Raw genomic sequence first — 138,419 nt, 5'->3', positions numbered from 1 at the left:
ATGCATAATGCAATACCGTTTATGTCGTGTACGCATATTCATATTGGGGACTGTTTGTCCTAATTGCTAACAAAACGATCACTGTGTTCACAAACTATGTTTTTTCAGGTTTCATTGTATGCTCCCTCTGACGGTCCAGCGTTGCGAGTGCGCGGCTTCATTGAATGGCGCAAACGCTGACGCATACACAGGCGACGGCCCGAAGATGAAAGAGAATGCTGCCAGGGTAAAGGGAATCACTCGCCCGAAGCGAAAAGCAGCACACCTTCCCGACATCTCCCTCTCCAGGGCACATTAAAAGAGATTTTTGGGGGGTGAACAAAACACATTCAAGATTGGCCTCGGCTGCCTACGCGCAAATCACGGGCCAGGTCGCCCCTTGGGTGACATCTTCGGAATTGGGAGCATCCAGCAGTCCACAAACGACCATTGTGACCTCCAGAGCACAACCAAACGCGATCAGGGAAGGCCTCCGTCTCACCAGATTCCTATCCCACTTGGTGGGCGCTTCGACAGTTTTGTAAACCCAGGCTATGCCAGAAACGCCAAGGCACCTTCCCGACACCGAGGCCAATCAAGCCGACTTACGAAACCCGACCCACCGCGTCGCTTGGCGAAAGCACCTCCAAGTCACGTAGCTGGAGAAAAAAAAAAGATGGGCAAGGCGGGCACGAAGTTTGTGTTGGGCTTCAGCAGCGCGTACCCTTCGCTAAGCAGTAAAGCGGATCTCCCCGCTCTTCATCCCGCATTGTTAGGTGGATGCGTGACAGTGGGAGGCATTGTCCACACCCCGAGAAAGTGTTCTGTGGCGTGGTCATGACGCGAGTAGCACACCACTTTATTTTTCGGTCTTGGGCGAAAGAGAGAGGCTATGGGCAAAGGAAAGATGGGAAGCACAGACACTTTTTTCCCACAGGTGACGCGAATGCAAATGAGCGACGTCATGCACTGCACACACACGCACACGGTTACAACGAGATGCCGAGGAGCGAATGAGGTCTCCTCTTCAAAGCACCTGAAGTATGTTGTCCGTGCGCCTCTTTCGTTGTTTAAAGTAGCGGGCAAACAAAGCAGCCATCTCTTTTTTTTTCGATGCAAGAGTACCATGGAGAGGCTGTCTAGTATCTATGAAGCTTCTAAGCGATGCCATTGGGGTGTGTGTGTAGGGGAGGGTGGGGGGAGCGTGCTGTAGTTGGAGTGGAAAAGAGGAGCAGAGCAAAGCGGAGCGCACGCGCGCATTCAAGCTCCCCCTTCCCTCCTCCCCAGCCCTGAAAAAAATAGTGATCAATAAGCTGGATCGAGACCCTCGACGGTGATCACAGCGATACGCTACAAAGCTTCCCCTACCCGCGAGGGAGCGGGAGATTTTTGTTTCAACCAGCCACTACAGGCGTTGACCTCGACGGGCGCGTGTGCCCGGAGAGGCGAGTCGCACATCAACGGAGTTTGTGACGCCGTTGACGGTGACCGGAAGCCGTAGGATTGGTGCCTCCACCAAATGTGCGAGGTTGGCTGAAGAGTTGCCTCGCAGGCTGCCCTCGAAACCTGTGTGCGCATAGCGCGAGGCAATGTAGCTCCGAAGCCGTGCCACCCCTTCGACGTAGCCTACTGGAACGGTAGATGATGGCCCTGGTGCTGGATGATACGTCACACGCGGTGTTTCCGGGGCATCACTGAAAGCGTCTTGCCGACGTTCCCGTGCCGTCAATTTCGCAAAAAAAGACTCCGTCGGTTTGTTGTACTGAAAGCTCTTTGCATCCAAGGTTTTTCTGGGGTATGGTGTAACATGAGGACGGAAGGTGCACTCCGCTATGGCGTTGTCCGTGGGCGTTGTGCACGTCCGCATTCGGTGCTGCTCCATTCCCTTTTGGTACAACCGTAGGAAAACAGTATTGCCTGAATCGTTGGAGGGCCGCGGCGTTGAAGAGGCCGACGGCGCTCGCCGTGGCGAATTTGATACCGCTCGGCCGCGTTGTGCACTATTAGACTGGAGACACAGTGAGCTGCACGTTTTTTTGTGCTCACTCGACACCGTCCCCACTGCATATCGCCGATACGCGCTCGAAACACCACGCGTGCGCTGCGGCGAAGCTTGGTATGATGACGAAGGCCCAGTCCTAGTGTGCTGTCTCTTGACTTCTTCTGGCATGAAGTCTTCTATGCTTCTGACCACATGGGATGGCGGCGTAGGAGGAGAAAGCGGGCTTGTTAGGTTTTGGTCCGTGAATGGGGGTTCAGGGTTTCGCGGTGATGCGGGGTGGGCCGCAACGGATTGGAGGACGGTTTTGCGCTCCAAAATGGGAAGAGGAGACGCAAGACAGTAGCTGCACACACACTCAACCACGCGTGCCATATCAACTGTCTCGGCGCACGGCTCACCCATCACGATATCGTACCAGCAGTCGTCCATGTCCTCCTGGTTCCAACCAAGGGACACGGCTAAAGCAACGAACCCAGCGTAGTTGAGACGCCCGTCGTAGCCACCGAGCGCACGTGGGCGAGTAAGCAGGTCTATGAGGCGCTCGTTGGTTTGCCCCACATGGTGGGAGCTACACTCCGAAGATGAAGGGCTACATATGGAATCAAAGTCACCCTGGCATGGAGTCATCATCGCAGTGGCGAAACAAAACACAACAGAAAGATGCCACAACGGGGGAAAAAGGCGGGGTAGAGAGGAAAGGTGTTGGTGGTGGGGGAAGCGCTGAAGAAACAAAACAATGTCCTGTTACTGTGAAGATGTGCGACCGGTAGCGTTTCTGCGTGCTGGCGAAGCGGGTGGATGCTTGTTTGTTTCCGGTACGCACTACCGGCTGTGTGTTCTTCTCGTGAAACCGCGTCAGGACCACAATAGGAAGGGCGGAGAGATGTGATCAAAAGAGAGAGGGTGCGCTTGGAAAAGGGGGAGGAGAGAGCATCACAAGTCGTAGCTAGTTTGGAGGCGAGTGAGATGAAAACAGGGAGAAGAGCAATACCCGAGGGAAACAACAAGCATGTGGAAGAAACACCAGTAGTGGATTCAGTGAGCAGCAGATGAACACCTCCACTCTTTTGACTCATGGATGTTTTGCCCTCACCTCATGCACAATGTCAGTCACGCCCAAGGGCGTGTGCGCTGTGGCGATCACTGTTCCCCGCCCTTTTGGGACCCTTTCCCTCTTGACAGCGTTGCTGCCTGAGGTGGGGTCAAAGGGACCGAGAACCGCACCCATACTCTGTATTGTGGTGTATGAGCTCAGAGGAGACCATCATCGTGTTTGTTCTCCTCCGCGCGAGCAAACTGCCGAAGTTCTGGGAGATGAAGTGCCTCGCTGACCTGTGAGGGTGAAGTCCACGTCTTGAAGAATGCTGAGCCCTGCCTCAAAAAAAAAAAGCCCGTCAATGGGGCAGGGGTCATCCAACGCCGCCTCAACACGCCCCTTCCGCCTGCCCCGATTCAGCTTCACGCAGCGCAGGCCCATTTCAAGACTGCGCTCAACACCACCACAGCGCAACAAAGGCGAAAGAACAGTTCGATGGATGCGTATTCGTGGCGAGCCGTCCACGCAGTGCTTCATGTGGAAATATGAAAAAAAAAGGGCATCATAGCTGTCCAGCCTTTTCGATACAACGTTACCCCAGACTTGTTTGTCAACACCACGAATCCCCCACTAACGTGCCCTCAAGGCCTAGGTGTGGGGAGGGGGAGAGGGAGGGGGAGGGAAGGAGTGGGATTGCCGGCATCATCAGTACATAAATATATATATATATATATATTTACTTATATATATTACAAGAGCAATGTTGAAAAAGCAAAAAGACAAAATCGTGGCCACAACGTGAAGAATGCCCCTCTCCCCCCTCAACCCCTCCCTGGAGGTACACCAACCAAATGTTTGGAGAAGTCTCTCTCAAGCCTTGGATGCCGCCGACTCGGCGCGAGAGTGAAAGAGTGGGCGCATGTATTGTCTTGACAGGTCTTGGAAAAGAGTGTAAATCTGTGAAATCACTTCGCCCTCCTCCATGGCTTGGCAACACTCCTCCCAGCTCATGTTTTTATCCAGTACGTGCCTAAGGGCTATAAACCGACCGCGGAGCAGGTAGTCGTCCCACGGCACCTCGTGCGCCAATGCGTGCATGTCGGTCCCGCGTTGGCAAGTCCACGGCTGAAGCCATTCCATCAGCTCTTCAAACGACTCTGATGCGATTTGAAGAGACTTGGACGGGGAACGCTGCAGTCGCTCATACGCTTTGTCGGTGAGACTTTCTCTAAAGCCGGCCTTGACATCCTTCAGCAAGGCACACAGGCGCTGCTTGTCATCGTCGCACAGAAAGGCCACCGTACGCTCACACTCGAGCTGCACCGCGTGGACAATATCTGGCTGCAAAAAACACGGTAAGTCTTTTTCTTCGAGTAATTCAGGGGCGGTACTGAGGCACCGCTTCATGCAGGCTAGCAGTCCCGGCGTTATGGATATTTCTAGGACGCTAAGCAGAGGATCTGTGTACGTGGTTGCGTACCGAGCTGGTGCATCGAGAATCGCGTCACGACAAGCAGCGAAGCCAAAGCAGCGGACCTCTTTCGTCGAGTTCATGTGCTTCACAGAGATGTGAATGCCAAGGGGATTCCCCCAGCAGGCCAAGCACCGACGAATAAAAGTATCCTTGGTGCATCGCTCCTGGACCGCGTCGCCGCACGAGTTCTGCTTAATAAGCGCGCAGTAGACCTGCCATGCCCGTGCACACTCCATCGTGAAGGCGCACACACTCCCGGACAAGAGAACATACAGCTTGTCGAGCGGCGCTGCACAAAAATGAAGGAACAGCTTCTCCGACCACCAAGTCACAGCGTCGCTCAGCGTGAGAAACGGCGACCCGCTTTCGTCGCAGAAAAGCTTCTCGTAGACAGGGGAATTCGCTAAAAACTGTTTCGAGTGGCTCAGCGACAACGGAGGCAGCTGTGCCGTAACGACGCACTCTCTAATAATGCGTACCAGGGTGGTGGAACTGAGATTGTTGTGGCCCTTCCCGTCTTCCTGGTAAAGGTGAGTCACGCATGGCTTGGACGCTGCTTCGCGGGCCCGCAGAAGGGCGTATGAGTGATCGATGCGTACAATGGCATCGTGGGTGCCGTGGTGGAGCGCAACAGGGCAGCTCACATCGGTAATGATGTCGATCGTTCGAAACCAGTTGTACCCCAGCAAGTTCGCAATGGATACGGCATTCTGTGAAAACTCGTTGATGCACTCACTGAGAGCGGTGAAGGGGCACTGGAGTATAAGCAGGCATGGGCGCAGAACCGGTGGAAGGAAGGCGGCTAGGAAGGCGGCGGGAGAGGCCCCGAGAGAGCGACCACATAGAATTATACGATCAGCGGGTACGCCCATGTAGCGGCGCAAGAAGAAGTAAGCGGAGATGGTGTCTTGATGTATGCTGGCCTCCGTTATCGGTGTGTGGGTGAGACCATAACCGGAGTACTCAAAGAGCAGCACGCTGACGCAAGCCTCTTTGCCCACGTTGCGGAGCTCTGCGTAGGCGATGCCGATGTCCACCGCATTGGGGTGTGCGTACAGGAGCACATGCGTTGCCTTGGGGTTCACAAGGAAGTAGCCGTAGGTGAAAAGGCCGTTTTCGGTGTGTCGCTGTGGGTCAACGAGAGGAACGTGGACGAGTTTGTTGGGATGAGTGGAAGTGTCGTAGGTGGCGATTTTCGGTCGAGGAAAGATAATGGACTTGACGAACGCGTCTAAACGGCTCGCCATGACTACACCATTCTAGTGAACAAAAGAAAGGGAGGAGGAGGGGAAGAAGGCCCAGCAAACGGGTGCAGTTCTATTCCAGGGAGAGAAGGGGGGGGGGCGAAGGCATCGATGAGGCCGTGAAGGGGCAACATGCCAGCAGCAGCGTGAAAAAGAAAGAAAGAGGGGACACGGGAGGGAGCGGGAGTGTTGCAGGAGAAAGGGTAACACCAATAAGACAGTACCGATATATCAAATAGAGAGGGGCGAAGTGAAGCGGGAAGGGGGGGGGGAGGAGAGAGAGAGAGAGACGAAGCGGCAAGCAGCAACGACAAAAAGAGAAAGAGCGGAGAAAAATATTCGTGGAAGGTGTGCGGGAATGAGGCGATACAAAAAATCCCTTCTTTCTTTTCTGTTTTTTTTTTTTTTGGGGGGCAGGGCGGGGCGGGGCGGGGGCGGATATCGATATTCTTGGTAGAGCTTCCTCACACATCAGGCGACCCTGACGAGAAGCCTCAGCGAACACAGACATGAAAATGTCGTCTCGAACAAACCTGCTCGAGTTAGTGCGATTGAGACTTAGAGAGAAATGGGTGAAAAAAGGTAGACTCTGTGGATGGCGATACATCCGCACCGACACGGCGATGACGTGTCAAACATGGCGCAGCACGCCGTCCAGATAACCACACACACACATACACCCTCTTCTGGAAAAGCTGCAGGGAGAGTTGCATCAGGAAAACCATGCAACACAGAAGCACTCTCCCCGACACCCCCCACCAAAAAAAAACGCAATACACAGACAGTTTTGCTCATCAAAATAACAGATAACAGGGGGGGTCAGCGAAGGAGGACACCTTTGCATCCGGCTCCACCCTGTGTATTCTTGCAGCTTGTCAACACATGTTTCCTTCAGATATTTAGAGACCTCCAGCAAGCAAGGACGGGAGGCAGGAGGGGGGGGGAATATATATATATATATATGTATATGTATATATGCCCACAAATGCGTCCCCTGCTGTGCTTCTCACTCGCCTCTCTCTTTTCCATCTCGCTACCAACAAGAACGTGTGTGTCATGAACATCCGCCCCAGCTGCTTACAAGTCCTCCAGAGTCGCAAGCGCGTCGTGGCGATAGTCACGGTGAGTTACTGGACATATGTATTCATCGGATATACAGCCTTGATGCACCATGACATCGTTCGGATAGACTGCGAGAACCGTGTCCGGTCGAAGCCGGCGATGACACACCGGGCACACCGCTCTCTCCTCGAGCACGACAGCACGGGAGGAAAGCCGAATGCAGTTCTCCTCGCTTTGGAGCTTTTTGGCTTCCAGAATACTGGCGTACACGGCTGAACCTCGATACGCTGAGGCAGTGGCGCGTAGCGCGTTCAGTAGAAAGCCGCTCACCTGCGCAAACGGCATTTCGTCTGGGAGCATCGGCAGCACAGCAGCGGCGTCGATGCCGTCGCACGTGTTCATGATCTCGAGGGCCTCTGCCACGCGCGGCGCACCCGCGGCAGGCCTCAGCAGCGCATCAAGAAGCGCTGTGAAGGCGTCACTACTACCCTCGGCATACACACTTTTCGCGTAGGCCGTTGCGTCAGCCAGACATTCCGATTCACTCAGGAACATCGCAATCGCCGACCGGTGACTACCTCGGCGCCTGTGCACGGCAGCCCGCTCGGGCAGACATCCCGAACGGATGTCTGCTGCGTCGAAATACACCCCAGCCAACTCTAGATCCACGTGCTGTGATGTGAGCAAGAACTCATTGAGGTGGTGGCGAAGGCGCTGGCGCTGTTCTGCATCCAAGGCAGTTCGAAGTGAAGGGGCAAAGAGCAGCTCGCCAAGTCCCCTCCAATACCGCTCGTACACACTCGGCTCAGTCACCCGAACGCGTGTATCTGCAAAAAGTCGAGAGAGATACTCAACCAAGAGTAGCAGTCGCGGGGTGGTGGTGTGGGGTCGCTCGGGGTAAGCTTGAAGTACCTCAAGTGCCGTGTGGTAATGGCGCACGTTCTCCGCAGAAAGGAATACGCAGACCGCACTCCCAGCCGGGACGGTGCCAAGCACCCAAGACGAGTGCTGTTCGAAGAGTCGGTGGAATTGGGCCAGCGGCCGCCGTCGGAAAAAGCTCAGCGCAGTCATGACCGCCACTACAGTCGTAGACATCGCTGTAGTCGTCGCAGCCAAGAGGGGTGGCGCAGATGTGCAAGACGCCATCCATTCGCGTATAGTCGATTGAGGAACGTAGGTGTCCTCATTTGTCGCAGCGAGTGGGTGTCTCTGAAAGAGCTCTCGAAGCATCTCCAGCGGAGGCGGTGGCAGCTCACTTGCATCATCGCTAGTGCTTGCCAGGTGGCGTAGCTGCGCTGCGGCCTCGTCGTAGCGGCCGCACTTCTCTAGCAGAATCGTAAGGGCCACCCATTGCCGGTGATCGCGAAGGATCGCCGCTGCGTCTGCCGGGTCGCACGCATTCTCATCATGCAATAGTGCCAAGAGCGCTTCCTCCATCCCCATAAGACAAAAAGACATGATCAGCGCCCTGTCGACAGCCCTCAGCTTTGGTTCCGCCTGCTCAGTGGACGTACTATCGGCCAACAACACCAGGGTAGCACGCTGTGATCGCAGATAATCAACAAAGGCTGGGAGAGCGGCCAGCACGACGGTGGCGGGGGCCGCCACAGGGAGCGTTGGACAACTCGACGTAGCCTTGTCGAGCTGTAAGAATCCCGGAAAGAGCTGGATGGCGATGCGGGGATCGGTTTGGACGGCACTGAGGTCGTGGAAAGAGCCGACGTAGTCTTGCTTGTCCATAAACTTGTCCAGCGCACCGGCCATTACGATTCTCTGCAATGTGGGCGGTGGGACTTCATTGGGGCAAAGACGACAGAGAAGATCTGCGGCGGCAAACAACTTTGAGGCTGCAAGAAACTCCGCCTGGGCAGCCACGGAGGTGCGCGCGAGCAGATGAAGGCGATGGTCAGCGTCCGCCACGACAACCGGAAAGTGAGAGAGAGCATCCGGCGGAGTGGCCTTGGAGGGCATCACGCAGTCGTAGTCGACCCAATGACACTGCGCCACCTTCATCACCTTTGGGAGGTCGATTGTTTGGCAGAGGCAGCTTCGCGGGTACGTGGTAGCGTCCCCCAGCGTGGTGAGCAAAGGAAGGCGGACCTCCAAGGTGTGGTGCGGCGCTGTAGGGTGGTGTGAGATGACGTACGGGTGTTCGTAACGCATCTCCACCGGCGGTGTCGCCCACAAGATGCGCGAGTCGCCAGGCACCTCGCTGCCATCATACAGGAATGCGCGTAAACCTGCCCCGTCGCTGGAGACGAGAACCTCTGGAACCGGTGTCATAGGCAGCACAAGCGGCATCGCGCCAGACCGCGGCGTTGGATAAAGGGTGGATGTGGAAGCAGCAGAACTGTGATAGAAAAAGTATTCCTTGCGCCCAGCGAGCATCATACTGCGTCCCATCCAGCTCAGAGTCCTGAGCCCGTCCGGCAATGCCACTGTTTCCTTCAACAAAAAGTCAAGAGATGATCCCGACGCCTCGTAGAGTGTGACGCGCTTCCGTTGCAACACCGCCATGGAGACAAGACCCTTATGCTGCTTCACGTGAAAGCCCACCGTATCTTTGAGCCCCGTGATGGCCGTGACCTGGCGCAGCTCAAACGGGTTCGCAGAAGAGGCGGCGCTGTCAGGAATGTGGTACACAAGAATGACATCGCTGACAAGGGCAAGTAGACGACGCTCACCGGCAATTGTCAGCTGTCGCACAGGCTGCCGCCGGCCCCCCCGCTACTTCGCACAACAGCGTCAGTGCTGCGGTGCTCCCATTGCAGGCTCCCATGCGGTAAACAACCACCTTGCCGTCGCCAGTGCCCACAAACACAAGCGTTCGGTACGCTGTGATGGATTCGATTCTATGCGGGATGGGGTCTCCAAGAGAGACCACCCGATACGCCTCCATCCGCAGCACATCGTTGCTGGCCTCCTCTGATTGCATTTTGCCTCGCCTACAGTGAGGTCAAGAGACCGTGTATGTATGTGTGTGTGTGTGTGTTTGGGGGGGGAGGGGGAAGGTGGAAAGGACAAGAGGCTGTCGAATGCGCACGTATATTTTGCAATGGAACAGCCCCACGTGCCTAGATTGGGATTGTCAGTGAAAAGAGGAGAAGGGAAGGGAAAAAATGAAAGTACTGACGGCAGCGCATCCAGGACAGCCGTGGTTTCGGAGCCATAGTGCCACGAGGCCGGGAGAGCGTGAGTGTGGGGGGAGACGCTGCGGGAGAAGAGGATGAGCGAGAAAGCCCAGCAGCTAAAAACATGCAATTCATCGCATGAAGCATGGAGTGAGGTGCCTGCCCCTAAAGAGGGCCATACGCAGCCTCTCGTGCTCAACAACAACAGGAAAAAAAATAGACACATCCCCACCAAAGCACAACACTACGGCAGCAGTACCCCCGACACGAAACACCCACCAGCTCATCCTTCGCGTTTCACTCCGAAGAGACCACCGCACCAGCCACCATTTGTGTGTGTGTGTGTGTGTATGTGTGTGATATTATAATAGAGGAGTAAAAGGAAGAGGGGAGATATGGGGGAAGAGAGAGATGTGGATGCACGCCAAGCGTCTCTTACGCTGTGTGACCACACACACGCCACAAGACCCCCCTCCACTCTCTTCCCCTCCGCCTACGTCTCATCACATGAAGCCAGCGCAATGTGTGTACGTCTTGCTCACCACTGCTCAGATAGCGCATCCATGTCGTCCGTAACACTCAGGTGAGTGCCTTGAAAGGAAAGAAGGGTCGAAGGATAAGGCGCACCGCCAACGCCGCTAGTCTTGCGCAGGTGAAGTTGGGTCACGGGACCGGTGGCGCTACTCGATTGTAACGCCATTTTTCCGTGTGCGGCACGGGTGAGGGTGGAGTAGCGCTCGAGGAAGGCACCAAACTCGGCCACACTCTCCCGTATCGCGTTGCTGTGGCGCTCACTACACTCTTCGCTGAGTAGGCGAGGGATGTCGTCGACAAGCAGCTCGCAGGCCTCGACATGGACTAGCGAAACACCCAGACCGATATCGACAACATACACAACGCGAAGCTGACAACAGATGGTTGTGACGGAGGCACTACTAGACGTGGTCACCACCTCATATGTGAAGGCGAGGGTGAGGTGGCCCAGAGAATCCTCCAGGCGCAGGGCAGCCACGCTATCCCTCAAGAGACCCCACATCGCATGCGCTTCGTCGACAAACGTCACGCACGTCACGGACGGATGGTGGGCGGCCACCACGGATTTCACAAGTCCATACAGTTGCGCCTCAGAGACCGAAAAAGGAACGGTGACTTCGAGATGATGGTACGCGCTATGAGCCGCGACGCTGCCATCATTCTGCAAGACAAGCGGGATGCGCACCACCTGCTGCACAAACACAGGTACTGTAGAAGTCACCTCGTTCAGCAGCAGCAGCGAGCTGCTGAGGTCGGTGTAGCTCACCTCCGAATCAAGAGTCATAGCCTGCTGGCGGAGTTGGACATTGTAACCTACAACCACGGGCGACGACGCCTCCGCACTCGGCTCACTGTCAGGGGCATCTTCGAGCTCATCCAGGAAGGGTGGCCAGCGATGCAACAAAGTCCCAAATGGGAGCAGCAGCGACGGAGGCCCACGCTGGAGTTTTGTGTAGAGAAACAACAGCATCCACGGCGACGTCATGAAGCTGACAGTACTGCCGTAGACGCAGCTCAGTTCAATGTCGATTAGTGGTGCTGCCGAGATGGGTGACGTGATTACGTAGGACCAATAGTTTCGCCCCAGCACCGAGTATCGCGTTGTCGCCTCTAGCTCGTTCAGCGACTCGATCTTGAGCAGGTCTACCCCAACAGCTCCCTGAGGCCCTACCACCTCGCAGAGTGCTCGGAGCAAGCGTCGCATGCAAATCACGCTGTTAATGTACTTCCTTGCCTCCCCGCCAAAGCGATCCATCTCCTTCCAGTCAATGCGATCCAGCACCGCTAAAAACGCGGGCACCATCTCAAACGGCATCTTTCCCACCTCAAACAGCATCACCGCCTGCTGTTTGAACGTCTGGTCGTGACTGAGATTCGTCATCATGAGGAATCCCGTCAGTGTTGCGTCGTAGAGGAGAGCGATGCGCTTCGACGGGTGCGGATGGTGAACAGTGGGGGAGGCGTCACAGCGACCAGCAGTGTCGCCGTTCTCGGTGAACCCACCCATGGAGTTCTGCAGCTGGTGGCGAGTGAAGGCAATCACGCGGGCAGCAACTTCTTCTTGCCAGCTGGGGTGAACCCCCTCGAGCGTCGCGGCGTCCAGCCTCGGTGGGAGGGCAGGGGATTTCCACTGCACGAGTCCCAGCCGCAGGAGAAGTTCGACCGCGCCGCACACGTCCTCCTCTTGCAGCATCAGCAGTTGCGCCAGTAGGCTGAGTGATGTGCGATCATCTATGGTGGAGAGAACACGATAGAGAAGGAGCTCCTGTGGATCATCAGACGTGCGGTTCATGACAAAATTGCCGCACAGTGCAGGCACAACAACATACGCCTCCGGCGAGACGTCAAAACTCGTGAACACCAAGCCGTGCCGATACAGCTGCCGCAGCGCCACTTTTGGCAGCTCATACGTGTAGACCATATCCTTCGCGAAGACAGACTGGGGCACCTGAAGTGCCGCTAGCGTCTCCGGCCGCACGGTGGCGGTCCCTTTGCTGGCCAGCATACGGTACAGCGCCACCTCCTCCGACGAGAGTCCATGAAAGCGCTTCTTGAGCACATCTGCGGCGTAGTCAATCGTGCTAATGGTCCAAAAAGGATCGAGGGTGAGAGATGCTAATAATGTACTGGGTAGGTGCTCGTTGACGTAGGTGCGACTGACGTGCCAGCGCAGCTTGCTGCGAACCTCCTTCGTGAGCTGCAAATACTGGTTCCGCCCGATGCCGAGAAGGTTGAGCGCATCGATGGCAGTGAAATTGGGAAGACAGTCGTAGCTTTGTTCCTGCTTAAGCATCTCAGCGAGGATACTGGTGTAGTACGACAGCGGCGTCTCCTTCGTGTAAAGGACGACACTTTTTTGATGGACGTATGGGTAGAGCTGCAGCTGCTCCGCCGCATATCGCACCATTTCTCGATAGTACACCTCCTCCTTTACAGCTGCCCGCACAAAGTCTGGCAGTCGATAGTACGCATGCCCGTGTAGAATAGCGTGATGGACGATTTTTCTGTGATATTCGTAGGGGGTCATGCGCTGCTGCAGCGATGGGGTGAGCAGACTATATGGAACGCGGCTCAGCAACGCCTGCTGCAGCTCAGACCCATCCATGGAAGCCGCCATAGAGGCCTGCAAGTTTTTTTTCGAGATCCCACTTGACAGGATCTTTAGTGGGCGCTTCGAAGAGGAAGGTTGGGGGAAGGAGTGGAAGAAGTGCACAAACCCGTGAAAGCAAGCGGGGAACAAATATGCACTCAAGAGGTATGGTGACACTCCCACATGAGTGTGTTGCGTACGATGGGTTGTCCTTGTGATGCTGGAGCCAGCTGACCAGCCCTCTCCACCTGCCTTGGACCTCTGATCTCTTGATGGTCCCTCTGCCTCCGCCCCTTGCAAAGGAGACAACGCGTGTACGGACTGAAAAAAAAATGCGGTCCACACCCCCCCCCCAAAAAAAAAAGACCGAGGGGGAGAGTGACACACACACACACACACACAAGCACTTACAGCTAAGAGACAAAGGTGAAAAAAATAAAAAATCAGAAGGATGTGAAGTGTGTGTGTGTGAGTCTGCGCTCACACGCAAGTCTGACCTGCCACCTTTTGGTTTTGCATCCGTCTCATTATGTTTTGTTCTCTCTTTTTTCTCCTCCTCCTGTTGTGATGGGGAGGGTTGGCCAAAACCTGCCGTGTCTACACACAGAGAATTCACCTCCTCATCAGAAAGCCGCGGTGAATGGAAAGACCTTCCACCCACCCACCCACCCCCCTCCTCTCCCGTTTCCCTTGTCTCCGCTCGCTCTTCACCTCCATTCTTCTACGGTTATACCGAGGAGGTGTGAATCAGCTGCGCTAGTGTGATCCACTGAGAGATGGAGGCAGCACGCGCCGGTGCCTTGTCGTGCTCCCATACCACGTATCGCGGCGCACATGTTTGAAGCAGAACCTGATCTGATACTTCTAGTTCGTCCACTTGGGTGTCTGGTGGAGCCGACGTGGAGGGGTGCGCAGATGTGGAAGGTATCGAACAAGGCACGTTCGCTGTGGCGGTTATCGAAGTCATGGCAACCAAGTAGCCCTCTGGCAACTGCACTTCCTCCCCCAGGAGTGCCCGACCCCTCAACGTGGCACGCCAAAGGCCATCGTCGGGGTCTCGTTTCATTGCAGACGTGAAGTTTTCGTGAACATCGGTGGTGCCATCAAACGTCGTTTGAACAGGCAACGAGTGGAAGACAAGCTCCTCTGGGACTTCACCAGCGACTTTGTAGAGCTGAGCCATAGAGACGCAGGCGTGCCAGCCAGCCTTGGCTTGCAGCTGGCGCGCAGAGGAAACTCCAACAAGGCGAGGCGGGGACGGGGGGCGGTCAGCAAGCTACGAGAAGGTCGTGAGCCAGGGAACAGATGTTTTGTTTTTCTTTGGTGGTGGTGCTGTCTTTGTATTCCTTCGATGGCTGTGGATGAAGCAGAGGCGGTTGACCGTACCGCACAGGTAACAGCACGTCTGCAACAAGGGCAGGTGCTCAAACTAAAGCAGAAGCCGAGTGATGCTTGTGGGGAGGAGGTCATGGAAGAAAGACAAGACACAGGGGGGGGGGGCGACAATGAAGCCAAGAAGCTGAGAAGAAGGGTGTGAGACTGGGGGCAACGCCGCACCGCAGGAGCGTAGCGCCTTATATCGGAAGCAGAGGTACCTCCGTGAAAAAGACGTCACAAGTAAGGAGATGAGATCCATCCATTGCTGGCATGACCCCGTAAGAGGACGGCGGCAGGAGGGGGGGTGGGGCGCAGTTGTTGTCAGGACACATTTACCAATGCGCATACGTTCATTGTTTTCTTTTTTTTTTCACTCCGTGGGCCTGTGAGAGGCCCCCACCCCCCTCCCCTTTGGTGGGTTTTTGGTAGACTTATAGAATGGTTAAGAATCTTCGTGAAAAAAAAATGGTTCAGTTGGACACGCCGCACACACCAGAGAGAGTGAGAGAGAGCGAGACACGGTTGATCTTCTGGGACACACCATGGAAAGAAGAGGAGGAGATGGAGGGGGGGGAGAGAGCAGTAAACAGTGACCAGAGGCACACACACACACACACCACAAAAATAAGGGGAGGGGGATGAAAGAGCCCATTGCACCCCAAAGCACAGATGTTAAAAGGCGAACCGTGATTAACCAGGACTAATAGCAGCAATAAGGACGACTAGACGTGCCTTTTGAAGCATGTTCGTTATGTTCAAGTGTTCCCCTCCCCCCCCCCTTCCCTCCTTGCCACCCCCCGCCTCGCCTCTCTTTTTGCGTCCGAATTCCACACGGTTCGCATCGCTACTTGCCAGTAGCTTGACTGGCCTCCCGTCTCCCTCCTCAGATGGGGCCGTCGGCATCGTACACCAGCGCAAAACGCGAGAGATGCGGGAACAGCGGTGAGGCGCAATCCTTCGCCTCGGTGCCCAACCCCTGCGCACATACAAGCGCATTTTGAATCTTCATCCTCTTGACAGGAAGGGCTCCGGGAAGGAGGCCCTCCCACATCAAAAGCTCATCCAGGCAGCTGCAGAGACACTCGCGGGTCTGGCCGAGCACGGCGTGCACGAAGCTCAGACAGTTGCGTACCTCATGACAAAGGTAGTGAAAGGGAAACAGGTGCGTCAGCAGCTCCTTCAGCAGCCGGGTGAGATCATCGGCATCCTTCTGTGACACGTCCTCCAGCATACGTGAGCGGACCGTCGCACAGGTCATTTGCACAATTGGGTGGAAGTGCTTTGTGGCGTCTTTCCGGGCCGTGGATAGCTCCATAGAAAGCGCAAGCTCAAACGGCTCCTTCCTACTGTTTTCGCATCGTGGGCAGTGGCACACAAAGTAGTAACCCTCGCTGAGACGCTCGCGACGCAGAGAGGTTGGCCAGTATAGTTGCGGGATGTAAGCGATGTTCAGCTCCTCACCAATTTGAATGGTGCGGGTGGTGACGATGGCATGCCGCACCGTGTCGATCGCACAGTTTGGCGTGCAAGAGTGGTTCAAGTACGAGGCGATGTTTTTGCCAACATGCAGCGCCTGCGCTACACCGAGTCCGCTCGGATCCGTCACCTCCAGCGCGTTGCAGCGCAGTACCCCAATGATTGTATAAAGAGTAGTGATGTCCTCCTCTCCATTGAACAGATCACAGATGAGAGGACCAATCGGGTGCAACGACTGAATCACCTCATCTACGTGGGAGGAAAGTCCAAGGACCTTGTCGTGGCCCTCACGTTTTGCCTTCATCCCCGCTAGAGTTGTGATACAGTGGTACGCCACCTCGAAAAAGGTTTCTGGCACATCCAACTTGCGGGCATCGACGCCCGCCATCATCTCTGAGAGCTTTGTCATCCGCGCGCATTCAAACTTCACGTGTTGCTCCTGGTGCAAGGCGGCGCACCCAGTAGAGCAGTAGACAACCATTTTACATGTCTCGCACGTCAGAGACCCCCCGACTTTCGTTTCGCGCTCCTTGTCGTGATCGTTGCCGCCATCCTCGCTTGGCGCCTCAGCTTCACCGAGTTCAATTGGCCTGCTGCACTCCACACAGCAGCCCTTCCCGGCAAACCCCTCGAAGGCGCCAACTGAGAAGGGGCTGAGGAGGTTCACTACTTCAACCAGGGGAGGCAGAGTGCGGATGGCCTCAATACCGAGCCCATACGGCCCGCGTACCACACGCACACTGTGCTCCTGCGACTGTGCAAAGGCATCCGTGACGCTGACGCGCTCTGCGATGAGGCGAGTGAGCGCCTCGTCAATGTTGTCCCGGATGCCTGGCTCCAGGGCTGGAAGCTCGTAGATGGCGCGACAAAGATGAACAAGCGCCACTGCACTGGCGGTGCCACAGCCAGCGCTCCTGATGTCCAGGGATGGATCCACCAAAGCACAGCGGCCGTAAAAGGCGTTGGCCTTCGCCAAAATCGGGTTGAACGCGAGCACCTTCATCGCCAAGGCCGCACACGCCTCGGTTTCTCCAAGATTGAATAAGCATGTAAGGGCGTTGCCCGCATTCTTTGTAAGCTCGTCCAGGGTGCACGCAGGATCTGTATTGCGCCGCTCCTCGTAGAGCTGGACGGCTCGCACGTAGTACTCAGCCGCCTCGGCAGGGTTCACCCCGAAGCACGCATTACCTTTCAGGCGAAGCTGCTCCATTGTCTCCTTTTGAGAGGAGACAGCAGACGGTGCAGCAGCAGACATGGCGGGCGGGGTGGGGTGGGGTGGGGGGGGGTGATGAAAAACTACGCCTCGCTTTGTGAAAGTCGCACAGGTGTGTATATATACGCGCGTGTTTGTGTGTATATGAAAGGGGGTGGGGGTGGGGGTGGGGGTCGGAAGGGAGGGAGGGAGATGTCCCCTGCGACAAGGTGCGAGGATATTATCGGTAGAGCAAAAGCCAGGAGGATAAAGAAAACATACGCTACACTTGATGGGGTGAGCCCAATTAGGCGTTCGCAAACATTATAAGACCTCTGCCGAGGAGGGAGAAAGCCGAAAGAGCACTGATGAATCGTGCATAAGCCTCATCGCAGTGACTTCAAGAGCACGCGAGCCTTTCTTTTTTTTTTTTGGGGGGGGGGGCGCAGACGGAGGCCTGTCCCGCTTGTACAGCCATCTGGCAGTCATTGATGAACACATGCACAGCAGTTAGACATGATGAACCACCAAACGAATCCACACACACACACACACACACACACGCAGAGGTTTTCAATACTCTGCCGCCATGTCGTCTTCGTAGGTCAACCCTTGCCACCCGCCGCTGACGCTCGCTTTGAACGCCGTCGTTCACTCACATTGGTGTTTCGGTTGAAGCGCAGATGCTCAAGAATGTCTGCCCCGATGGCGGCGTTTAGGGCTTCCCTGGTGGGATGCGAAAGGAGCTCATGCACCGTATTCACGTCCCGCTCTATGGGCTCCCGAGAGCGCACCGCCGGGTGCATCGACGGCACTGTAAAAAAGGGCACCTCGCCCTTCAACGGATGCTCCACGAAGTCAGTGGCAGGGACATCCCACGAGTAGTAGTCGTGGCGTGACCGGCTCATCATCTCCCGCGCCTCAATGGCACGAAGAACCCCAATGTGCAGCGCGTCAAAGGCGATGCGGGGGTCTGTGTTGAGAAGCGCATCCATGTACGGCGCCGAAAGGCAGGGCGGCATCTCCTCTCCGCTTGTCAAGACGCTTGCCGTGCCTACAAGCATGTCATGGCCGCCCGGTTCCATGGGAAAGGATTCATTCAGATCGATATCGGAGATCTCAATGGCATCTCGATCCCTTTCGTCATCCGCAATCAGTGCAACCGTATCGGAATGAGGGGCGGAGTCGTACTTCATGGAGGATGCCGGATCCTCAGACACTTCTGTCTTTATTGGCATCGCCTCTGTCGGCACGTCGCCTGACATCACGGCATGGGACGAAGAGTGAACAGTAATCGGGCACGCGTCAAATGCGCGTATAAAGAGTGAAAACAAAGTGTCGAGCTACGTAAAAAAAAACGCGTGTGTGTGTGTGTGTGTGTGTGTGATAAAGGGGATGGGGGGGGCAATATGTTGAATGGCGGACTAGCCAGTGGAATGAAACCCTCTAGAGAGAGTCCAGCAACAAGACTTGCCTCCGCATGACTTCCTTGAGCGAGCAGAAACTTTTTTTTTCCAAGTCGTGAGAACGTGTTGCCCAATCCCCCGCCCAGTCTTGGTACAGCGTAGACAGCAACGTAGAGTGGCAGAGGCTTAAATGGATGAAGGGGCCTATCGGAGGTGGGATGCCCAAAACACACAGGGCTCAACACCCGCTGCGCTGCTATCCTGGCTTGTGCAAGGGATAGCGTGGCGGTTGGACCAACAAAGCACCAAAGCCATGAGGGGGGGGGGGGGGGAGGGGAGGGGAGGGGGAGTTAGTCTGAGACGGTCACAAGACACCAGAAATGCCCGTGTCCGTCGCTGAGATGATGTCAGTATCTTCGGATAAAAGGCCCCACGTTTTCTTTTTCTCCTCCGCGTTTGGTCGGTTGGTCGATCTGCAGCAGATTTTCAATCTAGTATAGACGTTTTCTATTGCAGTTCTGAAAGGAGAACGGTGGGTCGGGACCGGGGGAGGGGGGGTCTCTCGAGACGTGGCTGCATAGGGGGAGTGCGAAAAAAAAAGATATAACGGAGAAACCGAATAAATGCAGCAAAAGCCCAGCCTTCGTAGCAGATGAAGCACAAAATGCCCCCGTATAGCTGTGCTACACAGCGTCCTGAATGTCAGATTCGTTCTGCAAGCGAAGCTGCTCATTCCACGCGTAGAGCTCCCGTCGGCGACGATCCTTCGTTGCTTGTCTGGCCAGCTCAGCGGATAGCGTCCAAGCCGGTGATTTGGTGCCAGGCGTAACGGCAGAGTTGACCAACCTGGGGGAAGCCATGGCCGGTGTTGCAGATCTATGACAGTCTAGGGATTTGCCCAGGCGGCGTGGAGTGCTGCTGGAGTTGGTGCGCGGCGACCGGGTCGGGTGAGGGGAGTGAGAAGCTGGTGTGCGGACACCGCGGCTCGATGAGACTGTTCTCCCGCCCCCGCTACCCATCGGATAATCCATCACGTGCGGTTGACGCGAAGACGCACCGTAAACCCCGCTGAAAGTTGGTGAGCCCCGCTGTGAGCGGATGGCGGCCTTCAATGCAGACGCCGACGATGACAAGGCACCGCGTGGTCGGCACTGCTCTGACGCGTGAGCAGCGGTGGCGACCTCTGGGACAGCATATACCGGCGCCGCGGCCACGATGCTAGACCTATTAGAGGTGAAAGGACTGTGGGACAGCGACGGTGCACCGTTTTGTGTGCTCGGTAGTGCAGGCGCTCCTTTATCGCCTTCTAGTGGCTCGGACACTGATGCGGCGCTCGTCTGGCAGGGATGAGCAAGGTCATCTGACGGGAGTAGCAGCGAGTGCACAGGCACCAGAGCGTCATCTAATGACGTAGAGTGCGCTCGGGGGGAGCCCACACAAAAGTCTCTACTGCTACCGGTAGACGAGAAGACCAGGCGGCTTTCTGTTGGCGGTGCCGCCGCGGTGCTTACCAATGTAGAGCCAATCAGGTTGCCCGGAATACTTGTCTCGGGTAGGCTAGATGGCATGCGCACAGAGACTGAAGATACAGAGAAGCACCACGCAGAAGCTTCAGTGTCTGGCGTGGGCTGAGGAGCCGTGGAGTGATTGCGTTGGTGTGACACGGATGAGTGTTCTACTGATCCCCCCGCGTCGCCTGGACCCGGAGAGGTGGTGTGGTGTGACTCAGTGAGCGACACCGCTGGCTGCGCCGGCTGGGGAAATACAACATCGTTTGCGGTGCCTTTAGGCGAAACCGAGTGGAGGGGTGTGCGATCGGCGGTTGGCATCCGTAGAGAGGGCCCCGAGGCGCTGGCGCTGGTCCAGTAGTTCAATAGTGTGTCATCGGCAGCTCGAGCCGGATACGTCAACGATGCCACCTCCTCCGGTGCAGAGAAAGGTCTTGAGGAGGCGACCGAGCAGGGGGATGCCTCTGAAGGGAGGCAGGACACTTGTGCCTGCATGGCTACGTCTCCGTACTTTTCGAGTTGGCGCTGCACTGCTTGGGGAACTGTCAAACCGGCAGCTGCGCTCCTGACATTGACGGACGACGGCTGCATCGAAAACTTCAGTGCGACGGGTGGAGCAGGGATGATGGCCGGGGGCCGCGTGGAGGTCGCCCTGCAAGTGCCAATGCGCTCCGGTAGCTGCCACAGCACCGTCACGTCTTCGGCTTGGATATCAGATTGTTCCTCCCAGATGGGTTCTCTGCGATGACGCGCTGCGCGTGTGCTTGGTAGACGACTGGTTTGCGGGGCCACCGTCGCGGCAGCTCTGGTGCGGCTCACCGACACCCCTGTGCACCGCTGTGTGGCTGTCTTGCTGCGTGAGTGAGGCAAACGAGAGGCCACGTCGACGCCAATGGCAAAGGAGGGCAACGACGATATAAGCGCGGGCTCGATTTGGCCGCTGCGACTGCGCAAACGCCGTGACGGTGGCGGCGGCGTTCCGTAGTCGCTTGAAAAGGGCGCCTGGGACACCACCGCAGTACCCCCGCGGGAGGCCGCAGATGATCGCAATGGCCCACCGCTGCGCTGCTGTGACGAGGACTGTGGCATGCAAGGGGGGAGGGTAAGGGGGGGGGGGTAGGGGAGGGGGTCCGCTGATGGCTTTAGTATGTGCGGGTGATGTCTGCACGTCCTTCCGTGGGACCTTACTCCCCCTTTTGAAGTAAAGTTGGACTCCTCCTCCTTCACCTCACACACCCGCCCGACTGTCTGACCGTCCACCCGATTGACTTATTGAGTGACACTTTAGGGGAAAAAGAGTTTGAAAAGGAGTGGAGAAGCGGCAGCGACGGTAATGAGAGAGAGAAGTCAGTTCGATTGCCAACCAACTGAACACCGAGTGCAGAAACAGAGAAAGAGTGCGCAGAGCATATTGGCGTGGCGTTTGAGAAACCACCGAAAGTAGCCTCACGTACGCGCATCACACAGACACACACACACACACACAGACAAAGAGAGGGAAAAGAAAGACACAAACCTGCGGTTTATGAACGTGCATAAAGAGGCCACATCCTGTATATCCTCACTCAGATGCCTGGGGGCATGCATGAGCCCATGACGCATGTCAATCCCTATTCACACACGCGCGCGCGTATACGTGAAAGGTGCGCGTATGCCGGCATGTGCCCAGACGTCACACGGTGATAAACTCAGGTTTGCAGGTGAAAACGGAGTTCACAATCCCAGTGGTAATAGGTCCAATGAGTGTTCCGTCAAAGAATATTCGCTTTCGCGACGCGCTTGACAAGTGCGGAAGTGTGTGTGTGAGGTCTGGGTGGGGAGCGCAGCAGACATCCCCAGAAACGCAGCGATATACCTACAGAAAAATACGCAGGGTGTAGGAAACACACAATAAACTCAGAGACCGTGCACTCATCTTTGAACACCATCGCCGACAGATCTGCGACGCCCCCGTTTTTTTTTAAATCGAATTAAATATATATATATATATATATATATGTTTTTTTTAACAGAGAGAAGTGCTGTAAAACGTGTGTCATCCTGCCATAAGGTGCCAGCTGTAATCTCCAACAGCCTGGAGAGCCAAGACTGCCTCGCCCCCGCCTCCCCCCCCCCCAAAAAAAAAGCTACCCGGAGGCCGTCTCACAAAAACGCTTTTTTTTCGTGTGTGTGTGTGTGTGTGTGTGTGTGTTCGTACTCTCATTATTTACTGTCACTCTCTCATACACCCACAACAGTCCCCGTTTTTCGAGGGCGTCACACAGGCACAGGCACGCCCATATCAGAGGCCCCATATATATATATATGTATATCAACAAACAATTAACTTTACCTCTGACGATGCTGTTTCAACGTCACGTTATGCGAGCAAAACTACAAAAAAGGAAGGCAATATTTGGGATGGAGAAGCGAGTGGCGAGGCCCCTCCCCAAGCAGCAAATTGGCACTGTCGTTGACCCAACAGCTCCCCCCGCCCTTCCCCTTATTCACATAACAGGGTTAACGCATCTCCACCACGTGATAGGCGAAGCGCTCAGCGGATCCGCGTCCCTCATCATCCGATTTTCCTCTATCCTCATGACATTTTCTCAAATGCGGTCACGCACACACACACACACACATACGGGGGAAGGGGGAAGGGGGATCCCTCTCACCGGAGACGAAAGTCTTGGTCGTAGTGACACGCCTGCAGCTCACCGTCGAAGTCGATATGCAGCGATATGTCCAGATCTCGCGTGTTTCCCGGGTTTGGTGCACATTTCATAGTGAAGTGAGCCCGTTCGCCCTGCTTCATGATCAAAGGGTGGTACAGGTAGAGAACCGTCTGCCTCCAGTGCGTGGGCGGGACCATCGGCGAGGTGTTCAGCACTACAGGGTCATGGCCGGCGTAGAATGGGGTATCGAAGTGAACGGAGATGGCATGCACAAAGTCGCTTTGCGTCGCCTCCAGGGTGAATGTGCTCGTGAAGGACAACTCTGCCTCGGTTACCGTGTTAATGTCGAATGAAAAGAAAGGAACAACATCTGTGACCATCTGCTCTGGGTTGACGGTGTCAATGAGGGGTTCAATGTAGCTGAGGCGTTTGAAGTAGGAAAAGTCGAGCCCACTCACGTTCTTCCAGACTTCGAACTTATGTTCCACGTACTGCGGGTCAGCAATGCCGCATGCGTACATGTTGGCGCAGCTGGGCAGAACCTTGACATCCGGCGTACCCCAACGGTCCCGCGCGTAGAGGACTGTGTTCAACATGGATTCGTACAAGAGAAAGTAGCCCATCCACTCGCTAATGATAATATCCACTTTCTCGTCGAGCTCCAGCTCCTCCACCTTACCTTGGATGATGGTGATGACGTCACGGAACCCGTTGTCCTCCACAATCTGACGTGCTTGCACGGCCACATTACTGCAGTCAATGCCGATTACCTTGCGCGCGCCGGCACGTGCTGCAAACATGGAGAGGATGCCGGTACCGCAACCAACATCAAGGACAACCTTGCCCTTGAACATGTATGCGTTCCTCCACATCGCATCGCGATAGCTCGTCGTGCGGTGGTAGTCCTTCAGCATCTCCATGTGAATGCCGTAGTGGCTGTAGGAGTCGAAGTAGTAGTCCTTGTTCGCCGTTGTCTTATTCACAACAGCCCCTTCAGTGGCGGCCTCATCAGGATGGTTTGTAGACGACATAGTGATTGCAGGCGACACCCGAGGCTTCTTGGCTAGATAAGAACAGAGGCAACGAAAGAGATGTGATGAACGCATACAGCTTTGTTGCACGAATGTCAAGTAAGCTCGATAAGACAAGCAAACAAACCAACCAAAAATCATCAAAAACCAAATTAGTAAAAGCGTTGCATGGGAATGCGGGATGGGGCAGGTGTGTGTGTGTGTGGGGGGGTATCGCAAAGGTGTGTGTGTGTGTGTGTAAAAAACGAGAGGGGTGCGCATGTCGGACAGTCCGAAAAGACAAAGAAAATTATGCGGCCATTGAGGGAAGCAAGCAGCAGACAGACACACAGACACAGGCGGACAGGCAAGGCAAGTCAAAAAAAAAGGAGCGGGCGGAGGGGAGTAGAAGGAGAGACAGAAGTGGGGTGATGTTTGCAGTACTTCCGACAGAGGAGAAGGGGAAAAAAGGAAAATGGACACAACGAAAATCGTGGCCGCTTTCAAGAGGTGGCGCTGGGCCACAGAGTGGCATGGGGGTGTGCGGTGGAGTTGTGAGGTGCAAAAGGCGGAGGGGTGGGGATAGGGGGGCAGCTTCTATGCGAGAGACCCCATAGTCCGTGTTCGGCGCTCCAAGTGAATCAGTCTCTGTGGAATGTATGGGAATTATTGCTCACTAGCGTGCGGTGGAGCACTCACGGTCACACACAACTAAATGTGGTCGCAAATCGCTCGCCCGCCGGCCCCCCCCCTCCTCGTCCATTCGTATTCGGTTCAGCTTCTGATCTGCGTATGTGTCGGTATAAAAATATGTTTGTGTGTGCGCATACGTTTTCCCATTTATTTTGTTGGCCCTACTTCCGAGAAAAAAGAATGAAGAGACATACATACACACGCGCCCCTCCCCCTCCTCCCCCTCCTTTCCTCTCCCTCCCCTCTGAGGGGCATGAGAGCGCCAAGGGGAACCGAGATGCACATCGATCTACTTATTATAGCATAAGCTGAGAACCACACGGGGGGGGGGGGCGACACACACACACACAATGTATATAAACATATATACACACACATATATATATATACTGGAACCCAAAGAAATAAAAAGAAAAGGGGGAGAGGAGGGGAGAAGAGAAGGATGCGTGTGTTCTAGACAACGCACCGCAACTGCGCCTATTTTCTTGTCAAATTCGTTTTAGCCTATCAGGCCGAGCTCCCTCCCTCCTCTCCCGCACACAGACACGGGCACAGAGAGACCCCGTCAACACCACGCCACTGCTTTTCTGTGTTGGTGGTTGGTTTCGCATATGCATTCCCCTGCCAATGTGAAACAGACGTTAGGCGTGATACAGCGGAGCAGATGGGAGCCAAAAAAAAACGGTAAAGAGACATTTTATTTTGCGTACAAAAAAAAAGAAGAGTGAAACAACAACATGGCGATAATACACCACACGCAGAGAATACAAATGGGCTACATCGGGAAGAGGCACGAGAACACCACCACCACCACCCCCCGGCCCAAGACACACACACACACACACAGACAGACGCACAGGTCCATTCACAAATACATCACGCGCTGTGAAACAGCGGTTGACACGCTCTACGGTGAGAGAGTCTCGGTCGTCTAACCACGGTCTATGCAGCAAACTCTGCCCACACACCCGTCTTGCCCATCGCCAGCACCTACAGCCTTTACCGCGACTACCAGTCGCCATGCAGCACTTCTTTCGGCATCATTCAGGCCCCGCAAGCGGTGGGGCAGATGAGGAAAAAGGGAGGAGGTACGCTCGCATAACGTGGACACTTCGCCCAGGGGATATACATCATATACAAATATGGTTGCTGTTGCGTCTGCGTGTCTGCACCGCCTTCTCAGGCACAACCATTGATATTTGTAGCCATATATAGATATATAGTTTAAGTTTGCCTACGGTGAAGGGAGTTGCACCCCCTCCCCACTCCAGCACCAGAGGCGGTTTGGCACAGGGAGGGACCGATAGGGGAGGGGGGGGGAGTAGAAAGGTAATCGGGAGGCTCGGTTTCACTGCCCGTGTGTGGGTATGAGCCTCTCACACGACATGGGATCCCCATACACACACACACACACACACACACACCAGAAGTCCCTCTCTGTTATCCGAGGCGCGCAGGGCAGGGGAACAACAGGATACGTAGGCCGAGGAGGAAGGAAAGAGAAGTACGTCGCACACGTGGCAAACAGTGATCGACTAGGTGACATCCCTCAGAATTACGTGCTGCTTCGTAGGTTGTGCACATTGCCCCTGCATTGACCCACACTAAACCGAGAAGAGTGCGGATGTACACATCACGTCACCAGAGCCTCCCTCTTCATTCTACTCTCTCTCTCTCTCTGGGCAGTGCATCTCTTCGTGTGTTCGACGTTGTCTACCCACACTCCTGCGCTTAGGCACCCCATTCCATCACCACCCCTCGAACGTTACGGTGTTTTTGTGTAGTGACCGTTGCTCAGGGCGCTGTGGTGGTGCTAGGATCACCTGCCCGTTTATGGCGCCTCCCATGACCGGTGTGCCGCCTCGCCGGTGGCGAAGGAGATGCACTGTCCTCTACAACCAACGGCGCCAGCGGCAAAAAGAGAAGGCGCTGTTCAACGGCGGCATTGCGCTGCTGTGCAAGGCTCCGCAGCCATGCCTGCTGCTCCGCGTACACGTAGTAGACGAAAATCTCCCCCGTCACGCTGTCCACGTCGAAGAAAGCGTTGTGATGTAGCTTCTCCTGGAGCACTGCTGCATCGTCCCGTCGAACATAAACGGAAGCGCATCCCTTTCCACGTACCGAAACGCCCACGTCAGGGTCGTGGTGGCACTCCGCGCGGTGAATCATGATGTCAGGGTGAGTGGCGTAGAAGAAGCGCACGAGGCTCGCGGTGCAGTCGACCTCCTTGACTGCCTGACCGATAAAGAGTTTTGCGTATGGCCCCGAAGTGCGGCAGCGCAGGCAGCTCTCGCGGACGACATCGTGCCTCTTACCACAGCCTTCGCATTTCCACCAGCTGGAGGATGCAAGACCAACTGTAGGAGCAGCTAGCAGATCCGCCTCGTACGGACAGTCCACCTTATTCAGGTCGCAACGGTAGATGGTAGGAAACATCTTCTGTTGCTCCAGAAGATGCTTCGTCATGTCGACAAAGCTGCTATCACCTGTACTGAGAGCCATCTGCATGACGTCGAGTTGCGTCCACATGAGGTAGCGGTCGACCGGAGGGGAGGCGCTTGGCTTCACCGTAAGCTCACCGCAGGACGACTCATCCGATACGGTATCGCTCACTGCGCCCATTCGGCGATGGTGACGGCGGTGAGGGCGGCGGCGGCGGAAAGAGGAGGAGGACGACCCGGCAGACGAGTCGCCTGCCGTCTCATCCGTGGGGGTGTCCCCGAGCGCGTTGGATAGACCACTGCTCAACACACTACTCATATCGGTTCCATGGTGTCTATCGGGAGAGCCTCTGCTCAGGCTCGTGGAACCAGGCGACCTTGCGTTGCGCGGCTTCGTCAGGGACGTTGACCACTCTTGGACAAGTCGGCTAGTAGAGCCCCAATCAAGGTGTTCCTCTTCTGCAACATCTTCCATGGCGGCAAAGGTGGCCAGCTGCTGCAACGCGCTTGGGTCGCAGTTCGCTGTAATGGTCGTGCTGAGCGCAGTGAACTGATTGTCGAGGGCCCCATCAGAGATAATAGTGAAAAGCAGGGCCAGGCCGAAGAGAAGTCGATTGCACTCTAGCGCCGCCGACCCCTTCTGTTTCTGCGACTCTGAGGTCAACCGAAACATTTCGAGTAGAGGGTGCACAGAAGAAACAATAGTCTCGTCGGGCGTTGCCCAAAGGGGGGGGGGGGGGGGGGGGGGGAGAAAAGAGAGAGAGAGGGAGGCGCGTGTGAAATACTTCGAGGCGATATCACAGACTGTTCGATGAGAGACGATCCCGTACGGCGCAGAGAGAGAGAGAAGGGGGAGAGAAGAGGTGAGAAGGGAGGAATGAGTGATAAGTACTGAGGATGCAGCGAAGAATTGACGTGCAAATTGAAGTAAGGGACATGGGAGGGGAGGGGGGCATACATAAAGATATACAAATATACGTACACAGAAAGAATCGTGCATCTCGATAAGGTGTCACCCTGGACAATAGTCTGTACTGGGCTCATGGTCGCAGATGGGGGGGGGGGGGTGACAGCTCTGGCCTAGGGGCGTCGGGGAGAAGCGCCGCGGCACCTCCGCGATCCCACCACGGGCGAGCGCACACTCCCTCGCACCACCTTACTCCTCGCTATCCTTTTTAACCCCCCCCCCCCACTTTCCATTGAAAATCGATGAGAGAGAGAGGAGCTATTTAGTGGGAAAAGGAGAGACGGTGACGTCTTTTACAAAGAAGGGCTGCGCGTCCGTGTGTGTATGAGCTCGCGCACGTACATGCGCACTCGCCTGCTTGTGGCCATCCCGCCTCTGAGAGAGGGGGGGGGTAAGAGGTTGTATTGTCCTCCTTTCCATTTTGAAAAATCAACGTGCTCGGCATCGACGTTTGCCCGGTTCGTTGCTTGACAGTGTCCGGTATCCTCTACGCGGGATGCACACCAAAATCGCGTTTTGAATACATTGACAGTGTACAGTCAGCATGCGTGTGGAGGCTCTCACGTACACGCACATCCTCGCAGAGGTAGGGAGGGAGAGAGCGATTCACGCGCATGAGTGCGCAGGTACGCATGCTTTGGCAAAGATACCGACACAAACACGGAAGCACACTTTTGTGAGCAGGTGCCCCAGCCAAGAAAGAAACATACAGATAAAGATATACCCTGGCAACTACAGGCCACGCGATAAAAAGAAAAAAAAAGCTTTGGCACACTCGTGCCCTCCGAGCTCCAGTCACACGTTTTTAAAGCATTCGCAACTCTCTGTTCCCCCCCACCACCACCACCAAAAAAAAAAAGACGTGGCTTCATTTTTGATCGTCTCAGATGCTGACGCCGCCTACGGTCTCTGAGTGAGCTCGGTCACCATCCCCCAAGGGAGTAGACACCGACACGGTGAAGCTTGTACTGTTGCACCCTGACCGCCACGCTTTACGGTGAAGCTGCTCGCGTAGGAACTGGTCGTAGTAACTACAGCAATAATCCATCCAGACACAATTAAGCTCCATACACTCCAGTGCCTCCGCCGTTGGAGAGGACAGCACAGGTAGTGTGCTTCCATCCGGCAGAGCCGTATTCCTCGGGGTGGTGGGCGGCGAGGAGGGCTGCGCGGAGACGTTCAGAGACGAGGTAGAGCTTTTCAAGTGTGCGCTCAGCTCAAACCTGATGCCCTGATACTGCTCCGCTCTCGGAGTGGGAAGAGATGTGGGTATGGCTGAGTCAGCCTCTGCCAAGAGCCTCAGCCGCGAAACAACGTAACCGTTCCCGCATACCGTGGCGCCCTGCTGAATCAGACGAGATAAAGTGCGTCGGTCAATCATGAGTCCCTGGCTCGACAACAAATGTACGAAGAAAGACGGGTTGCGGTAAAGCTCCAAGACACCGGACGACTCCAAAATGGGCGCAGCATCGAACACCTTTGCCATGAAGGGAAAAACAACTTCTTTGTCCAGTGCGAAGATGGGGGGAAGGACAAGCCGAAGAATGTTGTGCCGCTGCTCTTGAGTTCTAATCGCTAGCCGTGGAAGAGGCACCGGCATTCCACCCACGCGCTGCAGCTCATCGCGGTCCAGTCGAAGCACCTCCACCGCCAGAGCGGCTGCTGCCACCCAATACTCAAAGTGACCCTGTGTAACAAGGTGCGACAACGCGATTGCGCCGGCTTGAACATGACTGATGTCATCGATGTTGAAGTCACCGATGCGGTGGCATGGGCATCTTTGGGGGCTCGTGGCCTTCACGCCGCTCGCCAGGTTTTTACAGGGGGTAGCGAACAGGCTGTTGTTGTTGCTGATACTGCTGCGAGTGCTGCCACCACCTCCTCCTCCTCCGTGCTCGATCGCTGATGGGGATGAGACACACTGTCCAGAACGGGGGGCCGAGAAAGCAAGACGTCCCGAAAGCGAGGCACAGGACACATTTAGTGCCTTCACCGGCGACGAGGTAGCCCCGATGGAGACATGTGGGCATGCGCTCGCCACGCTGCACATCGGCGCCGACTGATGACGAGGTGACGTCTTCACAGCGACGGGCAGCAAGACCGGTGAGAGCATCGTGCCGCTACCTCGAGGGGTCGGGTTGTCCGGAGAGAGTGGGGACGCGCCGCCTACACATCGGTGAGAGGAATGCACTAGGCCGGGTGACACCCACGCGGTGCTAGGGTTCACGAAATCACCGCCGCTCACCGAGCTCCCAAAACCAACAACACCGGCGGTGGTGTTGGATACACCTTTAGATGTGTAGGAGCAGACATCACCAGGTAGCAGCAGTGCCGCCAGTGACCATTGCGCCGCCTCCTTTGCCTCCTCCACCACCTCAAGGTTGTTGCAGAGAGAGAGCAGTTGCAGGATGCGGAGCACGAGTTCTCGGGAGAGGTGCGTGGAGCTCTGAAAGGAAACGGTTCTCTCCTGAGCGAAGAACGACAACATACAGCGCCTCTGTAAAGGCATGTAGAGGCTGTTAACGAAGTCCTTTACGATGGAGTGGCAGTAGTACTGTTGCACCAGCTGGACCAGCGTCGTGAGCGCGTAGGTGACGAGTTCCCAGAGGAACGAGTTCATGGCGCCGGGCGTGTTAGTCAGCCGCAAAATCCACTCAAAGAAGAGTGTGCAGCGATCGCCTGTGTCGCCTGGCTGATGGCCGAGTTGCGCCCTCGCAAAGTGGATAAAATGCATCGTAATCCTCATATGATCCCCCTCCGAAAAAAAGGCGGCATACTCAAAGAGGCGGCGCCATGTTGCTGCGTCGTAGTCGCAGTGAAGGAAACCGCCGCCGCCTTCATTGAAGTAGAGGACGGGACTCATCGACTTCAAGAGTGGCGATGACGACCGGCACTGCTGAGAAAAGACAAAGCCCTCAGTCTCTGGCGTCGCACTAGTCGCAGCACCGGGGTGGCCAAGCATCGCCGCTGGCTGCGTGAGGGGAGTGCCGTTTGTAGACGTTAGCGTTGGCGCAGATGCTGAACAGGCAAAGTAGTGTTCGACTTCTTCGAGAAAGAGGAGATGCACAGCCCCGTGGCCGCTGGGCGTCAACTCCACTGCGCGCAGCGGCAGCGAAAAGGGCGTGGTGACGCGACTGAGCGTTGTCTCCGGTGTCCACTCAAACGACGCACATGTCGGCGCGGAGAACAAGTTGATGCTCGGTTCGTCAGCTCTGCGGTGCTGCTGTTGGAGGTACTTGCCGAGGAAGCCGTGCTGCCTGCTTGGGGGGTTGTATTGCGTGATCGTACAGGACTGGCCTGGCTTCTGGTGGATATAGAGGTAAGGGTGGCTCACCGTCTCCACCATGCGGAGACACGAGCAAATAGCCTTGACGTACTGCTCACTGACCTCGCCGCTGCAGTCCTCATCGACTGTATCGATGATGCAGTCCTCAAGGTCCTTGATGTTGAACGAGGAGCCGGCGAATCGAGTGAGTAGCAGGTGCGTGGCACGCCTCAGCCACTCGACACCGATGGTGGTGAACAGCATCCTTAGCACACATGCCCCTTTGTTGTAATTTATGCTGTCAAAGGAGTCGAGAATACACCGCGGGGATGAGTTGCAGTAGTTCACCGAGTGCATCCCGCTCGGTTTGGCGTCGGCGAGGAGTGCAGTGCCGAGAATGTGGTAGAGGAACCGGTTCCATACACCCCAACCAGGGAACACAGCGTTGACGAACACGTACTCGAGGTACCGGCACATGCCCTCCTTCAACCACAAAGAGTCCCACCACTCGATGGTGATCCAGTTGCCGAACCACTGATGGCAAATCGCATGGCCAATGAGCCGCGCCACATCCTGCCGGCGCTCCAGCGGAGTCTTCTCGGTCACCACCAGGTGGTCCTTCCTCAAGCGAATCATGCCCCAGTGCCCCATCCCGAGCGTGCAAAAAGTCTCCACAGCGATCACGTCCAGTTTTTTGAGCGGCAGCTGAACATTGAAGAAATCTTCGAAGAAATCGAGGGCTTTGGTGACCAAATCTAATGCAAACCATCCACTACTGCCCGGCTCTGTGTCCGGGAGCACCACCCGACACAGCACGCGTGAACGCTTAGAGAGCTGCTCGAGAAAGATGAAGCGACCCACGTGGAAACCAACTACACAGGTGTGGAGGAGCGATGTTTTCTGAAAGCGCAGGCGATGCCATGGGTGCGCAGAAGGCGCCGAGCCGAAACACGATGCGTCACGCATGAAAGACGCCACGACGTCAGCGTGCGGATTGCCAGGCTCCTGACCCCAGCCAGGTCGCACCTGCACGGCGTATGGAAGTGTCGTCACGGCGATATCTGCCTCCACCTCCGTGTTCGACATGACCGTTTGCTCAGCAGCGGCGATGACAGAAAGCTGAAAAGTCGTTTGTAACGCGGGTTCGTCGAAGCAGGGGTAGAGCCGGCGCGCCCCGGTCGGCTCCAGATGTGTGCTCAGAACAGTTGCATCCCTGCAGCTGCCATGAAAAAGTCCCTCAAACACCGGCGGTGCCGCGATGACACCGTCGAAGCGGTCAATAATAAGCACGAAGATGTCGCCCACCGTCCTTGACAAGGGTGTGGCGAAGTAAAGCAGCACTGTCTCACTCACATCAAACTGTTGAACCCTCTGGCATGCAACGTACCTGCCTTCTTCTGTGCTGAAGGGTCGCCGGCGCGAGGCCTCGTCAAGGTGGTGGCTCGGGTGCGCCAGCAGGGCGGCGGCGTCAAATACACTAGAGGGGTTGTGGGGCATGAACACACGTATCGCTGATGCCGTAATGCGCAGGTCGAGCGCGTGGAGGACGACATGACTGAGAGGGGCTGCAGAAGTCCTCCGCACGCGCATTGTGATATACGCTGAGCCAACAAAAGTGTCGTGTTGCGCGTCAGGCTGGAACTCGAGCGCGTAGTGTTGCGGCAATACTTCGGTTGGCATTCGGAAGGCTGGAGAGTGGAGTGCCTTGAGGAGCGCCTCTGGCACCAGGGGCGGTGGCGTGGCGGACAAAACGTTCATCATCTGCAACGGCGCCAACCGGCAGGAGGAGCGGATATGACACAGATGCAATGTGGACGTATAATTTTATATGCATATGCCAGCGCTGCGCTGTCAACACCAGAGAAGATGTCCGCGTTCGGGCGATCTAGTTGAGCCCCTCTGCCCTACTTGAGCCTAGCATGCGCCCTCAAGCACTTGCGAAGGGCAAGGCAGTGACCGGCCGTTAGGAGACAGGGAGAACACGGGAAAGAGCACTTCAAGATAGTAGTGAATGGCTGCAACAATAGCGGGAACGTGGGACCGAAAGCCTCGGATACAACCACAAAAATTGAGACCTTGACAGTAATACGTACTGGAGATAACGTGAGTCGACGTGAGCGCCTCTCTCTCGCCTCCCCCCTCTCGCCACCCCTCTGCCCCCTCCCTCCCCCCAAGCTACCCTTTTCGTGTGATGAGAAACAGTGAAAACAAAGGTCACGCCGTTTTCTTTTGTTTTCAATGGCTCAACCCACAGCCGCACCCCTCTTTGGCAAATCGCGTCTCGGCAGCAAGGCAAACAACGAGAAGCAGGTCAAGCAAGGCAATGGAAAGGGGAGAGACGCTGCGTGTGCGTGTGGGTGGGTGGGTGAGGAAGGAGGGGGGGAGTGCCTGTGAGTAATTGGCTCTGGCGCACCCCTCGCCCCTTCCCCCTCCCCCCCGCCCCACCCTTTCGCCTCCACGTCGGCACACAAGGGTGTGAAAAAAAGAAATCTTCAGAAAATCTCGAGATACCCCTCCTCTTGGAACGAGAGAAAAAAAGGGGGAAAGTAATCAGAAAGGGGTGTTGAGGTTCAACAGCAGCGAAGAGAAAGCGACGCACCGGTATAGACAGCACACACACACACACACACACACACGCGTGCGCACGAAGCGTAAGGAACGAAGCAAGCAGATTAGGGTTCAGATAAAAAGCTTGGAGACTATTAGCATAGGCAATAGCAGAAATACAAACGGGAGTGAAGGGGGGGGGGGGGAAGAGCCGCCTGATAATAAAGACACGAGCACCCCACGCACCCTAGCACGCACACGACGAAAAAAAGAGGAGGAGAGCGAGTAGTTGCCTTGTGCGACACAAGTGTGGCGACAAGTAGGAAGAAACGCAGAAAAATACACAGGGAAGTGAGGAAGGAAGAAAAAAAAGGAGGGGGATACACCCCAGTCGTCTTCACATCAGAACTGATCAATGTGTCGGACCTATGGAGGAGAGCGCGTAGGGGAGGGGGTTGTTGTTGTTTGAACGTCGCCAGTAGAGCAAAGGGAAACGTGAAATCCATATAAAAAAATGAAAAAGATGAGAGAGAGAGGGGGGAAGCGAGAGCAGTATGACGCGCGGAGAGGGAGGGGGTTGTAAGCAGGATTTTTCGACGAAAACAGGGAATGCGCTGCCCATGGAACAGGCGTGGTGGTGGGAGATGCACTTCAAGGCCCTTTGCGCGTTTCGCGTGCCAGTTCTTGGCAACGCCCCCCCCCCCTCTCTTTTCAACAGAAAATAAAAATAAGCAGAGTGAAAGGAAGCCTCTCGAAAAAAAAAATTGCGCTATGCGTCGAGGGTGTTCGAGGATGGTGGGAGAATGTGGGCGTTCGCAGACGAGGTTTCTGTGTGTACGCTTTACCGTCTCTTGTGTGAGTATCGGTGTGTGCGGAAGGGGCGAGGGGGAATGGAGGGGAGGGGAGAGGATGAGAGAGAGGATGAGAGAGAGGATGAGAGGGAGGAGGAGGAGGGGGGGGAGAAAAGAGCAGTAACCGGGAAAGGCTATAAATAAAACCAATATAGAGCCCAACACTTCGATGCCTGCAAAAAGATGAAGATGAGAAGCAAGCAGCTCCGGAGCGAGGTGTCAGAGAGCTTATGATGGAGGAGGTGGGGGGCAACGCCACGAGCCTGACGGAACTACAGGCATAAAACCGAGAGTGTCAACGCGTATGCGAAATGGGGGAGGAAGTGAAGTGGAGATAGACGACGGCAGACATGTGTTGAGCCACACAAGGTGTCCTTACAGCCACTGCAGCAAAGGCCTCAGACGGCACACTCATGGATGACGCACCTAAAGGTTTTCATTCTTCTCCCTCGCCAATAGCAAAGGATCTGCGGCTTCAGTAGCACCAGTGGAAGGCGAGGGAGAAGGAGGGGCTCACACAGATGCACACCGACATCATCAGAGCTCCACACCATGCTGCAACTGTGCTGCCCCCCCCTCCCCACCTTCTTGATATCGTCCCTTTCTTCTCATACGCGCGCCATCCGTCTTCTCTCTTTTTTCTTTTACACAACCACCACCACCATCACCACCCGGTGAATATCTAACCAGACGTTGAGCAGTCAAAGATAATGTGGAACACACGCGAAGACACGAGCACACACATACACACACACACAAACCACTAGCGCGGCGTGCCGTGTAGCAAAATGAAAATGTAAAGAACTCGCATAGGCAACATCCCAATTAGCCCATTCGAGAAATATTCCCCTATATGTACATGTGCGAATCACATCCCTGCCTTCATCGCTTTCTTGGTCAATGCGGGGTGGGGGGGGGTGGGGGGGAAGGGGGCCACCCCCACCCCCCTGCTGTCCAACACGCAGATGGTCACCGCAGCTCCGTCAAGAGCATCGAGAGGTTTCGTCTCTTGTAGTCGTACTTGGCTGTGAGCTCACCAAAGGCCTGCAGCTCGACCACAGTTGACACGTTCGCCGATGTGCACTCGGGGCAGAAAAGGCGGGAATGCGAGGTGAACCTTCCGTGGAGCCACTGCGCCACCTCCAACTCTGACCTCGTGCCTGCCCCGTCCTCCTCCTGAGTTGAGGCACCCACTCGGGAGGCAGACGACGAAGTGAGACTTGAGAGCGATCGATTGCGCGCATGTCGTAGGAGGCAATTCGCGCAGTATATGTGCCCGCATGGGACGCAGGCAAGGGGTTGGGAGTACAGCTTGAGGCACAGAGGACAACAACATGCGCTCTCGGTGGCATTCTCAGCCACCTCGATGCGCTGCGCCGTAGCGGTGACACCAGACCTGTATGCAGCAAAATCCTTCTGCGTCCTCTGAAGTGTGGCTTGTGCCTCACGCGCTGCCGCGACGGCATCAGAGGCTCGATTCACAGCAGCCACGCGCTCGGCGTTTGCCTGCTGAACATCTGCCTCGAGTGCAGCAATTTTTTGTCGCCATTTCCCTTCGTGCTCAGCGGCCTCGGCACGCACACCCCCTAGTCTGGCGGCGGCAGTGGACATGGCTAAGGCATGATGAGCCTGTGCCCTATGCACTACTTCGCTGTTAAGAAGAGCGGCCCAGTCCGTGGCCGCTGCTGCGTACAGCACAGCACGACTCGCAGCCTCACCCTGCTCATGATGCTGGATACGTTCAAAACACACTGCACTTGTCACGCAGTACTGCATCGTAGCGGCATGCTCGTTCCGGAGTCCCTGCACCTGATTCTTCCAGTGATTGCGATACAAATCTGCACGCGCATCCTCCTCCTCACATACGCAGCGGAGACGAGTGAGCAACAGATCATCCAAGAGTTGCACCACCGCCCCGGTGCGGGCGTTCTGTCGCTCCTGATACTCTTCCAATGCCCTGGTCCAACGCTCCTCACAACGACGTACTGCATCCGAGATGGAAGACTGCCAATGCGCCTCGAGTGCGCGCACCTCTGCCGCATAGTCGCTCTTCGCTCGGATGAGAGCGGCCTCGTTGGTACGGCTTTGAAGCTCTGCAGCGACACGGCGGTTCTCAGACGCCTCCAACTGAGCTGTGAGATCGCTTCGCACCTGCATCAGCTGCACTGCGTGGGCGCGCTGCACGGCATCGTGCTTTTTTGACCAATCGGCCTCCATGGCAAGCGTCTCCGTCTTACGCAAGTCCTGCGACCGTTCACGCTCTGCACACAGCAGCTCCTGCACATTATCTTGCCACTTCCCCGCAAACACTCTTGCATTCTCGTTCATGGAAAACTCGATGGTGTGGCAAAAGTTGTCAAGTTGGGTGCCGGCGGCGTCGCACCAGTCCGAGACACGACGCGTCAGCAAAGCCGACATCGTTTCGAACGACGAAGAGACCAAAGAGGCTGCTGCTTCGGTTTTGGCGCACATAAGACATCCATCCAGAAAGGTGCGGTGCGTTACGGTGAGCAGCTGCAGCGCACCGAAGATGAGCGCACTGCGGCTGCCCGACTCCGCCTCCTCTATCGCACGCAGTCGGAGACTCGGTATTTCTCCGAGAGTTCTTCCCAACTCCTCCCGAACGCGTTGGTGTTCGGCCTCGTTGCGTGCTCGTTCTTGTTCAGCCGCCGCGTTTGTGGCGGCGATGTACTCGCGCACCTCCTCTGCCGCATCCAAAAGCCGCTGGCGCACCAACTCTTGTGCTGCGGGAATCGAAGCTGGTACCGCCGCCTCCAGCACCCGCTGCCCGTCGATAAGAGGCCCTCGAGCCAAGTGCTGCGCAATCTGCGTGTAGTGCCCCACCGCCAATTGCGTCAATTCCTTGCACAGCATCTGCTGATGCCTCGCGTCGTGCTCAACACCTATAGCGGTGCGCTCAGCCATAGCAGACGCGTAAAGCTGTGCGTAGGCCGCCGCCTCCGCCTGTACAATGCCTCGAAAGCCATCGGCGTGTGATGCAGTCAGTTGCTGTGTATTTTTCTGAAGGGAACATAGCACACTCATTACCTGCAGCTTCTCCTCCAATAGGGTATATGACGTCTGCTGCACACATGCCTTGTGACGCATCTCTTCCAAGACACTCTCCCATTGTTGGTGTTCGGCGTCTCTGCTGCCCCTGGTCTCGTCTGCAGACCTCGTCTTTTCTAACAAACGAAGGCGCTGGAGCTCAAACTGTTCGGCGTGGTGCATCGCGCTCAGACGCTCGAAGTTCCTCTGAATGGCATTCACGCTGTCTGTGCGCCGGGCGAGGTCCGCTTGCAGCTGCGTGATGATGGCGAGCAGCTCGCCGCGCGAAGTCTTTGCCGTGATGACGTACGGTGCAGAAGACGACGCGCTATTTGACGAGGGAAAGCCTGCCACGTCCGAAGATCTCATCAGCGGATTCGCATGGGGGGCAGATGAGACACCGTTCGCAGACATGGCCTTGTCCTGTGACTGTCGAATGACAGGTAACGCAAGACAAGAGCGAGGCTGAGTTAGTGTGTAGGTGTCTCCTACTGCACTGCGATCCGCGCCGCTGGTGCGCTTCGCGGCCATTGCGCGACCAAACTCACTGCGTTGCGAGATCGGCAGGCCGTTGCTACCCGGCTGCATTTATCGCCTTTTTCGTTAACCAGAGTTTCTCTTCAAGTCAAACAGCGGCGCATAGACCAAAGAAAGGCGGTGGCAGCGGCGGCGGTGACACGCACCCCCTCCACCCCCTCCACTCGCCGTTGGTTATCGGCATGAAAATAACGCGATCGAAGGAAAGAAAAGAGAAGAGGGACGACCATGACAGTACAAAGTTGAGTTGCCCCTCCACTGGTGATGAGAGCCCCAGTAAGTGTTCATCAGCATTAGCAGCAGAGAGAGAGAGAGAAAGTGATCTGTCACCCGACTTGAGGCGGTCTTAGCGTCATTGCTGCTGCACATGCGGTTCTTCGCCAGGTGAGCGGGTCAGGGGAGGGTGGGAAAGGGGCGCGAGGGAGAATTCTCGTGTGTGTGTGTGTGTGTCCCTCCCTCCCCCCTCCTCCCTTTAAACGCTTACGTATAACATGTCGTTTCTGTTTGTTGTTTATCCTCAAAAGTGTGCGCGTGTGTGTGTGGTTCCACTTCCAGAATAGCACTTCCCTCTTGAATCCTACAATAGTCAAGACTTTTCGAGGCCCTTCACTTGCACGGGCAAACTGAGGGAGTGAGGAGGGGGAGGGGGGGGGGGCAATAAAAGAGTAAGGAAGGGAGTCACATCAACTTAGAGCGCCGAGGGGGGAGGTAAAGTAGAAAACAAAGACTCGGGAACCTCCCACCCCCCCCTCCCCTCGTGTGCTTCGTAGCTCATTGTTGATGTGCACTGCAACTGTCACACTACACTAGCAGCGTCGCCTGTGGTGACGATCAAAGGAGTGCTCCCTACGCACACACGACGCCGATACCCCCGTCTTTTCGGTCTTGCGCAAATTTCTTTTTGAGGCGGAAGGCGACGAGGATGCCAACACCGATGATGGCGATCAGCAGTGTGTCCCATGGCGTGACGATGCGCCTGCTCTCGCCAGGATTTCCCAAGCGTGCCAGCGAGCCGAACCGCACTGTTAAATAAGTCTGCGGAATGATGCCCAGCATTGTGGCCCCTGCAAAGGTGTGCAGGGGCACTCCGAGCACGGGAGAGGCGAGGTTGACTAGCCAATTCGGTAGAATGGGGGTCAAACGAAGAAATATCACATAGACAAACAAATCTGCGCGGTATCGCGAGACCTGGCTACAGATTTTCTTCAGCCCCTTTCCCTTCATCAGCCGAACGTCCACCGCCTCCACGAGCGATTTGCCAACGATGCGGGAAAGAAAAAAACAACTCATGGACCCCATGGTGCCCAACAGAGTGCAGTACGGCACACCCAGTAAGGTGCCCATCACGGCTCCTACCGCGGCGTTCAGCACCACCGTTCCGGGAATGCAAAGCGTCTGTAGTGTGAGGTAAAGCAAGGTGATAAACACGAGCACCTGCCAGTAGTTGCGCTGCGCCAGTTTCTGTAGCTCCTTGCAAAACTCGGCGATCCCAGACGTGGAGCGCAGCGACGTCCCCTCGGCCCGCAGAATTTCCCGTACGCTGCTCAAAACGCCGAAGGTGCCAGTTATATACAGCAGTAAAACAGCGCCAGCGATGAGCGGCGCCAGCACCCGCAGCACACGACGCGCAGGTCGCTGCGTCTGACTACCTGCATGCACCTCGGTCGCCATGTCCAGCAGTACACACTTGCGCACGGGAGGGGGTGCAGGCATCCTCTGTATTCCTCTTTCACGAGCGCCGGTGCGCAATCGCTGGTGAACGCACTTCTGCTCTCACACGGCTAACGAAAAGAGGACGAGGACAATATGTCTCCGATGTGATGCAAGACGCCGGAGAGTTGTGCAGTTCTCGAGGAGAGATGAGAGAAAAAAAAAACGTATTGGCGGGGCGCGATAAGTATCGACGTTCACAGCGGGAGCGATAAAAACGTTGATCGAGGATACTTGGCCAAGAGCTGGAGGGCGAACGGGGGGGGAGGGGGGGAAGACGAGGACGAGGACGAGGGAAGCGGTGTGGAGTTACATCATCATTCGCCCGTTGTGCTGACGTGTCATGACAACAGACAGAGCCTAGCCCCGCACACGACAAATCAACCTCCCTTTTTTTTAATATTGAAAAAAAAGGCGGTGGGGAAATGAAGGAGAGAGAGCGAGCGAGCGAGCAAGACAAGAGCGACTTTGGTTAACCCCTTCTTTTGGGGGGGAGGGGGAGCCAGCTGTCTTCCCTTCCCATGCGGGCATGGGGATAGCAAGCGGCCACGAAAATGGGTGCTACAGGACGGACATGGCCGGTAGCCAAGCTGATCGATGTTTTGTATTTCATTGGGTCGTGTCCATCGATGCCAAAGAAGAAAGGGGGAGTCAAGAAAACGCTGCAAGACACAACCAAAAACGAGGCACCGAGCAACACTAGGACAACCATCAGAGTGATCTCTTTTATGAAAACCGATCCAAAGTATAACGACGACCGCCGCCCCCCCTCCCCCCCTCTCCCGCCTCTCGCGCCGCAACATAGAACACTCAGCTGGACGAGCCATCACTGCGAATAAGTTTTGGAAGCACCGCAATGGGAACCCCCTCGTCGTCGTCGTCATCTTCGCGGTAGCGCTTGCGAAGTGCCTCACCAAAGCTGTCGCTACGCACCACTGGGGTCGTTTCGCCGTGTCCGACGTCAAGCAGCGACTGTACGGATACCTGTGTCCCCACGCCTGCTGCTGTGGCGCCGCCACTGCGACCCATCGCAAAATCGTAAGTGCCAGGAGGGGTTTTGGGTGACTCCTCTAAGAAAGGATCGACAGGACCGCTGTTGACAGGGAGTGAGCCGTTGCCCACCACCGCGTGACTGGTGGTCGGTAGCTCGCGTGCGACAAACGTCACAGAAGACGTCGGCGCAGCTGCGCGGTGCAGCTCACGTTTGGGGGTGGCGGCGGCGGCGAGGGAAGGGATCATGCCAGTGCAGTCAGCGCTGACACGGGATGAAGCGCTGGCTTCACGGCTTTGAGAAACGTCCACATGGCCGACGCTCGCACATAAGCCCCGGGGGGCTTTGGCAGCCGATGATATTCCCATAGCGGCATCGTTGTCGTGGACATCAGAGACCGTCATCGGCCTTGCCACTCTGACGTTTGTGCGCGGTGGTGTGTGCGGCTGCGACGAGCCCAAGAGTGTGGAGGACTCAGTGGTGGACGAAGTGGATGCGTAAGCGGCAGTGCAACGTGCCGCCACCTGCAGACGGGGTTGAGGCTGATGGGAGGCCTCTTGGGGACCTGAGAATAACGTGCGCGGCACTTCCTCCGCGGCGTGGGCAGGCTTCACCGAGGTCTTTGCAAATGGATTGGTCACTTTATGCGAAGGCGCCGGTGCGCTGCTGGTCGCCGTCGTCGAGTTTAGCAAGCTCTGAGAGACAGGCGGTGCGACCGCAACATCCTTCGCAAACGAGATGTGCCGCCGTGCCTCTGCAGGCGAAGCGTTGGTGTACGTCGTCGTTGCTGTCGTGGCCGTAGACGCCGCTGACGGGGACGTTGCTGTGAGGTCTGATGCCGCTGACGAGGTCGATCCTCGAACGGGGCTCGCTCGGCCTTCAGCATTCGCGATTCTCGACTCTTCCCCCTCAACGTCGACGGAGATGGATGCCGGTGGCGTAGCCGCAGCACCACTGGCCGCCAACCCCTTTTTGCCTTGAGGCGGCATTTGGCCGAGCAGCCTATGCAGCAGCTCATCTTTTTTTTTATCAGACACGAGAGTATCCTTCGTGGGCAGCGTACACCTTCGTTTCTGCTTCGTCGCCGTTCGCATCTCGTAGAGTGCCAGCAGCTTTGGCACGAGCTTCGCGTACCCATTTGTGTTGGCCAGCTGCGCACACTTCATGACACGATCGTGAATCTCCATGAGCATCGCCAACTCCATCGCCCGCGTTGTTTGCTGGCTCTTGAGGGCGCTGTCAAAAAACTGGAGCAGGTGATGATCGTGTACCTCGTCATACTTGGCGATATTCGCGCTGTAAAAAGTGCTGTGCCGTTTGAGCTCATCGCACCGCAGTTGCTGGCGTAGCAGCTTGTCCCACCGCCGCAGGCCATCCTCACTCATCGTGCGAGTCAGTGGGAGGAGCAGCGGCACAAGCTCCGTGGTCAATCCGCTTGCCGCCGCCGCCGGGTACGATGGGTCATCGCGAGAATAGCGATACGCCAGGAGAGAGTTCTCGCTGATGCCGTACACCCAGAGCGCATACGACTGGTCTATCAGAGTGCGTGGGTCGTAGACTGGGACCCATGAACCACCCCAGTTCTCTGTGAACATGCGCACAACGCCAGCCGTGTCCACAACGTGCAGCAAGCCGTCCTCGGACCAGCCGAGCCACTGAAGCTGGTGCGTTGAGCCATCCGGCAGCTCTGTGAGCGACACTGCGCAAGGCGGCAGCGCAGAGGTACGTGACCCGACGTCGATCACCTCCATCTGCAGTTCGCCGGTACTGGTGAGGGTGATGATGGCCAACGGGTCAAAGTCGGCCTTGAAGCTGCCCATGAGCTTACGAGACGAGGTGCCTACCATCGTGACGATGCGCTGGCACTTGCTGAGTACTGCCAACTCTAGCCCAGAGAGAGAGAAGATACGGAGGTAGTTGCTCGTCGCGACTGCCACATAGCGGATGCCAGCAGCGATGCAGCGCACCGTCTCACCCGGCGGCAGTGCCACGCGCCACTCTGATTGCGCACCGAGTGGTGTAAATACGTGGTAAAGGACAGAGAGCCGCGGTGCTTCGTCCACGCTGCCCTGCGCCTCGGTTGGGTCTACCGGGACAACAATGAAAGCGGCACCGACAGGACTCAGTGCCCCCATCAGGACGGTGTCCCGCAGCTGCATGCGCACAGCAGGATGCGAAATGTCATGAAAGTGGACAGTAGTAGCTTCTCGGCTGCAGTGAATGTATCCAACTGAATTGTAGGCCAGATAGCAGCTGCCCCCCTCCCCCATCGGGGTCGCCCCAACTTGGAAGGAATAATCCTGCACCGGTGGTGCGTGGCTGAGAGACAACGTAGAGCCACCAACGCGGCCGGCAGCGGCTCTCGCAACGTCCCTGTTGCCCTCCGGGTGCCCCTCCATAGACGCATCGTCGCCGTCGCTGTAGTGGTCCTCCTCGTCATATGCAGCAGCACAGGCCTTTACAGATGCCGCCCTGGCGTTGTGATCAACGCCCCTATTGTCGTCGTCGTCTTCGTCGTCATCCGACGTCCCCTCCTCGGCCTCGTCGTCCAGAAAGCGGCTGCGGCCTCGCTGCCGCTCTGCCTCGCGCTCTGCGTGCGCCAGAGCCTCCTTGTCATCATCGCGCCAGCGAGAGGATCTCTCGCAGTCGTTGTCGTGAAGTGAGGCACCGTTGCTCTGCAGGTCGACCACGACCTTCCCAAAGTCTTCTGGCGCGAGGCCGCTCTCTGAGGACGCGGACGACGAGTATTCGGAAGAACCGGAATCTTCGGTGTCCTCAGAGGCCGTGTCGTCGTCGTCGTCGATGAAGTCCTTGTCGCTGTGGCCGGCTCGTGCAGTGCGATATCGGCTCTTATCTGCACGGCGCGCGCGGCGATCTCGGCGCGAATTTTGATTGGTGGACTCTGAGCCTCCATCTTCCCCTGCTGCAATCCTGTTGGCACCCTCATCGGAGTCTCCCTTGCGTGACACCGCCGCTGGTTCGGCCGCCGTCTGTGATTTCCACTCTTTTATCGACGCTCTACGCAGAAGCGAGACTCGCCCGTCAGCGAGGCCAACCACCACGTCTCCGGTCGCTGGGCTCACTTGCACATCGGCAACAGCGGCAACGTAGCCCGGATCCCCGCCTTCTACAGGCGTAGGTAGGATTGCTTCGCCATTCACGGTGTGGGAAGAAGATGTGTTGTAGCGCTCTGACGTATGACGCGACATCGCCAATGTCTTGCCGTGCACTTTGCCAACGAAGAGGCCGTCGCGAGTTACCAGCAAGCACACAAAGCCGGTCTTCGTGATTGGATAGGCGAGTGCGCAGTGCAGATCAGCATAGTGACTATCATGCAGACCGCCAGCAGCGCGCATGCAAGGCGCAGAGGGACTACCATCGCCCCGAGCGTCCTCAAGCACGTACACCTGCACCTCTGTGGATGTTGGTACCAACAGCATGAGCCCGCTGGTGGCGGTTCGACACCATGACATACGGTACATCGCAGAGTCTTCCTTCTTCGCTGTGGAAGAGAGAACACCACGAAATACAAATTGGGCTTTTGGCGCCGTATTTGCTTCTGATGAGGCGGTCGAGTGTGTCGACACCACCCCCAACTCTCCAGATGCGCTGGCCATGGCGATGTATTCCCCAGACGGCGACACCGCCAATGCCACGAGCGGGAAGGGCACCACCAGCGGAATGGTGCGAATCTCAAACTTTTCCTGCGACATGTCCAGGCACCGTAGTGAGTCCCCCGCGATGTACAGCCGGCGGCGCGCCGTGTCCATTTGCAGGCAGCGCACCTCACCTGTTACCTTACAGATGACGCGAGAGATCAGCTGTGCGCTGTCGAAGATGTTCTCGTGGAGAAGTATGCGACCATCACGACCGCAGCTGAGGGCCAACCCGAGAGAATCGACAAGCACGACATCTGTAACGCCCCCATCATGACACTTGAAAGACCAGAGCGCATCTGCCTTGGGCCACTGCTTCGTCGAGTAAAGTGAGAGAGTGCCGTCTGCACCGCCTGTGAGTAGGTGCTGCCCACCAATGCTGACACGGGTGGCGCCGGGTGCATGAGCGTCGCGAAGGGCTAACATCATCAACGCTCCAGAGACTCACTCAGGTGAGGAGAATATTTCTGTAGAATTAAGCGAGCGGGTGGCAGGGCCGGGGAGCCGGGATGAGAGAAAACAGAGTGAAGAGAGCACTCAACACAGCAGCAGCAGCTGTTGCTGATGCGCGGGATATTCAAGCACCAGAAGATCTCTATAATCTGTGAAAACGCGTAGGTATCACCAAAAGCAAAAAAAAAGGGGCGGGGAGGGGGGGGGGGAGAAGACGGTGACCAAGCCTGATCCTGATACAGCTCCTCCTCTTGCAGCCACTGTTTAGATATCTATGGAATAAGTAGGGTGTCTCTCTTCCTGGAGACAACCGGTACGTGTAGAATCAAATGTGATGGTGGTGTGTGTGTGTGTGTGTGTGTGTGTAAGGGGGGGGGTAAGAGGTAGGCACCACGAATCCCTGATCGAGGCTGTATGACGGACTGATGAAGATATCAGAATGTAAACATTTTGCACTCCCTCTGTTGTGATACGGGCTTCGGTGTTTTCGTTTATTTGGCGTTGACGTATCGAAAATACAGGAAAAAGAGTTCAAGCGCGCCCCGTTTGTTGTTGTTGTTGTTGTTGTTGATCGAGGAGAATCGCCTGGGCCTTCCCGACCCGTTTTTTTTTATCCCCTTCGATTCATGCAAGAGCGCTTTGTTTATTTGTTTGTTTGTTTTTCTCTCTCCCCTCCCCTCCCCCCGTTAGTTAATGGAGGGGAAAAAAAGTGAAAGGGAGACGATCTCTGATATACTGGTAACCCTGTGCTCCACAGACACACACAGCGACTTTGAACAAACGGCTACGGCAAAAAAAAAACTCTTTAAAATGATCGAGTGAAGAATGTGACGGGTGAGATGTGCGCCGCACGTCACTATCCAACTCGTTTTTCTCCTTTTTTGTCCTTACTTGTCGGCGGATGACCAGTAAATGGCAGGTAGCGGTAGTGAGGAAGGGGGTGGGGGGGGTGTCCACACATTATCCGTGCGCACAGAGTGAGAATAGAGGAGGAAGAAAAAATACATTCACGGGAAGAGAGACGACAAAGGTGTGCGGGACCGGGACCGGGGAAGGGGGAGAGACTGTTGCGCGCGTGGGCGCTGGCACGTGAAACTGTGTGTGCAAGCGCGCTCAGTCGTAAGAACCCTCTCTGTACATCTCGCTGAGGGGGAGGGGAGGGGAGGGGAGGGGAGGGGGAAGGCGTGCAGTTCTCTTTGTCAAATGCACTTCGAACACGCATGGACATACGAGGCGAATGCTGCAGCTCGGGGTGTGAGAGGAACCCCGCGCTACCTGGGATGGTTGTGACGTGAGCGGCAATAATGCAGAGCTTTTCGGTACACAGGGCTGGCGGTGGTCGCCAAAGCGCCATAAGCCAAGACGACGAAAGGAGACGATAGGCGCGTAGAGGCCCGCCACACAAAGGAGGAAGACACGCAAAACTCAAAAAAAAAACGGAGGGAGAGGGGAGATACGGCCCCCCAACGCAGCACATCACACGGTGAAGAAAAACAAAAAACACACACGAAGAGCACCGGAGAATTCTTTGGGACGGGAGAAGGAAGAATGGGCGCGAAGCACCAAAGTGTTCAACAAATCCGAGGAGACATCGTTGAAGCGCGAGCGAGTCAACAGGCGCAGTACGAAGTATTGAGAGCCAGGTGAAGTGGCGATCAAAGCAATCGCAAACGGGTAACGCGTAATATACAAACGTGTATGATTTATTACGTGTCACAAGAAAGCATGCAAAAGACGAGAGTACCGCCCACAACAGAGGAAGAAAGAAAGGGGGAGGTGAAAAAAAAAAGAGAGACAACTACAGTCGGTGGGAAGTTCACAGCAGAAAAGATGGGAAGGCATGACCTCTTTGGTTTGGGTGCGCATGCTTTCAGTACAGCAAAACAAAAAAAAAAACACTTTTTTCCTGTGTGGATGTGAGGGCGCGGGGCGGGGCGGGGCGCGGAAGAAACGTAATACTTCTTTGGCGAGCCTCATTCCAGCACACTAGTACGCCACACGTTGTCTGGTTCGCTGCAGAGCTTCGCGCACATGATCCAGAGTCGTCACGGCATCTGCCACACTGCCGTTGCTGTTCCGTGAAGCAGATGATGGTGATTCTAAAAGGCTTTCAAGCGGAGCAATATAGCCCTGTCCGGAGACAGAACGCAATGGCGAAGCAGGCGATGCGGCCGGTAGCGCTGGCGGGGTCACGCTGGGAACCTCTTCCGTTTTAGCTTGCTGTACGACACCCGGCGCCCGCACTGAAGCGGAAGAGTTGGTCAAGTCAGGAGTGACACCCGCCGCAGCAAACTTCTCTTGCATCTGACGTAATTGCTGGACAACCTCTGCGTAATGGAGTCGCATTGTAGAGAGCTCAGCACGAAGCTGTCGAACTTCTTCATTGAGTGAGTGTGTCTGAGATGGAGGAGCCGAGGTCTCATCAGTTGCCCCACTTGGCGAAGCCGCTGAACAGCTCACCGACAGCGTCACCTCCAGGGCATCTCGACGCTCCTCATCCTCGGGGGCCAATGATAAATTTTGCCCAGCACCAGCATCCCCTGTCATGGTGAGGGGGGGTGAGCGCACTGCTGGCAGCGAGTCGGCCTGCTTTGGCGCAAGCAGCGCGCCCAAGGAGGGCGTCGAGGAGGACGTGAGAGCTTTCTCTTGAGGAGCCGCGACCGCCACATTTGGCTTAGAGACGCCGCCCTCGATAACAGCTGCTGTTTGAGCGCCTCCTCGCAGGGACAGCATATCCATGCTCGCGGGGTGGCACACGCAGACCGCCCCCTGAGGTGCGGCGAACACATGGGAGGGGCGGCCACCTTTCCTCAGATTGTCTACCTTCGAAGCCACCTCAGGGGACAGAGGTGTTGGAGTATCCGTTGTCGTTGTGGCCGCGACGCGATCAGCAGCAACGCGACCTGACCCACGCCGTCCCAATTGTCCGTCAAGCACCACGTCACCGGGGCTGTCGTCGAGGCATATGTCGGCTATGCTCATCAAAAGGGAGCGCTGTGACACCTCCGCCGAGGTTGACGAGACCGACGCCGACGCCGCCGTCGCCAGAGCAGACACCTCACTCCTCAGAGGGTCACCCATGCTGAGGAAGTGAGCCGCATCGCCGCAGCCGCCGTCAGTGACGTAGGAGCACCCCGATAACGAATTAGCATGCGGGCAGTGGGGAAGGGGGGTCGGCGTTCCGCCACCATCCTTAATAAGTGTGTCGTCGTCCGTCTGCGTGCTGGCAGTCACCAGCAAGCGATGCGCATTGATACGCACGCCGCCGGCAGTTGAGAGCATGTGCCCGCAACCTTCGAGAGAAGAAGCGATGGAGGCGGCCAGCGTGCTGGCCACCGAGCTCGGGGAGCAGGAGCTGCGGCGTGGTGTCGTGCGCCGCCTGCGCGGCGGCGGATACGTGTCACTGTTTCTCTTCAAGGGCGTGGCGCACCGACTGGCCGGCTGTGATAGCGGCAAATCAACCCACACTGCTGCCATCATGTTCGAGGTAGTGCCTATGGGCGATGGCGGCAAAGGCACGGAAGGGCGAGCCAAGGACGAGACGGAGTGCACTGAGGAACAAGTGGAGACCGTTCGCTCGTGCTGGCGCTCGCCAGCCAGGAAGGTGCGTGGCGCACTCGGCGTGGCGTGAGCGCCAGCGGTAACAGACAGTGGACAGTGAATACGGTATGGGGACGCTTCGCAGTCGGGGGCTTGCGAGGGCCACACGCCGGAGGTGAAAGAAAAGGAGCGCCGCAGCGTCTGATGTGGTGTAGGCGTTGTCAAGCTGACGCTTCTGCCCGAATGATTTCTTTGTAGGCACACCTCTCCTTCGCCCTGGTGAAGAGGGCTGGCGCTGCACATGCCTTTACTCGCCAAACGAGACTGCGGTGAGAGAGCCGCACCACCACCACCAGTGATGTGGGGGGAGAACGACTTCGCAACAGCACTCTGCGTCGACGACGATCGGCGGGGGTGAGTGGGTGGAAGTGGGGTCGGAGATCCAAGAGAGACACCTGAGGCCGTAGTCAAGAGAGGTGAGGTGCTCAGTCGTTGCTTTGTTGCTGCGGCTGGCGGTGCCGCTGCCACGTCACGGGAAAGCACATCAACGTCAGCAGCGCCGTGTCGGCTCGGTGGTGGCGATAGCGGACTGTGTGGGGAAGAGCAGTACGGATGCATCTCACATGCTTCAGTGGGCGCGGTCCCCATGGTGGACTTCGCAGAGGACCTCCACCAAACAAAATTCTGTGAACGAGACGGCTCACAGCCGGTGCCACCGTCGCGGTGGCAGCAAAAAGGTGGAGAAGTGGGACCGGCAGTGTCGACACAACGCCCACCGGCGGCCAGGACGGAGGTGAAGCGCGTGTGCTCTGATATCTGCACGCGCCGCGACGCTGTAGTGCTAACACGATTGTTAACATCGCAGGGTGTGACGCGATGATCATCACCCCGCAAGGCACTCAGATGATTGCAACGATGATGATGGCCCTGGAACGATTGCGGAGTGCCGGATGAGGAAGCAGCTACCAAGGTAGAAGAGGACGAACGTGAAGACAACGACGTGACAACCAGAGACGACAAGGAGGATGATGACACATCGGATGAGTGCGAGACCGCTGTGCCCGCGTCGTCGTGGTCCCTGCGGCGAATCACGTCGTCGTCGTCGTCGTCGTCGTGGTACGCTTGCCTCTCGGGTGTGCACGTATTCGGTGTGCGACGTGAGCTATCGTCCTCACCTGCGTGCTTTTCAGGGGAAGACATCGTTTCGGTGATCTGAGGTTCGATGTAGGAAGACAGCGACACAATACCTGACCCAATGCGCTCGGGGGCGTCGCCAGCGCTGCACGGTAGCGCATTCGTGGCGTATGGATGACTCATTGGGAGCTGACCTCCTGGCTGCGTGAATGAAAGGAGGGGGAGAGGAGGAAGGAGGAGGAGAGAGAGAAAGGGGAAAATCACTATGCCAAGGAATCGACCTCGGAAGTACGTTCTATCAGTGAAAGTGAGACGATGGTCCTTTACCTGTGCGGTGCGGCACGCATTCAAAGGAGGAGGGAGGGGAGGGGAGGAAGGAGGGAGGGGGGGGGGGCAGATGGCCCTGTCCACCATAAGATATATGCCACAACAAACGAAGTCGACAGAGTCTCGGCAACGAAAGCGCGACTTTGTGAATCGCGGAAGGCGATGAAGGAATGAATAGCGGGCCAATCTCAGACTGTCTGTCCGTCCTATGAGGCAGGGGAAAGAACGTTCGTTGGAGGGGAGGGGGGAGAGTGGGAGAGTGGGAGGAGCCAAAAGATTTTTGCAGCCACCAGGCTGAAGCGAAGAGGGAATTCGGGGAGAAGCCCCTCTACGAGAGCGTCGACCAGATTTTTCTCCTCTCTCTCTCTCTGTTTAGTTGCGAGTGTATATGTGAGCAGCAGAAGCCGTGAGAGGTTCAGGGTGGTGGTGGTGGTGGTGTAAGCGAGAGAGGGGTGGGGGGTTGAGAGCCAGTGAAAGGTGAGGATGAAGACCTGACAATAGAGAAACCTCAATGAACAAAGGGAAGAGGAGCGGAGCGGAGGGGAGTGGAGGGGGGAGGGGAGGGGAGGGGAGGTAAAAATAAAATACTGTAAAAACACCGAATATGGCACAGAAAAAAGCGACAGCAAGGCGCGCTTATTCTTTTCTGTTGATTCATGACATGAATGGTTGCTCAGCGAAAAGGGAATCCCGCGGTGAGCAGGGGGGGTGTGTCGGTGGGTGGGCGAGCGCAGGCGCCCAGAAAATGTGGCAGATGTGGCGGAAAGGGGAAAGGGGAGAGAGAGGAGGGGGGGGGAGTTGCCGGAGACGATGTTGACGAGAGAAAAACACGGCATGCGTTTGGGCGTTGTGAAAACCCTGCAAACATGGTAGGTTGTAACCTCGCAATCTCCGCCTCAGTGCACCGCCCACGAGTGCTCTACTTCGGAGGAGGCAAAGGAAAAAATGGGAGTTATAAGGCGGCTGTGTCGCAAACGCGAGTCTCCTGATGTTTTGCGGGGATTACCAAAAAAAAAACAAAAAAGGAGGGGAGGAGATGCGAAGGGGGGGGGGGGGGAGGTCACAAAAGTGTCGAGTCGACACAACTTACCCATGATAGACTGTGGCCGGTCCACCAAATCCATTTTTGCTATCAAGCGTTTTCTTTTTTTTACTTTCTGCTCTCATCATCATCTCTCTCTCTCCCCTTTAGACACACACACACACACACACAAAGAATCCTTCGCCTCATATGCGCAGCATATTTCTTTTTGGCGGGAAAAGGGGGAGGGTTGATACAACCCCACTCAAGCATTACAGATGTGATATAGACAACATATGTATATATATATAGAGATAGATACAGAAACAGATATACATACATGTCAGTGTATGAAGCGATGGAGCGCACTGTGTACATACGGGTGGGCGGGTGGGTGAGAGGAGAAACATAAGTGCGCTCTGCAGCACCGATGTGCCCCACACCCCTCCATACTTCTTGCCATGCGCAACACCGCAAGTCTAGAATCGAGAAATCAGCGCATACACGAAAGAGGTGGCCAACAGCGCGCCCGTGATGTGAAGGATATCCCCCCATCCCACCCCACTCCCTCTCAATGGCAGCACCCTCCAGCGAGTGACGGCTTCATCTCTCATCCAATCACAACAACTACAAAAATAAATCAAATAAAAAACACCACAGCCTAAAAACGGATTTTCCCCTCTTTGGGTTGGCAGATGTAAATATAAATTTATATCTGTGTGTGTGTGTGTCCACTCAAGAGAAAGGGAATATGAGGGAGGCCGTGCCCCGTTAATCCATGAACTCTTGTGTGTGAGATCCCGCAAATATGGCGATGTAAAGGCCCGAACCAAAAAAAAGGGGGGGAAGGGCGTCGCATTTGAAGAGAAATCGACAAAGAGAGAGAAGGAAGGAAGACTCACCACTTATGACGCTGAGGAGGTGTGGAGTGCCTGTTCCGCCCAATGAGGGGTACATCATACCAACAACACCGAGAAGCAAGATGATAGGGGCACACATATGAGTGGAGGGGCGCGGCACAAAGTGAGGATCAACTACCCCCGACCCCCTTCTCCCCCTCGAAAAAAAAAAGATAAAAGTGAGCTTGCCCGTAGATAAGTTCTCTCATGAGAGTATTTATTACAAGAATCGTGAAACGCATTAGTTGGAAGGGGGGTTGTGGGGAGGGGTGGAGGTGTGGAGGGTGGAGGAGGAGGGTGGAGGAGGAGGGGTGGAGGGTGGAGGGGAGGTGTGGAGGTGTGGAGGGGGGTTCCTTCTCTCCCCCTTCCACCCCAGACAAAAGAACGAGAGGCGTAATAAAAAGAAGCACAAAAAAAAAGCAAAAAAAAAAAAGAAGCAGTATGTGTCTGTGTGTGTGACTGTGTCTGTGTGTGTCTGTCTGTTATATAAACGCACCTCCCCACTTCACTTTATACGCCAGGAGACGAGCGACAAAACCACAGACACACAAATAAGCGTGTAAATTTACACACAAAAAAAAGATACAGGTGGCAGCGGTGGTGGGACCGCACAGGTCTTGCATGCCGCACAACACTGCTGAAGCTCCTCAACTTGAACTCGCACCAACATCATCATCAACATCAACAACAAAAAGGGGGGCGCAATGACATGTTGAAATGAAACGAGGAAATCAAAATGAAGTGGGGGAAAATACGACAAAAACAGGAGAGCAAACCCAACAGGGGGGGCGAGTCGCTGTGAGTGTGTGTGGAGGAGGGGGGGTGCACGTGAGTGACATGACTGGATAATGACAACAGCATCAGGTGCACCTCGAGCGTGTGCGTGTGTGAGTGTGTGTCACCCGCTAAAGAAGAACCAGTTAAAATCGCAAAAAGTGCGAATATAAAAAAAAGCCCTGCAGATAACGACAGACGTACACACACACACACACACACGTACACAGAGAGAGAGAGAGAGAGAGAGAGAGACTCGCCTAATCGATCGAGAGGGAAATCTTCTTTGAAGAGAGAGACGCAAGTCATAAGACCGTGAGTCGAAAATCCCGTGGAGAGGCAGCTGCACATTTTCTAGCGTGTTGTGGCAATAGGCATCGGCCACCCACCCACCCACCCCTTTATATATATATATATATTTATGCTTGGCTCACACCCGCTTCAGCTTCCCGCCGACTTCGCAGGCGTCGACAGAGGCGTCCTCCTCCTCCTCCTCCCAATCTCGCATAGTCCTAGCATGCTCCCCCCCCCTTCCTTCCTTTGGCGTGAAATATAATGGGCATCAACCTATTCCCGCTCACGTTGGCGGCCGACTGAGAAGTTAGGGAGATCGATTCTGTCTGCGTAGCGAACATGGAGTGCAGACGATACCGCTTGCGATTTGCCAGCCGCTACTCCCCCAAGGCTCTCCTCCCTGCTCAGCTCAGCAGCCGGTCGCACCTCCTCTGGTAGCTCCTCGGTGATGAAGCACTTGTGCCACCGGCGGCGCGGCTTCTCAGTCGCGCTCTCCGGCATCACAGACGATGGACAGCTCATGAAGGTGTTCGAAGTAACGCAGCTGTCGTGTCCCGGCGTTGACACGAGAGGAGCCGCCGCAGTGTGGAGTCCGATGTGCTGCTCCACATCCGCATACAACCCCTCACCCTCTTTGTCGCGTAGCTCATAGTCGCTGAGCTCGTCCTCGGCACCCTCCCTCACCACAATCGGCTTGCCATCCTCGAACTCTAGCTGGTGCTCGTAGTACTGCACCAACTTCGTGATGCGGGCGAGGTAGTTGAGGGAGAAGTCCTTCGTGCGCACGAAATAGATGGCCAGCAGCAAGTGGCAGAACTGCGCGTAGGCGCTCGTCTTCGACTTCCAATAGGCCTTCCGTGGGGTAAAAAGGGGCATTGCTGCTATGGGCGGAGCTCCCGCGGCGAGTGTGACATGGCCCTTGCGGCCTGCCTCCTTTGCCTCCTCGTGATCTGAGTCGACGGCTGCGTCTGCGACCGCAGACGCCTTCGCTGCCTGTTGCTGCTCATTCAGGAGCCTCTCCACGTATTGCACATAGCCCTCCTCGAAGAAACGCAGCCAGCGCATCCACCTGCACTCCAGAAGCACCGGAATGCCCTCCTCGAGAACCAAAAAGTCGAGACACTCATCTTTGAGCGTTGGCTCTCGCTCCCCGCTCTGCTGCCGGGTTACTTCACATGTCTCCATCGTTCGTAGGCTTGCCAAATCGCATACAGGTGGCGCCAGCGGTGTGCAAAGAAGGATGCGGTTCACCACCTCCACAACGGTGGCGCGAAAGATTTTCTCGTCGCCACTGTTTTGCGCGGATTTGAGTTTTTCCACGATGCTGCAAAGGATGTCTCTGTCGATGTCCTCCGCCTCCTCTGCAAAGACCAACGAACTAGCCAATATCACGTTGAGACCGCTGTTGAAGTCCACCGTCGCCTCCACCCTCCGAGAAATATGCTTCCCTCCTTGCGAGAGCAGCTCTTTCCCCCTCATCTTGTTGCCGAACTCGACGCAGTGGTCGCGAAGCACCAGCAGTTGACGTCGCAGGTCCCTCTTGGTTGCGGCAGTGCCCGCTTTGCTGCAAAGAAAGAGAAAATGGTTCACACTCAGGGGCAGGTCGTTCAGCGCGCCATAGCGGAGGGAAGATGTAGACTGAACGCCGCTCGTAGGCGAGTTGTCCAGTACGGTACACGAAGGATAGCGCGAGTAGCTCGCACGCTGTGATGAAGCGCTGTGGCGCTGCGAGTGGTCCTCGGCATGCGGAATCGGCGACAGCAGGGCCGCCTCCGTGAGTTCCGAACGCGCCAATCGATTCGCAGACAACATTTGTTTGAGGGAAGGGAAAGGGGGGGAGGGGGTTACTAAACACACAAGAGCGCGCCCCGTCGGAACTTCTTTACTGAAGATGAGCCACAGCGTGTAGTTTGCGTGACCAGTGCCTGAGAATGAGAAGCCTCGATGCTTTAGAGAGCACAAATCCTTCCTTATTAGATGCAAGCACACACACACACACACACACACACACACACACACGTCAAATCCAAGACAGGGAAAGAAGAGAGGGGGTGAGAGAGGAGAGGCCGGGCGCGGGAGAGCGAGAAATTGGACTAGAGCATCAAGTGAAAATGTAGGATCATCATCTGTTTTTCTCTCGTACCACCGGCACATCTGGAAAAAAAAACGTGCACACAGTGACAAGAACAGGGGAAGGGGGGAAGTGGGAAGGGGCCGCGACAGGGGAGGAGTCACACGAGAAGGATGTCCGATCGACATACAAATTTACATGTCTGTCTGTCTTATTCAGTGGTGGTGTAACAAAAAATAAATAAATCTTTTTTTTTGATGGAAATGCCCCACCACCCGGGCCCAAAACTGTTTGCAGCAGAGAAAACACATCAATGAGGACGCACACAAGTGCCGGTGCTGGCAGGTCTCTTCGACGAGGATCCACCGCCCCCCCCCCCTGCCCCCTGACTTTTCCGCAAGGTTGTGCTCACCCTCTCACCAGAGATGGAGCACACCCGCCTTGTACTCAGACGCTGCGTCATACCGGGGGCGATGCCGCCGTTGCTGCCGCACTAGACAATATAGTTTCTGAGCTCGCTATCATTTTTTTTTCTTTAGAGACGCAGTGTGGGGAGGGGAGGGGGGGGGGTAGAGAGAGACATGCCACTTGAGTCTGTCACTGAGGTTCCTCTCCTCCTCCCCCCCCCCCCAGGCTCTCCCCCTCGACACCATCGGTCTCCCACTCGGGAAGTCTCCTATACTCAAGGGAGACAAATGACGTGGTCGGCCAGGCGCAGCAAGTTCTCATCGAGGGTGGCGCACACTACACCGCCGAGATAACCGCTGTCAAGCAGCCCACGCCAGCCCTCGTAGAGCTTTGCCGAGGTGGACTCCTCCTCAATCTCCTTCGTCGGCTCATCCAGCAACAGCACCTCGCCCCCATGGAAGTAAGCCCTCGCCAGCATGAGCCGCTTTGCCTGGTCGGCGCTCAGTCGCGTGACGCTCGTGTTGCCGCCACCCGCGCTATATTGCCCAAAAGCGCTCCATGTGTTGCCTGTGTTGTCTGACACGCGAGTGAGAAAGCCGAGGGGCAGTTGATGAATGAAATCGCACTGAGCCAACGATGCGCACCGCAGAACTCGCCGCATGACGGTGTCGGTTGCAACGGAGACGTATCCAACGAGGGATATGTTTTGTGCTACGGTTGCGCCATGGAAAAGCGTAGGGACCTCGGGCACGTAGCTAAAAATGTAGCGCCGAAGCACATCGGCAGGGATGGCGCGTAGATCGACGCGTGTGTCGGCGTAGGCGTCGTCATCCCTCACGGCACTCGGGTATTGGCGAGCAGAGTCACGGCTGACCACCGACTCCGCCTCGTTCTCGCCCATGCTCGCATTCACGGCGGAACAGCTTTGACTAGTGTAAAACCTTGGACGCGCTGTACACGGGGCGGACTGGCACTGTGACACCTCAGCCTCGTCATCACCAATGCCGGCAGTGGTGGTCATGATACGCTGCAGCTTGCGCGGGGCGCTCCCAGGGTGCGCACTAGCAGAGCCTCCCATACAATGTCCAGTGCGTGTGCCGCTGGCGCCCATGCCTTTCAGCTGCGTACCCCGCCGAAGCTTTCGTGATTGCGTTCGGGGTGTGAAGCACAAGGTGATGCTGCCGGCACCGAGTTGGCCCCGGTGCGGTGGTGTTGCTTGAGATGACGACGCACCCCCACGCGCATTCACGTACAGGGCCAGCAACAGGTTGACCAACGCCGTCTTGCCGCTACCGTTGGGACCCGTGATGCACACGAACTGCCCGCGTTGCTGTGCAGGGGACCAAAGAATGATGTCACCCGAAAAGGTAGGAAGGCTGTCATCGACAGTCTCCGCGCCGTAGTCTTCGTGCTCGGAGCCCAACGGTTGCGTTACGGGGGAGCTGTCGAGGCGACTGTCGCTCCTTGAGGTGGTGGGTACGGAACTACCAGAGTGCACCGGGTTGTGGCGCTGAGGGGCTGCGCATACAGGAATATCCTTCGCGGCTACACCCGCCTGCTGATGATCGGGCGTCAGGTAGCGCAAACGTACGTGGCGAACCTCAACACTACGCAGATAGTGCCGACGGTAAAAAGCGGACGAGCGAGCCTCGGCGATCGTGGCGGTGACGCCTCGTGACAGACCCGCGACAGGACGACCACTGCCGCCTTGGTTTGGCACCGCTGTGAGCGATGCCGATCCAAGACACGCATGCTGAGCATCCGCCAACTCGCGAACCGCCGCCGCTGACATGGTGAAGTTTGCGACGTACATCTCCTCCTCTCGCGAGATGACTTCCCACTCCGCTGGCTGCAGTAGCCGCTCCAGCATGCTAGCCTTGTATGCATTATAGCCCACCATCTCCGCAGTGTCAAAGGCCTGGACAACGATGTCCACGACAGATTCGATGGCCTGCATGCCCTCCAGCAACTGAAAGCCGTCCAGCCCACGCTGCCCGCACCACACCTTACCGTAGACGGAGGCCACCATTGGGAGTAGCCACTCACTCAAGCTCAGCAGTGCCTTGCCAGTTCCAGGGAGGAGCTTACCGTGAGGCAGCTGCAGCAGGGCAACGAGTGCGCTGCGCGCCAGGTTGACATCCTCGTCCGTGACCCAAGGCCCCACAAAGTCACGGATCCGGTCCGACCACGTTAGCGGCTCCTCTTCGACTGAGTCCTTCTTGTGGCGATGGGGTCCTGTGAGTAGTGCGGGTCGTGGAGAGCACGCCGGCGATTGTGTTGCCGTGTCATTCTCAATGTGTGGGCTATCGGCACGAAAGTAGCCTCCCCTGCCTCCCTTACCAGCCTTGCTCCGTGTGTAGTGCGTAACGAGGATGCGCTGTCGGCGCTGCTGGTAGCGGTTCCACCACCGCACAAGCCGCACATCAGCGCCATACGGCCGCAGCTGTGGAATAGCGGCGATGATCTCATCTCCACGAAGCATAGCGCCCTCACGCAAGACGTTGCCGTCCTCATCACCGCCTTGCTGCATGTCATCTTCGAATGCGTAGGTGGCGGAGGGAAGGTAGCCCTCGCGCTGCAGTAACACATAGCGGCTCTCCACTGCCTTCGCCGTGCGACGCAGGGCGTAGGGCGTGAGCGCAACCGCGGCGGCCACAGAAATGCTCCGGTAGCTGAAGGGCTGCAGGGCATTACGTAGGGTCACAAACACGTTGATGGCGTCGAAGAGAAACTGATGGAGTTGTACATCGATCCCCTCCATGTCGCTCACGTAGCAGATTATCTCCTCCACCTCCTCGTAGGTGTGTTGCTCGTAGAAGGATAACTGCGTGTGGCACAGCGCCTCGTAGAGTTGCATCTTGACGATCTCGCATCGCTGGCTAGCCGTGAGACCAATGAACTCGCTTGTCACATTCGAAATGACGTACTGGACAGCCATGCGCGTCAGCTCAAACGCGCACAAGCCAGCTACGTACCGCGGTGTGAGCCCTCCCCTCGCCGGGTCGCCACCGGCATCTTCACCCTTCTCTATATAATTTGAAATGCGCTCCCGAACAACACGACCAGCCGCCGACACCCGAGAGCTGAGCGTCATCGTAACAGCGATGAGGGCCGCCGAGATGATCTTCGCTTTTGAGTTCGAGTACATGTACCGCGCCAAGCTCCACAGGTTGCGCACGTAGAGCTGGCGGCGTAGGCACAACAGCTTGCGCAGCACCGTATTCAGAGACACCCACGCCGCTTGAGCACCACAGACAAAGCCCACCAGTCCTTCTTGCAGCGCTGGCTCAGACGTCACGGACATCACAGCCGGCGCCGGCCAGCGGGCAATGCACTTGATGTAAAGCGGTTGTGCATAAGCGGCGAGCTCTTCGATGTCGTCTTCGCACTTCTCTACGTCTCGGTTGATGACGAGGGTCTCGAACACGCGCTGCACCAATGACCAAAACCAGAGAAGGCTGAGGTTCGTGCTAGCCACGTCGAGATCGGTGGGCCCACTGTCGCGCGTCATGGCGGGGACGAGAAAAGCCGGCGGAGATGCCTTGAGAAGCAGCGCGCGTATCTCGCGGGAGGAGATGGATACCTCGACGATGTTAAACCATATGAGGAACAGCGCCTCCCACTTGAGCTTACAGCGGCGATTCTTGGATGACCTCAAGACGGGTTTGAGAGAGGAGGAGGTGTTGGTGGGAATGCCTCGGCTTCCCTTGTCGGTTGCAGTAGCAGCAGCAGCAGCAGCAGCACCAGCGGGGCCCACTGGCACGGTGGTGCTGCCCTCCCCGTGAACCGGCGGACGAGGCTGCGGCGGCGCTTGGGTGGTATCGCGCAAGTGGCCCAAAAGTGACGAGCCATCCTCGTCGACAGCGGAGGACGAGATCGCCGCCGCCGCCGCCTCGCGCACACCAGCAGCGTCGCTCACCTCCTCGCCCACCGCATTCTCCTCCTCCTCCTCCTCCTTTTCACTATCCTTTTCGAGGTCCTCGTCTAGAACGAAGTCATCGATGCTCGGTTTGGCGTGGTAAGCGAAGCAGCCACCCGGGGGCACAGCAAAGACGGGCCTCTGGAGCCTGGCGCAGTGTCCTGCCACTCCCCCACCAGAGGCGGGCGGTGATGCAGAATCAACCTGCTCCAAGGAAGTCAGCCACGACCACCACGACGGCGCCAGCCGGGCCCCGTGATGCAGGGCGCCGTGAATCACATCATCGCACCACGCCTGCACCGCCGCGTTGTCCGGCTCAAATGTGGTCATTTCCTGCGGAAGGGAGCGCCACACGCGCGCCGGTGACCGCCGCGGCGCAGTTAAGATCGACCTCTCAAGCTGCTTCCAGTAATGCTTGAGCATCTCCGGTGTCGCCTCCCACGTCTGCTCCTCCTCGTCCTCCTCACCCTCGATGTCATCGCCAGCATGCAAGCCCGGCGCGCTGCCACTAGCTGCGCTATGAACAACTGGGCTCACGTGCCACTGCAACGGCACATCAGATGTCTCAAAGCCGTCCGTGTCAGTCAGTTGCACCGACACCTCCTCATTCCCGCGCAGAGAAACCGCGATGTCCTCCGCACCGGCGCAGTCCCGCAATCGGGTGTTACTCCACGATGAGTCGTGGCGGGAGGAGTGCGGGTTACGTTGAGCGCCGCAGTCGCTACCGCCGCTATGGGACCCGAAGGAGGAGTTGCTGCGAGGCATTCTGGTTACGGAGCGCCAGAAGGCGTTGCAGTACCACGCCAGTTTTGACGCCGGAGCCCCATCAACTCTGGCGCCGCCCGTCGGCGAGCTCGGCCCACTTTCAAAGGTGTAGCCTTTAATGTCGTCTTCCTCTCTGACACACGTGCCACTGTCGTCGTCGAGGCGCGCGGCAGCAGTGCCTCTGCCCCGTGAATGGCGTGGTGGGGCAGCGCTGGATGCATCTGGGGCGGCAGCAGAAGCAGTGATCGATGAAGAGCCTTTTCCCGGCACTGCTGCTGTGACTGCTCCTTCCCCACGGTGTACCTCACCCCCGACTTGCAGCGCGACTCTACTCCGCATCGACGCATCGACACCAAAGCGCTTCAGCTGACGTAACATGTACCGGATGGCTTGGTAGCTCTCCATGACACACAATATGCCCAGTGTATAGAAGACATAATCAGCTGACTCGACGTCTGCGAAAGGGATTGGTGGCACCCAGGCACGGGACAGGTACAGGGCGGTTACACGGCAAGCCTGGATGCCCTTGCAGTAGACCCCGGAGTGTCCCCAGAGGGAGGACGCTGTGAGCACCGCAGCTGGTGAGCCTGCGGGGTCTTTGATGGTGGACATGGTATCGACGAACGGAGTTATGTGAAATACATAGAAAGAAAGAGAGAGAGAAGGGGGGGGGGGGACACCAACGAGACTCCTCGCAATCGACCTCTTTGCCCTACACAGTATTGCCTGCCGCCCTGCTGTTGTTGTTAACACTCGCGTTTGCTTGTGTCTGTCTGTCAGTCCGTCTGTGTCCGGGAGGAGAGGGGGGGAAGGAGGGAGAACAAACAAAGCTTGCGGGCCCTTTGTCTGCGTGGGCGCGCAACAAACAACAGCAATGAAATAAAAAAAAAAGAGAGAACAGCTCACAAGGAAAACGTGAATGTAAGGCGGGAACAAATGTCGATGCGCTGAGGCATGAAGGTACGGCGTTCCTCGTGAGCGATTCGAGCCTGGGAAGTACTCCCGAGGCAAGTGAAACAAATATAAAGAGCGTAAGATATAATATAGATAAATTAAAGCGGGTCGAATCTAGTCGAATAGATGAGTAAGGTATACAAGATCTTCAGGTGGGGGAGGGGGAAAGAGGGGGGGAGGGTGAGCAGGAGCTCCAGCAGCGGCTAGTAATGAACAAAAGCTCTGCTACGTGCGCTTGTCGTTTGTCAGGATGTGTTCGTCTCCAGCCACAAATGCTCTGGTGATGTATACAGAGCTCTCAAGGTGAGAGAGAGAGAACCAAAAGTAAGCGCGGAGAGACCGAGTCCGCTCGTCTGGAGCTCTGGATAGAGATGGGTAGGTGGAAGAAAGAAAAGGAGTGAGAGAAGCAGGTCCCTCCCCTTTTTTTTTGGTATGTGTGAGGGAAAGCAGGACGACGAGGGGAGGGGAGGGGGAAGGGGGGAGGGAAAGCAAAGTGGGCTGCGTGTCGATGAGGACGTGCGCTCAGAGGGAGAGAGAGCAGGGAGAGAGAAAGGCACGAACAAACGTCAAATGATGAGTTGTCGGTGATTTCTACTCATCACTGTTGCCAGTGCAGCAATGGCGGCGGCAAACACAGGAGGAAAGAGCGAAAGAGGGGAAGAGGGGGAGAGGAAGAGTGTATATGACGAGAGAGAGCATGCCACATACGCTGTAAAGAGAGATCAAGTCATGCTTGGGTACAACACATGCAAAGAAGCCGAAGAAAGGCCCAGTGCCCTACCACCCACACGCACACTCGTCCCTCACTCACAAGATGAGTGGGGGGGTGGAGGGGGGAGGGGGGGAGAAGAGGCGACGTAGACCCCACAGACGAACAAAACCGGACGCATACGAATGAAGCCTGTACGCAATAGCCCAAGGGCGAACTTTGGCGTCGAGCCCGGTCCCCCGTCAACTACCCCTCCTCCTCCTCCTCCAGACACACACATACACACAAAAAAAAAATTTTTCTTTCTCCTTGTCGCTGTTCGAGAATATAAACATGGAACTGCAGTCTCGCCCGCGGCTACGGCAGATGCACCACCTCATCTGCCACAGCGATGAGGTCGTCGTCGTGGGTTGCACATATCATGCCGCGAACAATACCCCGGTCAAGCAACTCGTGCAACTCCTCCAAAATTTGCAACTTCACGTCCTTGTCGAGACTGGCGGTGGGCTCATCCATCACAAGCACAGTGCCACCGCGCCGCCCATGGAAGAGCGCGCGGGCCATCATGAGTCGTTGTGCCTGGCCGCCACTGAGCCGCACTGCGCGACCCCCACCCCCGCCCCCGGTCGTCGAGGACGCTAGTGGAGACGCCCATGCCCCTGTTCCACTCTCGACCAAGTACGTCATCAAGCCTTGCGGGAAGCGCTGGATGTACTCGCAATGTGCCCACGCAGCGCACTGCGCGATCTCGGCCAGCAGATCCTCCTGTTCGAGGGATATGTAATTCTCAAGGCTGATGTTGTGTGCGATGGTGGCGCCTGAGAATATGATGGGGCTCTGCGGCACAAAACTGAAGAGGTTGCCGCGAAGGATGTCACGGGGAATCAAGGCGGCAGAAATCTGGACATAGGCCTTCTCCGAGAGCATAGAGACCGCTGCTGGGCTTGATGTGACATCATGCGAGCCGGCCATCTCCAGGTCTTCAGAGGATGGTGGGGGTGTATGCGGGAGCGACAACGTGAGTATGATGTCCGGCATAACAACGGGAGAAAAACGAGTGAAGGGCAGCTCCTCCTGCTCAGGGGCTTCTGAATCGCCCTCCTGTCGCTGTTCGGTGTCAGCCACACTACTTTTGGAATCGTTCTCGACGTCGAGGGTGTCGCTGGACGTCCCGTAGTTCGTGTACATCCCGAGTAACAAGCTCAGCAATGTAGACTTGCCGTGTCCGCTTGGCCCAACAAGACAGACAAGCCGACCTCTGTTGCGACAACAACCTCCTGTTATATGCGACCGCGAGGCTCTCGACGGCGACGAAGACGAGTCGGTGTTGCCTTGGAGCGCGAAAGAGCATGTGATGGGGCGTGGGAAGACTGGCACTGTAGGGGCCGTAGGATAGTAGAACTGCAGATTTTGCACCGTTACCGCGTACACAGTAGCACTGGCCAATACCTCTGCTGCCGCCTCGCCGTCAACATCGCAGCCGTCACTGAAGGAAGACACCGAGGAAGAAGCGCAAGCGCCAGGTCTACAATCGTCCTCAGACGCTTGGCTACTTGAGCACGCCTCCATTGCTTCGCCTGCGCTACCGCTCGACCGTGGTCGATGACTCTTAGACTGCGGTGGGTCCTCCTGTTGTGCTGGTGGATGACTCCCGCTCAGAAAGGTGACGTGTCGTGAAAGGTGGCGGCGGCGGCGGCGATGGCGGTGTGGGCTTCGTGATGGACCACGGCTGCTGCCTCGGCGGCATGTCATCATTCGTCCCACCTTTACAAGTCCACGCCATGCGAGCCGCAGACACCCACCAACCGCCTGAATATGCGGCACGGGCACGGCATACCAAAAAGAGTTGCGCCTCAACCCGCGCACGCCCCACGTCGTGAGAAACGCTGGCCAGGCTGCGGTGGTGGTGGTGGTGGTGTGGGAGTCAGCACGGCAGAAAGAGCGCAAAAGACGGCGTCGATGGTCGTATCGCGCTGACCCGGCCTCTGCGGAACGTGTCCCAGAACGAGCACCGGCATTGTGATCGTTGTCGTCGTCGATGTCAGGCTCGTCACTCACGCCGTTGTAAAGGAAACTCTTTGCGTAATCGGCTGCAATCGGCTCCCAGCGTCGCGAATCCAGCATCTTCTCTAAAACACTCGCCTTGTACGCGTTCAACAACACCACCTCCACGACGCGGCGCCCGTCGGCCAGGGCATCAACCGTGTCCCCCACACATCTCATTGCCTCGATAAGCCTGTTTGATAGACTCAAGGTGTCGGCGTTGCAGAAAGCGATTGAGGCGCTGTAGCTGGCCACAAGGGTTGGGAGTCCCCAGTCTGCGAACGTCATCAAAGCCCCACCGAGCGCTGGCAGCAGTTTTCCATAAGCCTGAGACATCAACACGAGTGCGCTTTGCACAAAAGTCGCTGCCTCTGTCGACCCGACCGTGGCGCCGCAGGCGTTGATGTGATTCATCCACCACCGCATCAAGCTGAGGTCCGCCGCGTAGGGGCGTAGCTGCGGCAAAACAGCCACGATGTCTAATCCACGCAGCATCACGCCGCCTTGTCGCGCATTGCTCTCTGTGTTCTCCTCCACCTGCGCGTCGAGCTCCGCCATCACAGACGCGGTGCCGTTCCGATTTAAGCCGCGCAGCCATGGCGGGAGCACTCCCCCCGTGCGCTGTGCTGCCTGTACCCATTTCTTAATGCCTTGTCCGATGTATTTTACAGCGAGCGACACCGCGACAGTCGCGCCCACAAGGAAGCGGGCCCGCTGCGGCAGCAGATACATCGCGTGCTGCATCGCGAACACGGACTTGACGAGGACGCAGACGTACTGGTGCACGTGAACCTCCACACCTTCGATGTCGTTTACATAGTAGACCATCAACTCCACCTCATCGAACGAGTGCAAATCGAAGAATGCGAGAGGCAAACGGGTGAGAGCCTCGTAAAGCTTCGCCTTTACGGCGTTGCGCCTTTGCGATGCCGCAACCGTGATGCACTCGTGCGTGGTGTGGGTGAGAACGGTGTTCACAGCGAGACGCATGCACTCGAAAAGGCACAGCGAAAAGATGCGCTGTTGCGCGCTAATTGCACCACCGTCACACGATCCGCTTTCGCTGCCACCATCGCTGCTTGACAGCGAGAGCTCTTGCCGGGAACGGTAGTACGTATCCAGGTTGGCACTGATGGCCTCACGCGCCGCAAGCCCGACCGCCGCCACACGAGAAGAAAGGCACGTCAGCAGCGTCAGCAGCGCGAATGAGCCCAGTTTTGCGGCGCTCTCCGTATACATGTAGGAAAAAAGACTTCGCACGTGTGACAGCACCATCAGCCGCCGGCGGCGCAGGAGTGCGGCCAGTGCAGCAGTCAACTCCGCCCAACATGCCTGCGGTGAGGCCCCACGGAGACGGATGTGTGTTGTAGTCACTGACGCACCACCCTCCCGGGCGCGCGGCGATAGCAACGAAGCCGGTCGGTCGTCGACGGTATCACTGCAAAGTGGGTCGTTTCCCTGCTTCTCGTATTCGTCTCTGGGGTGGACATGCCCTGCCATGGACTCAGCCAACGCCATCAACGCATCATCCAACTCGCCGTTAACTCTACTGACAACCTCGGGGAGCACCATCAAATGTTCACGATGGTGAGGCTCTTCAGAAACATGTCCTGCTTTCGTATCCGCTACTCGGCCAGTGATGCTGCTGCTGCTGCTGCTGCCGCTCGCGTCTCCAACGCTATGGTTTGGGACGCTGTGCAGTGCCTTTTCAAAAAAGGCTGCTCCGGTACCGATGCCGTGCTGATACACAGCCCTGCTATACTCTTCGAGTTCCTCAAGCGCGTCTGCACAGCGTTGGACGTCCTCGTGCACAATAACGGCCTCGTACACCTCGCGCACCAGCGAAAGATACCACGTCAGTGCCAGACATGCCACAGCGACACGCGGGTCTGCATGGTGACGGGGCGAGGTACCGCGTGAGTTGGGACTTGCAACGCAGTACGTGGAAAAGGAGGCAGCGGCAGACGGGTGAAGGGGAGAGTTGACGTTCGTGCAGCTTGTACTCGCCAGCGCGTCGCCTGAGACGTTGCGGCGGCTCACGCTTTGTATTACGCTCTGGAGCACACGTGTGCTGCGAGTGGTGCACGAGCTTAGCCAACCATTCTCCGCGGTTACACCGTCCTCGAAGAGTTTCGCGATCTCAGCGACGGTACAGCCGAGCAGCAGTTGCCGAAGCTCGCCGTACGTGACGGAGTACCGCACCACGTCTGTCCACAAAAGGTGGAGGACCTTCCACGGTTCCGCCACCTCAACCGGCTCCGCTGTTACGGTGGACGCTGCCACCGACGCTACGAATGGTGTCTCTCTTGATTGCCCCTTCCCTGGCCCCGTCAAGATGGGAAACGCGATCTCGTCTGGCAGCACGAGCACCGCCTCCGCACCGTGCGGAACACCATCCGACGTGAACTGGCCAAACGTGCGGTCATCGCCGCCGCCTCCACTCGAGCTGTGGCCAGGGAAGGCAGAGCGAAAAAACCAGCCAAGCTCGGCCGCAGCCGTTGGCACACCTGCGCGCTTGCGCGGTGCAGCCTGGACTGCCCTTTCGATGAGTGCCCAGTAGCTGCACAATCGGCGCATCGCACGCGAGGAGCCTTGTGGTTGGCATGATCGTCCAGTCCTCGCAGACTCCATCTCTGGCAATGGCAACGCCGGAGGCGTCGCTGGAGGCAGCGAGGCCAAAGTAACGTCGCTCCGTCCCTCCGCATCAGCCAAACAGTCGCCACACGCCTGCACGCCATCGGCCACCTCCTTGGCGCTGGCCCGCATCGCATGTCGATGGCGGAAGTAAAATGTGGTGGCCTGCGTGACCTCCAGCGTAACCAGTAACAGTGCAATGTGGAGGATGAGGGGGCCGTCGCCCTCCTGTGGGAGAATCTTGGCGCACAGTCGAGTGGTCGGCAGAGCCTCGTACCACGAACGCAGCCCGCGTGAGGCAAGACCAGCGTGCAGAAAAGGATAAGACTGCCGGCCGCAACCGCTAGTGCGCTCGGCATCGCCGTCATCAGACCAGCCCACCACCCTTAGAAAACAATTCTGCGTGGTGCGCAAGGAACGAAGAGCTGCAGAGCCAAACCGCCTCGAGTAAAGCGAAAAGGCGCTCGACAACGGCGAGAGATGCCGCTTTCCATCTGTATCGTGGGACACGGTGGCGGCGGCAGCCGACGGATCGTCCGTGCAGGTTGTCTGCGGTGAAGAGCACCAAAGCGGTTCGCCAGCACCGTCCGCGCTGCACGCGCCACCAGCGCTAGCGCCTCTAAGCTCACCGCAATGCATTTTTCACACACGCACACCACCTCGGCCACTGACTACTGGAGATCTCACAAAGACGGACCGATGAGGGGGGGGATCTCTCTAACGCGTATCAGCCGGCACTGCAGTCCTCCCACCAGAAGCTGGACAACTGGCTGTAGAGAAGAAGTGTAGAAGCCCTCAACCCTCTATCGCTCGCAGATGACTCGGGGACCGTTTTATTGCGGACAAGTCTCTGAAGCGGGGAAAAAAAGATCTGACAATGCGGGATATGGCTGTGTAGAAGCGCTCTCAGCACACACACACACATACACACAGACAGACAGACAGACAGGTCAACCACCCCTCCTTCCCTCCCAAAACAAAAACAAAATGAAAATTAGAGCGAGATCAAAACGCACGGCGATGGGGTGATTGGGGGAAAGGGGGAGGAGAGGAGGGTGCCACCGCCGGTCATTTGTTTCCCCACCCCTGCCTCCGCTTTCTTGACACTTCCTCACTCGACCCGAGAGAGAGAGAGAGAGAGAGAGACTTGCGTGTGCGTGAGCTTGTGTGTGTGTGTGTGTGTGCGTGCGTGCGTGCGCAGTTGTGCGGAGGTGCCAATGGGCAACACAAAAAGATACGCGCTCAGGGGAGGGCCAACCACACACACACACACACACACACACACGCACACGCACACCTCACTCAGGTCAAAAACGCTTGAATCGAAATATACCACAGCGTGTCAAATGGCGGAGAAAAGACAGACAGAGACAGACAGCCGAGATGAGAAGCGGCAGGTTGTACGGATTGTCACAACTCCGACTCGTCTGCAAGTCGCATCAGCCAGCCAGCCAGCCACCACCACCTGGAAACGGCTCACTTTGCGTCAAAGAGAAAGAGACTTGCACGCCCTCCCGCAAACCTTGTTTTTTTTTGGTTTATTCCGGTGCAATACTTCGATGACAGCAGCAGCCTCCGTCGCCCCTCGGAGCTGCCAGCAAAATACACATTCAATGCCCAAAATAACACAGCGAACCACGTAAAAAGAGGCAAGGACACGGGGCGCGGGCGAAAATCACGCTGGTGAGTGAGTGAGTGGGTGAGTGAGTGAGTGACCCTTCTATACCTGTTTGGACGGTGTCGCGCCTCGAGCGCACATGGATAGGGGTTTCTAAACGGCGTGACACAGCCGTTCGAATAGAAGAATTCAAAAGAAAATATACGTGTGTGTGTGTGTGCGTGTGTGTGAACACCAGCAAACAAAAGAGAGAGAATGGCTGTGGGAGAGCTTAAGAAAATGCGATTTGAGTGGAGGAGAGGAGAGGAGAGAAGAAGGGGGGGGGAAGCAATGATGGCATACCGTAAGTACAACGGGCAATGGGGTTGTGGTGGTAGGCACAAAAAAAAAGGGAGGAAGAAAAGGAGAACGCAGAGACGATGTCAAGAAAAAAAAAAAGCGCGATCGGCTAAGCACTGGGGCACCATATGCAGGGCACACACACACACACAAACGCAGGGAATAAATGAAAAAAAAATCAACGAGGGTTCGTGCAGGGGCGGCTCTTATCGCGTAGAGGAAAGGGGGGAGGCTGCGCGGCAGCGGAAGCGCGAAGCAACACGGGCCCAGCCACGAACAAGAGAGAGAACAGCAGGGGGGGGGGGAAGGGGGAAGGGGAAGCGTAGAGCAGCTGCTCACCTCAGGCTTTTCAGGAAGCGGGATTAGTGACCAGGGGTAGTCCCCAAGCACACACACACACACAGTGCGTCCCTCTCACTACTCGATATCGCCGGTGCACTTCTACAGTGCGTGTATGTACAGGTATGCGAACCTCAAAAAACAGATCGCGCTCACCTGTTTGCGGAATAAGTAGGCGGGCAGGGACGGAGAGGAGAGGAGTCGGGAACAAACAAAACGATAAGAGTTTGATGCACAGCGGACTTGCCCTCCCTCATTCACATGAATATACACATTCAGATAGATGTATGTGGGGAAGGGAAGGTAGTGAACGGGTACACATTTTCACACGCGCGTGTTTGGGAATAGTGCGCGTTGACAATGTCATGCGAATATGTTTTCAAAAATGAATATATTTTATATAATAATGTATATTTATATTTATAAATATATATGCGTGTGTGTGTATGTGAGTATGTATATAGATGGCCGAAAGTCCAGAAAAAAAAAAGGAGCAGGTGTAAGGAATGCAAAGAAGTAAGCGAGGCCGTGTAACGAGTCGCCACTCAAGAGAGAGAGAGAGCGAGTGTGTTGGCAGACGTACACCCAACCAATGCTTTGTTGCTCTTGTTCAGTTCGGGCGGATACGCGGTAGCAAGGTGCCCCCCTACGGGACACTTAAGGTCGCTCTTTGGCCACGCCAGTAGCTCTTGCGTTCTCGCCAGGCAGGTCGCTCGCGTTACCATCCCCGCAAGGATTCACACGCAAGACAAAGCAGGCGCACTCCTGAGACCCCCCGGTGCCCACCATCGCTTTCCTTGGCAATAACAACGCATGACTTTGCCAAACCGTTTTCCTCCTGCATGCACACACACACACACACATACACACATACACACACACACATACACACATACACACATACACACACGCACACACACACAGCTACATGAACGGGTAGTCGTCCTCCGCGTAGAGCAGCAGCATGTCGTCCTCCGCTGCCTTCACACGCTTTCGGTCACCGCCAGCGCCCTCAGCGCCTGGGCCGGTTCCAGTGTCCATGCCCATGACTGCGTGACTGCTGCCCACACCGCCGCCCTCCTCACCACGTCCACGCCGGCGACCCACCCCACTCGCCTCTGGCATGAAAAACGGCAACACGTTCTCAGCGAAGGTCATGTTTTCCTCACAAAACGGCTCGCCATCAGGAGTAGTAATCAGGGTGGCGATGTACTTGCCGTTGCGCTCCGTCCCGCACACACTGTAGGCCAGCCGCATGCCCTCCTTCACCTTCCGCTTTGGTGGTGGGCACCGCGCCAAGTCCCAGAGCACCGAGTGCGTGTGAAAAATGACATCTGGTGCGCTGTTACCGCCGGCGTTGCCTCCCGATTCATCGCAGCAGATGTAGCCACGCTGCTCCTCCGCGTCGTATGTGCGCACGCAGCCAGTGTAGCGAGCAAGCGTCGGGGAGGCTGAGGGAAGAGAAGCAAGAGAGTTGGCAGTCGGTGGCACCGGTGCGCCACCGCCCTCACCAGAGAGCGAGGATGGAGAAGAAAAAGGAGGAGGTGCAGGCATGGAAGGGGCGCCATACGGTGTGTGTGTCTTCCGCCCGATAGCACCTGGGAACAACGGATAAAACCAGCTCTGCTCCAAGGGCATCGCCAGCTCCACCGCTGGCACACCGCGGATGAACTCGGCCCGCAGCAGGCGGCCGCTACCGCCACGGCCGGCGTGATTGCGGGTGACAACAAAACTCAAGCGATCCCCGACTCGAATACCACCACCAATGCCCTGCTCACATTGATATTGAAGAAGTTGCGCGGTAGCAGTTGTCAGCAGCGAGGCGGCCTTTTCTGCCCACGCGAGCTCCTCTGCCGTCGTTGGTGGAATCGAGACGCGGTCGCTCATCCCCTCCAGTGGGGGGGCCAACCCAGGGGTGACCCCGAGAGCACCGTGCTGAGCAGGGACGGCACCACCCACTTCTGCCTGTCCCTCTCCAGCGACCGACACCTCCGCAGTCACTCCCGTGATAGCGGAGGTCGGGGACGATACTTGAGCCAGCGTCGTGCTGTTCGCATTCGAAGATGTCGCAGCGTCCACCACACCTCTGGACGTGCCATCAATGGGTGTCCTGTCTTCGACAGGCGCCGCGGTGCTTTCCTTTGCGGCGCCCAAGCGATACGCTGCGGCGATGGACTGCGGTACAGGCATGCCATTACGCAAGTAAAAGGCCCGAAGGGCCAATTTTGTAAAGGAGAGGGCGATGCTGTCACTCACAAAGTACACGTCAGGCCCGCCAATGTCGGGTGAAACAAAGCCAAAACTCTTCTGGTGCCGATACATGACGCAGGCGCCCGTGTACACGTGATCGAGACCAGGAGGCATGCGGGCAAGCTGCTCAGCTGCTGTGAGCGTACCACCTCGCTGTGGAGCACCAGTCGATAATGCAAAGGGCTGCTGCGGAAGCGGGACTCCTGTTGCTGACCTGTCAGCACTAAGGCCTGAGTGCACTACGCCGCCCGCCTGCGATCGAGCCCCGGAGACTGCGGCCGACGACGCCCCGCCGGCCATCAGCCCACCAGATGCGGTCGCCATTGTCAACTCGTCAGCAACACTTATCGCTTTCGGGGCTGTAGCCATTTTGGCCGCAGCGGCGTCACCTCCCACATGTGAATTGCAGCTGCCCCCACTGCCATCACCTACGCTGGTGCCGAGCTCAATCCCGGCACCCGTAACCCTCACCCCGGAATGCGCGCCACGTGGGTCCAATGGACCCCCACCGCCGACAGGCTGCTGAGAAAATCGCCCCTGTTGACCAGTGTGGGCCTCCTCGACCGCCTGCATCTCCGCCACATAGCTGGCATACTTCGTGGCCTCCCTCACCGCATCGTCCTCAGTGTCCATCTGCATGTCGAAGGCCCGTTCTACCTCCGTAGCATCACCGTCACCGTCGCGTCGCGCTTGTGCACGGCGGCTGCGCTGATGTTCCCACGTCAAGTGACTCACACCGGGTGCGTCCACCTCATCGTCTACCCTGCGAAAGAGGCTACCAGAAAGAACCCCCACTGAGGCGCTCGGTACCGCAGCGTAAGCCGGTGGAGGAGGTGCCGCCGCCTCTGCTGAATAGGGTGAAGACGGCATATCTTCCAGATTTTCACCGTCCAGGATGTCCGCCTCTGGTGGTGGGGCGTGCCGCCGCTCTCCTGGTGTCACAGCACCAGGGAGATCCTCTGGCACAGCAGCGGACGCTGAAGAGCCGATTGACCGTACCATGGCCGCTGTCGCGGCAACAAACGCTGAGGAGAGAAGGTGCCGCCGGTAGCTCGTGGCTCCAGCGCCACCATTGGTACGGTTGACAGCGCTGCTGCCCGCCTGCTGGGCACCACGTTGACCTGCGGTACCACTGCCGTTACTGCCGAGCATCCCTGCCGCCTCCAGCATGAGCTCCTCCTTAAGAGTAGCCGGCCCGGTCTCGATGAAGGAGTCTGCAGGGAGCAGCTCGAACACGACATCGAAGATATTTTTTGACGTCAGTGTTGGTGGCATCGTTCTCTCTTTTTTATGTTGTTTTTGTCTGTGCTGCTGCCTCGCTGCTGATTCCACTTCACTGTCAGTTTGCCCACGGCTCTGTACCGGAGGGGGGGAGCGGAAAAGGGGGCAGAGGAGGAGGAGGAGGAAGAGAGAGAGAGGGGGGGGAGGCGGTGGAGCGATGTTGGAATCAAGACAAACCAAAGACCATATATGAGCAGTTGCGCGAATATATATATATATATATATATCGGGAATGCCGTCAGGCGCTAGAGATCATCTTTCACAGGGGTCCGATATTACAGCGGCGCGCGGGGCAGGGGGAGGGGGCGAAGGAGGTCGACGGCAATGCTGACAGAAAAAAAAAACAATCGCCTTCACGCACGCTAGAGACCGCGACACAGACGCACACACGCACACACACACACACGTATATATACATAAAAATATATATATGAAAGACCACTCGTATGTATGAGGATCTCCCCCTCCCTCTCCCCGCCCTCACCCCCCTCCCTCCTTCGCACCTAGAGTGCATTACCACAGGTCGCAGTTGGGAATGGCGAGGCGAGAGCTTCGGGGGCACCCTTGAGTGAGTGTGCAAGCACACTTGAAAAAAAAAAATGGGGGTCCAGAGCGCGAGTCTGGCACACAACTTTTCCTTCCGCACCCTCTCCTTTTTTTTTTCGATGGGTTATTGCTATTCGTTGTTTCCTTCTGTAAACTATTGTATGTACCCCACACCACACTCTGGAGGTTGATGAACGCATGGCAACAGCCCACGGGGGAAACCACTTGTGGTGCTGAAAAGCAAGACGAGGTGGGCCAGAGAAAATCCGGGAGCATTGGGCAAGGGAGGGGAGGTGAGGGGAGGGGAGGTGAGGGGAGGGGAGGGGAGGGGAGGGGAGGTGAGGGGAGGTGAGGTGAGGAGAGCATTCACAGAGGACAGCACCACCACCAGCCTACAGTCTGACTGCACAGAGGACGACATTCTCTCTTTCCCCCTCCCCCCCCCTCCCAACGTCGACGTCGCGGACGCCATCCACCACTAGCCACAAGTGAACGATAGAATTGGAGGTGGGGGACATCGAAGCAGGAGTCACGACCTGCTGACGCCACCCCTCCCCCAATATAGCTCGATGTGCCAGACCGGTTTCCGTACCCATCATCGCCAATGTCTCGAGGGGTTTACAAGCGGGGCTAGAGCTACGCGGGTCCGCGCGACGATCCTGACATCCGTGACGTCGAGAGGTCAGGAGAGCCCCGATGTATACAGTCAGTCGATGTCAGTTGAGGTAGTTGCAGTGGTGGCCCAGAAGGCAGACTGCTGCTCAGCAAGGAGAACCGGCGCTTGGCCGAGGAGAGAAACCGTGGCGATTCGGAGGACTGCTCCGCACTCCCAGGGTCACTGTAAGAGAGAGAGCGACTGTCAGAAGGGCATTGGGGCGTCTCGACGCCACCAGTTGGCGTGGAGTGCGCTACCGGGCGGGGTAGGGGCAGCGGGGAGAGTATCGTGGATGATTGGTCGCTGTTGTGCTCATTGCGATCTGCCGCTGATGATTCGTCAAAACTTATAACCGACCGCACCGTAATCACCTGCGCCGGCATTGCACCACTACGCCCAGACTCGTTCATGCTCGAGGCGGCCCAAGAGGGGGTGTTGCTGCTACGCCTCTGCCAATCATCTCCGCCGGCATTTCTTTGCTGGGAACTGGTTCCCAGCGATGCTTCAGTGATGTCCTGCAGACTTTGAGGCCTTCCCACATCGCTGGGCGTGGTGGGAAGGTCGGCGCCGTCGCCGTTGTCATCAAACACGGGCCAAGGGAAGTCATCCATGTTAGGAAACACCATATCCTCGAACAGCATCACCTTCACAATATTGGAGGCCAATTGACTCATATCTGGCAACAGCTTCAGTACCGTGTTCAAAATGCCCTCATGTGAGGCAACCTCCTGCGTGAACTCCAACCGCAGCTGGGGAGGCTGCGGCCCACCCAACCAGAATTTACGCGTCGGTGGCGGCCCCACCACAAACCGCATCCGCCCTGCCAGCTCGAGAACCTTAAAACTAAATATAATGTCGGGCAAACGGATATCGCGATAAACAACTGCGAATCGTATTTTTAGCGCAAGGCCACCGCGGTAAAGCACGTCAAAGTCAAACTCGGTGTCACCACACTTCGATGGCGCGGGATCGCTCACGTTCTGAATAAGCGGGATCTCGCCCCCAACGTCAAGCGCATCAAGGCAGATGCTGCCCCGCAGCTTCGGTGGCAGCGACTTCGACACCCGCTCCAGTTTCTTTTTGAGCTTCTCCTCTAGCAAATCGTGAAGGGCGTTGGCGCGTGAGTTCTCGAAGAAGAGACGGGCAACAAGCAGGTTGAAGACGTCAAACTGTGGCAAATGCGCAATAAAGTCACGCCACTGGGCCGATTGTGACGTTGACTGAAGTAGATTGAACCACCGCTCCTGCACACGCCGCGTGGGAAACTTAAGCGCCACACACTTCCATTGAGAGAGGGGCAGTCCTTCTCCGGATCCCCCCGCCGACGGGACCATGCGGGACCGCCGTGCCGCACCGCCAGAGCTGCGAACCCGAAAATCCGACGCCGACGCCCGGGTGGCCTTTCCAGCCATGCACTCGTATGGATCGTCTGGGTCTCTGGGCTTTGTGGTGCGGTGCTTACTCCCATCACGATGTGCTTCGGACGGTGTGTGTTGCATATCCACCGAAAGCTCTTCCTCCGACAGGGCACTACTACTCACACCACCACGCCCATCTAGGTGGCGGCGGTGCACCCCCAGGGCGTCATGCCGCTGGGTTTCCTTGGCGCTCCGCAGTCGCCTCTTCAAAAGTATATTCGGATCTTCAATGAAGAGTGGCATGCCAGCCTTCGGGGATAAAACGATGCACTTTCCCTTGATGGCGGCGTAGCGCGTGTTCTGGTTGTGATGGCGGTGATATTTCGAAATACGCGCTTCGGTGGCAATGACGCAGGTGCGGTTGATGCGGCCCAGTATGTGCTCCGACAACACCTCCCGATGGTGGTCTGGCAGCGTGTGAAGCTTATCCACCTGATATATATCGATGGTGCTGCCGTAGAAAATCATGCGGCACTCCACCGCATCCCCAAGGATCCCGTCGTTGAAGCACACCATTTTGCACAACGTCTCCGCCTTGGCGGGTGGGACCGCCGCAGCCCGTTTGGCGACAGCATCGAACATGGCGTGCTTGTAAGTCTTTCTTCGCACCATGCTTGCAAAAAATTGTTCGGTTTTTTTAAATACGTAAGACGAAAAAAAGATGCAGCACATCACCGCCCCGAGTGCACCGTAGACAAACGCCAAAAACGAAAAGCCGCTCATTTCTTTTTTTTTTTGAGGGGGGGGGGGGGAGGGGTTCCAGGATAGCCGCTACACGGGGCAACAAGGCACGCACGAAGCGTGAAAAAAAAAAAAACGGGGGGAGAAGGCGGACTCCAGACCAGCGGTTGAGCAGGTGGTAATGGACGGACACGTACACCTACACCTTCACAAATATCCTTTGCATATATACACAACACACACACACACACACACACAACACAGTCAGAGATGTGCGCGCACGTGCGACTTTTAAGAATGGCACAGGAAAAATGAGACGCAAAAATAAATGAGGTGGAAACGCCAAAAGAGGAGCAGGGGTATGGTAAGAGGCGGGGGGAGGGGGAGAGGGAGGGCTTGCCCACACACACACACACACACACGCCGTCGACAAGGCAAGCAAAAGGAAGAGCAAAGGATTTGAGGGAGGGGGGGCAGACAATGCCGCTTGTGTCTCGGCTATCTGTTCCCTGGGTAGGATATACGGATTGAGGAGTTAAGAAATGCGCTATCAGTGCTGGTGTGTGTGTGTGTGTGTGTGTGTGTATGTGCTCTAATGGGTGCCACAGCTGATCCCGGATTTAAGAGTTTCGGTACGCGTCTGCTCGGAGAAAACAGCAGCCGATCACGGAGAATGCTGCACTAAAGAAAGTAATGTGCAGAGAGCGAAGCAGATCATCACCTACAGCGAAGCGACACCTCACCACCCCGCCCTCCCTCCTTGTTGGCACCTTCAAAGAGCCTTGGCGCAGGTGGAGTCACCGCGTAGGGGGCTTGAGTAGAGTAAGTGATGCACGCAAATCCAACAGGGCGGCGTAGCCTGACATGGCATGACATGACGTGGATGGATGAGAAAAGTGTGCCGGAGCGAGAAAGAAAGAGGGAGAGCGTGAGCCGGTTCACCGAGTGCAGCAGGCGGGCAGGCGGCGATAAGCCCCCCCCCCCCCCCCCCCACACACACAGAAACGAGACAGAGGGAATATTACAAGAGAAGACAAGTGAAGAGAGCAAGAAATGAAAAAAAAAGAGAGAGAGAGAGGCAGCGAAAACTGACTCGCCTGCTTACGGCGCGACCAGTCCCCTACGGTCAACGGAGCCCCCCCCCTCCTCCTCCTCCCTTCCCCCAACTTGACTCCACGCACCATGAACACCAACTGAGCAAGTGCGTGCGTGACACACAGACGCGCACAAGTGAAACGCGAATGGAGGCAGAGTTTTTTAGGACAAGTCGCTAATACGAAATATATACACGCGCGCGCTGATGTGGCGAGGCTGCGCCCCAGCTAATGCCCACTTGTGCGCGGGTGTATATATTTCTCTACCCCCCCCCCTCCCTCCCCGCTTCTCTGGTGCCACGTCCCTTTCCTTGATGTCCCCTGTGTGACCCGGGCACACACATATACATATATATATATATATGTATATGTACATATGTATAAATAATTTTTTTTGTCAAACGCCAGTCTGACAAACGCCGGTCACTGTCAATGAAACACGGCGCAAGACGGCGCGGCACACCCAAGTATAAACGGAAAAAAAAAAACTGAAGACGGGGAAGCATTAATGACGAGGAGCAGCAAAGTGAGTCTCGGTGGAATAACATAGCAAACAAGAAAAAAAGAAAAGAGAAGAGGAGGAGGAGAGAGTATCACTGCAGAGGAGCCCAACTATACTGAGTGAACAGCGCCCCCCCCCATTCCCATTCTCAATCATCTTGACAGTCACGCGGTGCATCTCACGGAGTACTTTAGCCTCCTTTCTCCTCCTCATTCCCGCCCCCCCCCAACGCACACACACACACACATACACGTGCCTTATTTCTTCTTCTTGGACCGCGAGACAGACTCACGAAACATATCACTGCCCTTCAATTTGAGCAAGTCCTTCAGGTTGCGCATGGCACTGGATTTCCCAAACCCACCTCGGCGTCCGCTGCTCAGGACCCCATTTGAGTCGCTCCGGGCACTGTCGTCGCAGGACAGCATCTCATCTAGCGCCGAGGTGGGCATATAAATGCTTTGCAACGACGTGTTACAGGAGCTGCTCATGGCCTGCGAACCCATACTGAAAGACCTGGCCGGATCACCTCTGTCTTTCGCTGCTGTCTGACCGGGCTGCCCAGCCGCAGCACCGCGGGCGGCCTGAGCCGTTGACCTCCCAGGGGAGGAGGTGAGCCCCATTGGCGAGCCCGTCTTGATGGATGCTCTTTGACAGAGACTGCCGCCAATGCAACCATCATTGCTGCTCTCATCGCGTGAGGTCAACCCCTGCTGTTTCACAGCGAGGCCCATTTTCGGGTCTCTGCTCTGCGAGCTGTCACCGGGGCCCGCCTGATGCAAGGCGACTGTACTGTCAGTGGTCGCGTCGCCCATCGACGCGCGACTTGGAACGCCAGGCACCGAAACCCTTGCTGTGTCGTCACGGCCACCTGCCGATACGGCCAATAATTCTCTGGGACTGATGTCCTCCTCCTGCCGGGCGTCTCGCTGCGTTGTTTTTTCCCGCGTGCCGCTACCGTGGTTTCTTACACGAACAGTGGAGGGCCCACGCTCTGGCGCGCCGCTGATCTTGGCGGCCCGCTGCCAGTCAAACGTACGGACGCGCAGGTCGGCGAAGGAGCCCTTGGGAGACCGAACGACACTTGGGAGAGGAAAATCCTCCATGTACGGCAGCACCATGTCGGAGAAGAGGTAGAGCTTCAAAAAGTTTGTGACCATACTGCTGAGGTCCGGAAGCGACCGCAGGATGCGGTGGAGTACACCCTTCCCTGAAGCACATCCCTGGTGTACCTCCAGCTGAAGCACTGGGGGTTTGTGCGCGCCAACCCAAAATTTCTTCGACGGGGGTGGCCCGATGCTCACATACAGAGTCGCCTCGAGCTCCAACAGCTTCACCGAAAATATAATATGCGGGACACGGATGCCGCGATAGGTGAGCGCGAGTCTGAAAAACAGCGTGAGACCGCCCTCGCCGCCCTTGTAGAGAAGATTCAAGTCGAAGCAAACCTCTCCGTTTGTTGAGACCGTTGGCTCCGACACGTCGCTGATCCATGGAATCTGCGTCCCGACGAGAAAATCGTCGAGGATGATGTCGCCACCGAGATCACGCGGGAACTTTCGCGATGGCAGTTCTCGTAACTTCTTCCGGATCAGGGTAATCAGAGCATCCGAGAGCCCGTTGAGCGGCATGTTTTGAAAAAAAAAGCGACTAAGCAACGTGTTGATCGTGTTGGGGTTGGGCAGCGTCTTGGCATACCTGTGCCACGCCTGCGCCTCCTCGCACCCGGACAAGAGTGTGTGCCACCTCTCGCTCTCACGGGAACGCTCGAATTTCATGATGACGCAGGACCATCTCGATGTGTCGCCCATCATCGACTGAGACTGGTGATCACAGCGGTGATGGGATTGAGGTCGCTCGACAGCGGCGTCCATTGAGGTACACTCTTCGCGGTCGTCGGCGTCACTACAAGAACAGGCACTACGGCTGGGCAAGCTCTCGGTGGGTGTGGGTGTGGGTGTGTACGGCGTGCGGGCTGCATCGCCGCAACGTGAATGCGGCGTTGCAAACGGAACCGATGAGATGCGACTGTCTGAGAAGCTGCCGCTGCATCCTCTGTTTCCCGGCGGCTGATCCTGTGGTGTGAAGGAGTCAAAGAGCGGACGACCGTCGATCGTGCGCCAAATCAGCACACGCCCTGTAAAATACGAGTCGGGGGCGACACCGCCAGGCAATGAACTATGTGCGGGCACCTCCGAGGATTCGGTCATTGCCGCGTCACTTGCCGTGTCGCTTCGTTGGCCTTGTGAACGCCTCTGTGATGACATCCAGTCATCCAGTCTGTCCTCCCGCTTGTCGGTCTTCTCAACGTTGCCACGGCCGAGCCGGGCTTTGCGGAGAAGACGGCCCAAACGGAAAGATGAAGTGCCCTTTGAGGAGGCCTTTTCGGAGCACGCGTCGGTGCCGCTGATGCCACTAACACCCGCACCAGCCACCGTTCCAACAGAGCTGCGATCACAAGCGCTGTGTGGCGGTTGCTCAGACGCGGGTGCGGACGTCCTTTTTTTGGAGTTGAACTGCTTCACCTCCATGACCGTGGTGTTCCGTAGACACACATCACCCCGGCGGCGCTCCAAAAACTTGACACCCGTGCTGGCATGAGAGGCCTTCGCATCGTGGTGAATGTCCTTTGATTTCGAGAAAGAACCTCTGATGTGACCCGAGCCGTCGCTCGGGACATTCACAGCGTCAGGCATGTGAGGAGACATAGTGTTGTGATTCCATCTTGTCGAGCGCAGAACCTGATAGACGGTCACCACATTGTCTTCAAGTGACAGTCGGCACTCCATCGGGGCGCTGATGGTGCCATCCGCCCCGTACCAACCAATCACGCACCTCGCCGAGGCTGTAATGGAGGTGAAGCGCCGCGTACTCCCTGTAAGACCCTCCAGGCGCCGATCAGCAGCCAGACTCTCGAAGTGAGTGAAACATCGCGCCGCCGAGGCACTGTCGATGGGCTGCCTGTGTGTCTGCCGCGCTGCGCTGTCCTTGATGGGGGGGGCTAGCCACGGAATGTGCACCAGGACCTTGGTGACATGGCGCTTGAGCTGAGGCAGCACATCGTCCCCATAGAGAAACCAGATGCCGACGGCGATCATACCCGCCAGCCAGCCACACATGAACGCAGAGAGTCCCAGCATTTCTTTTTTATTTTTTTTTGGGGGGGAGCGGAGAAAAAGATTTTCTCAGTCAGTCTGTGAGTGTACGTATGTCTGTACTAACGGCGAATACCTTCAAAACCCGCACAAATCGTGTGTATGACATCGCAGAAGGACAAGCGACGCACTTCCTTTCCTTCCGTGTCTCCTCCCTTGAAAATATACGAAAAAAAAAATGAGACCGTTCGAAGGGATCGGGGGGGGGGGGAGGGCGAAAGAGAGAGCCGTCGCCTCCTCCTCTGCTTCGTGCGTACACCTGTACCCCCAAGTCTGTGTGTGTGTGTACCTGTATTGAGTCTTTCGGAATGGGAAACAGGAGGGAGAGAGGAGGGGGTCCAGCAGACGTACGGTATAAGTGTGCTGCAATGCCCTTTTTTTTGTATTTGCTCAAGAAGTGTGACTGCGCACAGCTACTGCGCAGCGTGGAGTTCGAAGCCAAGATGGATACGACAGCCCACTCTCGAAATTCGAGCGCATGCATTGATTGGAGCCGGCAGTCAGAAGAAGTAGTAGAGGAAGGGGAGGGAAGGGGAGGAAAAAGTAGCGGTAGGACAAAGAAAGACAGGGAGGCGGAAGGTCACACAGGTAGACAAGGGGAAGGGGGGAGGATGGAGGATGGAGGATGGAGGCACGCCGCTTTCAGAGAGTCCAAACGCCTGGACAGAGAATACATCAGAAAATTGAGCTTGCGCTAAGTGTGGTAGCCATCATGTAACACCGATGTGTTTGTGCAGAGACCTGGAGGCACCACACACACGCGTGGGTAGCGCAACGATCAAGTGAGATGGAGACAAATACAACTACAACCAACCTCTCCTGGAAAAAGGTGCGGCCAAGACGATATGCTTGACAGAAGTCAATCGTTCCTCGTCTACTCTCTCTGTCGCTTCCCCTCCTCTTGTGTGACTACATGGCAAATAAGTCCCTCCCGCCCCCCCTTATCGGATCGGGTGTGTTGCCTTTTGTCGGACAGTAGCGAAGTCCGATGCCGAGGAGAGAGAGAGGAGGGGGAGGGGGAGGGGGAAGGGAGGGAGGGAGGGAGGGACAAGTGGAACTGGAGCGTCCCCGTGCGAGCATCAGCATTGAGAGTGGGGGGGGAGGGAGGGAGGGAGGGAGGGAAGAAAGAGGGCAGACAAACAAGAATAAAAATGCGCACACAACACACTCCCATTGAGGAAAAAGCAAAGAATGAGCAAAAACACAAAAAAAAAACGATGGAAAATAAAACGGAGAGTGGAAGAGTAAAAAAAAAACAAAACAAACAAAAAAAAGAGAGAAAATGTGTGGATGTTTGTGTTTTGTTTTTTTTGTTTTTTTTTGTTTTTTTTCACGGGTTGTGGGCAGCGATGACTGCTGCTCCGATAACGCACAGACATACGCTCTTGTGTGGATGAAAAATATAAAAAAACGAACGAGAGAGAGAAAAAAAAAAGCAAAGCAGGTGTGACGCACTCTGAGAAGAAGCATCTTTTTTTTTGGGTATGCGTCTGGGTACTCCGTCAATGCTGATCAATACGCCCGTCAGCATATGAGGGGAGAAGGCAGAGGGGCAGGGGGCAGGGGGGCAGGGGGGGGGCAGGGGGGCTGCAACAGCAAGAACGAAGAGCGCCCCTCGTGAAAGCATGGTTGTACCATCTTCGGTCGCAGTCCGTATAAGTGCGTTCCACAGCACAGGCCTCCTCCTCCTCCTCTCTCTCTCCAGGGCCTATCCGACTACCGCAGTGCCATATGACAGGCGTCGCCTAAGACGGCTATTACGATAAATCAAAATTCGAGAGCCACTGTCAGACTCGGTGCTGATCGTGCGGGCAGCGATGGAGGATCGCGTGTCTTCAGTGCTCTGCGCAGCGAGGATCGACGGCGCTCGTTGACGGGTGGAGTTGACCGCACTGGTTAGTCTCTGCGCAATGGGGGAGCTCACGATTTTTTCATTGCCCTTGGCGACCCCATGCGCCGCCGCAGAAGCGCTGATGCTATCGCCGTTCGTGAAAACAGGGATGCAGCTGTTGGGCACCTCAGACGCGTAGCGGGAACCGTCCACTCCTGACCGATAAAGTTGATCCGCCTGCGCCTCCCCACGCATCTCCGCGTACGTCGGGTACGTGTCGTAGCCGTGGCGGTCGTGCGTGAAAAGAGTATTCGTGTCCGGCTGGGCGAGCGCCACACCGTAGATGGCGCGAAACATGATATCCGGGTTCGCGATGGCACTCAGTGTAAAGCACACACCCTGCACCAAATCGGTGACGACACGCCTCTCTGCCTCTGCCAGGCCAGTGTTGTCATCACACATGACCACACCGTGAAAGCCCGCACGGATCGTTTTCAGGATGGGTGTGGGCACTGGACCGTAGTAATTGCCATCACTGCCACTCGCCACGGTCAAGTAGGCGATCCGGCGCTCCGCCATGTGCTTAGCGACGGTCTCTGCCACTACGCCTTGATCGGTGGCCTTCATCCCCCTAGAGAGGTCTGTAGGAGAGATGCGCACTCCGATGCGCCGCCGACCGACGGCTGCAGCCACCGCGTCGACGACCCTATCCAAAAGGTGGCAGCGGTCCGAAGGCGATCCGCCGTAGTCATCCTTGCGTGTGTTACTGCACTCACGCAGAAACTGGTCAATCAAGTAACCACCACCGGCGTGGATCTCGACACCGTCAAAGCCGGCCAGCATCGCGTTCTTTGCCGCCACAACGTACAGCTGTACAATCCGCTCGATGTCCCTGGTGCTCAGCTCCGCCACCTCGGTGGGGTAGTGGGGCTGGCATCTTCTGTCTGCCACGAAGGCGGCTGGGCAGGGAACGTCAGCGGGAACGCCCTGCTTTGTGGGACCAACAACTCGCTTGTCTCTACCGTCGGCAATATTGCATGGTAGGGTCGCTCGACCTCCGTGGTGCAGCTGACAGTACATCAGGCCGCCCCTCTGGTGCACGGCATCCACAATCTCGCGCCACGCCCGCACCTGCGCCTTGGTCGAGATGGCGGCGCCGCGCACGTACGTGGTGTACCCGGGCTCCACCTCGCACGGGTCGCTGATGATAAGACCGTAGCTGGCACGGCGAGCGTAGTAGGACTTCATCAGCGCTGTCGGACACTGATGTTTATCGCAGCGCTGGCGCGGCATCGGGCCCATGACAAGGCGATTCTTCATCGTTACCGTACCGATGAGCAACGGCTGCGATAATGTAAAGTACTGAGGCATCTTCACTGGCATCGATGCGGCTCTGGCGCGCTGGCACAACGAGTCCCGGGTGCTGCCGCCCTTGGAAAGGACTCTGCTGTCCACCATAGCATGAGGAGCACAAAAGTTGTACGGCTCGCAGATTGGATAGTCCGTGTACCCCTTGATACCCCGGGTGAAGAAGGTGGATGAATCAGGGAGGTTTAATGGGCGATTTGTGAGCACGCGCCAGACCAAGTCGGGATTCGACACAGCGTAGGTGCCAAAGAGCACGGCATCGACGGTGCCGTCCACAATCGCCTGCTCAGCCATAACCATCGATGTATACCCCTGGCTCGCCAGGACAGCGCCACCGAAGGAGCTGCGTACCCACACATCTGCGTTCCCAAGCCGACCAGTCCTTGGGTCGCCACGGACAACGTCAACAAACGCAATTTTGCGAGCATCTAGCTGCTTGCACACGTACATGGTGAGCTCCTTGGGCTGCCGGTCCATTTGGCCATTGAAGGTGTCGAGTGGGGTCAGACGCACACCGACGCGGTCTGGCTGAATGACCTCTGCGACGGCGTCGACAACCTCCAGAAGAAGGCGGGAGCGGTTCTCGATTGTGCCGCCATACTCGTCTGTCCGCTGGTTCACCGCATCTCGCAGGAACGAGTCGATCAGGTAGCCCCCACCAGCATGGATCTCGACTGCGTCAAAGCCCGCCGCCATGGCGTTGCGAGCCGCGCGGGTGAAAAACTTCACGGCTGCACCGATTTCGGGTACTGACATGGCATGGATACGCTGCGGGTATGTCTGCGCCCTGCCGTCGCGGCTCCACTGCGCAATGCACTTCTCTGCATTGGGTGGAATGCCCGCTGCGGATGGTCCCATCGGACGTACTTTGTCTGATGTGAGGTTGGCCGGTGTGGTGGCGCGGCCCGGGTGGTATATCTGAGCGGTGATCAGCCCACCGCGTGCGTGTACAGCCTCCGTGATGGTGCGCCACGCCGCCACCTGCTCCGCCGAGTACAGGCCCGGCTCATAGGCGAAGCCAGAGTAGTTACGCTGCACCATGATAGACTCTGTGATGATCATGCCCATGGATGCGCGAGAGGCGTAGTACTCCTTCATAATGGGAGTAGGCACGTGGTTGTCATCGGCACGGCACCGGGTCAGGGGTGCCATACCCATGCGGTTCTTCATGGTCACACAGCCCACGCGGCATGGTCGAAAGAGGTGCGCGTAGACTCGGCGATTCTCTGTCGACGACATGCCTGAAAAAAAAAAAGATGCGCACAGATGAGAAAAGACCCCGAATCGTCCAAGTAAGCGTTGATGTGTGTAAAATGGTGGTGTGTGTGTGTGTGTGTGAGAGAGAGAGAGAGACTCAGGCAACTCTCCCTCCTCGACGCAAGCTGCACGCAGACACACAAATACACACGGGAAGATATTGAGGAAGAGGGGGAGGGGGGGAAGGAAAGAAAGAGAGAGGGGGGGAGGGGAGGGGAGTTGGCAGGACGATCGACAACGTTTACACACAGATGTGTGACGTACCAGAGGAGATGAGAGAGCAAGGGAAGCGAAGGGGATTCGATGTGGATAAAAAGAAGGGGGAGGGGACACGGGTCACTCTCAGTGAAGATGAACGAAAACACGAGGGCGATAAAACATATAACACCCAAGGAAAAACAAAAAAAAGGGGAGTCTAGACACGCTGAGAAATAATATCTTTCGATGGAAGGGAGGGAAGACAATGACGATAAAAACGAGATGAATGAAGGATGAGGAGGAGGAACACGGGAAGCCGGAGTAGAGAGAGAAGATGCAACACCAGGCCAACTGTGACACGGAAAGCGCGGTCACAGGAATGTGTGTGTGTGTGTGTGTGTGTATGTGTGTGAAGAAGTGGAGAGGGGGGGGAGGAGATGGAGAGGGGACACAATACATGTATGTATATATATATATATATATATATAGTGTGTGTGTGTGTGTGTATGGCAAAAAGACAGCATTGTCAAGAGACGGAAGTAGCACACACCAAGCAGATGCAATCGCGGTGCAGCTTTACACACAACCTTGTCCCTGTGAGGCGAAGGAGTTGAGCAGGAACCCAAGCAGGCAACCACACGGGCAGAGCTGGGCAGATGCACCTGCGCCCAGCGAGGGTAGAAGAACCGGATACAAGTGTGTACGTATGTATGTCCAAGAAATCGTGAACCTGCACTTTGCACTTTGCACATCCAAGTAGTATAGACTCTCTCTCTCGTACCACCGCTCTTTCCTGACTCACCAAACGCCTTTTTCCCATTACACCCCCGGGGGGTCACAGCGGCCTCCGACATCAAAACACACACACACACACGCACACACACACACACACACAGACACAGACACACACACAGACAATTATCCTCCTGTGAAAAGTGCAGAAGAGCAGAAAATCGAGAAGAGGCGAGTCCCCCCTGTGTGTGTGTGTGTGTGTGTGTGTGTGTGTGTGTTTTGATGTCGGAGGAGCATGGGTCCTCATTGGGGTTTGGGCTTTGGTCATGTTTTATTGTTCTCTACAGAGCCACGTTCTCTCACCTTTTACAGCACGCCGTAGTGAATAAGGACGAGGAAGGGGGGAAAGGAAGAGTAAAGAGATCGTGTCCGTGCTGTGCGTCTTCCCCCTGCGGGCCAACGTTTGACGTTGGCTTATCTGGCACGATTGTTGTGATTTACTTTGGTCGGCACACCCTTTTTTTTTTCCGAGGCATCCTCTCTCCACCCCCAGCACTCGCTTTTCAGCACATTCTACAATGGTGAAGAGGGGGAGGGGGAGGGGGAGGGGGGAAGCGGGGGAAGCGGGGAACAAAAAGAAATAATGAGAGCAAAAGGTGGGAAGAGGGCAGTGTGGAGGAAGCACTCAGCGCCATCGCGTAGATGACACACGCCATGAACCGCTCTAAACCAAGACTCCCCCCGCACAAGCTAATCACACACGCATATGCGTCAACGAGATGCTACGGATGAGAATCCTGTCTCCCCTTTCGGATGCTGCCTCTATTCACATCGACCCTCTCCCCCTTGTATCATTGAAACACTCAACCAGGAACCAGTTGACAAGAATACATCTACTTATTCCACGACAGCTCAGGTGCCCGCGGTACACGACCCGATAATATGCCCTGTTCGATGAGAAGGAACGGTGTCAAGGTGCTGTCGGACCGCATCATGTGTCTGACAGGCTTCTTGTGCCCCCTTTTTTAATGACGACTCTTTCCCGATACGAGTTGCATAAAATCGGCGCCAGACGGCCATGCGTGTGGCTGCGAGGCTCACAGTTTTTTCCACCTTTTGAGGAGTTTTCACACGAACGACGCTCCTGTCCAAAGGCGCGGGGCGGGACAACATCGAAAAAAAAAGGTGAGAAGGGGGGGGGGAGGGAGGGGGGTGGGCACACATGAATGGTGTACAGGCCAACGTCATCCGTGAAGTGTTGTGGCGCAATATAGGGGGGGGGGGGGGCGGTGGGGGGGGGGACTAGAAATACGCGGCATCCCTCTTTTGCGTGGAGAACGTCCCCAACTTCTTCTGACAAATGAAACCTCTTTTTTTTTATCGGCATGTATATAAATGAATAACAAAACAAAAGAATCGCATCAAGAAAGGCGTGCATGCGTACAAGTGTGTGCACGTATATATAGATATACTCATACTGCTGCTACTCGCTTCTGTGGCAGTGTTAGAGTGCCCCCGCAGACACACACTTAGCACTTAGAGGCACACACACACACACCACCACCACCATCTCCTGGGAAAGCATGCGGCCACAGGAAGACATGACCATTCCCTCTGTGCAGACACGAGAGGCAGACAAGTTACCCCAGAAACCCCCCGCACAAAGAAGAGGAAGCCGCAGCAGCAGCAGTACGGAGGGGCACGGGGGGTGCTATGCCGTGTGAGACTGTGGCGTGAAGGACTGAGCCCCCCACATCCTCCCTATTTCGCATCACAGTCCTCAGCTTTGCTCTCCCCCAGAGCGCATGCACTTCCCCCACCCCCCTCCGTCCTCCGTTTTGACTTGTTCGACGCCCACACACGACACGCAGAGGCGGTTGTAAACCCTCGCAGGGGCAATGGCTTGTGAATGTAATCTGCCACACCACATGAAGATGAGAGACGGTGAGCAAGACAAAGAAAAAGGGGGTGTGGAAGAGAAGCAAGAGGAAGGGGGAGGGGGAGGGGGAAGGGGGAGGGGGGTCCATCTGTGGGGTAAAGACACAAAAGAGGGGGGATGCTCTCCACCCACGAGGGCTATTCCTCGACAGGAAAAAAAAACGAGCAAGAAAATAAAAGCGAGGCAGAGATACTAAATAATATATGCATATATGTATGTATCAGAAAACAGGGCGAGGGGTGGGGGGAGGGAGGGAGGGAGAAACGGATGCACTACATCAAAGGATAGTCGTTGTAGCCCTGCTCACCGGTAGTGTAAAAAGTTGCTGGGTTGGGCTTGTTCAGCGCCGCACCAGCAACTGCACGTGCGACGAGGTCGGGGTTTGCAAGTGCCTTCGTGCCAAAGACAATGGCATCGGCAGCACCACTCTCCACTGTCGCCACCGCCTCATCGATTTCGAATCCCATGCCAGTGAACAAGACGCCATCGTACTCCTCGCGTGCCCACTTGTCCGCACCGCGGGCGTCACTAAAAAAATCTCCGCGCATCACGTCGAGAAACGCGATCCGGCGTGGGTTGAGCCTCGAGCAAATATATCGCGTCAGGGCTTCCGGGTTGTCATCACTCTGACCGTTGAAGGTGTTGAGGGGGGAGATGCGCAAGGCGGTACGCTCGCGCCCAATCGCGTCAATCACCGCGTCCAGCACCTCGAAAAGAAAACGGCACCGGTTCTCAATAGATCCGCCATACTCATCCGTGCGCATGTTTGAGCTCGACTTGAGAAACGCATCAATTAGGTACCCGTTAGCGCCATGCACCTGCACGCCATCGAATCCCGCATCGATCGCATTGCGAGCAGCTGTCGCGTAAAGCTGAACGCATTCTGCGATTTCACCTAGGGTCATTGTGTGGGGGACAGGATATGCTTGGCTCTTGCCGTCACGCGTGAAAAAACCTTTGCACTCGTGGCCGGTGATAGCAACCGCAGATGGCGCCATAATGTGCAAACCCTCGTCCAGGTTCGATGGCACCGTCGCGCGGCCACCGTGATGGATTTGACAGAAAATAAGTCCACCCTTTTCATGGACCGTGTCCGTCACCCTCCTCCACCCGACAATCTGCTCCTTCCCGAAGATACCCCCCTCGTGCAGGAATGTGGAGTAGCCCTTCTGAATCTGTGTTGCCTCCGTGATGATGAGACCCATTGAGGCGCGATCAGAGTAGTGCTTCACCATCGCATCAGTGGGCACGTGGCTGGCGTCGGCGCGGCAGCGCGTCAGGGGCGCCATGACAAAGCGGTTTGCCATCGACACCTCGCCAATCACGAGTGGCTTCAGCATCGCATCCATTGCCTTGAGAGTGGAATGACAGACGTGAGCGGCCACAAATAAAAAAAAACAAAAGGAATAAATGAACTCGCTCTTGTTTTTGTTTGTGCTTTCTTATTTTTTTTTCTTGTTTCGCACCACCACAAGAAAGAAAACGGGAGCCAGCATCGAGCCGGCGTAGGGGAAGAGGGGGAGGGGAAGAGGGGGGAAGACACGAGAAGGCAGAGATTTAAACATCCAAAGAACACCGATGCGCAAGCTTGCTGGTTCATCTCTGTCGATACTGGCTCTATGCGGACAAACGCAATGCGGGCCGTGTCAAACTAAAGGCGGAGCTAAACTAATCAACCATAAAGTGTGTCTTCCACAAGATCGTAGATACACTCGTGGGTGTGTGCGGGTGTATTGTGTTTGTGGGGCGAGACTACATCACTGAGCTACCCCACTCCTCCAGCCTCCCATTTTCACACACTGGGGACATCAACGGCAGTCGAGCTGCTGGGCATCATTCTGGAAACGACGGGGTAAGCGATACGACTTACGAATGAGAAAAAAAAACTAGAGATCGTGAGAGATCTTCCCTCCCTCTTCTGTAGTATCCTCCTCGGGGTGGAACAGGGAATCGCACTGGCAACAACCCGGAAGGCACATCCCCGCCTCCAGTGGCCCACAAAGCGCCGGGGAAGAAAAATTCCTTCACACCTACCCACCAGCCACAGCCTCTTCTTCTCAGTCCGTCGTTTGCCGCGCCAAGTGCGTGTGTGCATCAAACAAAAACAAATGAAACCGGAAAAAGGGGGAGAAAAAAAAAGAAGTGCCTTGTGCTGTATCGCTGAGGCGGAGAAGAAAGAGAATGGAGATGGGGTGAGGGGGGAGGGGAGGAGGAGGAGGAGGGAACGAATGGAAGCACTCATATATAAATCGAGTGATGTATGGCGCGTGTCAATAGAAACGAAAAAAAACTTAGAGGAGGAAGGGATCCGCACACGCACACACACACACACACCGCATCCAAGAAGGCATTGCAGACATCAAAAACGGCAGGGAACATTCATGTATAAACAGATACACCCATACACACACGAGAGAAAGAGGAACACGGAGGCAGGGGAAGAGAAGTGCGGCATGTCACGCCCCTCCCTCCTGTACAACAAAGACACGCGTGTGACAAGCATGGCGTACACAGAAAGAGGTGCACAATAAGAACAGAGAGAGAAAAAGACAAAGTAAGGTGTATAGTGGGATGTGGCACGGGGGACGGGGGGGGGGGGCATCCTTCGCAGCGACAGACCTCTAAAGAAAGAAAATGTTGATGTGTGTTCACTTTTTAGCCACCGCCAGCGGCAGCGGAGGCCACGTCCTTTGCCCTAGTCGCCGATAAAGGCAATGCCACTCCCCGCCACAACACAAACACACAATCACACGGACATGATTTGCCGCACAAGGGAGAAAAATAAAATCGTTTACTCGGTGTTCCCCTTTTGTTGGACGCGGTGAGAAGAAGGAAAGGGTTAGCGAATACACGCAATAAGACGCGATGTCGTGGTGTAGAGGCTTGAGAATGGTGACACAATTGTGTGTGTGCCGTGTGTTCAGAGATGAAAAACACCGGAGCAGCCCTTTGTGCCGCTGCTGATGCAGCCGGATTGCGTCTCACGTGTCTGGTTTGATGCAGAAGCAATTGACATGTGTTGCTGTACCGAGAGACCGCTTTGACAGCCTAGCACTCCAAGTCCCCGTGTGAGCTCAAACAGAAATATATATATTTTTTTTTCTTCCTCCTCCTCCTCCTCGTCACTCATGTCGAGTGATTGGGACTGGCCCTTACCCTCTCCTCTCCGATTGCCGCCTGCGGCGGCATCATCACAATGCGCGGCGCTCACGCGATAATCACATGAAACGGACTCGGTGGTGATGCGATTCGGTGTCGGGAGTAGCAACCGAGACGCCGGCCTCCCACCACAGCACCTGAAGAGAGGGAAGGAAGAGGGAAGGTGGGGAAAGGGAAGAAGATGCCCAAACAGCGATAAGGCGAGAGAGACCCCCCTTCACATCGCTTCAATTTGTGTCAGGCAGCATCAAAAGGAAAAAAAAATGGAGGGGGATGGGGGGGATATACGGCGGTCAAGACACAACAACAACGCAAGGTCATCATCGCCTCTTGAAGCACCTCGCAAAGGGAGAGGAGGAGGAGGGGGGGAGGGGAGGGTCACCACCGGATGCATCGAGAAGAAGTCAGTGACCTCGAAAAAAACACGTGCGGAAACCATGGGTTCTCATGAGCGAGAGCCGATATATCGTACCCAGCATGGCGATTGCAATCTTTGAAGTGTTTTTGAGGAGGATAAAGCAACCGCCCCCCCCCCCCCCCCTACTGCGGCGACCGCCCTTTATTCTTGTATAAGCCGCTCGTGTACAAAGGATACATGAAGACGTACACCCGTCTCGAAGGCCCGCTCGTCGATCTTGAGAGTGCACGAGTGCAAGGGCGAGACGCCGTAGCCCTCCGCAGGGTTCTGGAAGCCTAAGAGCAAGAAGCAGCCGGGAACTCGTTCCAGATAGGAAGAAAAATCCTCGCTCACGGGCAGCGGCTGGAGAAGAGGGATGTACTTCTCCTCACCCAGAACACGACGCGCCATAGCAGCGACCTCGGCCGTTACTGTTGCGTCGTTCACGGTACACCCGTACCCTGGCTTCGTGCTGAACTCGACTGTCGCGCCATGTGCAGCGGCAATGCCCTTCGAAACGCGCTCCATCATTTTAGGCGTAGACTCGCGCACCTCGCGTGCAAATGACCGTATTGTGCCCAACAGCTTCACCTCATTAGGGATCACGTTGTGGCTCTCATTCGGTCCAGTAGTCATTGTCGTGATGGACAAGACCGGTGCTATAACTGGGTTGATCTTGCGCGACACAACGCTCTGTAGGGCCACCACAATCTCTGCCGCGATTGGAACAGGATCCACAAGCAGGTGCGGCATCGACGCGTGCCCACCACGCCCGCGCACGTGCAGGGAAAAATTGTCGCTCCCAGCCATGATCGTTCCTGGCATCGTCGACACATAACCGGTGGGTACAGACTCGCATAAGTGCATGCCAAAAATACATTTGACGCTATCCAGCACGCCGGCCTTCACCAAATCGATCGCACCGCCTGGCGGAGTCTCCTCCGCATGTTGAAAAATAAATCGCACAGTGCCTTTGATCTTGCTCGCGTGAGCGCACAGCACCTTGGCGGCGCCAAGCAGCATCGCTGTGTGCGCGTCGTGTCCACAAGCATGCATCACAGCCGGAACGATCGACTTGAAGGGCAGGTCTGTCTCCTCCTGCAGTGGCAGCGCGTCCATGTCAGCGCGCAGCGCGACCGTCGGTCCGGCACCAGCGCCGCCAACGAGACTTGCCACCACGGCAGTTGGCACCGGTTGGCCCACGCTCAGCGACGTGCACTCGAACCCATCTAGAACAGACTTGATATAGGCAGCAGTCTGGTGCTCTCGAAAGGACAACTCGGGATGCTGATGGATGTGCCGGCGCCATGAGATCACGTCAGCGCAGGCGGCGGAGCACTCCGCCATGAGGCTTGCAAAGTCAGCCATACGGGATGCACTGAGACTAAGGGAAAGGAAAAGAGAGGAGAGCGTGCAGTGAAAGTGAAGCACAAAAAAAAAAAGAGAGAGGGGGGCGGTGAAGCCGGGAGCTAGGGCTGGCCACATACATCAAGAGAGTGGAGTGGGATACAAATGAGTGGGGAGAAACGGGAATACAACGCCCCTACTCGGTGTGTCCCTACGCATCATGTGACTGTGTGTATGCGCTGGCACACACGTGTACACCAGCGCCCCAGCCGTGACAACGAAGAGCGCTAACGTTTTTTTTTGCGCACATTCGAACCATAAAAAAAACTTTTTGCGACAAGCCACACAGGCCTCAAGACGATCGTCCCCCCTCCCCTCCCCTCCCCCCTTCCAGGGGAGAGAATGACGATGTGTAGACAGGGAAGAGAGGGAAGGGAGTGCAGGGCGAGAACCAAGACAAACCAACCTGCTAAAATCTTCGTGGATGCGCTGGTATAGCCGACCACCGTCTTCTCCCTGAAATCGCGCACTACACTCGATCGTGTCAATGGTAGACAATCACATGTGATGCCACTGGAAAAAGTAGAGACGCGGACATACACACACAGACACAGACACAGACACACAGACACAGACACATACATACACACACATGAGATACAACGAAGGGGACAAAGGAACGCACATCAAATAAACAAATGTCATCTAAATGGGCACAAAAAAGGTGGAGACGGAGGGAGAGGAGAGAACAAGTAAATGTACAGTTGACACACACACACACACACATATATATATATATATATATATATATTGCACAAATATAATAGAATACACATATGTATATTTATTATATATGTGTGCATGTATGTATGTGTGTGTGTGTGTGTTCCAAATGTACATTTGCATACGTACGCAACAGCAGGAACGTAGAAATAACAACAACGCAGCTTCTATGGGGAAAGGATGGAGAAGTACAGAGGGAGGGGGGGGGAGGGGGGAAGGAGTGCCCAAAAGGAGAGCTGAGAAGCCGAGAAGGCGAAAAAAAAACGGTACGGCACGCGACGGGGTCTTTGTGAAACCACAAACACACGTGGGGGTGCAGAGCTGCAGACGGCCCTCACACAGTAAAGGTGCAGGACAGGTGCTCGAGGAGCACGTTAACTCTTTGCGCCAGAGTCTACCCGCCAATTGAGCCCCACCGCACAGTGTCCAACGAGAATACGGTTGGGAGGCAAGCCAAGCAGGCCCTTCTCCCCTCACTCTCGCGCGCGCGCTCTCTCTCTTGTGCTCAGGACCGCACAATGATTTGGTAGATCTCGCATCCACGCAGCACCTGCACCAGAAAGTTGTGGTGTTCACATAACACCTCAATGTATTTCTGCAAGGCCGGGTTAATGGTGAGTTGGTTGTGCGGCACCTCCGGGAACTCGGCGAACGCTTCTTCTTGAATCTGCATCGCACGGTGTGATAGTACTTCACGCAGGTGAGACAGGGAGTGCAGAGAGTGGCCCGTCATGTCGAGAATCATGTCGCCCGCTTGCAGCTGCAGCTCCTTCTCCTCCGCCTTGGGCAGTGGCCGGGCCACACTCACCACCTCGAGATTTTTATTGATTGAGCAACCGAGAATGCCCTCAATCGCGAGCACCGCGCTCGGCGGGTAATCCATGTCGTCTGGAGAGAACGTCATGTAGTGAAATGGCTTCGCCTTGCGCGTCGTGCTCACGCGGCGGCGGCGCAGGTCCTCGTCGTTGTCGTCGACACGGATCTCCGGCATGTGCGTCAGTAAAACCTTTAGGCCCACTGCGAAGAGCTCCGCTATGACCTCGAAGGCATCCTGCTCGTCTGACAGAATTGTTCTACGGTAGAACTGCTCTTCATTTATGAGGCTCATGAGCTGCTCACGGTCCATCAGTCGACGCTCCAGCTGATGGCGATTCAACGCCATCATCTTATCCACGATGGCGTCGCAGGTGTCGATCGCCATCGTCTCAATATGAACACGGTCCACCGCCTCACGCTTCATGACGTCCTCTTGCTGATACAACACGCGACGGCGACGCTCGTTGGCAAGCATCTGCTGCCGCTGCACAACCTCGTCTTCTTGCAGGTCACCCAACAGCGCCTTCAGTGTGGACGGCGCGTGCAGCGGGGCATGGCGGCCGTCCTGGGACTTCGGCACCGGCGAGCGGAACAGGAGATCAAGCAGCGCCTCCATCGCCTGCGAACGAACAATCGCGCGCGCCGCAACCTCATCCGCCTCCAAGTCGGCTACGGCTGCCCTCCACCACTCGGGCTTCTTCGTGTGCCAAGCACCTCGACTGGAGAGTACCTCCTCCTCACGCGCCTGCCGCTCGGCCTGTTTCCGCTGAGCGGCACGCGCTGGGTTCATGGCGTCGTCAAGGTCCCGCCGGGCCTGCGACTCCTGCGCAACGATCCTCTTGCGCCGCTGCGCCTCACTGGCCTGCAACGTAAAAACAGCAAGCGTTCGTCGGTGACCACCTATTAGCACGTGCAGTTGGCGCGCCGCACCCACCTCTGTTGCGGCCCGCTCGACCCGCTCCTCCTCCTCCAGGTTCGCCATGGACGTTGTAAGCGTCGACCTCACGTTCGAACGGGCCTCCTTGCCGGCTTTTTGTCGACTTTTCGCCTCTTCCAGCCGGATGCCGTCGCGGAGATATTCTTCCTGGACAGCGAGTTGGGCCATGTTCTCTGCAAGCTGGTGGCGCAGCTCCGCCGCCATGCACTCGCGACGCTTCGCCATGCGATGCTCCGCAGCACGGACGCGATCCTCCGTGCGGCGATAGTAGTGGTCTCGGCGAGCGTCCATGTCGTAGTCGTCATCTGTGTCGCTGGTGCCGCTGTTGCTGTCGCTGTTGCTGTATAGGCGACCAGGCACTGGGCGGCGGCGCTGCGCCGACATCGTGCGAGACATCCGGCGCGACACCATCGAAGAGGGACGCCGGCCACTGGCAGCACTTGATGCACTCGCAATCCTCCCGCTTTTGCCGCTGGCGAGCGAGGCGGCGCCGTCGTGCATGGGGTCGTACAAGTCACGCATATCGTAAAACCGATGGAGAAAGCGGAACGGGCAGCCATGCATGCGCCGCTCTAGACCGTCTCGCTCGATATGGACACGGTTGTAGCGGATCTCCACGGTTAGCCGTAGTCCGGGGCGGTCGACGGCGAGGCTGGTGATGGTCACTAGGCGACGGGGCAGCCTCATTGCCAAGCAGACGTCGATCTGAGCATTGAAGCGGATGTCTGCCTCGTAAGCGGGGTAGATGCGGTTCCACTCCTCCCCAAATACGTAGCGGTCAATGATGGCGACGCCGAGATCCACGTCATCCGGGCGAGGGGCCGCGGCTGGATCGGCGGCCAGCATCCACTCTGCGGACATGAGGCACCCCTGATGAGCTGTCAGTGGATAGGTGCTGCCCCCGCCGTTCTGCTGAGGCACCACTACCAGCTGCTCAGCCACCGGATACACGCTGCTGCGATGCGGGCTCATCACAGACGAACTCGGCTCCGAGACGTTGTGAGAACCAGTGATGGTGCCCGGCATGGCGCCGTTGCCGTTATGTGCGTTCATCTCCTCGATTCTCCACTCGTATTCGCGGCGCAGCCGAGCCGCCTCCTCACGCTCGCGCTCCGCCTCATTGTGGAGGGCCTCGACCTGTACCAGGCGAGTCTCGATCTCGCGTAGGCGCGCCGCTTCCGCCGCGATCGCTTCTGTTGCGCGTCCACCTAACGGTGAGTTTGAACGGTGGTGTGACGGGCTCGCCTTGGCAGCCGCCACAGCTGCCTTGACCTTTGCCTCCTCAGCCAAGTAGGTCTGGCGCACTATCTCCTTGTGTAGATACTGCATGAGATGAAGGCGGTGGTGCTGCAGACGCTGCACGCTGCGCAAAAAGGCGTTCTGGCTGGACTTGTTCGCGTGCGACGCGATCCGGGGAGAGGTGACGCTCGCGCCTTGGACAGTTGCTGTGGTGCGGGGGGAGGCGTGCTGGTCGAGCGTTGACACAGAAGCGGACCGGGGAGCAGCGCTGGGCTCGCCGCGCGCACTGCTCGGGGTGCGGTGGCGGCGCGGATAGCAGCCCTCGGCAGCGGAGGCGGCGGAGGGGGTTCCATTTCTGTGCCGCGACCGGGACGACGCGGAGTGGCTGTGGTGGCGACGTGGACGGCTAGGCGAGGGGGGGTGTCCCGCTGTCTGAGCAAACTCACGTTCCGCTGGGTCGACTAGGCGGCGGTGCACTGAAGAATGCAAGTGTCGGTGCGACATCGATGTCGCTGCCGAGGCGGCCCGACTCCTCTCTGCACTGTAGTGAGAGGGATGTGGCTCCTGCAGTTCATCAGAGGCGCGCAGACTCGACCTGCCAGCGAGAATGGAGCGACCGGGCGCTACACGCTGCTGTAAGGAGCGGATTGACCGCGACGGGGTGGCTACGGAAGCCAGGTCATCGTTTTCTTGGCGAGATGGCAAGCGAGAGGAGCGCGGCGTGGACTCGCGGGTGCGCACTGACAACTGCGTTGTTGCGTCATCGTTCTCCAGTCGACTCGGCAGGCGGGCGCTGTGCGGAGTGGACACCCTCATCCGTGGAGGGGTGCTGTGGGTGTCAGCATAGTGCGTGACGTCGTCCTGCTCTGGACGCTCGTTGATACTGCTTGAGGCGAGACGACGGCTCCTCACGCTTGGCGAGTTGGGGCGGCTGTGGTGGCTATCACGGCCAGCAATGCTGGCGCGCGCGTCAGGGCTTTGATGGTGGTGGTGGTGGCGGCGGCGGTGGTGGTGGTGGTTGTGGTGGGGGGAGCTGTTCACACTTGGCGGAGTTGATAGGTTGTGCGAAAGGTGAGACCCAGAACGTATCGGGAACGGCGGCATCAACGTCTCCTCAGCGCCGCGACTCAGCAGACACTCCACCACGCGGTCGCAATCGCCAAGTGAGGAGAAGTGCATTGCTAGAGTTTCCCACATCGTCGGGTTGTCGCGGCGGGAGCGGTCGCTGCCTTTGATAGAGGACTCCCTGTTGCTTCTGTCGGCAACCTCGGAATGTAGACCAATGGAAGCGGCGGCGTTGTCGAAAAGTAAGCTGGAGCCGCGCATGATGCTGACAATGTCTTTATGGCGATAGAACTGGATCAGGGGCAAGCTGCACACACCGACAAAGGAAGCACGCTCATTTGTGGCGGGGTCCGGCATGGCTGTGGGGGCACCACCGCCACTTCTCCGGTGCACGGTCAGTGCTGTCTTCGTGATGGTAACGATGCCAGGGAAGGTGGTTTGACTCTCATCTGGCGCAAAGTCCATTGCCAGCGTGAAGGTGGTGACTGGCTTCATCTTCGGGAGAGGGGCAACGGGGGGGTGGAGGGCTGAGTGAATTGCAATGGGAATCCCGTCCAAAGCTACCAACGACACCTTGAAAAAAAAAAGGGAATCAGAGTGGGGAAGGAAGAAGAGGGAGAGAGAGAAGGGGGGGTTGCTGTGTATGACGAGCCCTCCTTTCGTATATGCTGTTGATGCTCTAGTCACTTTTGTGCAGTGGGTTTGTGTGTCGGTGTTTGGGGGGGAGAAGGGAAAGGGAGACGAATAGGAAGAAAAAAGAACAAAATATAGCAAAGAAAAAAAAATGTAGGGTGCCTGTCGATTGTGAAAAAAAGATTACCCCCACCGCCGCCACCACCACTCCACGCGCAAACGCACAGAAGCACGGGTGACAAAAAAGAAACGTGCAAAAAAAAAACGTGCAAAAAAAAAGGGGGTGTCGTAAGGCCGGAGATCACTCAATATGGCAAGGGGGGAGGAAGGGGAGGAAGGGGAAGAAGGGAGCGACGAAGGCTAATCGAGGGAATGGGAATGAGAAAAAAAAAGGGGGAGGTGCGAAAGAGACGAGAAAGTAAAGGAGTGAGGAGCACCCGGAATGTCGACATCGTTGTTGTGTTTTTCTCTTTCCATTTTTTGTCAGCCGCTTCATTGCAGTCATGCCAGGCGCCACCTTCGAGCCCCCCCCCCAAGCAAAGGGGGGGGGGAGGGAGACATGTACACGTTAACGGGAAGGGGACACACGTTTGGGGTGGGGAAGTTACATACATGTACACGTGACGGTCGTTTCTTCAGCCCGGCGGCGATGGCGGCAGAGCAATGCCAGGAAAAAAGAGAAAAAAGAAACGTGAATCCGAGTAAGAGTGCAGAGCATGAGCGAAGGTGGAGAAAGGTCGAGGGAGTTGGGGGTGCAGAGGTTGGAGATGTGATGCCCAAAGAAAACAAAATCGGAATAAAGATGCAGCATACAGTGAGAGAAAGAAAAAAAAAAGAGATCACCACCACCACCACCACCAGACAAAAACAACAAGTCCAAAATAGCAAAAAAAAAGGCATGGAAAAAATAAAGAGCCACACAAACGAGAGGGTCACGAATTGCATGCACAGAAGTCAGTATATATATATATACTTATATACATATATATATGTGCATGTATATACTGTATATATATATGTATGTATGTATATATTTTTTCTTCCACTAGTTCTAGCCCGCGATGATGGGACGAACGCACAAACTATACAGATACATAAACACACACATATATAAAGGGGAGAGGCGTACCCATCTACATCGTCACTGTCAATCCACTGTCCCCCCCTACCCCCTGTTCATTGCCCCTCTCATCTCACCGAGGTGGGAACAAAGGAAAAAAACAAACACAAGATAGTCGCTGGGCATGGTGTCTGTTCGCCCGTCTCTCTATAAAAGTATTCACGGGAGGGGGAGGGGGGGAGGGGCCCGCGCGGGACACACACACACACACACTGCTCGAGAGACATGAACATCTGTAACGATACCACACACATGCTTCTTTCTTTCATCCCACACACGCTATCTGCCTCGGTGTGTGTGTGTGTGTGTGTGATGCGTGTGTGATGCAACTCAAACCACGAATCAGTGGTCACACACACATACACACAAACCCCTTCATCTACTCAGCGTCACGCACTCCCCCGTCTCGCAGACGAGTATGTTGATGCAGTGTCGGTAGGGGGGGGGGGGGGCAGAGGGAGGGGGGGGCAGAGGGAGGAAGGTTTAGAATATGCGCAGACGACACCTCCCTCTCTCTCTCTCTCGGTGCACCGAGTGATGAGGGACAACACATCTAGGCGACGGGGTATTTGAAAAAAAAAAAGAGGCAAAAGAGAAGAGGCAGTTGAAGAAGCCATCAAACCAAATTATGTTGGACATAATACAGAAAAATGCGGGCGAGTCGTCGAGCCGAGCTGCCGTTTTCCCCTTTTTTTTTCTTGCTGCAGCGCCGGTGAAAAAAAAGATAATATGGGGAGGCGTGGAAGGGGGTGGGGTGGGAGGAGGGGATGTTGCCCAGCCAATTGGTATGGGGCCCCCCGCTCCTTACCTCTCTCTCCTCGGTGCGTTGTATATATAGGGGAAGCAGGGGGGGGGAGAGGGGATCGCTGGTTCTAGTTTACACTGTTTTGTCAGCTACGATGGGGGAAGAGCACGTCGCGGAAGCGTCTGTTGCTGTAGACGTACCTGCAGCACTAGAGGAAAGGTTTGACTCCTCTAAAGATGAGGCGAAGGCGGTGGGTTGTGGCAGCGAGCTCGAACGATCCGCTCGCGCAGCTCCGCAGATAGGACATTTGAGTACCCCTGACGCACCGCAGCCGACACAAATACTCGGATGGGTGCAGGTGAAATACAAATGTTGGTGCGCTCGTGGTGCGGAAGCACAGCAACTGCACGGCCCCCTTTCAAGACGTGCCGCCATGACCCTCTCCACCTTGCCATGAATGTTCTTCAGAAGCGACGCTAAGAGGTACACCTCCATGTCGCTCATGATCGCCACCTCCTCTGGGCTCGGAGTGTAGTGGTGGCGGAGGTACTCGCCCTGAAGGAGGCGGCGTTCATCTAGAATCGTTTCTCGGTGGGCGGCGTTTCTCTTCAATCGCTCATCGAAATCTGAACCCGACAGGAATCCCTGCTTTGTTGGCGGCGTGTCACCTGCAAGAGGCCCTCCACCCCGTGATGCTGACGACTGAGCTGTCGCCGATAGATCGGAACGTGCACCAGGGCCGCTAGCATTGTTGCCGTCGTCGAGGTGAGTCGACGCACCGCCGTCATTCGTCGAAGTCGCCGCGTGGTCGTCACCGGGCTGACAGCGCTGTGTCACCTCCACCTTGCGACTCTCATGGTGCGGGCTGCCCTTTTGCTCTGCCTCGGGAGCGTCACCCGTTGCACCGCTGCTAGTGTCGTTGTGAAGGTCACTCTGCTGGTGGCAGCAGCTTTGTTTGGCCGAGGCGGTGGTGGCGGCGCTGTCTGCGTCCAGGTCATCGGAGGGGGAGGCGCCGCCGAACGGCGAGTGCGTCCGCGCGTGTGTCGCCGCTCTCTCTCCCTTTTTCACTAAAAATTCTTTCATACGGCGCTCCAAAAATGTGGCCTCGCGATACGCTCGACTCTCCACGGTTTCCCCACCGCCCCCGCCGCTTGCTGGTTTGTCACTCTGATCGACGCAACCATTGCCACCCTGTGATGGTGCGCCCTTGCCAGTGCTGCTGGCCGCGCCTTTCGTATGAGACGACGACCCCTCAGCAGAAGTCGATCTCCACTGATGCTCACGTGAGAGAAAGGCGTACCACTCCTCCTTGGTCGATGGAGGGACGCCGGTGGCAGTCGCAGACGCGCGACTCTGTGCACCGGCGGTTCCGGAGGAGAAAGCTGTCGAGGGCGGGTTCATCTCAGATGGTGTCAACGGGTGGGGAACCGGGCCGCTGGCCTCGTATGCGCTAAGAGGCACACGAGCCCCATGCGCGCGGCGCCATCGCGCGTCTACCGCAGCAGCCTCCTCGCTGAGGGCGCTGCTATTACCGTTCATCTCCCCGGTAGGTCCCTCGCTATTTCTCATGCTGTTTGCTTTCTTGTCCCTCGATGCGGGTGCACCGCATCGCGCGCCAACACCAGACCAGCCACCAGGGATCGAATCCCCGAACAGCTCCTGCTCGGTGAACAGGGGAGTGGGAGGGCGTGGAACGGAGCCGGGCGAAGACGCAGTGCCGGCTGCTCGCGCAAACCAAAACGCGGCACCCGCTGCATGTGTAGCCGGTTGTCTTGGTGGCGGCGGTGAAGAAAACGACGGCGCCCCCGCTACGCGGCTACCTCGGCACTTCACATGCGCCAAGGCCTGCTCGTAGTCGTCTTGGAGGGCCTTGAAGGCCTCTGCACCATTGGGGTTTCGGTCGGGATGAAGCAGCAGCGCCTTCTTGCGGTACGCGCGCTTTATGTCTGCTTCGGCGGCGCCGCGGTTAAGACCGAGCGTGCGGTAGCACCGATCCATGGTGGGGCTGGTCGCACCACTCGCCGGTGTGGATGAAGGAGCGAGGTGAAGCTTTTTTGCTTGCTTGAGATTCCTTCGCCTGTTTTTCTCTTCTCCAAGAGAGAAAATGCCGACGCTATCGTGGTGGGCGGAGTATACATAAACACAAGTAGAAGAATAAAAATAAAAACAACAACAACAACAACTAGTGATGATCGATTCACTTATCGCGTGCCCTCCCCCCTCGGCGCGTGAAAGGCGCTCAAAGAGGAAGACACTGAGAGCAGGGGTGCAGTCGCACACTGTCAGAGGGGAGGGGGGGAAGGAGGGAGGGAGGGAAAAGGGGGATGAGAAAAGAGAGTAAATCAAGAAGAGGCGAGCAATGCATACGTACACGCTACCAAGGCCTCTCCATACCGCATGCGTCGTGTATTGTGGACACTTACTGCGAACGTCTAAGCGTAGGAGCACAGACCGTCTGCTAGGGTTTTCTGCCTTGTGAGAGAGCACGTGTGTGTGTGTGTGTGTGTGTGTGTGTATGTGTGTGTACGTGAGCACGTGTGGTTAGGGGTGGAAGGAAGAAGAGCAAAGAAAAAAAAGGGGGAGAGGCATTTTATACTTCATGGAGAAACCGAGAAGCGCACACATACGGAGGCAGAGAAGGTGGCCTGCCGCCAGGCGACTACTCTGGGATGGCGCATTGGAAGGTTCCAAGAGAGAGGGAGGGAGAAAGAGGGAGGGAGGGGGGGGGGCGATGAGAGGTCACACGGGTGCAGACGCTGACGTAGACTCTATCGAAAAATAGAGAAGTCCAGTCTTGAAGTTTCTCCAACTGTACCGCTTTAGCACTCGAGCACACAACAACGAAAAACTGCATGAGAGTATGACTGTGTGGTCTTGTCAGTGATAGACGTACGAGGTACGATGGCGGATATGCTGACGCATCTCCCACAAACCCAGTGTGCGTCCTTTCTGTGCCATGCTGCGCAACACGGTGCGGATAGACGGGTCTTGCTCCTGCAGAGGAAGAACACGCAGATAGTCGCCCGGTATGCTCAGCACTGTGTTGGAGACTCGAGAAAGCTGCTGTGCTCCTACGCCGGCACTGCTGGTGTTATTGTTGATGATACTCCCAGCGCTTCCGAAACTGTTTGCACCAGCGCTGTGGTGAGTACGGTGCATCCACCATGCAAAGCGCTGGAGATAGCGAGGCTCAAGTAGCGCCGCCTCTGGCACGTACGTCAAAATCATCGGCTGCTGCTCCTGCGGTGACGACCCTTGCAGAGATTCCTCATCACAGGAGGACAAAGGGGAGGACACCCACGCAGAAGCAGCGGCCATCGGCGCCGTGGTTGCCGTCGGTGAAGAAGACAGCGGTGGACTCTCGTCATCCTCGACCTCTGCGAGTGCACCTGCACACGACCGAGGTCGCACCTGAGAGTCCCCTGCGCGGGTGGCTGAGAAGCCGTTGAGGTAACAGGAGGGCTCATCCTTGGATAGCGAAGGCGCAGACACCTGCAACTCTTTAGGTGTACCGCTATCCGCATCTGTCGAGACTCCAGCCTTGTCCGCTGCGCGGCTCAGCGGAGACGATGGGAACGACCTCGAAGCCGCTGCGTGCCGTGGTGTCGCCGTCTCTCCGCGGACGCCGCTGTCCAGCGCCGTCGTCGGGTGGAAGGATCGATCGGGAGAGAGATCGTACTGAGGGTAGCAGCGCGCTAGGGCCCTACCGAAACGTCCGCTGCGCTGCAACAGCCGCAGCACAGCCGCAGGAGACGGCGTCATGCTGTACCAGTGCTGATATGCGTCACACTGCTCGCGGTGTGACGCGTACAGAGACTTGGAGGCGTAGTGCCGCAGCAACTCGTACATTACGGTGATGCGCCGGTGGAGAATGGGAACTAACGCTGTGAGGACAACACGAGTGACGAGATCCTCGGCGGCACTGAGGCAGGCAGAAGTGTGTAACTCAGCAGCTGAGCGCACGCTTGCCTGAACGTCACGGACAGCGTTGTGTATAGCCTCCTCAACATGTTGCGTCGTTTCTAAAGGCGAACCCTCCGCGTTCCACTCGTGTGTTCTGGGCGCAGATCGACCAACTCCAGTGCGTAGCGTCTCACCAGGGAGCATGGTGCCCCCGCAACCAAATCCCTCAGCAGCACATTTTGCCCACCTTCCGAGAAAGGGAGAGCGGCATGCATCGTGCAGTACCGACTGCCACTCCACTGCCGTCAAGCGCAGCCGCAGCGTCGTCCACATGGACGTGAAGTACTCCTCCTCAAGCCAAGCTCGCCAGTGGGTGGTGGTGGTGGTGGTGTTGGTGGTGTCGTGAGAAAATGTGCTGTGCATTGCTGATACAGTCTCTGGTGACCCGTGCACACCAACCAGGACGTCTGACGGCAGCGCTACATGGAGCGGCGTTATGAACCCAAGGATCTGCACGGCTGCCTCGGCAACCTCCTCCAGCCGTTGTGTGAGAGCTAGACAAAAGGCGCGAGATGGCACTACAAGCTTCAGCTCGTGCGGATGCCCACGGGGCACGACACCAACCACAACGACCTCGTCCAGAACGGCGTCATCAACCCAATCGAGAGAGCCCACATCAGTCCCTGATGTTTCGGCGTGTGGGGAAGAAGAAAAACGAGCTCCAGACGCACCGGGCGCACAATTCCGCCCGTGGCGCCGAGGCGATGTCGTCTCCGCCTGTGCCAACTGTTCCGAAGACGCGCCGCTGCACGCTTGGGTGACGTCGTCCGTTGGTAGCGCGGCGTCCACCAACCCAGCTCTGGCAGGCTGCCCGCTTGGAGGCGTTCCATGCGTAGCCGTTCCACCTTCCTGCCGCTGCGTGAGCCACCGTTGCAAAGCTGGAAAGACCCCCAGCGCCTCATCTGTGGAACGCCATTGTTGAACGCCGCCACCGGTCGTCTTGGGCGAGCAAGGAGCTGCCGGCGACGTCACGTTTTTGTAACCGCTCCCCTTTTTGCTGCGCTTTGCGCCGTTGGTGGTCGTCACATCGTCTTCCTCTCCGCGGCGCTGGCGAACACGGTTGGTGCGGCTACGTTCACGACGATGGCATCCGCCCCTCGCGGATGCTGTGCCCGTTATGGAAGCAGGAGCTTGCTTCGACGCCGGCTTCATCACCTCCTCCTGTGAAGGCGCGGAGGCGACCTCCACTGCAGTGGAAGCCATAGAAGCGCCATGACGCAGTTGTTGTACGAGGAATCCTGGGAGGGCCCTCTGGTGAAGCACCTCGAGGTAGCGACGCAGGACAGGCGACGCCACCGACGTGCATAGGGTTAGGGTGCATAGGGTTAGGGTGCATAGGGTTAGGGTGCATAGGGTTAGGGTGCATAGGGTTAGGGTGCATAGGGTTAAGGGTGCATAGGGTTAGGGTGCATAGGGTTAAGGGTTGCATAGGGTTAAGGGTGGATAGGGTTAGGGTGCATAGGGTTAGGGTGGACAGGGTTAGGGTGCATAGGGTTAGGAGTGCATAGGGTTAGGGTGACATAAGGGTTAAGGAGTTAGCATTAGGGTTAGGGTAGCATAGGGTTAGGGTGATAGGGTTAGGGTTAGGATTAGGGGTTAGGGTTAGGGTTAGGGTTAAGGGTTAGGGTTAGGAGTGGATAGGGTTAGGGTGCATAGGGTTAGGGTGCATAGGGTTGAGGAGTTGCATAGGGTTAGGAGTTGCATAGGGTTGAGAGTGCATAGGGTTAGGGTGCATAAGGTTAGGGTGCATAGGGTTAGGGTGCATAGGGTTAGGGTGCATAGGGTTAAGGATTGCATAGGGTTAGGGTGCATAGGGTTGAGGGTGGCATAGGGTTGAGGGTGCTGATAGGGTTGAGGGTGCATAGGGTTAGGGTGCATAGGGTTAGGAGTTGCATAGGGTTAGGGTGTAGGGGTTGAGGGTGCATAGGGTTAAGGTGATAGGGTGAGGGTGCATAGGGTTGGGTGCATAGGGTTGAGGGTGCATAGGGTTAGGGTGCATAGGGTTAAGGTGCATAGGGTTAGGGTGCATAGGGTTAGGGTGCATAGGGTTAGGGTGCATAGGGTTAGGGTGCATAGGGTTAGGGTGCATAGGGTTAGGGTGCATAGGGTTAGGGTGCATAGGGTTAGGGTGCATAGGGTTAGGGTTAGGGTTAGGGTTAGGGTTAGGGTTAGGGTTAGGGTTAGGGTTAGGGTTAGGGTTAGGGTTAGGGTTAGGGTTAGGGTTAGGGTTAGGGTTAGGGTTAGGGTTAGGGTTGGGGTTAGGGTTAGGGTTAGGGTTAGGGTTAGGGTTAGGGTTAGGGTTAGGGTTAGGGTTAGGGTTAGGGTTAGGGTTAGGGTTAGGGTTAGGGTTAGGGTTAGGGTTAGGGTTAGGGTTGGAGGCGTTCCATGCGTAGCCGTTCCACCTTCCTGCCGCTGCGTGAGCCACCGTTGCAAAGCTGGAAAGACCCCCAGCGCCTCATCTGTGGAACGCCATTGTTGAACGCCGCCACCGGTCGTCTTGGGCGAGCAAGGAGCTGCCGGCGACGTCACGTTTTTGTAACCGCTCCCCTTTTTGCTGCGCTTTGCGCCGTTGGTGGTCGTCACATCGTCTTCCTCTCCGCGGCGCTGGCGAACACGGTTGGTGCGGCTACGTTCACGACGATGGCATCCGCCCCTCGCGGATGCTGTGCCCGTTATGGAAGCAGGAGCTTGCTTCGACGCCGGCTTCATCACCTCCTCCTGTGAAGGCGCGGAGGCGACCTCCACTGCAGTGGAAGCCATAGAAGCGCCATGACGCAGTTGTTGTACGAGGAATCCTGGGAGGGCCCTCTGGTGAAGCACCTCGAGGTAGCGACGCAGGACAGGCGACGCCACCGACGGCACCTGAGCGAACTGCACAAGAAGGGGAAGGCATCGGTAGCAGCAACATGGATGGGCTGGAGAAGACACCACAGACATGGTTGCAGGAGACGTGGGAGATGATGAACAGCTCATCGCCGTCGACAGCTGCCCCTTTACGAGATTTAGCGGCCGGGGTGCAACACGTGACGCCCCGACAACGGCCACGGAAGTGGCGGTGGCGGTGGTGCGCTTGTCGAACACACAAGGCGTGGCCGCCTCCTTGTTCTCCGAAGCTCCTGCACCGTGAGAGAGGGCACTCTCAGCCCTTCGGACGCGGCTGAATCGTTGAAGCTGTGCGAGGACAGCCCCGCGCAAATTTGACCGGTCTTCTGTGGCTGCGGCGCTGCTCACGCTGGCGTGGCTGTTTGCAACGCCCTGGACAGGCACCCCAGCCACGAGTAGCGCAGTTGGAGGGGGTGGGGGAAGGTAATAGAAACGCCGTGCCCGCATCTGCTGCTCTTCGTAGAGCCCCAGCGTGTCAGAAGTGTAGCTCACTGTGCCGGATGACCACTCCACCAAAGCGCCACCTTGCCACTCCGGGGGTACGTACAGGTGCGACTGCTGCCGCTGGCGCTGCTGCTCGTGATGATGATGATGTTGATGATAAGAGTCGTGCGGTGCTGACGGAGCGAGATGTAAGGAAAGCGGTATGCCAAAGGGTTGACTAGAAAAGGCAAAACCTCCTCCCAACGGCAACACATCACCTGCATTGCGCGCATCCGTTTGAGTGAAGGCCATCGCCGAAACGCCGGCGTCCGTGGATGCACCGGATGCCCTGAAGTATGGGGCAAGAGGGGCGGCGGCGGTAGCAGGAGTTGACAGAGCCCCATCTGGCGTTCCAAAGCCCTCTGCGGGGCTAGGCATCGCGGCAGCGCCCCGTGATGGCACATCACCCTGTTTTTCCAGCTGTGCTTGGCTGGCATCTGTGAGAACCGAGTTCGTGTTTGCGAAACTCTCTGTGCTCCGGCTTGTTGGGACATCTTCCATGCCTCGGTGGCCCTGAAGCAGAAGCCTTCGGTATTGCGTGTAGCGGGCCTGCGCACCAGCAAACGATGTGCATGCAGCATTTCGCTCACGGGAAAGGCAGTCCACAGTCTCCATCACAGCCGATGCCAGCGATGACGGCGGTGCTAGCGAACCTTCCTGAGGCGCAGGCTGGTGATGCATCGATCCTGAGTTATCTCCACTAAGTGGGCGATAGGGGGAAAAACCACATGTGGAGGCGACCGCACACCCCACCCCTCCCGCGATCGGTGCGCCGACGGATGCGACCGGGTCGCTTGCCTCCCGTGGCACAGAAGCGTCGACACCGCTGCCGAAAGGCGATTCCTCTAAGCGAAAAGACTCTGGAGAGACCGTGACAGCATCCCTGCACACCGCCGCCGAGTGCGCCAACACCACCTCCACGTTGCCCCCGTTACAGCTCCAGTTGGTCGTCGGAGGCGACATTGGCGACGCATACGCCTCAACGACGGGGGGTGTGGGCGGTGCGAGCTCCTTCTTGTCATTACCTCCGCTTTTAACGCACGTGGGTTCACCACCGTTGCTCCAAGTGGTGTGGGTCGCTATAGAGGTTGTATCGTTGCTGTCCCCGCACGCCGCTAGGGACGTGGCCTGCATGTACACTGGCACAGATGGCAGCGCAATGCACACACGAGACACACTACTCCCTTCGACAGCAGCCTCAGAGTCTCTTGCTGACGTTCCTGTCACGGCATCCGCCATGATTGGTGAAGTGACCACCGCACGCAGAAAGGCGAGATGCTGATCAGAAACCCTCCGCAGATGTGCAAGACACCCACCATTCGTGGAAGTATAAATAGGGGAGACACTCACCTGCTCTCTGGACGCACCCGCTGACGATGCGTTGGCGCCGTCATGTGCATGCTCCGCAGATGACGCGCACGCCGCATTCGATGGCAGTGGATATTGTGGCCCGAAAGCGTAAGTACACGGCACGAGCTGTTGCACCAGCCGCTCCACGGCAAAGGTGCGAGGCAGTACGGGGACCAGATTGCACATCTCTACTTCCTCCAGGATGTCAAGGCGCGTCTTAGGATCGCCCGGGGGGCAACGAAGAGGACTGGACAAAGTCGAGTGCGCCGCTCGGGTGGGAGCTGAGGTTGCAGTGGTGGACCTGCGGTACGAACAGTGATCTGCTGCGGCACCACCATAAGCCTTGCTTACTTCTTCGTGGTCTCTGCAGTCTGAACGCCATCCGGTGCCGTCGGTCTCCACGACAGCAGCAGACACTCCCGCTGCAGAGGATGAACCATTGCATACAGCTGACATGCTCTCATGCGGAACGAGGGGGATTAGACCTTGAGCTCGAGAGCCTGTTACCGAGGCACCACCGATCGCTACACTGTCGAGCGCCAGGCCCTGTTCGACCTTCACACCAATTTCGTGGGGGTCGTCGGAGTACAAGACATTGTGTTTCTCGTCGTCGTAACACTTCTCCCGGTCCTCTTCACACCGCGTGTGTTGCAGAGTGATGGCAGCCGCGCCAGCAGTGAAGAACGCCTCATGCGTGTGGTGCTCCTCTTCCAACCAGAGAGTGGCAAGGGGACTCGTTTTTTTGTTCACGACAGGCGATACGTGAGAACCATTCGACGAAGGCGACGCTACAGCACTGCTGCCGCCCATAGGTGTGGCGCTGTGGAGACTAAGAACTGGCAAATGAGGCGCCGTCCCCTCGTGCTCGTCCACTACACCACAGGTGTGCATAGAATACAAAAGACAAAACGGGAAACAAAAAAAAAAAGAAAGGAGTGAAGATGGGGTATGGACCGGTGGTCCTTCTCAAAGTGTACTGTGCACCTCGTAAGGCCTCTCTCGAGTTGCCGGTCGTCGAGCACGCCACACAAATGGAGAGAGAAAGAGAGAGAACACACACACACACACACACACGAGAGAGAAAGAAAAAAACAAGACAGAGTGAGAAGCAATATCACCGTATACCGGACTTTACCTCTATATTATATTGGTGTGGTGCACCAGTTCGACACCGTGATGGCGTGTCGCTGCGCTTCGCACCTTCGGATGGACAAGATTTGGGGGGAGGAAGGGGAGGCGAGGGTTTCTTGATGCATCCAAAATAAACCCTCCCGCGCGCTCTTCCTTATACAATTATTCAGGTCAGGAGCGCTCCAAGCAAGCCGCCGTCAGCTTACGTTATTGTAAAACCAACGTTCGCTCTCACTCTCAATCTGTGAGTTTTTTGGGGGGGCGGAATACGTGAGTTAATGTGAGATGGGAGATGAAGTGAGTCAAGAACGCCAAACAATATGTTAGAAGGTGAGAATGGATAACATCGAGGGCAACTCTACCAGACTTTATGGGGTCTGGTGGTGGGAAAGTCGTGTCAGTTGCTTCTCACCACCAAATGGGGTCCCGCCCCCCCCCCACCCGTCAGTCCACAGACCCGCGAAGAGGGACTCTTGCAACATCTACGGCGCTTTACACGGGTTGGCAAAAAAAAAATCATCGTGCAAGCGTGGTGAGCTTCATCACCCCCACCCCATCCCATCTAACCCAACCACTCACAGAGAGAAGCACTTCTGCGGTTGCTCTTCCAAAGGAGAGAAATGGGGGAAGGGGGGAGGGAGGAGAGGGGGAGGGCGGAGAGAGGGAGGGGGGGAAGGGGAGGGGTGGGGAGGGGAGGGAAGATGTGGCCACCACTCTCCACCCCGATACGGTTGGCTACGACAATGAAGTCGCACCGAATCCGGCAATCTCTTCGGGTTGTTTTCCAAACTAGCGTCAAACCTCGAGGGGAAAAAACTCCAATCAGAGCAGCAGTGGCGGGTGAGCCAGGGGAATCGTTTGCAGCGCTCAAAAAGAGAAAAAAACCTCGAGGACTGGAGGCTGCGAAGGTGCAGAGCGCCCTGCCTTTGTCAGCGCCCGCCGAGGAAAAAAAATTAAGCCTGGAATCGGGTGTGATACTTCTGTTTGACTGAGGGACGTGACATCAACAGTCTACGAGTCACAAAGACATGAAACGCAGTACAGGAGCCGTTGAGAGATCGCATGAGCACCCCCCGGCACAACTTTTCCGAGCCTTCCCAGCCACGTACAACACAAAACATGTACACACACAAACAGACGCTCACCGCAACACCACACGGGCACACGCGGAGAGGAAGGCAACGCAAGCGCGCGCATGACGAGGCAGGCGCTGCACGTCGGCTCAAGAGACAAGACGAGAGAGAAAACGAGAGCGAGAGTGACACAGCAGACGCGATGGGGGGTACACGGCGGACGTGGACACCCGCACTTGCACACACACACACACGCGCGCGGTGTGTCCTGCGGAGGGGGTGGGAGAAATGAGGCTCCACCACCCTTGGCTCCGTTGGGGTTTTGTCCGTGCACTCGTCGAGGCCGTGAGCGCGCATGTTCCCCTTTGCAGCCCACCAGCGCGACCACGGCACTCTCAGCGATCAAGAGGAGCCCTCAGCAGGGCTTCGAGGGGCAGCATAGCGGAGCAGACCGCAGTGACATGGGTGCCCCTCGCTCGCGCTGTCATTTGTGGGAAAACTCAGTGGAAATAAACGGGGAAAAGTGGTGATGGGGAGGAGAAGCGTGGGAAAGGGGAGAAAAGGGGAGAAAAGGGGGAATCAGGGATAAATGGGGGAAAAACTGGGAAAAACTGGAGAAAACTGGAGAAAACTGGGGAAAACTGGGGAAAACTGGGGAAAAACGGGGGAGAATAAAATCAGTTAGAGATCAACACCTCGGGGAAAAACAGGGGAGGTGGCATAAAATATTTCCCTGCGAGATGACAACAGGGGCTCACTGACGGGACATGGAGGGACATGAAGAACGGGAAAGGAAGTAAGGGAAGAAGCTGCAGACGCTGAGGCAGAACCGCTCGTGGAACAAAGAGCGATCCGCGAACATCTGCACACACACCACCCACGCCCGAACTACACCGCAGTATGTCGGTGAGTTTGCAGGCAGCAGCCGACTGTTGGTCACACACACGGAAAGGTAGAGAACAGCTCGCGCACAGCCACACAAACAGGTGCATCCCTCACTGCACTTGTTGGTGCGCGAGTGCCGGCGTCCGGGAAGTAAACAGGGATTACAGAAGCAATGCAGCTAATTATGCACATGCGGCTGGAAGCGTTGACATGCACGCATATGCACACACGCACACAACTAGAAACTAACATATAAGGATGTGCGCATGTGTGTGCATATGCATGAACACGTTCCCTGCCCTGGCTGGAGAAGGAGGGGCGACAGGAGAGGGCAGTTGTGCGGTGCGCCGCATCCCCAGCGGCAAAGGGCAGTGCGCACAAGAACCGACGGCATTGCGCACTGTGGGCCTCGCCTGGCCACAGACACACCGCCATCAAATCTCCGCTCGACACCATGGCGGCTGCTCGCACGGCCGCCAACAGAGCACATCGACGCCCCTCATCACAGATTCTCTCAGCACAGTGGGAATGAAACAGGAGCAGCGTATCGCTGATTATTGCAGAAAAAAAGGGGGAATTCAACGCGCGCAAAGGGGGACAAAAAAAGGGGAAGAGACAAAACTCTCCGAACAACACACGCACACACACACAACGGGTGACTCGGAACGTGGGACAGAGGACGAGGCGGGCAGCGTACACACACACACACACACACACCGCATCGACACACTCGCTGGGCGCACCTGCCGCACATGAGACGCGCGGCTGTTCGGAAACAGAATATATCACAAACTCGATACAAATATCTATCCATCTAAAATAAATATATATATATATACAAATATACATGCACACACACACACACACAAAGCCACAGGGGCACACGACAGGGGTGTAGATGGCAGGACAAGACGTCAGACACGAGCAGCACAAAAGCAGCTGCGCAGCCGCACAACAACACAAAAGGGAATACGGGCACCGTGTGGCTGAGGCGGCGCATAGATTTAGGAGGGAGGGCGGGAGAGAGGAGGGGGGAAGGGGTTAATGGCGGTCAAGGGAATTTAAGAGTTAGGGAATTAGAGAGGGAGACCGTGGGGAGTGCGGTCGCAGCGCATTCCATGAGAATTAGTCTGACACCACAAACACACACACACACACACGAATGCACGCTTCCAGGTCGGTGTGCAGCACACGGAGAACACCTGTACCTGCACAAGACCACCCCAGTGACATCACGCCATCGGCCCAAGGATGAAGAGCAGCGCAACGCACATCACAGACGCCAGCAGCACCCCGCCTGATGCAGCGGAGCTCATTGATGCGATCGTTGTTGCTTTCACATCCTTCGTTGTGATCTTTGTTGTGGGCGTCGGAGTAGTCAGCTCCGCTGTGGTGGTGGTGGGCATGATGGTCGTCGTCCCAGGCTTCCCGGTGGTGGGCTTCGCCGTAGTGGTGGTCGTGGTAGTCGCGGTCGGCTTCGCTGTGGTGGTCGTCGTCCCAGGCTTCCCAGTGGTCGGCTTCGCTGTACTGGTAGTGGTGATGATGGTGGTGGTCGGCTTTGCTGTGGTGGTCGTCGTCCCAGGCTTCCCAGTGGTGGGCTTCGCCGTAGTGGTGGTCGTGGTAGTGGCGGTCGGCTTCGCTGTGGTGGTCGTCGTCCCAGGCTTCCCAGTGGTCGGCTTCGCTGTACTGGTAGTGGTGATGATGGTGGTGGTCGGCTTTGCTGTGGTGGTCGTCGTCCCAGGCCTCCCAGTGGTGGGCTTCGCTGTAGTGGTGGTGGTGGTGGTGGTGGTGGTGGTGGTGGTGGTCGGCTTTGCTGTGGTGGTCGTCGTCCCAGGCTTCCCAGTGGTGGGCTTCGCCGTAGTGGTGGTCGTGGTAGTGGCGGTCGGCTTCGCTGTGGTGGTCGTCGTCCCAGGCCTCCCAGTGGTCGACTCCGCTGTGGTGGTGGTAGTGGCGGTCGGCTTCGCTGTGGTGGTCGTCGTCTCAGGCCTCCCAGTGGTCGACTCCGCTGTGGTGGTCGTCTTCACGGCCTTGACTGCGGTCTTGGTGGTGGAAGTGAGGTTTGCCTCTGTAATCCTATCGGTGGTGAGCATGGCTGTAGACAATGGTACCGACGTCGTTTGCCTGGTTGGAGCAGCACTTGTTGTACTTGTCGTGGTCTCCGGTCTGACAGTCGTGCGGCAAACCTCCTCGGTTCTGCAGTACCTTCCCTGGTGCTTGTCCTCGATGTACACCGTGAGGCCGCCCTTCGATGCCCACGAGGCAGGCACACACCCGCAAAACTCGTTGCCAGTCAAGTATATGTCGGTCAAAGCCCCCATCGAAGACCACGACGAAGGCAGGCTCCCGGACAGCTTGCAGTTGTTCAGCTCGATGACGCGGGCACCCGTCAGCCCCTTCCACTCCGGCGGCAATGTGCCATAAACGCCTGCGTCACTCAAAAACAGAAGTTGCAACGATGTCATCGAGCTCCACTCCGGCGGCAGCGTCCCCGAGAGTTGAGTGCCCTGCAAAAACAAATCCTCCAGATTGCTCAAGGCTCGCCAGTCGACAGGCAACTCGCCAGAAATGTTCGTATGCCACAGGGACAGTCGAGTGAGTGTCGTCATACGGCCCCACTCGCGCGGGAGAGTGCCGGACAACTGCGACCCATCAAACCACATTTCCCTCATCCGCGGCAGTGCGCTCCACGATGCGGGCAGCGTGCCGCTCAGCGCCGCCCCTCTATTGCGAAAGTACAGGTGCGTGATCATCACCTTCGTGTAGTCAACGCCCGATGGCATCTCCGGCAGCGTGCCAGTGTACTCCACGGGGATCCCCTCCACGCGCACGCTGGACCCGTCGCACGTCACGTACCTGAAGCTGCAGAAGTCCCTGCCCACCCACTCACTCTGCAGCGCAGGGATCGCACTCGAAAACGCCCGCAGCACCGTCAGCGTGTTCGTCTGCTGCTCAGCAGTGAAGTCGCTCCTCGCAGCGGTGGGTGGAGCACTTGTTGTGCTTGTCGTGGTCTCCGGTCTGACAGTCGTGCGGCAAACCTCCTCGGTTCCGCAGTACCTGCCCTGGTGCTTGTCCTCGATGTACACCGTGAGGCCGCCCCTCGATGCCCACGAGGCAGGCACACACCCGCAAAACTCGTTGCCAGTCAAGTATATCTTGGTCAAAGCCCCCATCGAAGACCACGACGAAGGCAGGCTCCCGGACAGCTTGCAGTAGTCCAGCGCAATGGTTTGGATTTTTTTCATTGCGCTCCACTCCGGTGGCAGTGTCCCCGAGAGCTGCGTGCCCTGCAAAAACAAAGACTCCAGATTGCTCAAGGCTCGCCAGTCGACAGGCAACACGCCAGAAATGTTCGTTTTCGACAGGGTCAGTCGAGTGAGTGTCGTCATACGGCCCCACTCGCGCGGAAGAGTGCCGGACAACTGCGACCCATAAAAGGACATTCGTTTCACGCGCGGCAGTGCGCTCCACTCGGGCGGCAGCGTCCCGGTCAGCAACGACGACTCAACGTACATGTACAAGAGCGAAGACATCGCGCTCCACTTCGGCGGCAACGTTCCGCTGATAGAACTTGGGAAGGAGATCACAAGCATCCTAAGTGAGACCATCCCAGACCACTCAGCCGGCAGCGTGCCACTGAGCTGCTCTTGCGCAAGCACAAGCCTTTTAACTGACACCATCGACCCCCACTCACCAGGGAGACTCCCGTTGATGCCTGTACAATTCTGCATTCTGAGCTCAGTCAACGACGTCAGTGCGCTCCACGATGCGGGCAGCGTGCCGCTCACGTCGCAGCCCACCAAAACCAGGGATCTCAGCTGCTCCAGCTTGCTCCAGCTATCCGGCAGCGTCCCGCTCAGCGCCGCCCCCATCGTGGAGAAGTTCAGGTGCGTGATCATGACCTTCGTGTAGTCAACGCCCGATGGCATCTCCGGCAGCGTGCCAGTGTACTCCACGGGGATCCCCTCCACGCGCACGCTGGACCCGTCGCACGTCACGTACCTGAAGCTGCAGAAGTCCCTGCCCACCCACTCACGCTGCAGCGCAGGGATCGCACTCGAAAACGCCCGCAGCACCGTCAGCGTGTTCGTCTGCTGCTCAGCAGTGTACTCACGTCTCGCTGCAGCAGCACGCACGACTGGCGCATCGCTGCAGCACAGCAGCAACGCCACCGCCGCAGCGAGGATCGCCGCCAGCATCCGCCGACGTGCACACCACGGCATTCGGCACCAGCGACAGTCTGCAGACAACTGCACACGGCTCATCACGCCAACAGGACGGGTCCGTGTTAAGCGTATCAAAGGAGGGAGAGGGGGAAGGGAGGAAGGGGGGGAAGGGAGGCGGCGCGTGTGGTCCTCAACAACAGAAAGCCGTATGTGTGTGCTGGTGTGCGGAGATCGGTGAGCCTCTAACTGCGGGAATACTCAAAGGGGAGGAGGAGGAGAACAGGGGAAGCCGAAGAGTCGATGCGGGAGTCGTGCAGCGCATGGGAGAGAAGCAAAGGGCGGCGCATGGAGGGGGGTAGGGAAGGCCAGGAGACACTGTGTGAAAGAGAGAGACGTGCGTGGCGGTGTGGGTGCGAGGGTGCGAGGGTGCGTGTGTGCGTGTGCGCACGGAGGCAGTGAGGCCAGAAGACAGCAGGCGCGTGCTGCAACAGTATTGCCTCGCTGAGACACACACGCAGACACACGCGGAGAGGAAGGCAACGCAAGCGCGCGCATGACGAGGCAGGCGCTCCACGCCGGCTCAAGAGACAAGACGAGAGAGAGAGCGAGAGCGAGAGCGACACAGCAGACGCGATGGGGGGTACACGGCGGACGTGGACACCCGCGCTTGCACACACACACACACACACACACGCGGTGTGTCCTGCGGAGGGGGTGGGAGAAACGAGGCTCCACCACCCTTGGCTCCGTTGGGGTTTTGTCCGTGCGCTCGTCGAGGCCGTGAGCGCGCATGTTCCCCTTTGCAGCCCACCAGCGCGACCACGGCACTCTCAGCGATCAAGAGGAGCCCTCAGCAGGGCTTCGAGGGGCAGCATAGCGGAGCAGACCGCAGTGACATGGGTGCCCCTCGCTCGCGCTGTCATTTGTGGGAAAACTCAGTGGAAATAAACGGGGAAAAGTGGTGATGGGGAGGAAAAGCGTGGGAAAGGGGAGAAAAGGGGAGAAAAGGGGAAATCAGGGAAAAATGGGGAATCAGGGGAAAATGGAGGAAAATGTGGGAAAAACTGGGGAAAACTGGGGAACAACAGGGGAGAACAAAATCAGTTGGAGATCAACACCTCGGGGAAAAACAGGGGAGGTGGCATAAAATATTTCATTGCGAGATGACAACAGGGGCTCACTGACGGGACGTGGAGGGAGGGGGAGAACGGCAAGGGGGGCAGGGGGGAGGGAGGAAGATACAGACGCTGAGGCAGAACCGCTCGTGGAACAAACAGCGATCCGCGAACATCTGCACACACCACCCACGTCCGAACTACACCGCAGTATGTCGGTGAGTTTGCAGGCAGCAGCCGACTGTTGGTCACACACACGGAAAGGTAGAGAACAGCTCGCGCACAGCCACACAAACAGGTGCATCCCTCACTGCACTTGTTGGTGTGCGAGTGCCGGCGTCCGGGAAGTAAACAGGGATCACAGAAGCAATGCAGCTAATTATGTACATGCGGCTGGAAGCGTAGACATGCACGCATATGCACACACGCACACAACTAGAAACTAAGATATAAGGATGTGCGCATGTGTGTGCATATGCATGTACATGTTCCCTACCCTGGCTGGAGAAAGAGGGGCGACAGGAGAGGGCAGTTGTGCGGTGCGCCGCATCCCCAGCGGCAAAGGGCAGTGCGCACAAGAACCGACGGCATTGCGCACTGTGGGCCTCGCCTGGCCACAGACACACCGCCATCAAATCTCCGCTCGACACCATGGCGGCTGCTTGCACGGCCGCCAACAGAGCACATCGACGCCCCTCATCACAGATTCTCTCAGCACAGTGGGAATAAAACAGGAGCAGCGTATCGCTGATTATTGCAGAAAAAAAGGGGGAATTCAACGCGCGCAAAGGGGGACAAAAAAAGGGGAAGAGACAAAACTCTCCGAACAACACACGCACACACGCACACACACAACGGGTGACTCGGAACGTGGGACAGAGGACGAGGCGGGCAGCGTACACACACACACACACACACACCGCATCGACACACTCGCTGGGCGCACCTGCCGCACATGAGACGCGCGGCTGTTCGGAAACAGAATATATCACAAACTCGATATAAATACCTATCCATCTAAAATAAATATATATACATATATACATGCACACACACACACACACAAAGCCACAGGGGCACACGACAGGGGTGTAGATGGCAGGACAAGACGTCAGACACGAGCAGCACAAAAGCAGCTGCGCAGCCGCACAACAACACAAAAGGGAATACGGGCACCGTGTGGCTGAGGCGGCGCATAGATTTAGGAGGGAGGGCGGGAGAGCGGAGGGGGGAAGGGGTTAATGGCGGTCAAGGGAATGTGAGAGTTAGGGAATTAGAGAGGGAGACCGTGGGGAGTGCGGTCGCAGCGCATTCCACGAGAATTAGTCTGACACCACAAACACACACACACAGACACACACACACGCGAATGGACGCCTCCAAGTCGGTGTACACCACACGAGGAACACCTGTACCTGCACAAGACCACTGCAGGGACATCACGCAAGCGGCCCCAGGATGAAGAGCAGCGCAAAGCACATCACGGACGCCAGCAGCACACCGCCTGATGCAGCGGCAGCGCTATCCTCGCAGTAAACCAGGCACGTCCTGTCCTCCATCAGGTAGTAGTTATCAGCGCAAACGGCGCACCGATCCGTGCTGCCGTTGTTGCAACGCACACAGCCCTGCAATGTGCACCCTCCTCGAACATCAAACCCCCTCGACGAAGGAGAACTCGTCGTTGTCGTCGTAGTCCTGGGCTTTGCTGTCGTCGTCGTAGTGGTGGTGGGCTTCGCTGTGGTTGTCGTCGTAGTAGTGGTGGGCTTTGCTGTAGTTGTCGTCGTAGTAGTGGTGGGCTTTGCTGTAGTGGTGGTCGTCGTCCTGGGCTTTGCTGTCGTCGTTGTCGTGGTAGTGGGCTTCGCTGTGGTCGTCGTCGTAGTAGTGGTAGTCGGCTTCGCTGTCGTGGTAGTCGTAGTCCTGGGCTTTGCTGTGGTTGTCGTCGTAGTGGTGGTGGGCTTTGCTGTAGTGGTGGTCGTGGTCGTGGTGGTGGGCTTCGCTGTCGTCGTGGTCGTCGTCCTGGGCTTTGCTGTCGTCGTCGTAGTAGTGGTGGGCTTTGCTGTAGTGGTGGTCGTCGTCCTGGGCTTTGCTGTCGTCGTTGTCGTGGTAGTGGGCTTCGCTGTGGTCGTCGTCGTAGTAGTGGTAGTCGGCTTCGCTGTCGTGGTAGTCGTAGTCCTGGGCTTTGCTGTGGTTGTCGTCGTAGTGGTGGTGGGCTTTGCTGTAGTGGTGGTCGTGGTCGTGGTGGTGGGCTTCGCTGTCGTCGTGGTCGTCGTCCTGGGCTTTGCTGTCGTCGTTGTCGTGGTAGTGGGCTTCGCTGTGGTTGTCGTCGTAGTAGTGGTAGTCGGCTTCGCTGTCGTGGTAGTCGTAGTCCTGGGCTTTGCTGTGGTTGTCGTCGTAGTGGTGGTGGGCTTTGCTGTAGTGGTGGTCGTACTTGTGGTGGTGGGCTTCGCTGTCGTCGTAGTCGTCGTAGTGGTGGGCTTTGCTGTAGTGGTGGTCGTGGTCGTGGTGGTGGGCTTCGCTGTGGTTGTCGTCGTAGTAGTGGTAGTCGGCTTCGCTGTCGTCGTCGTAGTGGTGGTGGGCTTCGCTGTCGTCGTGGTGGTGGTAGTAGTGGTGGGCCTCGCTGTAGTCGACGTCGTTGTGGGCCTGATAGTTGTGGTTGTCGTCGTGGTGGTGGTGCTCACACGCCAAGGAAGTGGTGGCACTCCGGGCTGCACGCTACTCGCCGGGCAAACCCCAGCGCCGCAGTACCTGCCCTGGTGCTTGGCCTCAATGTGAACCCTGAGCCCGGGCTTCGATGCCCATGAGGCAGGCACACACCCGCAGAACTTGTTCTCAGTCAAGTATATCTTGGTCAAAGCCCCCATCGAAGACCACGACGAAGGCAGGCTCCCGGACAGCTTGCAGTAGTCCAGCGCAATGGTTTGGATGTTTTTCATTGCGCTCCACTCCGGTGGCAGTGTCCCAGACACCTCAGTTCCCCTCACAGAGAGCCGCTGCAGCGACTGTAGTGACCCCCATTCTGGCGGCAACGTGCCATACAAGGGTGTGCCACCGAAGAGGACGTCCCGCAGCGATATCAGCGAGCCCCATTCCGGCGGCAGCGTCCCCGAGAGTTGAGTGCCCTGGAAATACAAATCCTCCAGATTGCTCAAGGCTCGCCAGTCGACAGGCAACTCGCCAGAAATGCTCGTCTGCGACAGGGACAGTCGAGTGAGTGCCGTCATACGGCCCCACTCGCGCGGAAGAGTGCCGGACAACTGCGACCCATCAAACCACATTTCCCTCATCCGCGGCAGTGCGCTCCACGATGCGGGCAGCGTGCCGCTCACGTCGCAGCCCTCCACAAAAATAGCTTTCAGCTGCTCCAGCTTGCTCCAGCTATCCGGCAGCGTCCCGCTCAGCGCCGCCCCCATCGTGGAGAAGTTCAGGTGCGTGATCATGACCTTCGTGTAGTCAACGCCCGATGGCATCTCTGGCAGCGTGCCAGTGTACTCCACGGGGATCCCCTCCACGCGCACGCTGGACCCGTCGCACGTCACGTACCTGAAGCTGCAGAAGTCCCTGCCCACCCACGCACGCCGCAGCGCAGGGATCGCACTCGAAAACGCCCGCAGCACCGTCAGCGTGTTCGTCTGCTGCTCAGCAGTCAAAGGGCTCGGCGCAGTGTTGGGTGCGGCAGTTCGTAACACGGCCCTGGTGGTCGTCGGCCTCGCTGTAGTCGACGTCGTTGTGGGCCTAATAGTTGTGGTGGTCGTCGTGGTGGTGGTGGTGCTCACACGCCAAGGAAGTGGTGGCACTCCGGGCTGCACGCTACTCGCCGGGCAAACCCCAGCGTCGCAGTACCTGCCCTGGTGCTTGGCCTCAATGTGAACCCCGAGCCCGGCCTTCGATGCCCATGAGGCAGGCACACACCCGCAGAACTTGTTCTCAGTCAAGTATATCTTGGTCAAAGCCCCCATCGAAGACCACGACGAAGGCAGGCTCCCGGACAGCTTGCAGTAGTCCAGCGCAATGGTTTGGATGTTTTCCATTGCGCTCCACTCCGGTGGCAGTGTCCCAGACACCTCAGTTCCCCTCACAGAGAGCCGCTGCAGCGACTGTAGTGACCCCCATTCTGGCGGCAGCGTGCCATACAAGGGTGTGCCACCGAAGAGGACGTCCCGCAGCGATATCAGCGAGCTCCACTCCGGCGGCAGCGTCCCCGAGAGTTGAGTGCCCTGGAAATACAAATCCTCCAGATTGCTCAAGGCTCGCCAGTCGACAGGCAACTCGCCAGAAATGCTCGTCTGCGACAGGGACAGTCGAGTGAGTGTCGTCATACGGCCCCACTCGCGCGGAAGAGTGCCGGACAACTGCGACCCATCAAACCACATTTCCCTCATCCGCGGCAGTGCGCTCCACGATGCGGGCAGCGTGCCGCTCACGTCGCAGCCCTCCACAAAAATAGCTTTCAGCTGCTCCAGCTTGCTCCAGCTATCCGGCAGCGTCCCGCTCAGCGCCGCCCCCATCGTGGAGAAGTTCAGGTGCGTGATCATGACCTTCGTGTAGTCAACGCCCGCTGGCATCTCCGGCAGTGTGCCAGTGTACTCCACGGGGATCCCCTCCACGCGCACGCTGGACCCGTCGCACGTCACGTACCTGAAGCTGCAGAAGTCCCTGCCCACCCACTCACGCTGCAGCGCAGGGATCGCACTCGAAAACGCCCGCAGCACCGTCAGCGTGTTCGTCTGCTGCTCAGCAGTCAAAGGGCTCGGCGCAGTGTTGGGTGCGGCAGTTCGTAACACGCCCCTGGTGGTCGTCGGCCTCGCTGTAGTCGACGTCGTTGTGGGCCTAATAGTTGTGGTGGTCGTCGTGGTGGTGGTGCTCACACGCCAAGGAAGTGGTGGCACTCCGGGCTGCACGCTACTCGCCGGGCAAACCCCAGCGTCGCAGTACCTGCCCTGGTGCTTGGCCTCAATGTGAACCCTGAGCCCGGGCTTCGATGCCCACGAGGCAGGCACACACCCGCAGAACTTGTTCTCAGTCAAGTATATGTTGGTCAAAGCCCCCATCGAAGACCACGACGAAGGCAGGCTCCCGGACAGCTCGCAGTAGTCCAGCGCAATGGTTTGGATGTTTTTCATTGCGCTCCACTCCGGTGGCAGTGTCCCAGACACCTCAGTCCCCCTCACAGAAACTCGCTGCAGCGACTGTAGTGACCCCCATTCTGGCGGCAGCGTTCCATAAAAGCGTGTGCCACCGAGAAGGAGGCTCTGCATGGATATCAGCGAGCTCCACTCCGGCGGCAGCGTCCCCGAGAGTTGAGTGCCCTGGAAATCCAAAGCCTGCAGGTTGCTCAAGGCTCGCCAGTCGACAGGCAACTCGCCAGAAATGTTTGTGTAAGCCACGGACAGTGTAGTGAGTGCCGTCATACGGCCCCACTCGCGCGGAACAGTCCCGAACACTCGTGTTTGACGTAACGAGATTTCCCTCATCCGCGGCAGTGCGCTCCACGATGCGCGCAGCGTGCCGCTCACGTCGCAGCCCTCCAGAAAAATAGCTTTCAGCTGCACCAGCTTGCTCCAGCTATCCGGCAGCGTCCCGCTCAGCGCCGCCCCTCTATTGCGAAAGTACAGGTGCGTGATCATGACCTTCGTGTAGTCAACGCCCGATGGCATCTCCGGCAGCGTGCCAGTGTACTCCACGGGGATCCCCTCCACGCGCACGCTGTACCAGTCGCACGTCACGTACCTGAAGCTGCAGAAGTCCCTGCCCACCCACTCACTCTGCAGCGCAGGGATCGCACTCGAAAACGCCCGCAGCACCGTCAGCGTGTTCGTCTGCTGCTCAGCAGTGTACTCACGTCTCGCTGCAGCAGCACGCACGACTGGCGCACCGCTGCAGCACAGCAGCAACGCCACCGCCGCAGCGAGGATCGCCGCCAGCATCCGCCGACGTGCACACAACGGCATTCGGCACCAGCGACAGTCTGCAGACAACTGCACACGGCTCATCGCGCCAACAGGACGGGTCCGTGTGAAGCGTATCGAAGGGGGAAGGAGAGGGGGAAGGGGGGAAGGAGGAAGGGAGGCAAAGGGGCGGGGAGGCGGCGCGTGTGGCCCTCAACAACAGAAAGCCGTATGTGTGTGCTGGTGTGCGGAGATCGGTGAGTCTCTAACTGCGGGAATACTCAAAGGGGAGGAGGAGGAGAACAGGGGAAGCCGAAGAGTCGATGCGGGAGTCGTGCAGCGCATGGGAGAGAAGCAAAGGGCGGCGCATGGAGGGGGGTAGGGAAGGCCAGGAGACACTGTGTGAAAGAGAGAGAGACGTGCGTGGCGGTGTGGGTGCGAGGGTGCGAGGGTGCGTGTGTGCGTGTGCGCACGGAGGCAGTGAGGCCAGAAGACAGCAGGCGCGTGCTGCAACAGTATTGCCTCGCTGAGACACACACGCAGACACACGCGGAGAGGAAGGCAACGCAAGCGCGCGCATGACGAGGCAGGCGCTCCACGCCGGCTCAAGAGACAAGACGAGAGAGAGAGCGAGAGCGAGAGCGACACAGCAGACGCGATGGGGGGTACACGGCGGACGTGGACACCCGCGCTTGCACACACACACACACACACACACGCGGTGTGTCCTGCGGAGGGGGTGGGAGAAACGAGGCTCCACCACCCTTGGCTCCGTTGGGGTTTTGTCCGTGCGCTCGTCGAGGCCGTGTGCGCGCATGTTCCCCTTTGCAGCCCACCAGCGCGACCACGGCACTCTCAGCGATCAAGAGGAGCCCTCAGCAGGGCTTCGAGGGGCAGCATAGCGGAGCAGACCGCAGTGACATGGGTGCCCCTCGCTCGCGCTGTCATTTGTGGGAAAACTCAGTGGCGATAAACGGGGAAAAGTGGTGATGGGGAGGAAAAGCGTGGGAAAGGGGAGAAAATGGGGAATCAGGGATAAATGGGGGGCAAACTGGGGAAAACTGGGGAACAACAGGGGAACAACGGGGGAGAATAAAATCAGTTGGAGATCAACACCTCGGGGAAAAACAGGGGAGGTGGCATAAAATATTTCCCTGCGAGATGACAACAGGGGCTCACTGACGGGACATGGAGGGAGGGGAAGAACGGCAAGGGGGGCAGGGAGGGGGAGAGGAAGACACAGACGCTGAGGCAGAACCGCTCATGGAACAAAGAGCGATCCGCGAACATCTGCACACACCACCCACGCCCGAACTACACCGCAGTATGTCGGTGAGTTTGCAGGCAGCAGCCGACTGTTGGTCACACACACGGAAAGGTAGAGAACAGCTCGCGCACAGTCACACAAACAGGTGCATCCCTCACTGCACTTGTTGGTGCGCGAGTGCCGGCGTCCGGGAAGTAAACAGGGATCACAGAAGCAATGCAGCTAATTATGCACATGCGGCTGGAAGCGTAGACATGCACGCATATGCACACACGCACACAACTAGAAACTAACATATAAGGATGTGCGCATGTGTGTGCATATGCATGAACACGTTCCCTGCCCTGGCTGGAGAAAGAGGGGCGACAGGAGAGGGCAGTTGTGCGGTGCGCCGCATCCCCAGCGGCAAAGGGCAGTGCGCACAAGAACCGACGGCATTGCGCACTGTGGGCCTCGCCTGGCCACAGACACACCGCCATCAAATCTCCGCTCGACACCATGGCGGCTGCTCGCACGGCCGCCAACAGAGCACATCGACGCCCCTCATCACAGATTCTCTCAGCACAGTGGGAATAAAACAGGAGCAGCGTATCGCTGATTATTGCAGAAAAAGGGGGAATTCAACGCGCGCAAAGGGGGACAAAAAAAGGGAAGAGACAAAACTCTCCGAACAACACACGCACACACGCACACACACACAACGGGTGACTCGGAACGTGGGACAGAGGACGAGGCGGGCAGCCCACACGCACACACACACCGCATCGACACACCCGCTGGGCGCACCTGTCGCACATGAGACGCGCGGCTGTTCGGAAACAGAATATATCACAAACTCGATATAAATACCTATCCATCTAAAATAAATATATATGCATATATACATATATACATATATACATGCACACACACACACACACACACACACACACACAAAGCCACAGGGGCACACGACAGGGGTGTAGATGGCAGGACAAGACATCAGACACGAACAGCACAAAAGCAGCTGCGCAGCCGCACAACAACACAAAAGGGAATACGGGCACCGTGTGGCTGAGGCGGCGCATAGATTTAGGAGGGAGGGCGGGAGAGGGGAGGAGGGGGGAGGAGGGGAAGGGATTAATGGCGGTCAAGGGAATTTAAGAGTTAGGGAATTAGAGAGGGAGACCGTGGGGAGTGCGGTCGCAGCGCATTCCACGAGATTTAGTCCGACACCACAAACACACACACACACACACACACACGCGCGAACGGACGCCTCCAGGTCGGTGTGCACCACACAGAGAACACCTGTACCTGCACAAGACCACTCCAGGGACATCACCCAAGCGGCCCCAGGATGAAGAGCAGCGCAACGCACATCACAGACGCCAGCAGCACCCCGCCTGATGCAGCGGCAGCGCTATCCTCGCAGTAAACCAGGCACGTCTTGTCCTCCATCAGGTAGTAGTTATCAGCGCAAACGGCGCAACGACCAGTGGCGCCGCGGATGCAGTCTTTACAGCCGTCCAGTGCTCACACTCTTCCTTGCGAGGGAGCCGAGCTGTTGGGTCAAATCGTCGTGTGTGTAATTATCTTTGTCCTCGTCGTCGTCGTGGGCCTCGCTGTCGTAGTCGTCGTCGGCGTCGGCTTCGCTGTCGTAGTCGTCGTCGTCGTCGGCTTCGCTGTCGTAGTCGTCGTCGTCGGCTTCGCTGTCATAGTCGTCATCATCATCGTCATCGTCGTCCTCGTGGTCTTTGCAGTGGTCGTGGTCGTCCTTGTGGGCTTTGCAGTGGTTGTCGTCGTCCTCGTGGGCTTCGCAGTGGTCGTGGTCGTTGTCGTGGGCTTCGCAGTGGTCGTCGTCGTCGTCGGCTTCGCAGTGGTCGTCGTCGTCGTCGTCGGCTTCGCAGTGGTCGTCGTCGTCGTCGGCTTCGCAGTGGTCGTCGTCGTCGTCGGCTTCGCAGTGGTCGTCGTCGTCGTCGTCGGCTTCGCAGTGGTCGTCGTCGTCTGTCGGCTTCGCAGTGGTCGTCGTCGTCGTAATGTTGTGCGTGCCGGACATTGTTTCAAGATTAGGGGGTTGCAGTGGAGGAGTCGGTGGACACCTCTCCTGAGCACTGCAGCCCACGCCTTTGTGTTTGTTTTCAATGAAAACGTTGAGGTGCGGTTTTGTGGTCCAGGAGGCGGGCACACACCCACAGAAATGGTTGTCGCCCAAATAGAGATACTCGAGAAGGGTCATCGAAGACCACGAGCCAGGCAGGCTTCCGGACAGTTGGCAGTTGTCCAGCGCAATGGTTTGCACGTACTTCATGCTACCCCATTCAGGCGGCAATATCCCGGATAACTGCGTGTTGCGCAACATAATTTGCTGTAGGCGCGGTGCCGCACCCCACGACGCAGGAATCGAGCCGTGTACTTTCGTTCCGTGCAGAAGAATGCCTTCCAGTGCGGCCATCGAGCCCCATTCCGGCGGAAGCGTCCCGGTCACGGGGGAGTAACTGAGATGCAGGCGCCGCAGCGATTTCATTGAGCCCCACGCAGGCGGCAGCGTGCCCGACAGCTGCGTGCTCTGCAAACTCAAAACATCCAAACTACTCAAGTCCTTCCACTCCTCAGGTAACTCGCCATGGATACGCGTGCGCGTCAGATACAGTTCACGAAGCGTCTTCAAACGGCCCCACTCGCGCGGAAGAGTGCCGGACACCAGCGATTTATTGAATGCCAAAAATTCGACTCGCTGCAGCGCGCTCCAGCTATCCGGCAGCGTCCCGCTCAGCGCCGCCCCCATCGCGGAGAAGTTCAGGTGCGTGATCATGACCTTCGTGTAGTCAACGCCCGATGGCATCTCCGGCAGCGTGCCAGTGTACTCCACGGGGATCCCCTCCACGCGCACGCTGGACCCGTCGCACGTCACGTACCTGAAGCTGCAGAAGTCCCTGCCCACCCACTCACTCTCCAGCGCAGGGATCGCACTCGAAAACGCCCGCAGCACCGTCAGCGTGTTCGTCTGCTGCTCAGCAGTGTACTCATGTCTCGCTGCAGCAGCACGCACGACTGGCGCACCGCTGCAGCACAGCAGCAACGCCACCCCCGCAGCGAGGATCGCCGCCAGCATCCGCCGGCGTGCACACCACGGCATTCGGCACCAGCGACAGTCTGCAGACAACTGCACACGGCTCATCACGCCAACAGGACGGGTCCGTGTTAAGCGTATCAAAGAAGGAGGGAGAGGGGGAAGGGGGGAAGGGGGGAAGGGAGGCAAAGGGGTGGGGAGGCGGCGCGTGTGGTCCTCAACAACAGAAAGCCGTATGTGTGTGCTGGTGTGCGGCGATCGGTGAGCCTCTAACTGCGGGAATACTCAAAGGGGAGGAGGAGGAGAACAGGGGAAGCCGAAGAGTCGAGGCGGGAGTCGTGCAGCGCATGGGAGAGAACCGAAGGGCGGCGCATGGAGGGGGGTAGGGAAGGCCAGGAGACACTGTGTGAAAGAGAGAGAGAGACGTGCGTGGCGGTGTGGGTGCGGGTGCGAGGGTGCGTGTGTGCGTGTGCGCACGGAGGCAGTGAGGCCAGAAGACAGCAGGCGCGTGCTGGAACAGTATTGCCTCGCTGAGACACACACGCAGACACACGCGGAGAGGAAGGCAACGCAAGCGCGCGCATGACGAGGCAGGCGCTCCACGCCGGCTCAAGAGACAAGACGAGAAAGAGAGCAAAAGCGAGAGAGTGACACAGCAGACGCGATGGGGGGTACACGGCGGACGTGGACACCCGCACTTGCACACACACACACACACACACGCGCGGTGTGTCCTGCGGAGGGGGTGGGAGAAATGAGGCTCCACCACCCTTGGCTCCGTTGGGGTTTTGTCCGTGCGCTCGTCGAGGCCGTGTGCGCGCATGTTCCCCTTTGCAGCCCACCAGCGCGACCACGGCACTCTCAGCGATCAAGAGGAGCCCTCAGCAGGGCTTCGAGGGGCAGCATAGCGGAGCAGACCGCAGTGACATGGGTGCCCCTCGCTCGCGCTGTCATTTGTGGGAAAACTCAGTGGAAATAAACGACAACAAATAACGAAGATACAATCGGGAAAATAACAGGGAAAATGGGGGAAAATGTGGGAAAAACGGGGTAGAACAAAATCAGTTAGAGATCAACACCTCGGGGAAAAACAGGGGAGGGGGCATGAAATATTTCCCTGCGAGATGACAACAGGGGCTCACTGACGGGACGTGGAGGGAGGGGAAGAACGGCAAGGGGGGCAGGGAGGGGGAGAGGAAGACACAGACGCTGAGGCAGAACCGCTCGTGGAACAAAGAGCGATCCGCGAACATCTGCACACACACCACCCACGCCCGAACTACACCGCAGTATGTCGGTGAGTTTGCAGGCAGCAGCCGACTGTTGGTCACACACACGGAGAGGTAGAGAACAGCTCGCGCACAGCCACACAAACAGGTGCATCCCTCACTGCACTTGTTGGTGCGCGAGTGCCGGCGTCCGGGAAGTAAACAGGGATCACAGAAGCAATGCAGCCAATTATGCACATGCGGCTGGAAGCGTAGACATGCACGCATATGCACACACGCACACAACTAGAAACTAACATATAAGGATGTGCGCATGTGTGTGCATATGCATGAACACGTTCCCTGCCCTGGCTGGAGAAAGAGGGGCGACAGGAGAGGGCAGTTGTGCGGTGCGCCGCATCCCCAGCGGCAAAGGGCAGTGCGCACAAGAACCGACGGCATTGCGCACTGTGGGCCTCGCCTGGCCACAGACACACCGCCATCAAATCTCCGCTCGACACCATGGCGGCTGCTCGCACGGCCGCCAACAGAGCACATCGACGCCCCTCATCACAGATTCTCTCAGCACAGTGGGAATAAAACAGGAGCAGCGTATCGCTGATTATTGCAGAAAAAAGGGGGAATTCAACGCGCGCAAAGGGGGACAAAAAAAGGGGAAGAGACAAAACTCTCCGAACAACACACGCACACACGCACACACACAACGGGTGACTCGGAACGTGGGACAGAGGACGAGGCGGGCAGCGTACACACACACACACACACACACCACATCGACACACTCGCTGGGCGCACCTGCCGCACATGAGACGCGCGGCTGTTCGGAAACAGAATATATCACAAACTCGATATAAATACCTATCCATCTAAAATAAATATATATACATATATACATATATACATGCACACACACGCACACAAAGCCACAGGGGCACACGACAGGGGTGTAGATGGCAGGACAAGACGTCAGACACGAACAGCACAAAAGCAGCTGCGCAGCCATACAACAACACAAAAGGGAATACGGGCACCGTGTGGCTGAGGCGGCGCATAGATTTAGGAGGGAGGGCGGGAGAGGGGAGGAGGGGAAGAAGTTAATGGCGGTCAAGGAAATTTAAGAGTTAGGGAATTAGAGAGGGAGACCGTGGGGAGTGCGGTCGCAGCGCATTCCACGAGAATTAGTCTGACACCACAAACACACACACACACACACAGAGACACACACACACACACACACACGCGCGAATGCACGCTTCCAGGTCGGTGTGCACCACACGAGGAACACCTGCACCTGCACAAAACCACTCCAGGGACATCACCCAAGCGGCCCCAGGATGAAGAGCAGCGCAACGCACATCACGGACGCCAGCAGCACCCCGCCTGATGCAGCGGCAGCGCTATCCTCGCAGTAAACCAGGCACGTCTTGTCCTCCATCAGGTAGTAGTTATCAGCGCAAACGGCGCAACGACCAGTGGCGCCGCTGATGCAGTCTTTACAGCCGTCCAATGCACACACTCTTTCTTGTGAAGTGGCCGAGCTGTTCGGTGAAATCCTCGTGTCTATAGTAGTATTGATCGTTGTCGTGGCCGTGGGCTTAGCAGTGGTCGTGGTTGCCGTTGTCGTGGGCTTTGCAGTGGTCGTGGTTGTCGTTGTCGTGGGCTTTGCAGTGGTTGTGGTTGTTGTCGTCGTCGTCGGCTTCGCAGTGGTCGTCGTCGTCGTGGGCCTCGCAGTGGTCGTGGTTGTCGTTGTCGTGGGCTTTGCAGTGGTCGTGGTTGTCGTCGTCGTCGGCTTCGCAGTGGTCGTCGTCGTCGTCGTCGGCTTCGCAGTGGTCGTCGTCGTCGTCGTCGGCTTCGCAGTGGTCGTGGTTGTTGTCGTTGTGGGCTTCGCAGTGGTCGTGGTTGTTGTCGTTGTGGGCTTCGCAGTGGTCGTCGTCGTCGTCGGCTTCGCAGTGGTCGTCGTCGTCGTCGTCGGCTTCGCAGTGGTCGTCGTCGTCTGTCGGCTTCGCAGTGGTCGTCGTCGTCGTAATGTTGTGCGTGCCGGACATTGTTTCAAGATTAGGGGGTTGCAGTGGAGGAGTCGGTGGACACCTCTCCTGAGCACTGCAGCCCACGCCTTTGTGTTTGTTTTCAATGAAAACGTTGAGGTGCGGTTTTGTGGTCCAGGAGGCGGGCACACACCCACAGAAATGGTTGTCGCCCAAATAGAGATACTCGAGAAGGGTCATCGAAGACCACGAGCCAGGCAGGCTTCCGGACAGTTGGCAGTTGTCCAGCGCAATGGTTTGCACGTACTTCATGCTACCCCATTCAGGCGGCAATATCCCGGATAACTGCGTGTTGCGCAACATAATTTGCTGTAGGCGCGGTGCCGCACCCCACGACGCAGGAATCGAGCCGTGTACTTTCGTTCCGTGCAGAAGAATGCCTTCCAGTGCGGCCATCGAGCCCCATTCCGGCGGAAGCGTCCCGGTCACGGGGGAGTAACTGAGATGCAGGCGCCGCAGCGATTTCATTGAGCCCCACGCAGGCGGCAGCGTGCCCGACAGCTGCGTGCTCTGCAAAAACAAAACATCCAAACTACTCAAGTCCTTCCACTCCTCAGGTAACTCGCCATGGATACGCGTGCGCGTCAGATACAGTTCACGAAGCGTCTTCAAACGGCCCCACTCGCGCGGAAGAGTGCCGGACACCAGCGATTTATTGAATGCCAAAAATTCGACTCGCTGCAGCGCGCTCCAGCTATCCGGCAGCGTCCCGCTCAGCGCCGCCCCCATCGCGGAGAAGTTCAGGTGCGTGATCATGACCTTCGTGTAGTCAACGCCCGATGGCATCTCCGGCAGCGTGCCAGTGTACTCCACGGGGATCCCCTCCACGCGCACGCTGGACCCGTCGCACGTCACGTACCTGAAGCTGCAGAAGTCCCTGCCCACCCACTCACTCTCCAGCGCAGGGATCGCACTCGAAAACGCCCGCAGCACCGTCAGCGTGTTCGTCTGCTGCTCAGCAGTGTACTCACGTCTCGCTGCAGCAGCACGCACGACTGGCGCACCGCTGCAGCACAGCAGCAACGCCACCCCCGCAGCGATGATCGCCGCCAGCATCCGCCGACGTGCACACCACGGCATTCGGCACCAGCGACAGTCTGCAGACAACTGCACACGGCTCATCACGCCAACAGGACGGGTCCGTGTTAAGCGTATCAAAGAAGGAGGGAGAGGGGGAAGGAGAGGGGGAAGGGGGGAAGGGGGGAAGGGAGGCAAAGGGGCGGGGAGGCGGCGCGTGTGGTCCTCAACAACAGAAAGCCGTATGTGTGTGCTGGTGTGCGGCGATCGGTGAGCCTCTAACTGCGGGAATACTCAAAGGGGAGGAGGAGGAGAACAGGGGAAGCCGAAGAGTCGAGGCGGGAGTCGTGCAGCGCATGGGAGAGAACCGAAGGGCGGCGCATGGAGGGGGGTAGGGAAGGCCAGGAGACACTGTGTGAAAGAGAGAGAGACGTGCGTGGCGGTGTGGGTGCGAGGGTGCGAGGGTGCGTGTGTGCGTGTGCGCACGGAGGCAGTGAGGCCAGAAGACAGCAGGCGCGTGCTGGAACAGTATTGCCTCGCTGAGACACACACGCAGACACACGCGGAGAGGAAGGCAACGCAAGCGCGCGCATGACGAGGCAGGCGCTCCACGCCGGCTCAAGAGACAAGACGAGAAAGAGAGCAAGAGCGACACAGAAGACGCGATGGGGGGTACACGGCGGACGTGGACACCTGCACTTGCACACACACACACACGCGCGCGGTGTGTCCTGCGGAGGGGGTGGGAGAAATGAGGCTCCACCACCCTTGGCTCCGTTGGGGTTTTGTCCGTGCGCTCGTCGAGGCCGTGTGCGCGCATGTTCCCCTTTGCAGCCCACCAGCGCGACCACGGCACTCTCAGCGATCAAGAGGAGCCCTCAGCAGGGCTTCGAGGGGCAGCATAGCGGAGCAGACCGCAGTGACATGGGTGCCCCTCGCTCGCGCTGTCATTTGTGGGAAAACTCAGTGGAAATAAACGGGGAAAAAGGGGGGGACGGGGAGGAAAAGCGTGGGAAAGAGGAGAAAAGGGGAATCAGGAAAAAACGGGGGAAAACTGGGGAACAACGGGGGATAACAAAATCAGTTAGAGATCAACACCTCGGGGAAAAACAGGGGAGGTGGTATAAAATATTTTCCTGCGAAATGACAACAGGGGCTCACTGACGGGACGTGGAGGGAGGGGAAGAACGGGAAGGGAAGTAAGGGAAGACACAGACGCTGAGGCAGAACCGCTCATGGAACAAAGAGCGATCCACGAACATCTGCACACACCACCCACGCCCGAACTACACCGCAGTATGTCGGTGAGTTTGCAGGCAGCAGCCGACTGTTGGTCACACACACGGAAAGGTAGAGAACAGCTCGCGCACAGCCACACAAACAGGTGCATCCCTCACTGCATTTGTTGGTGCGCGAGTGCCGGCGTCCGGGAAGTAAACAGGGATCACAGAAGCAATGCAGCTAATTATGCACATGCGGCTGGAAGCGTAGACATGCACGCATACACACACACACACAACTAGAAACTAAGATATAAGGATGTGCGCATGTGTGTGCATATGCATGTACATGTTCCCTACCCTGGCTGGAGAAAGAGGGGCGACAGGAGAGGGCAGTTGTGCGGTGCGCCGCATCCCCAGCGGCAAAGGGCAGTGCGCACTGTGGGCCTCGCCTGGCCACAGACACACCGCCATCAAATCTCCGCTCGACACCATGGCGGCTGCTCGCACGGCCGCCAACAGAGCACATCGACGCCCCTCATCACAGATTCTCTCAGCACAGTGGGAATGAAACAGGAGCAGCGTATCGCTGATTATTGCAGAAAAAGGGGGAATTCAACGCGCGCAAAGGGGGACAAAAAAAGGGAAGAGACAAAACTCTCCGAACAACACACGCACACACACACAACGGGTGACTCGGAACGTGGGACAGAGGACGAGGCGGGCAGCGTACACACACACACACACACACACACACACCGCATCGACACACTCGCTGGGCGCACCTGCCGCACATGAGACGCGCGGCTGTTCGGAAACAGAATATATCACAAACTCGATATAAATACCTATCCATCTAAAATAAATATATATACATATATACATATATACATGCACACACACGCACACAAAGCCACAGGGGCACACGACAGGGGTGTAGATGGCAGGACAAGACGTCAGACACGAGCAGCACAAAAGCAGCTGCGCAGCCGCACAACAACACAAAAGGGAATACGGGCACCGTGTGGCTGAGGCGGCGCATAGATTTAGGAGGGAGGGCGGGAGAGGGGAGGAGGGGAAAGGGTTAATGGCGGTCAAGGGAATGTGAGAGTTAGGGAATTAGAGAGGGAGACCGTGGGGAGTGCGGTCGCAGCGCATCCCATGAGAATTAGTCTGACACCACAAACACACACACACAGACACACACACACGCGAATGCACGCTTCCAGGTCGGTGTGCACCACACGGAGAACACCTGTACCTGCACAAGACCACTCCAGGGACATCACCCAAGCGGCCCCAGGATGAAGAGCAGCGCAACGCACATCACGGACGCCAGCAGCACACCGCCTGATGCAGCGGCAGCGCTATCCTCGCAGTAAACCAGACACGTCTTGTCCTCCATCAGGTGGTAGTTATCAGCGCAAACGGCGCACCGATCCGTGCTGCCGTTGTTGCAACGCACACAGCCCTGCAATGTGCACCCTCCTCGAACATCAAACCCCCTCGACGAAGGAGAACTCGTCGTTGTCGTCGTCGTAGTCCTGGGCTTCGCTGTAGTTGTCGTCGTAGTAGTGGTAGTCGGCTTTGCTGTCGTCGTCGTAGTGGTGGTGGGCTTCGCTGTAGTTGTCGTCGTAGTAGTGGTAGTCGGCTTTGCTGTCGTCGTCGTCGTAGTAGTGGTAGTCGGCTTCGCTGTCGTGGTAGTCGTAGTCCTGGGCTTTGCTGTCGTCGTAGTCGTAGTGGTGGTGGGCTTCGCTGTGGTTGTCGTCGTAGTAGTGGTAGTCGGCTTCGCTGTGGTTGTCGTCGTAGTAGTGGTAGTCGGCTTCGCTGTCGTGGTAGTCGTAGTCCTGGGCTTTGCTGTCGTCGTCGTAGTGGTGGTGGGCTTCGCTGTGGTTGTCGTCGTAGTAGTGGTAGTCGGCTTTGCTGTCGTCGTCGTAGTGGTGGTGGGCTTCGCTGTGGTTGTCGTCGTAGTAGTGGTAGTCGGCTTCGCTGTAGTTGTCGTCGTAGTAGTGGTAGTCGGCTTTGCTGTCGTCGTCGTAGTGGTGGTGGGCTTCGCTGTGGTTGTCGTCGTAGTAGTGGTAGTCGGCTTCGCTGTCGTGGTAGTCGTAGTCCTGGGCTTTGCTGTCGTCGTAGTCGTAGTGGTGGTGGGCTTCGCTGTGGTTGTCGTCGTAGTAGTGGTAGTCGGCTTCGCTGTCGTGGTAGTCGTAGTCCTGGGCTTTGCTGTGGTTGTCGTCGTAGTGGTGGTGGGCTTTGCTGTAGTGGTGGTCGTGGTCGTGGTGGTGGGCTTCGCTGTCGTCGTGGTCGTCGTCCTGGGCTTTGCTGTCGTCGTTGTCGTGGTAGTGGGCTTCGCTGTGGTTGTCGTCGTAGTAGTGGTAGTCGGCTTCGCTGTCGTGGTAGTCGTAGTCCTGGGCTTTGCTGTGGTTGTCGTCGTAGTGGTGGTGGGCTTTGCTGTAGTGGTGGTCGTACTTGTGGTGGTGGGCTTCGCTGTCGTCGTAGTCGTCGTAGTGGTGGGCTTTGCTGTAGTGGTGGTCGTGGTCGTGGTGGTGGGCTTCGCTGTGGTTGTCGTCGTAGTAGTGGTAGTCGGCTTCGCTGTCGTCGTCGTAGTGGTGGTGGGCTTCGCTGTCGTCGTGGTGGTGGTAGTAGTGGTGGGCCTCGCTGTAGTCGACGTCGTTGTGGGCCTGATAGTTGTGGTTGTCGTCGTGGTGGTGGTGCTCACACGCCAAGGAAGTGGTGGCACTCCGGGCTGCACGCTACTCGCCGGGCAAACCCCAGCGCCGCAGTACCTGCCCTGGTGCTTGGCCTCAATGTGAACCCTGAGCCCGGGCTTCGATGCCCATGAGGCAGGCACACACCCGCAGAACTTGTTCTCAGTCAAGTATATCTTGGTCAAAGCCCCCATCGAAGACCACGACGAAGGCAGGCTCCCGGACAGCTTGCAGTAGTCCAGCGCAATGGTTTGGATGTTTTTCATTGCGCTCCACTCCGGTGGCAGTGTCCCAGACACCTCAGTTCCCCTCACAGAGAGCCGCTGCAGCGACTGTAGTGACCCCCATTCTGGCGGCAACGTGCCATACAAGGGTGTGCCACCGAAGAGGACGTCCCGCAGCGATATCAGCGAGCCCCATTCCGGCGGCAGCGTCCCCGAGAGTTGAGTGCCCTGGAAATACAAATCCTCCAGATTGCTCAAGGCTCGCCAGTCGACAGGCAACTCGCCAGAAATGCTCGTCTGCGACAGGGACAGTCGAGTGAGTGCCGTCATACGGCCCCACTCGCGCGGAAGAGTGCCGGACAACTGCGACCCATCAAACCACATTTCCCTCATCCGCGGCAGTGCGCTCCACGATGCGGGCAGCGTGCCGCTCACGTCGCAGCCCTCCACAAAAATAGCTTTCAGCTGCTCCAGCTTGCTCCAGCTATCCGGCAGCGTCCCGCTCAGCGCCGCCCCCATCGTGGAGAAGTTCAGGTGCGTGATCATGACCTTCGTGTAGTCAACGCCCGCTGGCATCTCTGGCAGCGTGCCAGTGTACTCCACGGGGATCCCCTCCACGCGCACGCTGGACCCGTCGCACGTCACGTACCTGAAGCTGCAGAAGTCCCTGCCCACCCACTCACGCTGCAGCGCAGGGATCGCACTTGAAAACGCCCGCAGCACCGTCAGCGTGTTCGTCTGCTGCTCAGCAGTCAACGGGCTCGGCGCAGTGTTGGGTGCGGCAGTTCGTAACACAGCCCTGGTGGTCGTCGGCCTCGCTGTTGTCGACGTCGTGGTGGGCCTAATAGTTGTGGTGGTCGTGGTGGTGGTGGTGGTGCTCACACGCCCAGGAGGTGGTGGCACTCCGGGCTGCACGCCACTCGCCGGGCAAACCCCAGCGTGGCAGTACCTGCCCTGGTGCTTGGCCTCAATTTCAACCATGAGCCCGGCCTTCGATGCCCATGAGGCAGGCACACACCCGCAGAACTGGTTCTCAGTCAAGTATATCTTGGTCAAAGCCCCCATCGAAGACCACGACGAAGGCAGGCTCCCGGACAGCTTGCAGTAGTCCAGCACAAAGGTTTGGATGTTTTTCATTGCGCTCCACTCCGGTGGCAGTGTCCCAGACACATAAGTTGCCCTCACAGAGAGCCGCTGCAGCGACTGTAGTGACCCCCATTCTGGCGGCAGCGTGCCATACAAGGGTGTGCCACCGAAGAGGACGTCCCGCAGCGATATCAGCGAGCTCCAGTCCGGCGGCAGCGTCCCCGAGAGTTGAGTGCCCTGGAAATCCAAAAACTGCAGGTTGCTCAAGGCTCGCCAGTCGACAGGCAACTCGCCAGAAACGTTCGTCTTCGACAGGGACAGTCGAGTGAGTGCCGTCATACGGCCCCACTCGCGCGGAAGAGTGCCGGACAACTGCGACCCATAAAACCACATTTCCTTCATCCGCGGTAGTGCGCTCCACGATGCGGGCAGCGTGCCGCTCACGTCGCACTCCAACAAGGTCAGGGATCTCAGCTGCACCAGCTTGCTCCAGCTATCCGGCAGCGTCCCGCTCAGCGCCGCCCCCATATTGCGAAAGTACAGGTGCGTGATCATGACCTTCGTGTAGTCAACGCCCGATGGCATCTCCGGCAGTGTGCCAGCGTACTCCACGGGGATCCCCTCCACGCGCACGCTGGACCCGTCGCACGTCACGTACCTGAAGCTGCAGAAGTCCCTGCCCACCCACTCACGCTGCAGCGCAGGGATCGCACTCGAAAACGCCCGCAGCACCGTCAGCGTGTTCGTCTGCTGCTCAGCAGTGTACTCATGTCTCGCTGCAGCAGCACGCACGACTGGCGCACCGCTGCAGCACAGCAGCAACGCCACCGCCGCAGCGAGGATCGCCGCCAGCATCCGCCGGCGTGCACACCACGGCATTCGGCACCAGCGACAGTCTGCAGACAACTGCACACGGCTCATCGCGCCAACAGGACGGGTCCGTGTTAAGCGTATCAAAGGAGGGAGAGGGAGAGGGGGAAGGGAGGCAAAGGGGTGGGGAGGCGGCGCGTGTGGTCCTCAACAACAGAAAGCCGTATGTGTGTGCTGGTGTGCGGCGATCGGTGAGCCTCTAACTGCGGGAATACTCAAAGGGGAGGAGGAGGAGAACAGGGGAAGCCGAAGAGTCGATGCGGGAGTCGTGCAGCGCATGGGAGAGAACCGAAGGGCGGCGCATGGAGGGGGGTAGGGAAGGCCAGGAGACACTGTGTGAAAGAGAGAGAGAGAGACGTGCGTGGCGGTGTGGGTGCGGGTGCGAGGGTGCGTGTGTGCGTGTGCGCACGGAGGCAGTGAGGCCAGAAGACAGCAGGCGCGTGCTGGAACAGTATTGCCTCGCTGAGACACACACGCAGACACACGCGGAGAGGAAGGCAACGCAAGCGCGCGCATGACGAGGCAGGCGCTCCACGCCGGCTCAAGAGACAAGACGAGAAAGAGAGCAAAAGCGAGAGCGACACAGCAGACGCGATGGGGGGTACACGGCGGACGTGGACACCCGCACTTGCACACACACAGACCCACACACGCGGTGTGTCCTGCGGAGGGGGTGGGAGAAATGAGGCTCCACCACCCTTGGCTCCGTTGGGGTTTTGTCCGTGCGCTCGTCGAGGCCGTGAGCGCGCATGTTCCCCTTTGCAGCCCACCAGCGCGACCACGGCACTCTCAGCGATCAAGAGGAGCCCTCAGCAGGGCTTCGAGGGGCAGCATAGCGGAGCAGACCGCAGTGACATGGGTGCCCCTCGCTCGCGCTGTCATTTGTGGGAAAACTCAGTGGAAATAAACGGGGAAAAAGTGGTGACGGGGAGGAAAAGCGTAGGAAAGAGGAGAAAAGGGGAATCAGGAAAAAACGGGGGAAAACTGGGGAACAACAGGGGAG

General features: G+C 57.2%; 25 protein-coding genes across 25 annotated transcripts; all 25 read right to left on the bottom strand.

Moving 5' to 3' along the window:
- Positions 1-1,384: 1,384 nt before the first annotated feature.
- On the bottom strand, positions 1,385-2,611 carry JKF63_07547 (uncharacterized protein; the record flags this gene model as incomplete). Its single annotated transcript, XM_067903484.1, has 1 exon — positions 1,385-2,611. The coding sequence occupies one exon, from the start codon at positions 2,609-2,611 to the stop codon at positions 1,385-1,387; it is 1,227 nt and encodes a 408-aa protein (XP_067758909.1).
- Positions 2,612-3,887: 1,276 nt separating this feature from the next.
- Positions 3,888-5,738, bottom strand: JKF63_07546 (uncharacterized protein; the record flags this gene model as incomplete). Its single annotated transcript, XM_067903483.1, has 1 exon — positions 3,888-5,738. One exon carries the CDS (start codon positions 5,736-5,738, stop codon positions 3,888-3,890), a length of 1,851 nt encoding a protein of 616 aa, XP_067758908.1.
- Positions 5,739-6,812: 1,074 nt separating this feature from the next.
- Positions 6,813-9,314, bottom strand: JKF63_07545 (uncharacterized protein; the record flags this gene model as incomplete). The annotated part of the gene is made up of 1 exon (XM_067903482.1): positions 6,813-9,314. The coding sequence occupies one exon, from the start codon at positions 9,312-9,314 to the stop codon at positions 6,813-6,815; it is 2,502 nt and encodes an 833-aa protein (XP_067758907.1).
- Positions 9,315-10,466: 1,152 nt separating this feature from the next.
- Positions 10,467-13,079, bottom strand: JKF63_07544 (uncharacterized protein; the record flags this gene model as incomplete). Its single annotated transcript, XM_067903481.1, has 1 exon — positions 10,467-13,079. The coding sequence occupies one exon, from the start codon at positions 13,077-13,079 to the stop codon at positions 10,467-10,469; it is 2,613 nt and encodes an 870-aa protein (XP_067758906.1).
- A 700-nt stretch (positions 13,080-13,779) lies between these two features.
- Positions 13,780-14,235, bottom strand: JKF63_07543 (uncharacterized protein; the record flags this gene model as incomplete). The annotated part of the gene is made up of 1 exon (XM_067903480.1): positions 13,780-14,235. The coding sequence occupies one exon, from the start codon at positions 14,233-14,235 to the stop codon at positions 13,780-13,782; it is 456 nt and encodes a 151-aa protein (XP_067758905.1).
- A 1,077-nt stretch (positions 14,236-15,312) lies between these two features.
- On the bottom strand, positions 15,313-17,160 carry JKF63_07542 (uncharacterized protein; the record flags this gene model as incomplete). The annotated part of the gene is made up of 1 exon (XM_067903479.1): positions 15,313-17,160. The coding sequence occupies one exon, from the start codon at positions 17,158-17,160 to the stop codon at positions 15,313-15,315; it is 1,848 nt and encodes a 615-aa protein (XP_067758904.1).
- Positions 17,161-17,702: 542 nt separating this feature from the next.
- Positions 17,703-18,362, bottom strand: JKF63_07541 (uncharacterized protein; the record flags this gene model as incomplete). Its single annotated transcript, XM_067903478.1, has 1 exon — positions 17,703-18,362. One exon carries the CDS (start codon positions 18,360-18,362, stop codon positions 17,703-17,705), a length of 660 nt encoding a protein of 219 aa, XP_067758903.1.
- Positions 18,363-22,661: 4,299 nt separating this feature from the next.
- JKF63_07540 (uncharacterized protein) lies at positions 22,662-23,771 on the bottom strand (the record flags this gene model as incomplete). Its single annotated transcript, XM_067903477.1, has 1 exon — positions 22,662-23,771. The coding sequence occupies one exon, from the start codon at positions 23,769-23,771 to the stop codon at positions 22,662-22,664; it is 1,110 nt and encodes a 369-aa protein (XP_067758902.1).
- Positions 23,772-26,162: 2,391 nt separating this feature from the next.
- On the bottom strand, positions 26,163-27,482 carry JKF63_07539 (uncharacterized protein; the record flags this gene model as incomplete). The annotated part of the gene is made up of 1 exon (XM_067903476.1): positions 26,163-27,482. The coding sequence occupies one exon, from the start codon at positions 27,480-27,482 to the stop codon at positions 26,163-26,165; it is 1,320 nt and encodes a 439-aa protein (XP_067758901.1).
- A 1,177-nt stretch (positions 27,483-28,659) lies between these two features.
- Positions 28,660-32,802, bottom strand: JKF63_07538 (uncharacterized protein; the record flags this gene model as incomplete). The annotated part of the gene is made up of 1 exon (XM_067903475.1): positions 28,660-32,802. The coding sequence occupies one exon, from the start codon at positions 32,800-32,802 to the stop codon at positions 28,660-28,662; it is 4,143 nt and encodes a 1,380-aa protein (XP_067758900.1).
- A 2,606-nt stretch (positions 32,803-35,408) lies between these two features.
- JKF63_07537 (uncharacterized protein) lies at positions 35,409-38,075 on the bottom strand (the record flags this gene model as incomplete). The annotated part of the gene is made up of 1 exon (XM_067903474.1): positions 35,409-38,075. One exon carries the CDS (start codon positions 38,073-38,075, stop codon positions 35,409-35,411), a length of 2,667 nt encoding a protein of 888 aa, XP_067758899.1.
- A 795-nt stretch (positions 38,076-38,870) lies between these two features.
- JKF63_07536 (uncharacterized protein) lies at positions 38,871-39,695 on the bottom strand (the record flags this gene model as incomplete). Its single annotated transcript, XM_067903473.1, has 1 exon — positions 38,871-39,695. One exon carries the CDS (start codon positions 39,693-39,695, stop codon positions 38,871-38,873), a length of 825 nt encoding a protein of 274 aa, XP_067758898.1.
- An 849-nt stretch (positions 39,696-40,544) lies between these two features.
- JKF63_07535 (uncharacterized protein) lies at positions 40,545-44,807 on the bottom strand (the record flags this gene model as incomplete). The annotated part of the gene is made up of 1 exon (XM_067903472.1): positions 40,545-44,807. The coding sequence occupies one exon, from the start codon at positions 44,805-44,807 to the stop codon at positions 40,545-40,547; it is 4,263 nt and encodes a 1,420-aa protein (XP_067758897.1).
- Positions 44,808-46,820: 2,013 nt separating this feature from the next.
- JKF63_07534 (uncharacterized protein) lies at positions 46,821-49,574 on the bottom strand (the record flags this gene model as incomplete). Its single annotated transcript, XM_067903471.1, has 1 exon — positions 46,821-49,574. The coding sequence occupies one exon, from the start codon at positions 49,572-49,574 to the stop codon at positions 46,821-46,823; it is 2,754 nt and encodes a 917-aa protein (XP_067758896.1).
- Positions 49,575-53,096: 3,522 nt separating this feature from the next.
- JKF63_07533 (uncharacterized protein) lies at positions 53,097-54,635 on the bottom strand (the record flags this gene model as incomplete). The annotated part of the gene is made up of 1 exon (XM_067903470.1): positions 53,097-54,635. The coding sequence occupies one exon, from the start codon at positions 54,633-54,635 to the stop codon at positions 53,097-53,099; it is 1,539 nt and encodes a 512-aa protein (XP_067758895.1).
- A 941-nt stretch (positions 54,636-55,576) lies between these two features.
- On the bottom strand, positions 55,577-60,598 carry JKF63_07532 (uncharacterized protein; the record flags this gene model as incomplete). The annotated part of the gene is made up of 1 exon (XM_067903469.1): positions 55,577-60,598. The coding sequence occupies one exon, from the start codon at positions 60,596-60,598 to the stop codon at positions 55,577-55,579; it is 5,022 nt and encodes a 1,673-aa protein (XP_067758894.1).
- Positions 60,599-62,006: 1,408 nt separating this feature from the next.
- On the bottom strand, positions 62,007-66,965 carry JKF63_07531 (uncharacterized protein; the record flags this gene model as incomplete). The annotated part of the gene is made up of 1 exon (XM_067903468.1): positions 62,007-66,965. One exon carries the CDS (start codon positions 66,963-66,965, stop codon positions 62,007-62,009), a length of 4,959 nt encoding a protein of 1,652 aa, XP_067758893.1.
- Positions 66,966-69,546: 2,581 nt separating this feature from the next.
- On the bottom strand, positions 69,547-72,147 carry JKF63_07530 (uncharacterized protein; the record flags this gene model as incomplete). Its single annotated transcript, XM_067903467.1, has 1 exon — positions 69,547-72,147. One exon carries the CDS (start codon positions 72,145-72,147, stop codon positions 69,547-69,549), a length of 2,601 nt encoding a protein of 866 aa, XP_067758892.1.
- A 1,188-nt stretch (positions 72,148-73,335) lies between these two features.
- JKF63_07529 (uncharacterized protein) lies at positions 73,336-75,495 on the bottom strand (the record flags this gene model as incomplete). The annotated part of the gene is made up of 1 exon (XM_067903466.1): positions 73,336-75,495. One exon carries the CDS (start codon positions 75,493-75,495, stop codon positions 73,336-73,338), a length of 2,160 nt encoding a protein of 719 aa, XP_067758891.1.
- Positions 75,496-77,306: 1,811 nt separating this feature from the next.
- Positions 77,307-80,189, bottom strand: JKF63_07528 (uncharacterized protein; the record flags this gene model as incomplete). The annotated part of the gene is made up of 1 exon (XM_067903465.1): positions 77,307-80,189. The coding sequence occupies one exon, from the start codon at positions 80,187-80,189 to the stop codon at positions 77,307-77,309; it is 2,883 nt and encodes a 960-aa protein (XP_067758890.1).
- Positions 80,190-81,912: 1,723 nt separating this feature from the next.
- Positions 81,913-88,869, bottom strand: JKF63_07527 (uncharacterized protein; the record flags this gene model as incomplete). The annotated part of the gene is made up of 2 exons (XM_067903464.1): positions 81,913-84,742; positions 87,806-88,869. The coding sequence occupies 2 exons, from the start codon at positions 88,867-88,869 to the stop codon at positions 81,913-81,915; spliced, it is 3,894 nt and encodes a 1,297-aa protein (XP_067758889.1).
- A 2,378-nt stretch (positions 88,870-91,247) lies between these two features.
- Positions 91,248-92,453, bottom strand: JKF63_07526 (uncharacterized protein; the record flags this gene model as incomplete). Its single annotated transcript, XM_067903463.1, has 1 exon — positions 91,248-92,453. The coding sequence occupies one exon, from the start codon at positions 92,451-92,453 to the stop codon at positions 91,248-91,250; it is 1,206 nt and encodes a 401-aa protein (XP_067758888.1).
- Positions 92,454-93,720: 1,267 nt separating this feature from the next.
- On the bottom strand, positions 93,721-97,767 carry JKF63_07525 (uncharacterized protein; the record flags this gene model as incomplete). The annotated part of the gene is made up of 1 exon (XM_067903462.1): positions 93,721-97,767. The coding sequence occupies one exon, from the start codon at positions 97,765-97,767 to the stop codon at positions 93,721-93,723; it is 4,047 nt and encodes a 1,348-aa protein (XP_067758887.1).
- Positions 97,768-99,902: 2,135 nt separating this feature from the next.
- Positions 99,903-101,768, bottom strand: JKF63_07524 (uncharacterized protein; the record flags this gene model as incomplete). The annotated part of the gene is made up of 1 exon (XM_067903461.1): positions 99,903-101,768. One exon carries the CDS (start codon positions 101,766-101,768, stop codon positions 99,903-99,905), a length of 1,866 nt encoding a protein of 621 aa, XP_067758886.1.
- Positions 101,769-102,647: 879 nt separating this feature from the next.
- Positions 102,648-107,351, bottom strand: JKF63_07523 (uncharacterized protein; the record flags this gene model as incomplete). The annotated part of the gene is made up of 3 exons (XM_067903460.1): positions 102,648-104,891; positions 106,404-106,709; positions 106,740-107,351. The coding sequence occupies 3 exons, from the start codon at positions 107,349-107,351 to the stop codon at positions 102,648-102,650; spliced, it is 3,162 nt and encodes a 1,053-aa protein (XP_067758885.1).
- Positions 107,352-138,419: the final 31,068 nt, after the last annotated feature.

This window comes from Porcisia hertigi, chromosome 12 (assembly GCF_017918235.1).
Source record: "Porcisia hertigi strain C119 chromosome 12, whole genome shotgun sequence".
NCBI lineage: Eukaryota > Euglenozoa > Kinetoplastea > Trypanosomatida > Trypanosomatidae > Porcisia > Porcisia hertigi.
The sequence above is the reverse complement of the archived record's forward strand: the minus strand, read 5'-3'. Positions and strand labels throughout refer to the sequence as shown.